General features: G+C 42.4%; 4 protein-coding genes across 7 annotated transcripts; 2 read left to right on the forward strand and 2 right to left on the reverse strand.

The window, feature by feature from the left end:
- Nucleotides 1-8,430: 8,430 nt before the first annotated feature.
- Nucleotides 8,431-29,855, forward strand: UGDH (UDP-glucose 6-dehydrogenase). Of its 4 annotated transcripts, none has more exons than XM_077815737.1 (13): nucleotides 8,431-8,774; nucleotides 8,999-9,087; nucleotides 11,326-11,494; nucleotides 14,073-14,174; nucleotides 15,674-15,874; nucleotides 15,981-16,178; nucleotides 16,594-16,741; nucleotides 18,366-18,460; nucleotides 22,374-22,504; nucleotides 23,343-23,476; nucleotides 25,027-25,118; nucleotides 25,200-25,310; nucleotides 28,663-29,855. In XM_077815737.1, the coding sequence occupies exons 3-13, from the start codon at nucleotides 11,333-11,335 to the stop codon at nucleotides 28,771-28,773; spliced, it is 1,485 nt and encodes a 494-aa protein (XP_077671863.1). In that variant the 5' UTR covers nucleotides 8,431-8,774; nucleotides 8,999-9,087; nucleotides 11,326-11,332; the 3' UTR covers nucleotides 28,774-29,855. The 4 variants fall into 4 exon arrangements, with proteins under 4 accessions (XP_077671863.1, XP_077671865.1, XP_077671862.1 ...); XM_077815739.1 differs by lacking the exon at nucleotides 8,999-9,087 and having other exon boundaries at nucleotides 28,663-28,783; nucleotides 28,931-29,855; XM_077815736.1 differs by lacking the exon at nucleotides 8,999-9,087.
- Nucleotides 29,856-39,839: 9,984 nt separating this feature from the next.
- LIAS (lipoic acid synthetase) lies at nucleotides 39,840-62,085 on the reverse strand. Its single transcript, XM_077815740.1, has 11 exons — nucleotides 61,912-62,085; nucleotides 58,411-58,583; nucleotides 56,522-56,615; nucleotides 55,619-55,699; nucleotides 55,225-55,381; nucleotides 54,345-54,402; nucleotides 52,757-52,885; nucleotides 50,437-50,582; nucleotides 41,622-41,692; nucleotides 41,105-41,216; nucleotides 39,840-40,308 (listed from the first exon to the last, which is right to left on the reverse strand). The coding sequence occupies exons 1-11, from the start codon at nucleotides 62,083-62,085 to the stop codon at nucleotides 40,256-40,258; spliced, it is 1,248 nt and encodes a 415-aa protein (XP_077671866.1). The 3' UTR covers nucleotides 39,840-40,255.
- A 97-nt stretch (nucleotides 62,086-62,182) lies between these two features.
- RPL9 (ribosomal protein L9) lies at nucleotides 62,183-69,788 on the forward strand. The gene is made up of 8 exons (XM_077815742.1): nucleotides 62,183-62,237; nucleotides 62,762-62,808; nucleotides 62,889-63,004; nucleotides 64,477-64,572; nucleotides 65,433-65,565; nucleotides 67,328-67,408; nucleotides 67,936-68,053; nucleotides 69,647-69,788. Exons 2-7 carry the CDS (start codon nucleotides 62,763-62,765, stop codon nucleotides 68,040-68,042), a joined length of 579 nt encoding a protein of 192 aa, XP_077671868.1. The 5' UTR covers nucleotides 62,183-62,237; nucleotide 62,762; the 3' UTR covers nucleotides 68,043-68,053; nucleotides 69,647-69,788.
- A 4,819-nt stretch (nucleotides 69,789-74,607) lies between these two features.
- KLB (klotho beta) lies at nucleotides 74,608-120,505 on the reverse strand. The gene is given in 6 exon segments (XM_077815741.1): nucleotides 74,608-75,002; nucleotides 88,783-89,926; nucleotides 94,830-95,098; nucleotides 99,437-99,947; nucleotides 119,632-120,378; nucleotides 120,380-120,505. Coding segments are annotated over 6 exon segments (3,159 nt in total). The 5' UTR covers nucleotides 120,473-120,505.
- Between the last annotated feature and the right edge of the window lie 1,391 nt (nucleotides 120,506-121,896).

Genomic DNA, 121,896 nt, shown 5'->3' on the forward strand with positions numbered 1-121,896 from the left:
TCCCTTTAACAGCTACAACTCTTACTGCTAGACAAACAGAATGGGCAAAGGCATAAAGAATTTGTATAAATATTTCATTTATTTACTAATTATCCCAATTAACAGGATACATTCTTGTTCTTAAGGAAAAGTGTATTATAAAATGTTTTATGTAATGCTGGTTCAGAGTAGAACAGCCATTCACCATCAAGAATGACATGCAGTTAGTTTATAAAACAAGCCTACTACATTTACAGCTTCTATTATATCCTCAAGGTTCAAGTGATGACAGTTGGATCATTATTGTATTTTGTGCTTAGGAATGTTCAAAAAAAGCAAAGCAATATGCTACTACTGTTATGCTGCTTTCAAAGCCATTTCTTTTGTTTTTTAAAACCTCTTCAGGGTTACTGTTTGCCCCTAGCACAGAGATGAACAGAAATATTTAATGTAAGAACAGATATTAAAGATAGCAAAGTGTGCTCAGTAAGCAGATTATTTTTTTTAAATTCTTTATGGAGGGTCACAGCCATTAGCTGAATTTTAAAAAAAAAAAACAACCCAGACACGAGGTAAATCACAGAGAAGCTGCAGAATTCCATTTAACAATGAACCTTGTGGGCAGATGGAAAAATTGTGCACTGAAAAATGGCAAGAAAGATATCCAAAGAAGCTCTCTCAGGGGCTGGGCACTACACCAAGAGCTGTATTTACTGTAACATGTTTTTGTACATGAAATAGAGATTACAAGTTGCTTTGTGCTTAAGAATAAGTTATACTTTATGCCTTTACATTTGGTTAAGGTATTTTACCATGTATTAGATATGAAGTCTGAAATTCAAAATGGCGTGCCTGCAAAACAACAGCTCGACTCCATCTTTGATTAGCTTCTTGTTGAAGTTTTTGTGCCGTTTTGGAACTTTGGCAGGAAAGGCAGCCAACGTCAAGGTCAGCATAGAACTGGTTCAGACAGGTTCCAGCAGAGGAGCTGCTGGTTTTACCTCAGAACTTTGGTGCACTTGTGCCTACATAAACTCTGAGCACTGGCTGCCTAGCTGCTGTCCGTCCTAGAGGCAGCCACGGTACTGTTGTATTTGTGCGGCGACATGGACCAGAAGATCAGTGTAGCGAGGCGGTGTGCTTCCCCACCCCCCCAGAAAGGGACGAGCCCCTTCGGACACCAAAGTGGGCGGTGCCAGTGGAACCTGCGCCCGCCCCCCAGAGGTCAGGGCACAGGACAGGAAGTACAAAAGCCCCACCCCAGAGCTCACTAGATCCCCAGCCGCCAGAGAAGCCAGATCCCTGTGGCCTAGCTCCCGGTTGGGAGACTCCTGCAACTAGCGACCGACCCGAGGACTGGCCAGACCAGCCGAGGCCTGATGCCGACCAGACCCCGGAGAAGCTGTTAAGCCTGCCCGTGGCAAGTTACTCAGAGGAGCTGCCAAGCCTACCGCTCGCCGGGTACCCTGAGGAGCCCACGGTGCTTGATTCCTTGGAGGACACCGTCCCGACGCAGGTACTGCTAGAGGGGGAGGTAGGAAGTAGCCCAGGGGCAGCCGACCCCAGTCTGGCTGCAGCACACCCAGAGCCAATGTCAGTGTGTTGCTGCCAGGATCCCCACTGACACAGCAGCGGGCCTTCTGCCACTGCTACGGCCCCGGGCTGGGATGCAGTGGAGTGGGTGGGCCTGCATCCCCCCTGCCACCCAACGTGTGGGTGGCAGTCTCCCCATCTCCCAGGCCCTTCGGAGCCAGGACCTGGGCTTGTTGAACTTAACTGTTTGCTCAGCCCCTGCCTAAGGGCCTGAGCCATAGACTCTGTACTGCCCCGCCCTGACCCAGGGCCTGGCCTTGTTGTTGCTTACTTGTCTACACAGCCCCTGCCTAAGGACCTTAGCCAGTGACTCTGTACTGACCCCGCCCCTGGGCCTCCTGAACTCATTTGTTTCCTCAGCCCCTTCCTGACGGCCTGAGCCACAGACTCTTTGCCGCCCGCCCTAGCCCAGGGCCTCGGCTTCTTGCTTAATGGTTTGCTCCATCCCTGTCCAAGGACCGGAGTGTGGAGCTCGCTACTACCTGCCAACCGGGTGTGCGTAGCCCTTGTTTTGCATCTACTGCTGCCATGGCGCGAGACCCCGCAGCCAGACTAGTTCCCCGACAGAACCAGACGGACGTAGCCCCAGAGAGGGATGAGCTCCGGCCGAACCACTCTACAATCAGAAAATAAAGGAAAGGAAGACATCAGCATTAAGAACTGTAACTGTGCTTACCTATCTCTGAACCCTACATCATTTTCAGAGAAAGGGATAGAGGTTGTGTTGATTGCTCACCCTCGGTGGTCAGAGAGCCAGGCCTCTCTTTAGCATCCGCAGATCCTGTTGATCTCCATTTAAGAAGCGGTTGAGACCCAGGGTCCATCAGTTGCCTGTGACAACAGTGTCATACCATTTACTGCCTATCAACACCTAAAAACAGTGTAGTATCTGGGATATTTTTGTTTTGGGTATATTTACTTATTGCCAAGGTACTTACTTGGATAGGGCCTGGGTTTTAAATTCAAACAGTCAAACCACATCTCACTGTTGTTTCTTATTAAGTTTATTTGTTTAAATAAAAACTGTTGTCTGTTTACTTTATTCTTCTTCTCTTCTCCTTTCTTTATCCATTTACACCACAGGATAGGGAGGTACACTATCTATCACCCAAGGGTTAGAATGGAAAGATACCGGATAAAGGTCCAAGATCCTGCTAATTAGCTGCAAGGTATAGCTGGCCTATACCATCCTCTCCAATACAGTTAACATTACAGGGTTAACATTATCGCATCTAAATCTGCAGTTTTCCTTGTAGAGAGGGAAAAATCTGGCTTCGTCAGCCAAACCAGTTATTCATGCAATTTGGTTTTCCATGATATGTGGGTACCTGTCATGGAGACCATAAGTGCGTAAAGACTTCATTCTAATCTGTTTTTGTGCTGGATTTATTAAGCCTGCAAATGGGCCTAGCTTTGTTACCACTTTGTCCAACTGTAATCCAGCAGAGACATACTAGTAAATCCTTTAGCAGAGGACCATCTTTTTATTATGTGTTTATACACTGGTCCATGACAGAGGCTCCTAGGTGCTACCACAATAAATAGCAATATGTTGTACTTTAAACCTTCCAGACACCATGGCACGATCATGGGTGGCATGTGAACCACCCATTTGGGGAGGCTAGCCCCCGTCCCTGCCCCTTCTGCCTGAGGCCCCGTCCCTCCCACCTCCTCCCCCGCTGGAGCCCCAAGCCCCCCACCACATCTGGAGGAGCCCTGCCCCAGCTGCCCCAGGATGCTGCTTCCCAGTCCTAACCCTGGGCTGCCCCGGCCAGCCTGCCTGAGTGCCCCCAACCAGCCTGCCTGAGTGCCCCCAGCCCTGGAGTGCCAGGCCAGCCCACCCACCCCCAGAGTGCTGGGCAGCCCCAGTGCCCAGCCATGGAGCACTGGGCACCCAAGAGCTCCCTAACCCCGGAGCACTGGACGGCCCAAATGCCAGGCAGCCCGAACACCGGCCCCAGTCCCTGCAGTCCCAGCTGCAGGTTGGCCCGCTCCAGCTCCCGCCCACTTTGGAGAAGAAGAGTAGCCTGGACTGGGGCCCCAGGGGAACAGCAGGGGACAGGAGGGGGCCTCGTCATGGAGCATGGGTGGAGCCATGCCTGGCATTTCAGGAGGCTTAACCTCCTCTGTCCTGCAATACCCGCTGTAACTGTGCCTTTGGGGGTCACAACTGAGAATACCTAATTCAGGACAAACTGCTGAGAAATAGGATGGACACACCCCAAAACTAGAGGTTATTCTCCCATGAGATATACCGAAACAGCCACAAAAGTAAACTTCTGTTTCACCACACTGGCTAACAAGAAGTCATAAAAGCAGTTTCCTCAGGTATTCCAGTCCTTGTATCACCCCAAAAACACTGGATTTAAAGACGAGTGATTCTTTACAACCAGTCTCATCAAAAAAAAAGGTTCTTCTGATCCCAAAGGACCAGCCAAACACCCTGGTCAATGTATAACTCAGATCTTACCCAAAAATCATGCTGATGCCAATCCTTTAGTATCTAAAATCTAAAGGTTTATTTATAGAAAGAAAGAAAGAAAGGTGAGAGTTAAAAGTGCTTCAAGGAATCACATACATTAATTGCAAAGTTCTTAGTTCAGGCTTGTAGCAGTGATGGAATAAACTGCTGGCTTAAGTCAAGTCTCTGGCTGCTTCCAAATCATTGGAAGGACTTCAGTCCCTTGGTTAGAATGCTCCCATTAGTATAAGTCCATAGTCCAGAGGCGTGAGCAGGAAAGAGGCAAAATGGAGGTGTTTCCAGGGCCTTTTATAACTTCTGACATGTGGAGGGAAACCCATTGTTTCACACAAAGCCCTCAGCACAGCTAGTGGAAAATTACAGGTAAAAGATTAGAGTTTGGAGTCATGTGGGCAAGTCACATGTCCATGCCCGATTTCGCTTAGTCATTGCAGGAAGCCATTACCTATACATCAGATGGAACGTCCACAGGAAAGTCCACTCAGTGTAGTTGGGCGTTTCTCATGGTCCCTTGTGAGTTAAGTGTCCTTTTGATGGGCCACTCAATTTGAATAGTCCCTCCAAGATGTGCTGGCTAACTACCTTGTGGGAGCTACCCCATAGAGCCAATACTCTCGATCCCAAAGGACCAAGCCCCAGACCCAGGTCAATATACAAATCAGATCTTACCCACAAATCAAGCTGTTGCCAATCCTTTAGAATCTAAAATCTAAAGGTTTATTCAAAAAAGGAAAAAGATATAAATGAGAGCAAGAATCGGTTAAATGGAATCAATTACATACAGTAATGGCAAAGTTCTTGGTTCAGGCTTGTAGCAGTGATAGAATAAACTTCAGGTTCAAATCAAGCCTCGAGTACACCCACAGCTGGGATGGGTCATCAGTCCTTTGTGTAGAGCTTCCGTTTGTAGCACAGTCCCTCCAGAGGTATGAAGCAGGATTGAAGACAAGATGGAGGAGCTGCAGCAGCTTTTTATAGTCTCTTGCCATGTGGTCTCTGCTTTCTTTGTCCCAAAGACAAGCTTTCCATCACATGGTATGGAAAAACCTCAGAGTTCTGTCCATAGGCATGTCACTGCATACCTTGCTGAGTCAAAAGGTGTATCTGCCTTCTCTCAATGGGTCAGTTGCATAGCTGATGGTCCATCAAGCAGGCTAGGCAGAGCTTACACCAACTTGTTTGGGGTGTCACCCAGAAGCATAGCATAAGTTTGAAATACAGACAGTATAGAGCCAATATTCATAACTTCAACTACAAAAATGATACACATATACAGATAGTATAACAACTAGCAAACCATAACCTTGTCTTAGACACCCTATTCGACACCCTTATACTAGATTTGGTGCCACTACAGGACTTTGATTGCAACAATGATCTATACGGTCCCAGTTCACGTCAATAAAGTCACAAATGGATATCAGTGTTTATTTTTAAACAAATGTCTACATTAATTGATTTAAATGTTCACAGTTGCACATAATTATGGGTTTTAAGCATTTTTTATTTTTAGCAATTTAAATGTTCACAGTTGCAGGACATTATCAGGGGTCAGATGGGAGGGCAAGCAATCATTTAATGGTAGCAGACATTAAGATATAAAAAGTTAAACTTTATAACTAATAAAACACAACTTGTCAACATCACGTCACAATACACAAAGTAAATATCTTAAATTAAACTGTAATAAGTTCTCAAACACATTTTTTTCTCACTTTGCCTATCTCCAGAGGTGGATTAAGATTTATTGGAGCCCTGGGCACAAATAATATTTGGACCCCCCCCCATACCCTGGAGGCTCAGGGGTGCCAGAACTGGGGGCATCCATCTCTCCCCATTTTTAAAAGTGGGAGGACCATGCCTGCCCGCTTTTTAACATGGGCGAAGCCTTGGGCAGATGTGGAGTGGCGGCAGCTGGAGCTGTGCTGATAAAGCTACCCCGCCTTGAAGTGCAGCCCCTGCTAACAGCACCAGCCTCCTCTTGGTGGTGGGGGGGCTCAGATGGACCTTAGTACCCCTACTCACCATGGGGCCCTGCCTCCTGCTCCCGCTTTCCTCCCCAAGGCCTCTAAGAGTTGCTCAGGGAGCCTGGACCACTGTGGGGAGCCCTGGACCCTCCAGCTGCCCTGGGTGGTGTGCCCTGGGGGGTAGGGAAACAGGCTGGGGGGTCTGCTCTTGGGCCCCCCCAACCCCTGGCCCAGAGGAAGTGGAGGGTCTGGTGCTCCCCACAGTGGCCTGGGCTCCTTGGGCAGCTCTTACTTGGCCCGGCTCCAGCTTTCGGCCTGGCCAGGGCGTTGGGGGGAATAAGAAGAACAGGGGGTGGGGCATCAGAGGAAGAGGAGGAACACGGCTGGAGCCACAGTTCTGGTGCTGGTGGCCCTCCTCCATTCTACACAGATTCTGGCACTCCGGAGGACCCCAAACTGGCCGGGACCCCTTGGCACAGGCTCTGTAGGTCCACGCGTTAATCCACCCCACCTAGCTCTAAACTATATTATTATTGATGAAAATATATTTTCATCCATTTGTATGTGTTCACTGAAATCAATGTTTATCAACATTTACCAATAAAAACCTCATCTTTCTAAGCCTAATTTAAATTAAATACTTTTTGTAACCCTTGAAAAGTGAGATTGGGCTGGACCGGGCCTCACCGCAGGACCCAGTTACAAGTCAAGTCAAATTCCTAGAGCATAGTTGTTTGCTACAATTAGGATAATCCATGCTTTAATACAATTTTATTTGCACTGTGGACAACACAATTATAGATAATGGTTGGAGAAGGGTGCTGCCTGATGACCTAGTCAGTAACACAATTTCCAGACATGGTCCTGTAAATTTGACCCACTTAACTCTACAAACAAAAAGTGTTAGATCATTGATTCCTCTAGCTGTACCAGAAAACTAAGTGCTGTCACACTTGTAGTGAAAATTGGCACTTATGTGAGCCAAACTGGGTGCAAATCACAGCATTTTATCAATAGGTATGTTTATGTGTGTGAGAGAGGAGCTCATTGAGAGAAAGTAAAGAAATTAATTATGTTATGCACTAAATTCTGAAAGAGGCTATCTCCAGGGTCATTCTTCTCTCTTCTAGGAATTCCCTAATTTAGGTTCTGCTCCTGCAAAAGTTCTGCCTCCCTCATTCACAAACCTTCCCTACTGGTCAAGTTTTTATTGTTCCAAAGCAGCCTGGAAAGTGGGAGAAGAGGGTTTTCTGAGGGAGAATGTGTGCTGTGGAGGGCTTTTACTCCTGGGGCAGAAATCTCCAACAGGCCTCTCTCAACTGGGATTGAGTGCAGAGTGTGACCTCTGTTACTAAACAGACTGGGTCCTTCCTTGGGAACTGCAACCTAGAGGTCACCCACATGTGTATGCTGGAGCCAGGTTTGTGGCTGACCGGATGGGACACAATGTTAAGTATCAGAGTAGCAGCCGTGTTAGTCTGTATTCACAAAAAGAAAAGGAGTACTTGTGGCACCTTAGAGACTAATAAATTTATTTGAGCATAAGCTTTCGTGAGCTACAGCTCACTTCATTGGATGCATTCAGTGGAAAATACAGTGGGGAAATGTATATACCTAAAGAACATGAAACAATGGGTCTTACCATACACACTGTAAGGAGAGTGATCACCTAAGGTCTTAAGTCAGTGGCTCTCAACCTTTTCAGACTACTGTACCCCTTTCAGGAATCTAATTTATCTTATGTACCCCAAGTTTCATCTCACTTACAAACTACTTGCTTACAAAATTTCTTACAGACTTAAAAATACAAAAGTGTTACAGCAAACTCCGACTGAAATTGCTTACTTTCTAATTGTTACCATATAATTATACATCAATTAGAACAGCAATACTGTACTTACATTTCAGTGTATAGTATATAGAGCAGTATAAAAAGTCATTGTCTAAAATTTTAATTTGTACGGTCTTTTTATGGAGCCTGTTGTAAAACTAGGCAAATAGCTAGATGAGCTGATGTACCCCTTAGAAGACCTCTTCCTACCCCCAAGGGTACACGTACCCTGATTGAGAACCACTGTTTTAAGCAGTAATTGGAATGGTTTGGGGCCACCATGGCTATTCGGACCCAGAAAGGCCACCCCCGCAGCGGCCGTCCCGGGCCCCGAGAGGGGCTAGCTGGGAGCTGCTCAAGACTGAAATCCGCTTGCAGCCACCGCTGACTCCAGCCGCCTGTGAGCGCTGCTGAGCCAGCCCGAGAGGCAGGGAGCGGGCCCAGCACAGAGGCCTCTGTGTCGGAGGCAGCTGAGGGCTAGGACCCAGCAGCGGAGGCAGGCCCCGCTGTAGCGCGGGAGGCGGAGCTGTTGGCCCAAGGCCGCCGGGGAAGCGAGGCAGAGAAGCGCAGGAGTCACCTCCTGCCCCTCTCCCCTCCAGCCAGCTGGGCCCGGGGATCCTGCTGCTCCTCGCCCGCCGCCTCAGCCGCTGCTGAGCTGTCCTGCCGGCATTCGCTGCTGCGGCGGCTGGGCGGGACGCGGGGGAAGAGACCCCAGGCTCCCTGCCGCCGGCCCCAGGCTGGGCGGGGCTCAGCCCGGCCCCCTCCCGCGGGAAGGGACTCCTTAAATAGCGGCTGAAGTCTGGCTGCTGCCCGGCCAGGCGCCTCTCCCCGCCCCGCCACCAGCCCTCGCTCCGGCTGCATCTTCACCTCCCGCTCCGAGGGACTTGGGAGCGTCGGGATCCCCGGCCGCAGGGTTCGCGCTGTATGTATCCCTGCCTTGTAGGGGCGGGATTTTCCTCCCTCTTCCTCCTCTCCAGCCCTCCGAGCCCCAGCGCGCTCGAGATCGGCTTCCTTTGCGCCCTGAGCACGGTTCATCCCATATAGGTTGGGTCATCTCAAACAGCAGGACAAAGGGCTGGGTAGGGACCCTTCCTGGCTTGGCCCGGGGAGCATGGACGAGAGGGGCTCTCTCTGATTTCTGTGTAGGTTACTGTGCCGTTGGTGGTGGTTTTCCTGCCCCTTTTTCTGCCCTTTTGCTTCCTGGGATCAGAAGCACCCAGTGAACTTCCACCCAGGTCTGTGGCTTTGCCTGAGTCTTGCTTTGTCCAATTCTTTCAATGACTGTTCCATTCCTTTAAAAGCTTTCGCAATATCCGCTCTCTACAAGGCTGCCCACAAGAACGTGACGTGTTAGTATAATGCTGGCTTGTGACTTTTGAGTCTAAATCTGTTATGCTGTTTCTTTTTAAAAATCTTTTTCTATAACCACATTTTCTCATCTGTTGTTGAAATTGTATATGCCTAGAATGTAGCCCTGCTCGCGCTAAAGACTGAAGTTCTCTTTCTGTTCACAGATGACATATAGGATACAGCGTGAGCAATAGCATTCACTGCAAGCTTTCCCTATCCTGTCCTAGAAGAAAGCGTAGTGCTAAGACCCATTCAGTGATCTCTCTACTGAGATGGCTAAGAAGGGTGCCGGCTAGCATTCACCTTATTGTAACATTTCACGTTTTTGCAGGGGTGGGTTACCCTACCCTTGTCTAGAATGCAAACTACCAAAAGTGATGTAATAGTTATTAAAATAACTAGTGATTGATAGAAGCCTCTTTTGTCAGCAGTGAGCCAAGTTTAGCTAAAAAGGAAATAGTATAATCGTGTTAATAGTGTACTAAGAATTCTTGCCTCTCTAGAGTCAATTTATTGTATATACAGTAATACTTGAGTATATTTTGGGGAGCGGGAGGAAAGAGGAAGGCAATCTCTTCTGCTATAGTAAAAGTAATATGATGACCTGGAAAATGACTGATAGTTATCTCCAGTGAGATTTATGAATTGTAAAACACAAGGGGAAATAGAGCTGAATCCTGTCATGATTACAGTGATCCTAAAATACTGAGACAACATGATCGGTATAATTGTGTAGTTTTAAGGGCTCAGCGCTGGCTCCTATGAAAATCAGTGGCTAAACACCTACTAATTTAAATGGGAGAAGGATCCGGACTTATTGTCCATTGTGTTCAAAGAAAGGTGTGATAGACACACTTCAGAAATTTCTAAAAATGAATAAATTAATGAGTTGTGGAAGAAAAGGGGGCTAATTGTGAGACATCCCTCATCAAAATATAAGCTATATCAACATTATTTCTAAAATTAATTTTGATAGCATACAACTAAGTCTTTAGTTAAGTCACTGTTCAGCATGGTTGATCTGGTAGCTGTGTTTGGTTTAATAAGTTTTCAAAACTTTGTAAGCATTTATCTTTTCCATGGTCCAGCCACTGAAGTGGCTGAGCACTCTCTAGTCCCAAAGACTTCATTGAGAGGTTGCTCAGTACCAGACAGAGTAGGAACTCTGGTGATTAATTTTGAGATTCGTTACTGTTTGGCTAGCAGTAAGTGGTTTATCATGATTTAACATTGATGAAACTAATTAAAATTCATCACTTCATCGGATACATTCAGTGGAAAATACAGTGGGGAGATTTATATACACAGAGAACATGAAACACAAACTGGATACAATTAACTTAGGCTTGAATAGAGACTGGGAGTGGATGGGTCATTACACAAAGTAAAACTATTTCCCCATGTTTATCCCCCCCGCCCCCCCTGTTCGTCAGACGTTCTTGTCAACCGCTGGAAATGGCCCACCTTGATTATCACTACAAAAGGTTTTCTCCCCCCACCCTCCCTTGCTGGTATTAGCTCACCTTAAGTGATCACTCTCCTTACAGTGTGTATGGTAACACCCATTGTTTCATGTTCTCTGTGTATATAAATCTCCGCACTGTATTTTCCACTGCATGCATCCGATGAAGTGAGCTGTAGCCCACGAAACCTTATGCTCAAATAAATTTGTTAGTCTCTAAGATGCCACAAGTACTCCGTTCTTTTTATTATTAAAAGGTAGACTCAATTTACACTTTAGACCATGCAATACTAGTTTTTCTGTTAAACAGGAATGATCTTTGTTTGTCATATTTTTAGTTCCTGTTTTAAGATGGCCATGGAAAATAGTTAGCATTTTTCTAATGATCTATGTATGTCTCATTACAAAGATGCTATCAGAATTTCCCTAGCTAGTATAGCTAGGATTTAAGTGTTCCTGGAGACAAGAGACTAACTAGCTAATTTCAATGGCTGCTCAATTGGGATGCTCTTTTTATAATTATACTAAGTATGTAAGGAAATGTTTCTGATTGACTATGGTAGCATAAAGGAGACTATCTGTGGCTTTTACTGTTTGAATTACTGTATAATGACCTTGCCTCTTTTTTCTCTCTTTCCCTCTCCATCCCCTTCTCCACTAGAGTAACCATGTTTGAAATTAAGAAAATCTGCTGTATTGGTGCAGGCTATGTTGGTGGGCCAACGTGTAGTGTCATTGCACATATGTGCCCTAAAATCAAGGTTACAGTTGTTGACGTTAATGAAGCTAGAATCAATGCCTGGAACTCTGATACACTTCCAATTTATGAGGTAAACTTGTGTTTATTATAGCATTTCTGTCTTTAATATAAAGTATTTGCCTCTGCTCATACAGTCCCCCCCTCTGCCCGGCTTTGACTCCTAATGGCTGTTCTAGGAACATCAAAATTACATGCCTCATTCAAAAAGAATGCTTCTTCAACAACTATATATTAAGCATGTGCGGTAAACAAGGGTTTGAAATGACCAGTGGCTTCCATGAACTTACTGCTGTCAGATGCTGGAGCGTGTTTCAGAGATGATTGACTTAGGCCTTGTGCATCCTGGTCAGGAAAAAATGTTTACTGTATCCAGTAAATCATACAAAATCATGGTTCTTTTTGGGCCCTGTGTATACCACACTCTTATAGCTGAGTCAGCAGACCCAGTTATGACAAAATTTTCTCCTTTGTTACAACACAGTTCCAATATGTAATGTGAATGGCAATCTGTGTCCCAGGAAGATGCTTTGGACCACTGTGGTTAGGTTCCATCCACACTACAAATTGTAAGTCACGGGACAGCCAGCCATATTGTAGTTATGTCTCCTGGCTCTGTTGTAACTGTAATGCAGCTGAGCTCCTAGAAGGGAGAGAACAACTTTCCTGGTGGAGACCAGGCCTAACTGAGCTATTCGCTCCTGTGGAAACAGGCCATCAACATTTAAGGAGTCAGTTAAGAATTCACCACTTTTCCCTACACCATTGCAAATGGCTGTGAAATGGTGAATCAAACTTTCACCTAGCATACAGGTGATCTAGCAACATACAGGAAAATGAGAAACCATTGTGGGGCTCATTCAGCCACTCTTAAAGCGAGTAGTACCTCACTACACAAGCAGTTTTGTTGATTTTTGACTGGCATCAGGGTAGCAAAATCTGGTCCTATGCTAGTTGTTCACTGGAATTTGGTGTTTCTTAAAGTTAGGATTTTTGCTAGAGCTTTAGTCCTTCGTATGAGGAGTCAGCTTTTTTTAAACCTGAATGATACCCTGATGATCACCAGGGGTACCAAAAGCTTTTAAATTCCTAATCAGTAACACTTCACATCTTTGTTTTGTTTTTTTAGTTATAAAATAATTTTTCAGTAAGCCCATACACTAATTTCAATATCAGAGATCTGTTGATATGTAACATTATCATTGCTTTTTATACTACAAAAGGATTCCATTGTCTTGTATACAAATTACCATTTTTAGCACTTGATATTTTACAGGTTTTGCTCATTAAAGAGTAGCTCTCACCACCACCACCCCTTGTTGTTATAAGTAACAAAATTGACATGAAAATGTACTGACCCAGGGCTCAAGATATATCTGTCCACACTTTTTAATGGAAAAAGCGAATGTTTTTGCTCAACCCTCAAAAGCAAGGAAAGTAGAATTTTGAAAGTTTGCCTTACATTTTTCTTTTGGCCATAATAAGAGATAAGGCTTGTTTCTTGTCTTCTGATGTTACCTCTGATTTTTACCCTTCCTGTAATATCAAATACAGGACAAAGTTGGTCTGTTGACCTTTGTTTAAGAAAATCAAACTCTCATAGCCTTTGCCTCTTGTTTCTAGAGCTTGGTTAAAATTTACTAACAGTAAAATTTACAGCATTCAGATTAGTGAATAAGAATTTTGGGAAGAATTGAGTACAGATCTCAACATGGATGAGCAAATGTTTTGTTTTTTTATTAAAATTTAAACTGTTTGAGCAAATTAAAACACAGCTAGTCTCTTCATACCAGAAGCACATATGTTTCCCAGCAGGATGTCTATTGCTTACAAAGAGTACCCCAAAACCTCTCAGAATGAGTTCAGATAGTTGCAATTCTTGACCCCTGACACTTTGTGCTCCACCCCCTTCAACTGCTGTATTGGAAAATACAAGATAATCCTTTGGTTTCTACATGAGCAGTCTTTGTACCTGAATCCCAGCAAAAATCACAGCTGGAATGTTAGTCTTATTCATAATTGGGTTCTGGTGTTTGTTTGAAATGACTCAGGTTGTGTGGCAATGATTTTCTACTTGAGTTACTTTTTTATTTCGGTTAGTAAACAGTGAGAAAGCAGAAAATGTCTTTGTCTAGGTAAGGTGCAGCTTCCCTCCCTTCCCCCAAACTGAACCTTCACCTTGATGGCAGTTACTGAAAAAGGATCTTCTGTCATTCTTTTTATAGTACTTTCAGGAGAGTTTGTGATTCGGTTAAATTCACAATTCTTTACTATTTTATTTAGAATAGTGTCTTTAGTTTCTGTCAAATAATTAAAACATTTTTGTATGAAGTACTAATACACGGAGTTTGTCCAGGTGTATGAATAGCCAGAGGCCCCATGTAAGTGTGGGGAGGTGTTGGGAAAGCATCCCAGTGCTATGTTTCTGTGTAAGAGAGGGCTATAATTAGTTTGTACTCAGTATGGTCCTCTGTGAATCCACACAAGTTTTATTTTCTGACAGATCTGAAATAACTTTTAATAAAGATAAAATTAAAAAACTTGAAAACAAAATCTTTGTTGTACTTAAAGTTGTGTTCAGCCTGTTTGAGTATACTGTTACCTGTTTTAATCAAATGTTGACTATTAAATACTTTCCTGTTTCTCTGTAGCCAGGGCTAAAAGAAGTGGTAGAGTCCTGCCGAGAAAAGAATCTTTTCTTTTCCACCAGTATTGATGATGCCATTAGGGAGGCTGATTTGGTATTTATTTCTGTAAGTAGTTTCTTTTGCACTTTGATACTTATTATTATTATTATATTGCTGTGCTCAAATGTGTATGTGGCGGGGGTGTTTCAGTTTTTTTTTTTACATGTCCTTTATTTTGTTTGAAGAGGTGATGTAGTTTCAGGAGGCATAACAGACTTGTGCTGCATTGTGCGGGTTTTACCAGGCAGTTATGCTTAGCTTTCAGTGAGGATGATAAAACTCTTAACCTTCTTCCTTTGCTGTTATTTATCTCTCTCTATCAGTAAAGCACCCAACAAACTTTTGGACTCTATATATACAAATAATAAGCTTGTTACTTTACATAGCTGAGTATTTTCTAAAGACACAATACAAAATAAGGCCACAGTCTTATAACAGAATCCACTAGTGTGGACTTCTATTTGTAGCATTCCGCTGAAGTTGATGGGACTCGTGCAGAAATAAGAGTCCATTAGCAGGTTTCATTGCAGGATTGGCAATGAAAATTGTATAATACTTATCTGGATATAAAGAGTCTTTAATTTTTTTTTTCAGTACTTTTTAAAATTCAGTTAATTAGTGGAGAGGAGAAGACTGCAGCATTTTTTAAACACACATTTATGGCATTTTGCAGTGTTGAAAGTCATTTACTTAGTTCCATATCCAACAGAACTACATAATAACAAGCTCTGGGGCTGCAGGCCAGTTATTGTTCTATTCTTCAAGTACTTTACAGAGAGCTGTGATATTGGGAAGAGTCTTCTTCTCCTCCGTCCCCTGGGAGAATCTTCTGCATGAATCAGTAAAGTCTAATATTAATGCTATGAAATCACTGAATCAGTTATTGGATGACAGTCATTAATTCAGCTTGTAGATTGCCAGCTGAGTTCCTGTCCCTGGCTGGTAAAACATGCTGTCTTGTGTTTTAATTTCGATATTCTTGCCTTCAGTTTGTAACGAGAAGGACCCTCTATGTTCAGTTAAGTGAAATATTGCCCTACATTTGACACTTCCCCCCATCCTACTCAAGTACAGCAATTATCAGGAGCTCTGTGGCTGGTCTGCACTTAGCTTTTCCAGTCAGATGGTTTTGGGGGGTAGCCTCCCTACTATTCACATCAGAGTAGACGGAAATAAGGGGGAATTGAATCTTTGCATGTATTGTAGCTTGAGTTGGGGAGAAGACTAGAAATAGTTCTTTGTGGGTATGGGGAAGTAATTCTGAATAAACATTAGACTCTGCTGAAGCCTGCAGAGATGCTATGAATAATGCCCCTTGTGTAAATCCCATTTGACGATGAACAGAGTTTAGTGATATTTTTTTTACAACTTAGAATGAGTAATTGATAAGTCTGCTAGCTGTTCATTGATCTGGCAGCCAGTAACTGGCTGAATCAGTAGAAAAGAAGCTTTCCTGTCCTTAGAGTACAATCTCATGTATGCAGGAGTTCCTGTATCTTCAGACTTGTGAAAATTTTGTTAAGACTCTAATAACGTTTTTTTCCTTCCTGTGAATTTGTAACTAGGTTAACACCCCAACAAAGACCTATGGGATGGGAAAAGGCCGGGCAGCTGATCTGAAGTACATTGAAGCATGTGCTAGGCGGATTGTACAAAATTCAAATGGTTATAAGATTGTCACCGAGAAAAGCACAGTCCCAGTACGTGCAGCAGAGAGTATTCGTCGGATATTTGATGCCAATACAAAACCTAATTTGAATTTGCAGGTAAAAATCTAGAAGTTATGGACTAAAGTGTCTCCTCTCCCTCCGCCCCCCTGCCAAAAAATTCCTTGAGTTTTACTTTAAACTTTATTTTCCTGTCTGTTTGCAGGTATTGTCTAACCCAGAATTCCTAGCAGAAGGAACAGCTATCAAGGACCTAAAGAACCCCGACAGAGTGCTGATTGGTGGAGATGAGACTCCGGAAGGACAGAAGGCAGTCCATGCGCTATGTGCTGTGTATGAGCACTGGGTTCCTAAAGAAAAAATCCTCACAACCAATACTTGGTCATCTGAGCTTTCCAAACTGGTTCGTATCAGTTATGTTGCTATGTCAATCAACAACTTAAATACAAAATATCAGCACTGATATTACTAAGAATAATAAAAAGCTATAGCAGCTAGTTATCTGAATGCTTATAAGCGATTCCAGTATTGCATATCAAAATTGTTTGTTCACAACTTATTAGTTGGCTTTTCTGTATCAGAAAAGACCATATCCAAAATCAGTTATTTTGGGAATGAAATCATACATACTGGAAACAGCAGAAAATGGTAACATCAGCCAAAAACCAAATCTGTGTACACATTGAAATAGTCCCCCTCTTTTTAGCTGTACCAAACAAACAAACAAAAAAAATCAAACCACACCTCTCCACTGACTTACAGACACGTTATTTACAGGAGGGGAAACCAAATCTGTGGTGTTTGTCTTTTATTTACAGGCAGCTAATGCTTTCCTTGCCCAGAGAATCAGCAGCATTAACTCAATCAGTGCTCTGTGTGAAGCTACAGGAGCTGATGTTGAAGAGGTAGCAAGAGCCATTGGAATGGACCAAAGAATAGGAAATAAGTTTCTGAAGGCCAGTGTTGGTAAATGAAGAATCTTTTTCTCTGTTTAGACTTGGTAGGAGAACTGTCTCTATCCAGCACAATAGCTCAACTGGAAACATTTTAAAAATAAGTACTGGTATTCTGAAGTGACTGTTCAAAGCACAACATCGTACAAAAGACCTACTGTTGTGTTGTGGTTGATGTAGTGTTGTTTTTTGTGTTTTGGTTTTTTTAATTCTTTAATGAAAGAGATTAAGGATTCAGATTGTCCTCTGTAGAGTCTCACACTTCCAGTTGGCATGGACTAGCTAGAAAGTTACAATTTCATCCTTCTAGAGCATTCCCTACTGGGTGGTTGATGGGTAGCTTTCTAGTTACTACATAGTTTGTCTACAGTCTAGTCAGCAGAGTGAATTCAGTTATCCAGACTTTGGTATTGCAGACTGAAATATGATAGGGAAAGCTATCAGAATGCAAATTCTACAGCCCCAGTCTGACTGGCCAGATATCCTGAGGCTCTGCCTTGGGGACATGAAACTTCATGGAGCATGTCCATTAGTTGGGTCAGTGGAAAAAGATGCAACCCTATTCACATGGCTACAATCTCCATAGTAAAAATATTTAATTTTTAAGATTACTTTTACCAAATGTTGTCTTTTCCACAAATGTTTATATTAGAGGAATGGCAAGTAGCAAAATCTGTTATCCAAAATATGCCCATTTTTCAGATACCTACCTCTTTGGCTTGGTAGAGGGGAGTCTGAGAGTTCTGGATCCTGCCACTCATTATCTAAACCCCTCATCAGCTTTTTGTTCTTCTTTGGCTCCTGACTATGATAGTGAGTGAGAATCCAGAACCCTTTTAAGACTAGTTTAAATCTAATCTCTGGGTAGTGATCCTTTGGGGAAGAAGCAGCAGGTCTGTTGAGGTCAGTGGCAAAACTGAGAGGATTTTAGGTCCTATGAGCTGCTAAAGTAAATAGGATTGAGGAACAGGATTTGGAAGAATCCTAGGAGGTTAGTTCAAAAGACTGGCAGACCGTCCCTGAAAAACTATTTTTGATATCTTGGTCAATAAATGCCAAACTTCAGGGGCTGTGGAGTGCCATTTTAAAGTGTGTATGTCTTGTGGAGGGGCATAGATTTACTCTTCTCCTCACCTGACTCGCACCCCTGGCCCTTGAGCCCCTATACCCATACCCTCCTAGGAGCCTCAGCCTTGGAGGGGACCCCTTTACCATCCCCTCGCTACTAGCAAGCCTCACCCTCTGGTGATGGGACTGTCCCACTTCCCAGCTGGTCACTGATGTTGAGAGGAGCCTCTGTGGTTTCGGCAGCCAGTAGATGGGGGCATGGCAGAGTGTATGCTGTGCATGCAGAGCAGGATCCAGGTGTAGGCCACAATGTGCTCCCAGCCATGATATGTGTGGCTGCTAGTTTCAAGATCAGTGCACACACAGCCACAGGTGCACACAGCAAAAAAATCTGGCAAATTACATCTCTTGACCAGTAACCAGTAAGAGTAGAGAAACTGGCCAGGCCTGTCAAAAAGTGGCCTCCATCAGCTCCCTGACGTATTCCAGACATAAAGTACATATTGCTAAGTACACTAATCTTTTACTGATGAAGACCATCTGTTGAGTAACCATTTCCTTTCTTTCAGGATTTGGTGGTAGCTGTTTTCAGAAGGATGTTCTAAATTTAGTGTACCTTTGTGAGGCTCTGAACTTGCCTGAAGTAGCTCGCTATTGGCAACAGGTATGAGTCCATTCACTAGTGTAAAACTTATTCAAACAGGGCACGTCACTGTTACCTCTGTAATGAGCCAGTAATTCTTCAGCTTGTAACTTTTCAGCATTGTCTGTGGCAAATTATCGTTTATCCTTCAGTCTGATTGGAACTGAAAATAAAATATACCCTTAACTATCGAGGTAATAAATATTTATTAATAAATACTTTGTATAGCACCTTCCACCTGAGGTTAATAGGATGCTTTACAAATGTAATGAATGAGGATTCATCACCCCTTCAGGGTGGGCATTACTATCCCTATATTACATGGAGGGTGTAAATCCAAGGTGTCATCTCAGGCAGACCCATCCAGGCTAGCTTTACGTGTGCTACCATAGCTAAAAATAGCAATGTTGATGTGCTGGCTTAGGGTAACCCAGGGTTCTGGGTGGGCTTGTACAGCCTGCACTGCTGCAGCTCCACTGTTGTTTTTAGCCATTGTGCCACAAGTAAAGCTAATGTGGCTGTGTCTATGAAACTGCAATCACACCTCAGATTGCAGTGTAGTTGTAACCCCTCTGTGCCTTTGGTAAATGACTTGACCAGCACAACACAGAAAGTTACAGAGCTGGGAACAGAACCCGGGTCTCCTGACTCCATGTCTGTTCTTTAACCACAATCTAGCCTCCTTGTCTCAGTCTAGCATTAATGAAGGCAACTTATTTTAATACACTTTCAAATAACTCTAAAGTTTTTATGGAAAACCCACAAGAACCCATGTGCTGATTCCAACACTTTGCTGCTGATAACATTGTAAAGACCCTCACTAGCCAATTACTTGATTAAGCAAAAGACTAACATATGGGCTGTCAGGTATCCATTTGGATAGTGCATTGTGTTATCATGTGAGAACATTTCTAGCTCCACTACTAGTGCTCTGATTTTGTGTGTATGTACTGTAGCCTGGGTGCTACAGAACATCACAGGTAAAGAAGGCATTGTCTTGTCATTATCCTGAGTATGTGAAACTGCAGGAGTTAACCACATTAGCTGGATGATTTTAAGATGAGGAATAGCAATGACATGAACATTAAGCATCAAGCTGAGAAGAAAGAGACAAATTTACACTTATTGTTTCAGCCTGTCTGGCTCTAAGATCAAGATAAGACAATCAGGTTTCATTCTGACAAAGAAGGAATAGAAACTTTAAAAAAAGTTTAGAGTTGCATTGGTGCAAACTAAGGTGTTACTTTAAACTGGTATAAACCTTCATGTGGACATATAGGGGCTGATCTACAAACTTTTTGTAGGGTTTTAAATATATCTGTTTTAGAAACAGACGTAGGCCTGGTCTACACTAAAAAGATAGGTCAACCCAGCTATGTTGCTCAGGGTCATGAAAAATCCACAGCCCTGAGGTGTGTAGTTAAGCTAATCTAACCTTTGGGGTAGACAGCACTGGGTCAATAGAAAAATTCTTCCATTGACCTAGCTACCACTTCTCCGGGAGGTGGATTATGTACACCAGTGGGAGAACCCCATTGTAGTGTTTCATGTGTAGACAATCCCATAGTGAGTGGAAGCCCCTAGTGTGGGCAAACTTTTTGGCCTGAGGGCCACATTGGGATGCAAAACTGTATGGAGGGAGCGTATCAAGTTGCAGTGGGGGAGGTTTAGGTTGGATATTAGGAAAAACTTTTTCACTAGGAGGGTGGTGAAACACTGGAATGCGTTACCTAGGGAGGTGGTAGAATCTCCTTCCTTAGAAGTTTTTAAGGTCAGGCTTGACAAAGCCCTGGCTGGGATGATTTAATTGGGGATTGGTCCTGCTTTGAGCAGGGGGTTGGACTAGATGACCTCCTGAGATCCCTTCCAACCCTGATTATTCTATGATTCTATGAGGGCCGGGTAGGGAAGGCTGTGCCCCCCACAGCCTGCCCCCTATCCACCCACTCCCACTTCCCGTCCCTTGACTGCCTGCCTCAGAACCATCCAACCCCCCTTCTCCTTGTCCCCTGACCCCCCCCCCCCCGGACCCCCTACCCCAAACTGCTCCCCCTGGGATCCCACCCCCTATCCAGCCCCCCTTGCTCCCTGTGCCCTGACTGCCCCTACTCAGAACTTCCACCCCATTGAACCGCTCCCTGTTCCCTGTCCCATGACTGCCCCCTGGGACCCCCTGACCCATATCCAACAACTCTGCAGCCGCCGCCTTACCATACCCCTCAGAGCAGCAGGAGCTCGCAGCCCCGCTGCCCGGCGTAGGTACAGGGGAGGGGGGGACAGCAGGGGAGGGGCCAGGGACTAGCCTTCCCAGCCAGGGGCTCAAGGGCCGGGCAGGATGGTCCCGCGGGATGTAGTGTGCCCACCTGTGAGCTATACCAATAAAAGGTGTGGTTTATATTGATTTAACTTAAATTGATTAGGGACGGGTTTAAGATACACCAGAATAAACTGCTCTTAATTTAATTTGTGTCCACATCGTTGTTTGCATTGGTTTAATTAAATTGGTTTAAATAAGCCATACAAGTTTGTGTGTAGACAAGGCTTTAGATTCTGGAGGATACAGTCAATTCTGTAGGGATAAGGCCCAGATGAGATCGTCGAAGATATTTAGGCACTGAACTTCCATTGGGCCTAAAACATTAATCTTAAACCCTCCTCTTAAGTGCTTTTCTGCTACCTTGCCACCTCATTTCTTCCCCTGGAGCAAAGAGTAATTTACACACCAAGTATAGAAAACCAAATCAGTGCAAGTGACATTATTTTACCACTAACATCCATTTTCTGAGCAACTTATACCTGATGTGGGCCATATGCTACTGTTCACATCACTGCTAAGTGTAATTTTGTTCATTGCAATGAGAATGTGCTCATGTTCAGAGTCACAGAGGAGACTAGCCTACATTATCTGAGGTATGTATGCCTTTGACCAAACAATCTTTGGGAATACCTGGCTTTCTTACTTGGTCATTGGAGGCAATGGTCTTAAAAAGACTAGGGATCAAGGGCTAAAATGTTGGGGGAAGGGGCAAAAACCAGCAGCTCAACTACAGAGGTAGATAGTAACCTACATATGGCCTCCAAGCCTTTCTCAAAGAGAAGTATTTTTATCATTAAAGTGCATCACTACCACTTACATCCATGCCAGTCTTTGTGTATTGACATGTTATGGTATGCACTAAACTGGTACTAAAACTGCCTGACTGTTGTATAAAATAGATGTACTACATAATATATATTCACAAACCTAGAGGGAAGTGTAGTTTTTGCTGTAGTCTGCTGGCATAATGCTGTTATTTTCTAAGATCATTTTCTCCCTGAAATTTACCACAATGTTCACTCCTATTGTTGTTGCTATCCATGTCTTGGCCTAGAATAGCGAGCTGTGCTTGTGTGGTTGGTTTTTTGTTTTGTTTTGGGGGGGGGGGAGGGGAGGAAGGGGGAGGTTTGGTTAAACTACATTGCGCAGAAACTACATTGTACATTAAGATCTGGGGAAAGCTTCCACACAAGGAGCCATGGAGCAACACCTAAAGTTAGGACAAAATTTTCCAAGACCCTTTCTTAAGCAAATGTTCTCTGGAAGTTTTACTAATAAGGACAGCAAAATTTGATTCTTGGTAGTTTTCGAATGTTAAATCAATTGAAAGCATCCACTGACTTCAATGGGATCAGGATCAAGACTGCTTTTTCTGCTCCTGTGATTAAAAAAAGCTGGATCAGTCCTTCAGTTACTCATATTTTACCTATTAAAAATAGAAATTGCAACCATATTAATATTTAAAACATGTACATCTGCCTAGTTCAGTTTTAACTGAGTGCTTTTATCAGGAGCAAAGGCTTATCAGTGGCACTCTTTTCCCCAGTAACTATTAACACTGCATTTCTTTGATCAAGTGTAACCTCATTCGTATGACCGTATTCTGCATAATTTCAGGTGATAGACATGAATGATTACCAGAGAAGGAGATTTGCTTCCCGTATTATTGACAGCTTGTTTAACACAGTCACTGACAAGAAGATTGCTATTCTAGGATTTGCATTCAAAAAGGATACAGGAGATACAAGGTGACAAAATGCATGAAACTAATTAACGCTGTCATAAGGCATGCTGGAAGACTTATCTAATCTTGCGCTCCATCTACACAGCTAAAACAACTGTTTACCACCATTTCAACTGTGTAGATGGGGAAGAGGATCAAATAGATGCCCATCAACCTGTTGTGGCTGAAATGTGATCGGGGGGCACCTGAGGCCAGTGGCTGCAGCTGCTGGGGGTTGCAGCCCAGCTGCTCCGGTCGCGCTACCCAGGGCTGCTCCGGCCGGCGAGAACTCCAGTTGCTGGCTGCAGAGCCAGCTGCTTGGGCAGCCCTAGGGTCAACCATACTGGCCCCTGCAGAAGTCACGGAGGGTACAGAAAGTCACGGAATCCGTGACATATATGGAGCCCTACTCATAACTACTCAGAACCATAATGCAGGAGTTTTCTGCTGAGTCACCCTAAACTCAGATGCTAGAGTTCTGTATTCACAGGCAGGGAATCTACCACCCTGTTACACCTCACTGAGTGTGGTTTTTGGCCCCATTCAGACTACTTGGCCAAATTACACATTAAATTGTGACTGAACCAGATTATAGTAATAGATTTTAAAAAATATTTTTAAACATTGTAAATGAGGGCTGGCTTTCTTTGGTGGCTGCGACTAAAATTCTATTTTTGTTTTCATGTTTTTACTGATGATTTACTTTCCTACTGTCGAGTGTTATCCTGGAATTACATACAATAATTTCAGTTTGAAAGCTTTGGCACTGCACATTTCTGAGTATTTGTTCATGTTGTTGTTCTAAATAAATCTAAATGTGTTTGTCTGAAGACTTCCATTAACTGGCTGACTTATTTTCTTAGAGAGTCTTCCAGTATTTACATCAGCAAGTATTTAATGGATGAAGGAGCAAAACTCCATATATATGACCCTAAAGTACCAAGGGAACAGATCATCCTGGATCTCTCACACCCAGGTGTCTCAGAAGATGACCAAGGTGAGGGAATTTTGCTTCTCATAAATTCTATCCTTCTGCTGTGTGTCACCATTAGAATCCATCCAGTGCTCTTGAAATTGCTTTCAGCATGTCAGACATGGATGCTCAGTTCAGTTAAATTATTAAATCAGGGGTTTGCCTCAGTTTAAAAAAAAAATTGACAGTGACCCTTTTTATTTCATTCTTCATAGCTTCTAAAATGCTTGCATGTGTGAAAGTTACTTCTGTGCCAATCTGTCCCCTTTGAGACATTAATTTTGAAGCTGTGTAAAGAGTGTCTCCTTCAATTCAAAAAGAATGTGGGAAAGGGGAGTGAGGGAGGAAGAAGACTAGTGTCATTCGACCAGCTCCTTCTCCCCTTCCAGGTTCCTAACTGGTACCTGTTCCACAGGTGCCAAGTTTTGTTGGTGTCGGTGGGTGCTTGTGCTGCCCTGACTTCGCCCCCTCCCTGCCTCTATTGGATCCCTCCCCAAATCCCCTCCCTGGCCCTGCCTCTTCCCCAAGCACATGGCGTTCTCCCCACTCCCTCCCAGGCTTGCCGTGTGAAACAGCTGTTTCGCAGCGCAAGCGCTGGGAGGGACAGGGGAGAAGCAGGACACGTTGGCCCGCTCAGGGGAGGAGGTCGAGGTGAGCTGGGGTGGGGCGGGGCGGGGAGCTGCCGGTGGGTGCTCCGCACCTACCAGTTTTTCCCCGTGGGTGCGCCAGCCCTGGAGCACCCACGGAGTCGGCACCTACGACCTATTCAGTCTTGTGCCTGGCTAGTCCAGAGAAGAACTCACTATAATTTTCTGGAAGCTAATTCCATAGGCTGTTGGGGGTTGTAGTAAAACGCATTCATGCTAGGAGCACTTTGCTACTATATTATACTGGTATAGCTATACTAACAAAACGCTCCTAGTGTAGACTTGGTCTAAGTCTGTAATGCCATAATTCTAGAATGCCCTAACAGAAAATAAAGACTAAAGAGAGGAGTGGGGACACACAGAGACTCTGGTACTGGGGACAAGAGGAGATGGGGGGGCACACAGAGACCCTGGCATGAAGAAAGAGGGGGGATGGTACACAGGGAGCTTAAGAAGGAATGCATGCAGCCTCCTGGTATGTGCAGTGAGCTCAGCTAACAGAAGCCATGTAGTGTGTACGCAGTATTAAATAGTAAATGTGCATGGAGTGTTTTGAAAAGCACTGTGCTGCTATTATCACTACTCAATAATGATTATTTTACAATGAGCTCTATCCATGTCTGGATCTGGATTTGTTGGATAATTACTTCTAATTCCTTAGTGAATCTGCAACAAAACTTTCAAACTTCGGTGCCTAACCTAGACATTCAAGTAAGTGCCCTGACCTTACAGAGATGTTGAATACCCACTGCTGCTGTTGCCTTCAGTGGCTCTAGGACCTTTAGATAAGGGAAAACTCTTCAGGTGTTGTTGACATTGAAAGTTTGTGTTTGAGTAGGGCTATCAGGGAAATTGTCCTACCAGGATATGAGAATGCTGCCAGGAAACAGGGAAGCATAATGCTTCATTTTCACTTTTTTGTTACAGTGTCTCGTCTGGTCACTATTAGTAAAGATCCATATGAAGCCTGTGATGGAGCTCATGCCTTGGTTATCTGCACTGAGTGGGACATGTTTAAGGTAAAAATAATACCTTTAAAAAACAGGGAAAAAATTAAGAGGAATTCTGACACTTATGCAAATTCTGTGGGTCATTTACAGGAGCTGGATTATGAGTGCATTCACAAAAAAATGCTGAAACCAGCTTTCATCTTTGATGGTAGGAGGGTTCTTGATGATCTTCATAATGAGCTACAAGTCATAGGCTTCCAGGTAACTAGCTGTTTTCCTTTTGGAGAAGTATGGTTGAATCACTAGAAGAATCTAGTGTGTGAGTTTAATATCTTGCTTTAGAGTTAACCTGTAAAGGTTCTTTTACTAAGCCCTTCTCTGATAGCACTTTTCCTACAGTACAGCTCTGGTTGTAAACTGATACTGCTTTTAAAATCCAAGCCACATCAGGCTGTTCCATCAACATTCAGTAACATAGACAAATGAGTTTACTAGACATAGCTTTACTAGACATAGGCTTTGTCTACACTAGCACTGTCATCAGCAAAACTTTTGTCAGTCAGGGGTGTGAAAAAAAACACACCCCACCTCCCCCGACCAATATAAGTTTCACCGACAAATGTGCCTGTGCGGACAGCGCTATGTCAGCAGGAGACACTTTCCTGGCATCATGGTTCCCGCCGCTCGTTGCGGGTGGTTTAATTACTACACAGGAGACCTTAGAGTGACACAGCGGTATAGCTGTGGAGCTGTAAGGCCCTAGTGCAGACATGACCATAGCTGCTGTTCTGGCTGCATCAGAATGACGAATATTAAAATTTGAGTGAATGATCTCCTGACACAAGTATTTCATCACGTCAAGGCTCAATTAAATTCTGAATAAAACATAGAAACAAAATTAGACAGGCATTCATAACGGAATGTTACCTTCAGCATTTACTAAAATGTAAAAATCTGAAATAGTTGTCTAAATACTACTAAATTCTGAAAGAAATTGTACTAGTACACTAGATAGTACTAGTGTACTAGTACACTAGATAGTTTGAAAGCTGGAATTATCCATCATTGAGGTCTCTATCTAGCACATTGCTATTTGGTCCACTTTTTATCATGTGGCTTGGAGAATCAACTATTGTTTGTGTGTGCCCATCTTTAGTGGTTAGCTTTACTAAGCTAAGCCACAGATGAGTTCTTGTTCAAGAGGGGAAGATGCACCTCTAATTATTCAATGGTTGGGTCTCTAATCTAGTCCACTCTTGAGCAGAATTATTTGGGCCTAATTCTCTTCTTACACCAGTGTAGATTGGGAAAAATTATGTTGAAGTCTATGGAATTAAATGGGTGTAAGTGAGAGGCAAATCAGGCTCATCAGATGGAAATGACGATGCCTGGTTTTTGTATACACAAGCTTCCTGATCAGTTTGTTTGGCTAGTAAAAACAAGTTGGAAACTCTTAGCCTTACAGGGTTACCTTGTTGTTTTTTAAAAAAAGCCAAGCACCATTATTCTTGTGTTTACAGTAGGTCAAGTGATTTTAAAAAATTAACTGCGATTAATTGCATTGTTAAACAATAACGGAATACCATTTATTTAAATATTTTTGGATGTTTAACATTTTCAAAGATATTGATTACAGTTACAACACAGAATACAAGTGTACAGTGCTTACTTTATATTTTTTATTACAAATATTTGCACTGTAAAAAACAAAAGAAATAGTAAAATAAAACAATATAAAACTTTAGAGCCTGCAAGTCCACTCCGTCCTACTTCAGCCAATCGCTCAGACAAACACACTTGGCTATAATTTGCAGGCGATAATGCTGCCTGCTTCTTGTTTACAATGTCACTTGAAAGTGAGAACAGGGATTTGCATGGCACTGTCGTAGCCAGCGTCACAAGATATTTACGTGCCAGATGCGCGTAAAGATTCATATGTCCCTTCGTCTTCAACCACCATTCCATAGGACTTGCCTCCATGCTGATGATGGGTTCTGCTCAATAACGATCCGAAGCAGAGCAGACTGATGCATGTTCATTTTCATCAGCTGAGTCAGATGCCACCACCAAAAGGTTGATTTTCTTTTTTGGTGGTTCGGGTTCTGTAGTTTCCTCATCTGAGTGTTGCTCTTTTAAGACTTCTGAAAACATGCTCCACACATCGTCCCTCTCAGATTTTGGAAGGCATTCTGATTCTTAAACCTTGGGTCAAGTGCTGTAGCTATTTTAGAAATCTCACATCGGTATCTTCTTTGCGTTTTGACAAATCTGCTGTGAAAGTGTTCTTAAAACAAACATGTGCTGGGTCATCGTCCGAGATAGCTATAACATGAAATATATGGCAGAATGTAAAACAGAGCCAAAGACATACAGTTCTCACCCAAGGAGTTCAGTCGCAAATTTAATTACCTCATTATTTTTTAATGAGCATCATAAGCATAGAAGCATATCCTCTGGAATGGTGGCCAAAGCATGAAGGGGCATATGAATGTTTAGCATATCTGGCACATAAATACCTTGCAATGCCAGCTACAAAAGTGCCATGCAAATGCCTGTTCTCACTTTCTGGTGACATTGTAAATAAAACGAGGGCAGCATTATCTCCCATAAATGTAAACAAACTTGTTTGTCTTCGCACTTGGCTGAACAAGAAGTAGGACAGAGTGGACTTGTAGGCTCTAAAGTTTTACATTGTTTTGTTTTTGAGAGCAGTTGTGTAACAAAAGAAAAATCTATCATAGAAGGTTAGGGTTGGAAGGGATCTCAGGAGGTCATCTAGTCCAACCCCCTGCTTGAAGCAGGACCAATCCCCAATTTTTGCCCCAGATCCCTAAATGGCCTCCTCAAGGATTGAGCTCACAACCCTGGGTTTAGCAGGCCAATGCTCAAACCACTGAGCTATCCCTCCCCCCAATGTATATATTTGTAAGTTGCACTTTCTTCATAAAGAGAGTGCAGTACAATACTTGTATGAGGTAATTGAAAAATACTATTTCTTTTATCATTTTAACAGTGCAAATATTTGTAATAAAAATAATATAAAGTGAACACTGTACACTTTGTATTCTGTGTTGTAATAAAAATCAATATATTTGAAAATGTAGGAAAACATCTGAAAATATTTAATAAATTTCAATTGGTTGTCCATTGTTTAACAGTGCGATTAATCGCAATTAATTTTTTTGAGTTAATCGAGTGAGTTAACTGTGAATAATTGACAGCCCTCGTTTAAAATTAAGATTTGAAATAAATCTTAAACTCTTAAAGCACCTACTTCATGTTCCTCCTGTAGGCAGTCCCATTGAAGTCAAATGAACATTCACTTGCCTAGCATTAAGCACATACCTAAATATTTCCAGGATTGAGGTATCTCTTTAAGAATTGTTACAGTAAAGGGCTTGTTTTGCATGTGCAAAGTGAGAGGTCGCTTTTAGTAGACAAACTTCGTTTTTGAATTAGAAATACAACCACTTAATGTGACTTTTATCCACCAAATGTATATAACAAGTGTAGGGAAAGCCCCAAGGTTACTGGTTCATAGATTCCTCACAGGCTGACAAGATTCTCTTTGCACAAGCTTTACATAGTATATTAATTTTCTTTCCTCTTCCAGATTGAAACAATTGGGAAGAAAGTGTCAGCAAAAAGAATTCCTTTTGCTTCTTCATGTGAAATTCCAAAGTTCAGCCTGCAGGACCCACCTGTCAAAAAACCCAGAGTATAAGTTTTACTAGGTACTGAAAGATCACAATGGACCAGTGTGAATTTTTTTAAAGAAGATATTGTTCTTAAACTGTAAATCAATTTTACATTCGACATGGTAGAACCCAAATTTTCTAATCTCTATTTTTGAAATAATGTGTTGTTTGTTTGTTTTTCAGTTATTGAAGACTGTACAGGCCTGAATGGCTTTAGTCATCAATTTTTTATGAACATTTACTTCAGACTGGGAACTTTTGCTTTTAGAAATATTCACAAGCTGCACTTTAAATTTTTTATAAATAACATAAAGGCCAAAAGTAATTAACAGAATTGTTCTTGCTTTGATTCAGGAATATGTGGTGCTCAGTAATGTCATTGGCCTTGCTGAAGATTTTAATTCGACTCTGGGGTAATTTTGTTGTCTTAGATGCCTGATCTAACTCACATAAAAATCAGTGGAAAGATTCTAATTGACTTTAATCAGAGTTGGACTGAGCTATTAAATAGAATATTGATCTGGTTTTAACAATGAGGCCCCAATCCTAATTGGGACTGCTGGGCACTGATGCAATATAAATGTTTAGTAATGATGTCAGGGAGCTAGATCCATGTCTGCCATTAATTCTGTGACCGTTCTGAAGTGGGTTTGCAACAACAGTCTGACTTACCAGCTATGTCCTTAATGATTCCGTGGTCTTGGCTCTGTTATACATACCATATAGCATCTGTTGTCAGTTGTAAATTATGGATTTAATTAGACTTTTGGGGCCAAATTCTCCTCTGTTTCAGCATTGCCACCCCAGTGTCTTAAACAGTGAGAAGCATTTGGCCCTCCTGTTTTCTCCTCTTGCTTAGCACTGAGTAAAGTAAATATTTCTGTCCAAGATGATAGATACTCAGTGGTTCTCCCCTTCCTGCTACCATACATGAGCTGGAAACAGATGTTCTTCCCACTGAATCTGCAAGAATTTGCCTGTGACTTTTCATAAAGTAGTCCGCTTGCTACCTCACTCTGATTACCAGGAATAAGTCTTGTTTGTTTTGATATTTTTTGCTTTTATTTCTATTTTTCATTGTCCTAATAGGTCCGTGCTATTAAATACTTTTTAGTAATAAAGTCTGCATTCCATCTGTTTTGTGGGTTGTCAGCTTGGGGGCTGTGACCGACGATATTGTGAGCAGTTTTCAGGGAGCCCATGAGCCCTTCATTTTCGTTATGGCTAGAGGGGTTTGGAGGCCCCAAAACCCTAAGTAACATGAGCTCATGGGGTTGAAAAGTGCTTACATTCATAATTGCCAACACCTGGCAGTGTATATTCTGAAGGTGCAGTACAGAACAATGTGTTTATTGCTGTAAGCGTTTGGAGCATGTATTTCTATGGCAATAAGATTATGATAATCATTTAACACCTGAAACTTTACCCGAACATACTTAATTATCTGCAGTAAGAGCTAGAACCAGAAAGGGATTTAGGTGCCAAAGTCTAAAATTTAGATCCTCAAAACCCCTGCTCAGCTGCCTCCTTATCCTGTAGGTGCCTAAAGTCTGTAGGCACCTACATTTCTGCCATGGGCCATGTACGCAGCTGCCTAAGTCCTGATACCCAGGTGCCAGGCTCATGCCTAAGCCCCAGCAGGATCATCAAAAGAGGTATTGCCCCACCTATTGGGCCTGCAGGGACTGATCCAGTAGGGGTGCTCACAAGCTGCCTACTGGATCAGGGTCTGCACATAATGCAGGTGGTGGTGCCACTTATCCCCCATTTATAGCCTTTAGCCCAGTAGTTAAAGCACACGACCAGGATGTGGGAAATCCAGGGTCTCCCACCTCTCGGGTGAGTGCCCTAACTACTAGACTTTGGGGTACTGGGGGTGCAACGGGGGGTCTCTTAATCCACCGTTTAAGATCTTCTACTTGGCATGAAATAGTTAATAGTCCGTAGGCCAGGAGAAGAGTGAATAACCCTATAGGCCACTAGTAAGGGCACAAACCTGTGATGTGATGACTCAAGTCCCTGTTCCAATAACATCCCCATCCCCCCAAAAAAGGCACTTCTGAGCTGAAGGAGGTTGCCTCCCTCCAGCCTGGATTTAGGTGCCTTACCGCCTTTGAATGAGGGGAGGTGTTCAGGGCCTACCTGTCTCCTTGGCATTTCTTATCGGCTCAGTTTGAGTGGCTCTTCGCTGGCTTTTGTGGATCCCATTGTTGGGTACGTGACTCTCCCCATGCATTGTACAGGGAGCGTGGGTGCCTGTTCTGGAGCTCTGGACTCCAGTAGGTGGCAGGGCACAAGTCTCAGCATTGCAATGCCTAACGTTTTAGGTCGTCTTTGTGGATCTAGCCCTCATACAAAAACTTTCTGTGGGACACAAGCTATGGTTATGATCTCAAGTCTTCCTATGGGGTCAGTCAAAACGAGTCCAGTGCCAGCTGTTCTACATCCAGGAATGTTGCAAGTGAGCAACAAGCCCATTCTGGGGGGGAGATACTAGTTCTGCAACCGGGCTGCTGAACAAGCTGTACAGCAAGGATGCTTGGCGTAAGTGCAGCTGTGAAAGAGTACAGAATTAAGGGCACTAATGACTGACTTTATCCTATTATAGAATATAACCCATCACTCTCTTTCTGTTTTGTTGTGTACTCAAACTGATTTCTAAGTCACTGATCCTCCTGCCGGAATTGAAGTAGTTATATTTTATATGGGTTCTATAACCCTACTAAACAACTGAAATCTGGAGTAAATTTTAAAATAACGCAAGAGAATGTGGTGGATTATTTGATTACTTTTAGACGTATTGGAGACCTTTGCATTAACCTATGTTTCCTCACAAACTTGAAGACACTTATTAATAATGGAGAACAGCTGGAGCATTAATTGTGTGTAAAGGAGAACGTCCTTAATTCACCATAATGAAAGGGGTTCACTATCGTGAACTCCTGTAAGTACACTCTTTTTCTTTAAAGACTACAGTCCACTTTGTGATGCAGTGTCTCTGTTTAGTTAGGACCCAATTCAACTCCTATTACAGTCAATGGACAGACTCCTGTTGAGATCTGCAGCTGGATCAAGCCCTTATTTGCTAGCTGTAGGTTTGTTTTTAATTTATACTTTACAGGCTAATTAATGTACATTCTGTAATGATGCTCTGGTAGAAAGAGAATCACAGCATCTACTATTAAAGAGTCAGTGTCAACTTGAGATCTAGACCAAAAAAAAGTTTAAAAGTAGTTTGATACATTCCTGCTTGAATCTTCCACTCATACTTCCTTTTTAAAAATTATTTCTCGCCTCACGTTTCTGTATGAATGACCCACACAGACAGGAGACACTGCGGAATCAAGGCCAGGATGCTCAAGTGATTGCAATGGGAGTTAGGTACCTAATTAGTTCTAAGGATCCGGCCCCAAGTGATGCATAAAATAAATAAAATGTTGCTGAGAGTGAAACTTAATTGGAAAAATTCCATGAATTTTCCCTCATTCTGTCCAGCTCTACTGACAGTGCTTTCAGATGCACAAAGTAAACTTTAAAATACTACATTCTCTAATCTTTGCTCTAGTAATCATGGGTATTACTGTAGCAATAGTTTTTTTGTTTGTTTGTTTGTTTTGACAGACATCTGATTTTGTTTTTTTGTCCTCTCCCCACTGTCCTTTTTAAATATTAGAGCTGGGGAGAGACCATTTTTGTTTCTGTATGAGCTATAAAGCCGGCAGGTCAGCAAGGTGCTACTGTAGTCTCTATTTCAGAATGTTAGGAATTGCTCGTCGTCATCCTCTTACACTCTGAATTACTGATAACCCTCAGATGCCCTATCAGGGCCCCATTAGAGGAAGGACTGGAGTTGACTTCATGAGACAGGGGGTCAGTTCCTCATTCTGTCATGGACTTCTTGGACCCTAGGCAAGTTATATAGGCCTGTTCTGCAAATATATGTACATGTGCTTAACTTTAGGATTGGGGCCTTAATGTCTCAATTGTCCACCTGTAAGGTACCCTCATTTTACAGCGGTTTTGTGAGGAGAAAAAAATTTATATGTGTGAGGTGCTCAAAGAGTGTGGTGATAAGGGGCCTGTCCTATGAATTTAGATGGAAAATAGGACCCAAGGTGTTAATATAACTTGGTCACTGTACAACATGAAACAGTGTTACAAAAAGTTCAGAGTTTGGTATACAGATACCTCAGCCTGCTTACTACCATGGCAAATACACTATTAAAAATCCATTAATTTTTTTATTAAAGATACAGAAAAGAAGGAAAAAATCTTTCACACACTATAACTGTTAAGAATTAAGGCTTTCATTTTAACAACATTCTTTCTTCCCTTTCCCTTTAGCTGTGGAGTTTTTAGAAGGGAAAAAACCCTTATTTGACACTGTTATATAATGATAATAACTGTTCTTTTGGGGAAAACAGATGTTAATTGTGAGAGGCTGGAGTTGCTGCTTTTGTCCAATCCTGTTTTCTCTCACATGGTGGTTGGGATTCAGCTGGAGCCGGTATGAGTGGCAATGTCATCTGGATCCTCACTCTCTCTCTGGCCCAGTCTATACAGCAGGAGCGTAGCCAGGATGGGACACAGAGGAGGGCCCAAACTTAGGGTGGGTGGGCAATGACAGGAGGATGAGGGTAGGAGTGATCAGGGCCACCTCTCCCCACCCTCCAGCCCCTGGGCGGGGGGGGGGGGGAGAGGGGGCGGGGACTGAAAGACACTCTGGCTAGGGCCCCTGGAAAAACTGGGGACCCTGTAAAAATGTGTGCCCCCACCCCCACAGTGCTTAGGGCTTGCCCTGCTCTGCCCAGCACTCCCGCTGGGGAGCAGGGTCGGGGGCTTGCCCTATTGCACCTGCACAGCACTTCTGCTGGGAAGTGGGGGCTTGCAAGCCCCCGTGCTCCAACCCTACTCCCTAGCTGGAGGGCCAGACAGGTGGAGTGGGGCAAGCGCGGGGGCAGGAGCAGAGTTGGGACTGGGGTGGTGGGCCTGGATGATAAATCAACTCAGGCCCACCCGTGGCTACGCCCCTGCTGTACAGGACATCTTTCGGGATCAGGCTGACAAACTCCAGGGTCCAAGGAAGTGGTGGGGATGGCAGCCATGATGATAAAGCTTGCTCCAGTAGTCTGTTCTTTCCTACATTTCCCACAAAAATCTTTTTTAGGAACCCACAAAAGGAGTGATGAATGGAATAGCCCATCCCCTCATTATTTTGTCCACAATTAGGTCTAATATCCAAAATATCAATTTTAAGTCATTTACTTTGGGTTCCATGTCTCCTGTTTTTTAATAAGCATAATTTCAGCACAGTCTGGGAATTATATCAACCTGGCCTTTTTGTTTAGACTAATTTAGTTATTATTTCTCCCTTTTGTAGTTTTTCTCTTCAACATTTGCTGTTATAGATTATTCTAACATCTTATGAACTTTTATATGCATTTTATAGTTGAGGTCACAATTTGGGTAAATTTGTTGACTCAATTATCACAACAGACCAGATTTTGTACGTACAAGCAAGGGACAGTCTCTGCCCAAAGAGCTTACAATCTCACAGTGCTTTTAAGATATTTTAGAAACAGTTTTAAAAATTGAAAGGGCCATTTTTTTTCTGAAATCTTGTTTTCATCCTTTTCATAACTCTTATTTTTTCTGTTTGGGCTGAAACTACTCAGACTTGGTCCAACGATGGCTTTTTAAAAAATATTCAGCAAAATTTCTGGCTTCTGGCAGTGATGACAAAAATCCATTAATTCCCCTGCCCTCACCCCACGGTTCCCCTGGATGAGTTCTTAAAAGACTGAATACAAGTGCCTTTTACAATTTTGAAAACATCTTGATTCACAAACTCACTGAAAACAACAAAATTTAAGCATAGTGCATAGCCAGTTGTGACCAGGGTCCCAGTGGGGGCCAGCTGTTGTCACTCAATTAGGGTGAACTGCAAAGAATGAGGCACAAATGCCCAAAGCTGGTGGATATTTTCAATACTTAAATTTACCAAGCCAGCATAAAGCAGCTTCTTTATGCCAGCTTCACTGGTTGCCCAATAACCAATACACAGTTCCCTTAAAGTAACTCAACCTCAGGTCTCCATCCAGGTAGTCGAGTCAAATATGATGATTTCTGAAAATCTTATTTCATCATATAAAAGAAAAGGTTCTACCAATCCCAAAGGATCAGACACATTACTTCCCAGGTTAATGAATATACCAGACCTTACCCAAATACACGTGACATCCAATTCTTATTAACCAAACTAAAATTTATTTAAAAAGAAAAGGAAGAGAGTATGGTTAAAAGATCAATATACATACAGACAGGAGTTTAATTCTTGAGGTTCAGATACATAGCAGAGATAGTGTACTTTATAGTTGCAAAGAGTTCCTTTTGAATTTAGTTCATAGGTTATAGTCCAACGTCCAATGTCATTTCCAGGGTGTATCAGCTTAACTGGGATCTCATCTTGCGACTCAAGGGCCTCCTTCCTGTGGGTCCAGATGATGAAGATGTCATCAGTGTAGCGCAACTAGAGGAGGGGCACTAGGGGACAAGAGCTGAGGAAGCCTTATTCTAAGTCAGCCATAAAAATGCTGGCATACTGTGGGGCCATGCAGGTACGCATAGCAGTGCTGCTGGCTTGAAGGTATAAGTTGTCCCCAAATCTGAAATGGTTGTGAGTGAGGACAAAGGCACAAAGCTCAGCCACCAAGTGGTCTGTGGCCTCATCATACTGTTCTTGGTCCATCCTCATGGAACATTGGTGTGAAGAGCTTCTACATCCATGGTGGCCAAGATGGTGTTTTCAGGAAGATCACCAATGCATTGTAGTTTCCTCAGGAAGTCAGTGGTGTCTCGAAGATAGCTAGGAGTGCTGGTAGCGTAGGGTGTGAGAAGAGAGTCCCAAATAGCCAGATAATCCTGCTGTAAGAGTCCCAATACCTGAGATGATGGGGTGTCCAGGGTTTCCAGGTTTATGGATCTTAGGTAGCAGATAGAATAGCCCTGGTCAGAGCTCTGGGGGTGTGTCTGTATAGATTTGTTCCTGTGCTATAGCAGGGAGTTTCTTGAGCAGATGGTGTAGTTTCTTTTGGTACTCCTCAGTGGGATCAGAGGATAGTGGCCTGTAGAATGTGGTGGTGGAGAGTTGCCCTTGAAGAATTCCACCTGGATTTCAACAATTTCCACCCCACCATCAATTTCAGCCTGGACCAGGCCACACAAGAGATTCACTTCCTGGACAGTACAGTGCAAATAAGTGATTGTCACATAAACACCACCCTATACCAGAAACCTACTGACTGCTATACTTACCTAGATGCCTCCAGCTTCCAACCAGGACACATCACACGATCCATTGTTTACAGCCAAGCCCTAAGATACAACCAAATTTGCTCCAATCCCTCAGACAGAGACAAACATCTACAAGATCTTTATCAAGAATTCTTAAAACTACAATGCCCACCTGGGGAACTGAGGAAACAGACTGACAGAGCGAGACAGGTACCCAGAAGTCACCTACTACAGGACAGGCCCAACAAGGAAAATAACAGAACACCACTGGCCATCACATACAGCCCCCAGCTAAAACCTCTCCAGCACATCATCAACGATCGACAACCTATCCAGGAAAACAATCCCTTACTCTCACAGACCTTAGGAGGCAGGCCAGTCCTCGCTTACAGACAGCCCCCCCAACCTGAAGCAAATACTCACCAGCAACACAACACACCACAGAAACACTAACTCAGGAACCAATCCCTGTAACAAACCTTGTTGCCTACTCTGTTCCCATATCTATTCTAGCGACACCATCAGAGAGGACCCAGCCACATCAACCACACCATCAGGGACGCATTTACCTGCACATCTACTAATGTGATGTATGCCATCATGTGCCAGTAATGCCCCTCTGCCATGTACATTGGCCAAACTGGACAGTCTCTACGTAAAAGAATAAATGGACACAAATCAGACATCAGGAATGGTAACATACAAAAGCCAGTAGGAGAACACTTCAGTCTTCCTGGACATTCTATAACAGATTTAAAAGTAGCCATACTTGAACATAAACTTCAGAAACAGACTTCAAAGAAACTACAGAACTAAAATTCATTTGCAAATTTAACACCATTAATTTGGGCTTGAATAGGGACTGGAAGCGGCTGGATCACTACAAAAGCAACTTTCCCTCTCCTGGACTTGACACGTCTTCATCAATTATTGGGAGTAGACTACATCCACCCTGACTGAATTGGCCCTGTCAACACTGCTTCTCCACTTGTGTGGTAACTCCCTTCTGTTCGTGTGTCAGTATAATAATGCCTGCATCTGTAATTTTCACTTCATGCATATGAAGAAGTGGGTTTTTTTACCCACAAAAACTTATGCCAAAACAAATCTGTTAGTCTTTAAAGTGCCACCGGACTCCTTGTTGTTTTTGTAAGTGAGAGGAAATTCTGACCCTCTGAATCTAACAAGCCTTTAGCCTTCAGGCTAGGATTTTAATGGTACACAGAAAACTGGTACAGAATCAAAATTTAAGAAAAGTTGAAAACATTTAACCATAAGGAAGACCTCTTGAAATTGTGGTATAGTGGTTTTTGAGCCTGTTAAATGTGAGCGCTCTTTAAGTGAGGTATAAGTTATAGATTCTGATCTGTTATGCCAGAGTAATTCTGTTGCAGTCAATGAACCACTGTTATTGATGTATAGAGTTATATTAAACTTGCCTGTACTGTATAGCTAACAAAACAAGAGTCCCAGTTTATTGACCTCAAGTGAAATGTGTATGATGCCTTTATAGTCTGGTGTATATACAGAAAACCTGAACAAGTACGGAGGGGAGGCTTTTCCTAAAGTGGAGTGGCTGAAGAAATTCTGAAGTACAAAGCCTCTCCATTTAAGAAGCAGGCCTGAGTAAACTTTGTTACAAACAATGTATTAGCAGAGTTCATGGTAGAGATTCAAGTTATAAAAGATGTATATCAGAAACGGTTGAGTGAGAGCATGAAAAATAGATATTTTAAACCTTCAGAACCACCCACCAGTGATTTCATAAAATACTTTAAACATGAAATAACATTGAAAACACTTTCCAGCATCATAATTTCTCAGACTATGTGGAGTGGAAACAGTTGAATAGTTATTCTGTAATGTCCCTTTTTTCACAGCTGGATGATAGCCTTATAGCTAAGTCCTTTTTATATTTCTGGTGTTTACATCAAATACTATCATTTGAGTGAACACACCTCTTGTAACAATTAGCCAAAAGCTACAGCAATGAATTTTCATGCAGATTAAAAACGCATAACTAACTCTGAAAAAGATAGGAATCTTTAGTTGTTGCATTTTATTGCCTACTAATGAAAATCACTTCATTTCTTGGATGATCAGTTTTTAAATCCTACTAACTTAACATCACACCATCTAATGCAATAAATCAAGGACAGATCACGCAGGGAAGGCCATGGAACAGAAAAGTTATGACGTTCTCATATAAAAACATGCAACCTTCTATACTAATTAGCTGAGAAGCGGGGACCTAACCATTACTAATTTTTACTCCTGGGGGAATTCTGTGCCACTGCGTGTGCACAGAATTCATGTCTGCTACAGATTTCTTTGCTTCTCTGCAGAAAAATGACTTTCTGATAGGGAAGCAAAGGGAAGCTGCAAAAACAGTCATACACTGCTGCCCAGCAGCATGGGTGCATTGTTTTGGGCATCTGGAGCTGCCAGCGGAGAGGTAAATCAGTGGGGGGGAGGGGCTGGGGACACCCCAGCCAGTGGCTCCTATCCTGTGCCAGGCTTAGCTGCTATTCCTGGCAGGGCTGGGGAGGATGGGACTTCCTCTTCCCCCGCAAGGAGCATCCAGGGCAGGGTCAGACCCACCCCCAGAAACCCCCCTGGCTGCAGGAAGCTCCACACCCCCCCTCCTTCCTGCCCCCATCACTCCTCAGCCGTGGGGGGAGGGGTCACTGTACAGGGAGCTGCTCCCCCATCTGCCCAACCCCTGTGCATCCAGACCCACCTCATACCCAGAACCCCCACACACTGAACCCCCTGAACCCAAACCCACAGCCCAACAAGCCTCAGCCTCTGCATCTGGAGCCCCTCTGCACCCAGACACACTGGCCAAGCCCCTCCTCCTTACATCTAGACCCCACCCCTGCACCTAGACTGCCCCCCCGCACTTTAACACCCCCCCCAATAGGCCCTACCCACATGCACCTGGACCACCCTGACTAGGTCCCCACACCTAGACCCTCATCCCCCTGAGCCCCATCAAGCCAGCACCCCAGACAACCCCCTCCATTGAGCCCTTCATACCGAGACCCCCCCACTGAGCCCCAACCACCTTCACCTGGACCCCTCCTGCAGCGTTCCATTGCTTCTGCACCCAGAACCACCCCACGTGAGTCTTGTTCATCCAGATCCCCCCAAACCCAGACTGCCCCCCCACCAAGCTGTCTGCACCCAGATTGACCCACACAGAACCCTATCACCCCACACCTGGATCTCCCCACACTAAGCCCCTCCACACTTGGATCCTGCTGGGCTGAGCCTGCTTGTCTACATCTAGTGTGCTTGGCATGGAGAGGCAGGGACCCAGGGTGTTTCTGGGGCAGGTCTGGCCCTTGCACTGTGTCAGGGTAGGGTGCAGCCTCGTGGCCAAGTCCATGTCCTAGGGCAGGGGCTGGAGGTGATCTCCCACCTCTGTGCAGTCAGTAGCCTGTGCTCCCCTCTTCAATGCTGGAGCCTCCACATTTATTTATTGATCAATAAAATTTGCAGAATTTCACAGAGTTTTAAAATATGGTGTGCAGAATTTTTCATTTTTTTTTGGCACAGAATTCCCTCAGAAGTATAATTTTAGACAGGCCCACTCTTCTCTCATGGGCTTGGTGGAAAGTGAAAATGAGTGAGGAGGAGGAGAAAAGGACAGGATGTGAAGTGCTAATATAAAAATTCCAACATCTTAGCAAGATTCCACACATTTCAAACTAACGAGTATTAGTCCCCAGTAAATAAATAAAAAATGTACAGGTGGCACTCCTTGGAGAAGAAAAAAGTCACAACTGACACTGCAGCAGGTGGAAAGATTTTTTTTCTTTATTTCAGCATTTAATATACTACACCAGATTTCACAATCCATCCATTTTTGTTTACATATATATGTCATTTCTCTTTATTTTTTCCTCATAATTCCCCTGCTCACCAAACCAGAGTCTCTGTTTTGATACATTCTAAAGCTGAGGCTTTTGATGATTCACTGAACACTAAAGTACCATGTAACTGTAATTTTATGGAAACTAAGAACAACAAGGTGAATTAATGTCAAGGTGAATTAATGTCAATTAATTTGTCAAGGGAGCAGTGTTCTAGAAATATTAAGTTCATTCATCATTCCATGGTGTGGGCTGCTATATTTTTGGAATTAACTGAACTTACGAAAAAGTGAATCTTTAAAGCTGTAGGTGACTTAAAGTGGGTCCACTTCCACCTTCAGATGACCTTTGTCTTCCTTTTCTCTACTAAATTCCTCAAGAAAAATTCACCTAATTAAAATGAAAATTAATACCTATAAATCAGTTTTAGTTGCTTTGGAGATTAAACAGAACAAATAAAGCAGTATACATGTAGCCATACTGTGGACAATGTTCTAGAAAATCCAAACCTACCCAATAGGAATTCTAACAATTACAGCCTGAGGCTGGAAATCAGGACTCCTGGGTTGTCTTCCCCAACTCTGCTCATGCTTGGTTGTGTGAAAGTTATTTAACATCCTGTGTCTCAGCATATCCAATAATAAAATGGAATTATCTCTATTTTACACAGTGTTGTGAGGTGTCAGTACTTGAAAGGTGCTCTATATTATGCTGGAGCTGGCATAGAACCACAACTGGCTCTTTTCTCCTGCCCACGCACAGCAGAGAACATGGGCCTACATGTTAGTTCAGGTGTAATTTAGTACACTGAACTTTCTAAAAGAAAAATCAGTTATTAAAATGGCTTATTTCTGAAGCCCTATCAAAAGACACAACAGATGAGAGGGGGCAGTTTTAAAGCCCACTTCGCTCGGAAGCTAATGGCAAAAGTTGCAAATTATACACAATATTTTAAATAAATCCATACCTGGAGCAGTAAGTGTAATGCTAAATAATATTAGTTTTATAAAATGTGAGTATAAGCAGCATCGTAACTGTTCAAGTAATAGCAACCCATTTAGAGGAATTATAAAAGACAATACATTTGCTGTATAGAAAAACAAAGAACCACTATTGTGAGCTTTTGATATCAATTACTTTACAGCTATACCTTTACATAATAATTTAACATTGTGCAGTACTTTACCTGCTTTATAAGAGGAGCGCACTAGAGGACCACTAGCTGTGTAATGAAATCCAAGCTCATTTCCCACTTTTTCCCAGTGTTTAAACTTGTCAGGAGTAACATATTCCTCAACCTGGAGGGAAAAAAATAATTCTGCTCAGACTGTAATAACTTTTAAATGCATAATTAATGTTAATGAACTGGAATGCCAACTCTATGTTCAGACAGGATGTGGCAAGATTAAACTCTTAATTACTTTAGAGTTTATATATTTCACAATATTCATCACGCAAGAATTTCTAACATCGAGCCCATAACAGCCCCACACTGAAGAGCAGATTAACTGTTGAGAAAAGGCAGGTTGGGAGGAGCAAGAATGGCTACCCAATCTGAGGGGAGTCCTCTTCAAACATCCATAGTTGGCATATAGTGAGAAGGTGTGTAGGTGGGCACGAGACATCATTCTGACAAGGGAAGGGGTACAATGGTATCAGGTGCAGGTCATAGTCTGCTTCCAGTAAATTCAAGGCATTTGTACCTTTAGATGACGTTTTGTTGGTTGCATGTATTGTCCTAAGGTCAAACAGTCCACATCTGCCTCACGTAATACTATAAAAAAGAAAAGTGCCTCCTTAGCAGGTGACAGAATCATGATGTATCATCACTGACTAAAAATCATCTTACCTAAAATGCAGTTCTGAGTGCAAGTCACTCCTTAGCTCATTAAATAAGGGATTAAATTCTGCCCTCCAATACATAGCATCAGAGGGCATGACGGAAGCGCTAAAGAGAAACTGCAGAATTTAGGTATAAATACTTTAGAACAAGATACTTAGTAAATAAAAATAAATATATTAAAAACTGATTTCAAATAGTTTTAGCAAGTCTTTTCACTGTCTTATTGTCTACTTAAGAGTGAATGTGGCTGGTGTGTGTGTCTCCCAGCGGGATCTGACATTTTTTCCTGATACTTCATTAGACTAGGCTAATTTTGACATTTTGTTGAAGTACAATCTACAGCAAATCTGATAGTCTCTTGCCGTCCCCACAGTTTCCACTGGGGAGCTTCTGCCCACACTGAACTGTGAAGATGCAGCTTTTTATTTGATTTTTTAAAAATTCTGTATAGTATTTAAAATATTTTAATTTTTTTTTAAAGTGATTTATTTTACTTCTCCCTAGCTTGGTCCATCGTTCCTCCAGTATCTCATGCCTCGATGCCTTCCTAAAAACTCACTTCTTGCATGAGGTCTATAAACCTGATTCCTCTCCTCAGAAGTATTAAAATAGCGATTTTTTTTTAAAGTAATTGACCTGTGCTAAGTATCACCAGCAAACATTTGCTTCTGGTTGTATCCAATACCCTATCACTTGTCTACATATTACCTATTTAGACTGTCAGCTTTTGAAGCCTGAATTGTATCTTTTTATTTATTTCTAAAAGTACCTTTTCACTCCATTAATAATACCCTGTAATTAAATGCAGGGATGAGAATCTCTTTTCTAGCATACTGCAGTTTACCTTTAATGTCCATATTTCTCAATTTTTGAGCTTTCATTTTCTAGGTGCATTCATTATTTACTTCCTTTTGGGTGAAAATGATGATGATTATTAGCATATCTAGGTCAGACTCTTAATCTGACACAGTCTGAAACACCAACTACACATAAAAAGAAAATACTTCATCTTACTCATCATGTATCTGATGAAGTGAGCTGTAGCTCACGAAAGCTCATGCTCAAATAAATTGGTTAGTCTCTAAGGTGCCACAAGTACTCCTTTTCTAGTTACAAGAGGGTTGATGCTGAAATTATGCATACATAAAGAATAAATCTAAGGGGAATTGCCAATTTCTTCCACCAGCTCCACATCCTTGGTGGGATATGCTAGTTTTGATGCCTCAGGAAGCACATACACCTTCTCTGCTAAGATATCAATACAGGATGGAACTAATTTATACCAAACTTGGATTCAGTGAAACTCTGTCATTAAGGACAAATCCAGCCTCCTCCTCCCCAGCTGCTGAAAGATGCTGTTCAGTGCAACTAGTGTAGTCTTCTGATCCATGGAAAGATTGAGGAATCAGGTTATGTATAGCTCCTCCTCCACTCCCCTTCTCAATGTCTATCCTTGGTATTAGGGTTGGGTGCTGGATTTGCCCCATAGTGAAGCAGAACGAAAAGCATGAATTGTTTCAATGTTTCAACACTGCAATTACAGTTAGCACAAACATCTGCTTAGAATAAAATGGTTCTGTGAAGAAACTACTTAACTACTGGTAAATTCTAGGGCTGTCAAGGGAATAAAAAAATTAATTGTGATTAATCGCGTGATTAAAAAAATTAATCATGTGATTAATCGTACTGTTAAACAAGAATAGAATACCATTTATTTAAATATTTTGGGATGGCTTCTACATTTTCAAATATATTACAGCACAGAATACAAATTGTACAGTGAAAAGAATGCATTCGATGAAGTGAGCTATAGCTCATGAAAGCTTATGGTCAAATAATTTGTTAGTCTCTAAGGTGCCACAAGTACTCCTTTTCTTTTTGCAGATACAGACTAACATGGCTGCTACTCTGAAATTGTACAGTGCTCACTTTACATTTATTTTTGATTACTTTTTTTTTGCACTGAAAAACAACAAAGAAATAGTATTTTTCAATTCACCTAACACAAGTACTGTAGTGCAATCTCTTTATCATGAAAATTGAACTTACAAATGTAGAATTATGTACAAAAAAACCTGCCTTCAAAAATAAAACATTATAAAATTTTAGAGCCTCCAAGTCCACTCAGTTCTACTTCTTGTTTAGCCAATCACTCAAGCAAACAAGTTTGTTTACATTTCCAGGAGATAATGCTGCCCTTTTCTTGTTTACAATGTCACCTGAAAGTGAGAACAGACGTACTCATGGCACTGTTTTAGCCAGTGTTGCAAGATATTTACATGCCAGAGGGGCTAAAGATTCATATGTCCCTTCATACTTCAACCACCATTCCAGAGGACATGCGTCCATGTTGATGATGGGTTCTGCTCGACAACAATCCAAAGCAGTGCGGACCGACGCATGTTCATTTTCATCATCTGCGTCAGATGCCACCAGCAGAAGGTTCATTTTCTTTTTTGGTGGTTTGGGTTCTGTAGTTTCCGCATCTGAGTGTTGCTCTTTTAAGACTTAAGTATAGAAGTGTGAGCAACAAGGGTGATGTCGTGGTGATAGTCTGCTATAGACCACCGGAGCAGGGGGATGAGGTGGACGAGGCTTTCTTCCGGCAACTCACGGAAGTTACTAGATCACAGGCCCTGGTTCTCATGGGAGACTTCTATCACCCTGATATCGGCTGGGAGAGCAAAACAGCGGTGCACAGACAATCCAGGAAGTTTCTGGAAAGGGTAGGGGACAATTTCCTGGTGCAAGTGCTGGAGGAACCAACTCGGGGCAGAGCTCTTCTTGACCTGCTGCTCACAAACCGGGAAGAATTAGTAGGGGAAGCAAAAGTGGATGGGAACCTGGGAGGCACTCCCTCAGGGAACTGATGGGCAGGATCCCCTGGCAGAATAACATGAGGGGGAAACGAGTCCAGGAGAGCTGGCTATATTTTAAAGAATCCTTGTTTAGATTACAGGAACAAACCATCCCGATGTGTAGAAAGAATAGTAAATATGGCAGGCGACCAGCTTGGCTTAACAGTGAAATCCTTGCTGATCTTAAACACAAAAAAGAACCTTACAAGAAGTGGAAGATTGGACAAATGACCAGGGAAGAGTATAAAAATATTGCTTGGGCATGCAGGAGTGAAATCAGGAAGGCCAAATCACACCTGGAGTTGCAGCTAGCAAGAGATGTTAAGAGTAACAAGAAGGGTTTCTTCAGGTATGTTAGCAACAAGAAGAAAGCCAAGGAAAGTGTGGGCCCCTTACTGAATGAAGGAGGCAACCTGGTGACAGAGGATGTGGAAAAAGCTAATGTACTCAATGCTTTTTTTGCCTCTGCCTTCACAAACAAGGTCAGCTCCCAGACTACTGCATGGGGAGGAGGTGACCAGCCCTCTGTGGAGAAAGAAGTGGTTCGGGACTATTTAGAAAAGCTGGACGAGCACAAGTCCATGGGGCCGGATGCGCTGCATCCGAGAGTGCTAAAGGAGTTGGCAGATGTGATTGCAGAGCCATTGGCCATTATCTTTGAAAACTCATGGCGATCAGGGGAAGTCCCGGACAACTGGAAAAAGGCTAATGTAGTGTCCATCTTTAAAAAAGGAGAAGGAGGAGGATCCTGGGAACTACAGGCCAGTCAGCCTCACCTCCGTCCCTGGAAAAATCATGGAGCAGGTCCTCAAGGAATCAATTCTGAAGCACTTAGACGAGAGGAAAGTGATCAGGAACAGTCAGCATGGATTCACCAGAGGCAAGTCATGCCTGACTAATCTAATTGCCTTCTATGACGAGATAACTGGCTCTGTGGATGAGGGGAAAGCAATGGACGTGTTGTTCCTTGACTTTAGTAAAGCTTTTGACACGGTCTCCCACAGTATTCTTGCCAGCAAGTTAAAGAAGTATGGGCTGGATGAATGGACTATAAGGTGGATAGAAAGTTGGCTAGATTGTTGGGCTCAATGGGTAGTCATCAATGGCTCCATGTCTAGTTGGCAGCCAGTATCAAGTGGAGTGCCCCAAGGGTGGGTCCTCGGGCCGGTTTTGTTCAATATCTTCATTAACGATCTGGAGGATGGTGTGGATTGCACCCTTAGCAAGTTTGCAGATTACACTAAACTGGGAGAAAAGGTAGATACGCTGGAGGGTAGGGATAGGATACAGAGGGCCCTAGACAAATTAGAGGATTGGGCCAAAAGAAATCTGAGGAGGTTCAACAAGGACAAGTGCAGAGTCCTGCACTTAGGACAGAAGAATCCCATGCACCGCTACAGACTAGGGACCGAATGGCTCGGCAGCAGTTCTGCAGAAAAGGACCGAGGGGTTACAGTGGATGAGAAGCTGGATATAGGTCAACACTGTGCCCTTGTTGCCAAGAAGGCCAATGGCATTTTGGGATGTATAAGTAGGGGCATTGCCAGCAAATCGAGGGACGTGATCGTTCCCCGCTATTCGACACTGGTGAGGCCTCATCTGGAGTACTGTGTCCAGTTTTGGGCCCCACACTACAAGAAGGATGTGGAGAAATTGGAGAGAGTCCAGCGAAGGGCAACAAAAATGATTAGGGGTCTGGAACACATGACTTATGAGGAGAGGCTGAGGGAACTGGGATTGTTTAGTCTGCGGAAGAGAAGAATGAGGGGGGATTTGATAGCTGCTTTCAACTACCTGAAAGGGGGTTCCAAAGAGGATGGATCTAGACTGTTCTCAGTGGTAGCAGATGACAGAACAAGGAGTAGTGGTCTCAAGTTCCAGTGGGGGAGGTTTAGGCTGGATATTAGGAAAAACTTTTTCACTAGGAGGGTGGTAAAACACTGGAATGCGTTACCTAGGGAGGTGGTGGAATCTCCTTCCTTAGAAGTTTTTAAGGTCAGGCTTGACAAAGCCCTGGCTGGGATGATTTAGCTGGGGTTTGGTCCTGCTTTGAGCAGGGGTTTGGACTAGATGACCTCCTGAGGTCCCTTCCAACCCTGATATTCTATGATTCTATGACTTTTGAAAACATGCTCCACACCTCGTTCCTCTCTGATTTTGTAAGGCACTTCAGATTCTTAAACCTTGGGTCAAGTGTGGTAGCTATCTTTAGAAATCACATTGGTACCTTCTTTGCATTTTGTCAAATCTGCAGTGAAAGTGTTCTTAAAACAAACATGTGCTAGGTCATCATCTGAGATTGCTATAACATGAAATATATGGCAGAATGTGATTAAAACAGAACAGGGGACTTACAATTCTCTCTCAAAGAGTTCAGTCACAAATTTAATTTAGACATTATTTTTTTAACGAGCATCATCAGCATGGAAGCATGTCCTCTGGAATGGTGGCCGAAGCACGAAGAGGCATACAAATGTTTATCCTATTTGGCACATAAATACCTTGCAATGCCAGCTACAAAAATGCCATGCAAATGCCTGTTCTCACTTTCTGGTGAGATTGTAAATAAAAAGAGGGCAGCATTATCTCCCATAAATGTAAACAAACTTGTTTCTCTTAGCAATTGGCTGAACAAGAAGTAGGACTGAGTGGAGTGGACTTGTAGGCTCTAAAGTTTTACACCGTATTGTTTTTGAGTTCAGTCATGTAACAAACAAACAAAATCTACATTTGTAAGTTGCACTTTCATGACAAAGAGATTGCAGTACAATACTTGTATGAGGTGACTTGAAAAATACTATTTCTTCTCCTTATCATTTTTATAGTGGAAATATTTGTAATAAAAAATAATATACACTCTGTATTCTGTGTTGTAATTCAAATCAACATTTATGAAAATGTAGAAAAACTTCCAAAATATTTTATAGATTTCAGTTGGTATTCTAATGTTTAACAAAAAGAAAAAGGAGTACTTGTGGCACCTTAGAGACTAACAAATTTATTTGCGCATAGCTCATGAAAACTTATGCTCAAATAAATTTGTTAGTCTCTAAGGTGCCACAAGTACTCCTTTTTCTTTTTGCGAATACAGACTAACACAGCTGCTACTCTGAAACCTATTGTTTAACAGTGTGATTAAAACTGTGATTAATTGTGATTAATTTTTTTTAATTAATTGCGTGAGTTAACTGCGATTAATTGACAGCCCTTGTAAATTCACATGTCATATAACATGGAAATGCCACAGCACAGTTGTAGATGGACAGGCCTGCAGCCTGCCCCTGGGGTGGAGATGGGGGGAATTATATGGAATTCATGAATTTCATCCTATACAGGGTTCTACTTACATTATATTAACCTTTATTTTTCTCAAAAATTACAGGGAAGTGCAAAAGTTCATATAAGAAGGTACTGCAGCTCAGGGAAGAGGAAAAATTAAAATAATCTGTGCATCAAAATCAAAAGAGAATTATTCAGCAAACAAGAAAAAATCATTTGTTACTTATAAAAAAAAAGGTACAATGAAATAAATAAAATATCCATTGCATGTATACATTTGAGATCCTGAAATGATTATGAACATTAAATGATATGAAGACTGATCTAGCTCCCACTGAAGTCAATGGAAAGATGCCTATTGTTTTCAGTAGCAGCTGGATCAGGCCCTTGGAGCACTCTGATAGTCAAAGTGGCAAAGAGTCCTGTGGCACCTTATAGACTAACAAAAGTATTGGAGCATAAGCTTTTGTGGGTGAATACCCACTTCGTCGGATGCATGTTGTGGAAATTTCCAGAGGCAGGTATAAATATGCAAGCAAGAATCAGGCTAGGGGTAACGAGGTTAGTTCAATCAGGGAGGATGAGGCCCTCTTCTAGCAGTTGAGGTGTGAACACCAAGGGAGGAGAAACTGCTTTTGTAGTGGGCTAGCCAGTCACAGTCTTTGTTTAATCCTGAGCTGATGGTGTCAAATTTGCAAATGAACTGAAGCTCAGCAGTTTCTCTATGAAGTCTGGTCCTGAAGTTTCTGAGGCTGTGGATGGCATTGCGTTCTGCACGACTTAGGTTATGAGGCAAGCGGTGTTGTTTTTCCAGGTTTCAGAGTAACAGCTGTGTTAGTCCGTATTCGCAAAAAGAAAAGGAGTACTTGTGGCACCTTAGAGACTAACCAATTTATTTGAGCATAAGCTTTCGTGAGTGAGCTGTAGCTTACGAAAGCTTATGCTCAGATAAATTGGTTAATCTCTAAGGTGCCACAAGTACTCCTTTTCTTGTTGTTTTTCCACAATTTCTTCCTGTGCATGTTGGAAATCCTGGATGCCCCATCATCTAGATCCATGGGAAGAAAACCCTGGAAAAATTCCACCACAATTTCAATAGCTTTCACTCCACCATCAACCTCAGCCTGGACCAATCTACCTGGGAGGTCCTCTTCCTAGACACCACGGTGCAAATAAGTGATGGTCACATTAACAACACCTTATACTGAAAACACACTGACCGCTATGCCTACCTTCATGCCTCCACCTTCCATCCCGGACACACCACACGATCCATCGTCTATTGCAAAGCGCTGAGGTACAACCACATTTGCTCCAACCCCTCAGACAGAGACCAACACCCACGCATTCTCAAAACTACGATACCCACACGAGGAAATAAGGAAACAGATCAACAGAGCCAGATGTGTACCCAGAAGCCTCCTGCTGCAAGACAAGCCCAAGAAAGAAACCAACAGAACTCCACTGGTCATCACATACAGTCCTCAGCTAAAACCTCTCTAACACATCATCAGTGATCTACAACCCATCCTGGACAATGATCCCTCACTTTCACAGGCCTTGGGAGGCAGGCCAGTCCTCGCCCACAGACAACCCGCCAACCTGAAGCATATTCTGACCAGCAGCTACACACCGCACCATAGTAACTTTAACTCAGGAACCAATCCATGCAACAAACCTCGATGCCAACTCTGTCCACATATCTACACCAGCGACACCATCACAGGACCTAACCAGATCAGCCACACCATCACCGGTTCATTCACCTGCACATCCACCAAAGTAATATACGCCATCATGTGCCAGCAATGCCCCTCTGCTATGTACATCAGCCAAACTGGACAGTCCCTATGTAAAAGGATAAATGGACACACTTCAACCTCCCTGGACACACAATAGTAGATTTAAAGGTAGCCATCCTGCAGCAAAAAAACTTCAGGACCAGACTTCATAGAGAAACTGCTGAGCTTCAGTTCATTTGCAAATTTGACACCATCAGCTCAGGATTAAACAAAGACTGTGAATGGCTAGCCCACTACAAAAGCAGTTTCTCCTCCCTTGGTGTTCACACCTCAACTGCTAGAAGAGGGCCTCATCCTCCCTGACTGAACTAACCTCGTTACCCCAGCCTGATTCTTGCTTGCATATTTATACCTGCCTCTGGAAATTTCCACTACATGCATCCGACGAAGTGGGTATTCACCCACAAAAGCTTATGCTCCAATACTTTTGTTAGTCTATAAGGTGCCACAGGACTCTTTGCCGCTTTTACAGATCCAGACTAACACGGCTCCCCTCTGATATCTGATAGTGAAATTAATCCTGTCCATTTGAAAGTAGTATAAGCAACAGTTGTTGCAGAGTTTCAATTTTTAAATTGAACGAAACCTTTTTGCATAAAAAAGTTAGAAAACAATTTTTCCCAACAGACCAACTTATATGCATGTGTGTCCATTTTAGTTATATTGCAATGCCCAAGCTTGCAATTATGTTCCAACTTGGTAAAGCTTATATATATACTTAAGTTATGCTACTTACATTTCATTGTTGAATATACTTGTTCATCTGTCTCGCCTAATCCCAGCATAATGGAGGTTTTAGAAATTACATCAGGTTGGACCTTCTTAGCATGCTTCAAAACTTGTAAGGATTGCTTAAAATTGGCCCGAGGATCACGTACTTTCCTTTAAAAATATTCATATTGTTTTGACCATAGGAAGAAAAACACAGAGATGCATGAGATAAGGGACATTGGTAAAATCACAATAAAAAGACTGAGGGGACTGAGATTTTAGAAACTTTCTACAATATTTGTCAATTCCTGCAAAACCAAAGCTTTCACTTTAAAAAAAAATGTTTCCATTACTTTCTCTTGTGATTGATGCAGCCAAAGTGCTGCTGCTCTGAGAGCCCAGCTTTGCAGAAAATAGTCTCCAGCTAACCACTAGGGGCCAGATTGTCAACCCCAGTTCCATCCCCCAGTAGTGCAACGGGAATATAATTGGTTCACAGCTGACAAGTTGAGAATTTGCCTAATGGAACCGGAGTAAAGTTGACAGAGCTATCATTAATGCCATTCCCCACCTTCCCCTGCCCCCATTTCCACTGTAGGGGAAGTGTCAGGAAAGGGAAGAGGCATAATAGGGCACAGAGGGCTAAGGAGGGGGCAGAGGAGAGCTCCAATGCCCTATGAAAATTCTGAGTGGGCATATGGTCCCTAGGGCTGGGACAACCTGAGAATCAGGGAGCTGGTAACTGGGTCTCTGACAGTGGCCCTCCCTGCACTCACTCTTTCCTGTGCTGAGTCTATCTTGGTACATGAGGGAATCTGGCCCAAGGAGTAACAAAGGCGCTGGAGATACTACCGTGGTAGGGCGCATATAAGTATCTACTTAGGCCCCAGTCTTGCAAGCTGTTCTGTGCAGAACCCCGCTGTCTATTTAGATTGTAAGGTCTTTAGAGCAAGGACGTTCTTTTATCAAGTGTTTGTACAGGTTCTAGTACTGAGGCCCTGATGTTTGTAGGGCCTCCATGCTCTACCATAATGCAAAGAAATCAACAATAGTAAAGATGAAACTGTTTTGCTTGTGTTGGGGAACAGCCCTGACAGAGTTGTATTTGAAGTCTACATGAGAATTTAGTTGGAGCCACTTAAGAACAGTCTATGCTGGGAAGTTCTAGTGTACATTAAAACTGGGAAGTTTAAACATACATTAAAACTGGTTTGGGCTAATTCAGTTTCCACAGTTTGACCAGCAGCGTGGATATGGCCCACCCATATTTAAGCTGAATTTAGACAGTTTAGCTGGAGACTTCAGAGTGTGATGATGTCACTCTGAATTTCCAAGTTATTAGGAAAAAAGGCCAATGGCTGGGGGTATGGAGTTGCACTTGGAGACCCTCCTGTGTGGTAGAAAAACATCAGACACTCAAAGAAAAAGAGTTGGCTGACTTTACTTTTTAAGGTCTATAAAATTTTTAATCTGCTTCTTTACAAGATAGGTAGCCCTCTGCTGGTCGAAATCATGTACAACACTTGTGGCTATTGAGGGAAGAAAGCAGAGGATTCTGGAAGTTTCACTGGGAAGTGTTTCAGAGTAGCAGCCGTGTTAGTCTGTATCCGCAAAAAGAACAGGAGTTCTTGTGGCACCTTAGAGATTAACCAATTTATTAGAGCATAAGCTTTCGTGGGCTACTTTACTATGAAGACAAAAGGATTTGGCTCCCACTGGTGGCACTGAGACATAATGATGATGGAGAAATGCTGTGGGCTAGTTGCCAAAGTGTGATAAATACATCCTCATTTTGAAAACATATTCCATAGTCGTAGGCACTGATTCCGTGGATGCTCCAATTATGCAGTCAGGTAAGTTTGAATACATGCTAAAAAAATGTACAGGTATTGGCTTACCAAATAAATTTTCTCTCCCTCCAAAAAGAGGTCCAATGCACGTATTAAAATGAAAAGAACTAATTTTGTTTTAATGTAATCACATGTATCTTTCTTACAAAATATATCTAGCTTGACCTCTGTTAGAATCATTATTTTTCCTTTCCTGTTTATTTTATAAGACAAGCTTCTCATTGGAAAATTTACTTCAAAATTTATGGTAGATAGAACTGTATTGTCTACTTTTTAATTTTTAACTTTAGACGCTATTTGATTATAAGGTATAGAGGATTTTTACTATTTATAACTGTAAATGATGTATGTACAAACAATGAGTCGAGTTAAAGGGACCTAGAGAAGGTTTAATGTTGGTTGATCTAAATATTGCTTTCATAAGAACATTACAGAATACCCTCTAATTGTATGCATCCGACTATTTGTTTATATAAACAGATCACCTTTAATCACCTCTGTAACTCTGGAACAGTTTCCACATTATGGGCGTATACGTCTAGTCCTGACAAGGCAACTTTTGCCACAGCTTTAAGGTCCCCTCGAAAATCAGGGGTTAAACATTCTACTAGAATTTTTGAATTCCTGAAAAACAAAGATTGAAAAATGAACACGCTTGTGGTATTTTTATTATTGATGCTCAAATCAAATATTTCAATAACATGATACTAAAATACCAGAATATTTTAAACGAAATCAAAATTCAGTATTTTTTAAAACAACCCTAAATCGATGATGTTGATATTTAAATCTACAAAGTAAAGTTAAGTTAGGTAAACATCTACAACTGTGAAGTACTGAAAATACTTGAGAGTTAATTTTTACTCAAAACATAGTATAGGTGCAACTCCTGCTTTGACTAGTGCACGAAATAAAATGAATATTACATAAGTCAAACATAACATCAGAGCCATTTCTATGATCTACTGAGTCACCAGACTTGCTCAAATTAAGTGCAGGTTACATCTGACTTTAATTTTCCCTCCATACTACACTTAGCAAGATTTTTAATAAGATTTGAACATCTGAACTTCTGAATGACAGAGGGGACATCTGACCGAATGGACTGTAAATACTTTGCATTGCTATTTAAGAATTTAATTCAGTTCCCCAATAGCTTGAATTTGGTTCCCCCAAGCTGGATGGAGAAGTACTTTGCATCACTATACAGCAGTGGTTCTCAACCTGCAGGCCAATCAGCACACAGCTGAGGCCTATATGACATCCTCAGGGCTGTACAGGTAGTATATATATTGTGTGGATGCAGTCCACAAAACAGAGAGCTGCATACATGGCCCATAGTGGTAAATAGGTTGAGAACCACTGGTATACACAAACCCTTCCAGGTAATCAACGAAGTACTGGTGATAGACTTTGAAGTGAGTCCCTCTAGTCCTCATTACAGGGTAAGTATTAGGCAAATGCCCAAATCAGGCTGCAGGAATTAAATCTACAACCTTCTAACAAAGACCCAAACATGCTACCAAAATGACATGCTGGCACAATGCATAAAGTGGAAAGTAGAAGGTGTCAATGGGAAAGTATAAAGGTGGAATCAGGGTCACAGAGAGCACCTCCTTGGAAAAAATGGCAAAGCTTAGAGGTCAGAGCTGAAAAATAAATCAGATTATCTTTGGAACCCAGTTACAACAGTTTTTATCTTTTCCCAAACCCATTATTACTGTGCTACAACCCTATCATTAAAATATAAACATCCACAAAAAAATAGATAGATATGTCCCATTGCTCTAAATATGTGGTCCAAAGAAACAGTTTAGTGCTTAATTTTAAAAGGAATCTGGGATAAACAGAAATTCAGCAGGAGAACATTCCTGCCTATATATTTAATCTAACTTGTAAGTGTAACACAAGCGAGGATGAAAAATCCAGGAGTGGACATGTAAGCTCTCTGGGGTAGGGACTGCCATGTATTACATATTTGTATAGCAAATAGCACCATAGAGCCCTGTCTGCTTTTGGCCTGTAGGCACTACCGCAACATAAATGCTGAATAATAATTAATAGTAATAAATTAATAATGTACCTTTCCTTCAAGTGTGATACAGTTTTTGCAAAGTGTTCTGCTCCACCATCTAGAATATCTAGAAACAATGCAATAATTTGGTATTTTTACATTAAAAATAATATTTTTGTGTAATTCTGTGTGGCTTTCATGTTAAGAGTCTAATCTAACCCCAAAAATGTAAAGCAATGCTAAATTAAAGCTGAGATTCCATCCTTAACTTACTACTCATGCCTAAATTGTACAATAGGTGTTCTACCATACCCTTACAATAGCCAGGCTAAGTATGGTTAGTTAGAACAGAGTTGGAACTTTCATTCTAAATTTTCTTGAATATGTATGAGTTTACCTTAGCCCCTTTAATCTTAGCACAGATCTGTATGGTTTAATTTCTTTTTTCTTCCACAGAGGTAGTTTAAGAAAAGAGAAATATACACAAAAAGAAATTGTTCCTGCTCTTTTATTGAAAGCCACTGTTAGAAACTATTGGTCTTTCAGTGGAATACAAGACACTCTTTTTCTGAGACAGTCTTTCCACCAAGATAGCAACAGTACAAAAGAACCATTACAACCTTAGTGGAAAGGTAGCAATATTTTTTTTTAAATTAGGCTCTACTCAAATAGACTGAATCAGTTCCATAAGGAACCAACATTTAACCAACTACATAATCGTATATCTTCTATGTGTATTTTGCCTGCATCAGGAGTAGGGGACTAAGGATTAGTCAGGAAGAGCATTTCGTAATCTCTGAAAAGTTTCTGTGTCATTCATTCCTTTCATCAATCTCATAAAAGTTTAAACCCTATACCTCTAATAACCCAAACTGACTGAGGACTCTAAAACTGCTGCATAGTGTGTATGGGAGCTTACACTGGAAGACACTACTGACAACATACTAACCATCTCGGTCTACAGATGTCAATACAACATAATCCAAGCCCCATTCAGCTATAGCTTTTGCTGTATTGTAGGGTTCATTAAGATTCAATGGAGGTGGATTTTTTGCTGTCTTTACGGAACAAAATCTGCAACCTCTTGTACATGTGTCACCCATCAACTGAAATAAGAAAAGATTATGTTTACTTTATATTTTAAACTTTGTATTGTTCAGCCAAGAAACTACTGAATATGCTACTTCAAAAGACTCAATTGTTAAAAACCATAGGAGAGAGAGATTTGTTGTGCACTTTAGCATAATATACCTGGGTCACTTTTACGCTGGAGATTTTTGTATACCCAAATTTGCTACCAACAGAATATATTTCCTATTGTAAGATTGTGGTTATTGACTTACCATGATAGTTGCTGTAGCAGTAGCATACTCACCCCCTCCCCAACACTCTCCAATGTTGGGACAACGCGCTTCCTCACACACCTATAAAAAAAATGACATTAATAATAATAAATTGTATTTCTATAGCACCTTCCGCCAAAGGAATTTGTTTTCTCTTCTGAGACAGGTACTGAAATTATGAGGAGGAAATTAAATCACAGATAGGTTAAGTGAGTTGCCCCAGTTAATGGCAGAGCTGGGAAGGGAACATGTGTCACGTGACACCCAATCTTGTGTCTTAACCCCAACACCATTCTTCCTCTGAACTACACAACTTCCTGAAAACTGCTCATCAAAATAACCGTCAGAATTGCACATTCTAAACTGCATTAATTATGCACCTTTTAGATGTAATAAAAAAGTTTATAAAAAATTCACAAGATCTGTGATACATTACAGAACAATCTTTTTCTGAAGAAAAGAATTTCATACTTGTCTTAAATCTTCTGTCTCTTTCCATCAATGGGGGCATATTTAATAGAGAACACAAACATTTCTTGAATTTCTTTTCATGTGAATTATTTATATACCGTCCCAAAAATTATACAAATGTTTCCACCTAAATTAGACACACTGATAATCTTTTGACTTTAGAGGACTTGAGAAACACAACACCATATTTAAGATCATTGCAGGGAAAATGTCAAATTTTCTGCTGTTTGTTTCTTCCCTTGTTCTCCGTGGGTGAAATTCACCCCTGTGCAAAAGCAGAGGACAAGGCCTATGCATCATATGTTCCCACTGAAGCCACAAAGGCATAAGTGATGCATAGGCTCTCTGCTGCTCCTGAGCAAAGGGGTGAATTTCACATCATGAAAACATTGCTTTCTTCCTAGAAGAAAATGCGTCAGGCATTAGACTTACAGTATGAAGCTTTAAACTTCGCAGTGTACTCTTCAGTTTATTATAGTTCTTTCCTATGGGAATCTCAGTTTTTAGCCATGGAGGAAGTCGCAGCCTGAATAATATCAAGCAAATATAAGGATTAATAAATTACTTACATGTAATCACTTAACTTCATAGATCTACTTTACTTTGTTACAGCCTCTGGGTATGAAAGATTCCTTGAAGCTGGTCATGAGTAATAAATGAGCATTAATATATTTCAAAAAAGTACCATAACTTCTCATTTCCATCCTCATTTATTAGCCTGCCACCAAGCTAAGATGCAAGTATCCACAATTATAGGGTTTAAGATCACTAACCTTACTGCCACGCTATATATGGTAATTCAGACATTGGCAATATAATTACATAGCTACTACAAACTCCTAGCAAATTTCAAAGGGCTCATTTTGTTTTTCACAGCTTTTGAATTTAGTCTTCATGAATCTATCTACATACAAAACAAAAAAACCCCAACAATTTATCAAAAACACAAATTGGGCATATTGTCCCACTGACACACATTTATAATTTGTTACTGTTCATGGCACAAGCACTCCAATGCCTTCCAGATATATTGGTGGCTATTTCACCAGAGGAATCAAGGCTACTACTGTTCATCTAGAATACTGTTTAAAGTGCAGTTTTCAAAGTACACAACCAGTACAGTGTGGATAGCTAAACACTTTTGGTCAGTGCCATAGAATGGGACATATTCTGCCTTTTGTTACACTGGTGTAACTTCCCTGGTCTTCATGGAGTTTCATGGGTGTAAATGAAAGCAAACTTTGCCTACATAATTTTCTTTACAGGATTAGGAACAAAGGTTTGATTGCAGAATCTTTATTGTTGGAGATGCATGAGCCAGAAAGAATACAGGTTGTTTTTAATATTTCAAACTGAGTTTGTATACCTGGAAGTTAGAAAAAATCATCTTCTTAACTTGTAAACTGGGCAGAATTGGTCTGGAAATAATTGAGACGCTAAACATAAAGCTCCGAAATGTCATTTTTATAGGCACTTTTTCAGATTATAACCAAATTGTATAAAGTAACACAAGATTGTCATAATAATAAAAGGGGTTGTATAAAAGATGGATGTCTGTTATTCTTTCATTTATTATTTAGTGTACTAAAGCAATTAGCAGCTAACTCGACAAGTTCCAACACAAGTTCTACAGGTACTATATTAAAGTAGGGCAAAACATATACAAGGGCAGATTATATTACTTTTGGATGAGACTTTCAGATATTACCACTGCCTTTACAGAATGGTGCTGGGCACTACCAATTTACAGGCTCATTATTGTTAATAAACCACAAACAACTGTGATGCAACCTGTCTGTACCATGAATACATTCAGGACTAGGTTAAAAAAAATCAAACTTGCCAAAATCATAAGTGATTTATTTAGTTCTGTGAATCTCCAGTAACATTTTATGAATCAAATAAATGACTCTTTTCCCAGCTATAATTAAAATAGAGGTATGTAAGTGGAACCATTCACTACTATTTTTTGGGCCAAAAACACTGAAAATAAAAATATATTGCTAATGGTGTTTTAGGTATTAGAATTTTTTTCTTGTATGCAAAATCATTTATTCTTATCAACTGTACTGAAATTACTAATTAGCTATCTTATCTCTGCATGTTGTGCTTAAAGAGTTCATATGGGAAACTAATACTTTCCCCTCTTCAAATGACCGTTCCTTCCAAAATGAAGCGTGAAGAAGCCATTGCAGTACTACACAACTTGACAAATATGATACATGTAGGTATTTGTGTACAGTAGAATACAAGAGATATCAAGTACTAAACAAAGCATGATGCTACCTCAGAGTAGAGTGTAATTACTTAAAGCTAGTTACCTTTCTCCCTTCTGGCGTTTTAAATTGCCTTTATACTCAGCCCACATGCTCTTATCAGAAAAATCCCCAGATACAAAATCTTGAAAATCAGGTCCATTTTGCAGAAACTCCTTCTTTTCATCTGGCAAAGAACTTGATGCTCTGTACTGGCTCCACACATTGCTTCCACACACCTAAACAGAGCAGAACTGTATTACCCTTATAATCATAAATGTGCTTATATGTATTGGATAACTGCTGGTATACATCTCTTGAGAGCTGACAGGGCTTATATTAGTTTCATACAGAAGCCAAAAAGTTAACAATTTACAGGCCTTACAAGAGTTGTATAGAACAATTGTGAAAGGTTTATTTTTTACCTGTCAATTTAAGGCCAAGTTCCATCCTTGGAAGTTCGTGCTCAACTCTCATTGATTTCAGTGGGAGCTATGAACACACATCCAATGGCAGAATTTTGACTCTTGTTTTTCAAGTACAATAATATGCAAATGCAGACATAGGCAATCAGCAGATGGAGACTGGAAAATAATATTTTCCGGTCTCAGTCCCTAGAAAGGGGACAGATGCCGCAAAGTCCATAAGTTTCAAAAGTGAAAGTCAAAACACTGGAAGAAGCTGAACACTTAAATGTGAACAAAGGAATAAGCTTAAATTACTGTATTGCTTGATTAAGCACATACTAGAGCAAAAAATGTACAGCACATTCAAGTATAATCTTCAAAAACTTGCAAATAGGAGGGAGCTCCAATACCACTACAGCAACAGGGCAGGATGGCACTGGTACATACTTAGAAATGGAGTAACTAAAATTTAGCAGCATTCAAATATACCAGCAGTAGCCAGTATAGAAAACGCAGGGTGATTTAAAACACGAGCATAATAAATTACCATATAAAAGATACATCTGCCAAAGAAAGCATCCGTAGTACCCTACACATCAAAGTCAGTAGTGACGTGGGAAAACGTGTAGTGCTTTTAAGTCGGTGGCCTTAGAGTTCAAAGAGAAAGAATCTCCTCTTCAGGCCTAAAAATTGGAAACTGCCATTGTTCAGTGAGCTCTGACAGCTAAGGGGGGGATGGGAGATTCTTAACATGTAGCCAAGCAAGCCTCTAGGTGATGCAGTTGGAATGCCTCAGCCACCTCAACATAAAAGTCTTAAAAGCTCTCAAATCCTTTTGGCGACTCACTGTATAGGTCAGATTATTTAATCTTCTGAGCCCCAGTGGCCTTTTTGGAATAATCATCCTTTCGGTTTCAATGCATGTAAGACAGACAGGAAGGAATGCAAAGTTCCACAAGATCTTATCCTTAACATTAAATAATATGGATTTGGGTTCAAATATTGTCATCTTGATTAAAAACTAACTAAAGGACTGCAAACAAAAGGTGAAAATGAGCATGATCAAGTAAGTAGTGGGGGAAATGTCTAGCGAGAAACGATGGGGTTTGTTGTTAGGATCCAGTGCTATTTAATAGCATCTGGAAGAGGAGATAAATGGCATCAATGACCAGGGCTCAAACTGGGCTGAGTCAGAAACCCAATGCTGCTTTTTTTTTTTTTTTTTTTTTGAGTTTGCCCTCTTGTGATCCAGAATCTTAATTTCCATTAAAAAAAAATTGGTAGCCTTTATGGTTGTGGAGAAAACCCTGAAAACATAAAATGAGTGTTGTAAACCAACGGAATGATGTCTGTCTGAGTCTTCCAGGAACATAAAACAATAGTTCAGAGAGGTCTGAACTGCCCCATTCATCCCAATGCTCGATGATGAGCAGCCCATTTGTTCAGTGATGATAATGTAAATATCAACATCGTGAACCTTCACTCTTATCAAAACACATAAGAAAGGCAAAAGTGTATGACAGTCTAGTACAATCTATTGTGAGTAGTGTCTCGTTTTGGAGCCACAAATGAACAGGATTTGGGAGGTACCATCATTTTCCCCTCCCAATCAGTCTTGTAGAGCTAAAAGTCTCAAGGGAAAGAACAGATCCCAGGGACCTAAGTTATGTCTATACTATGGAGACTAAACTAGTATAGCTATGTCCACGCAGATGAGGGCAGAACCCTGTAATAAAAATGCAGCCTATGCTGGTGGAAGGGTTTCTTTCATTGGTGTAGGAACACCACCAACCTGAATGAAGTTAGTTAAGTCAACAGAAGCACTTTTCTATTTACATAACTGCATCTCCACTAGGGATTAGTCAGAGCTGTGGTTTTCTAACTGACAGAGCTATGCTGACCTAACTTTTAAGTGCATGCAAAGCCCCAGCCTCACCAAGAGGGCCAATCCTATAGAGCTAGTAGTCCCTCAATTCTTCCTGTCCCAAAGCAGCTAGGGCGATCTCTGCTCTGTTGATGGTCATAGGGTCAGATGGCTTCCTTCATGGCTCTAGTGGCTGCTGCTTCTTTCTCTGCTGGAGGCTGACTGCAGACACAAGCAAACATAACTCCATCAGTAATACTCAGATCATATTTTTGAGCTTTCCTTTGCAACCATGAGAGCTAGAAATGTAATTCTAATGAATGCTCAGATTCAGACATCATTATATAACTCTGCGATCCTGGGCCAGAGGCACAAGCTTATTATGCATACAGTGTGTTGGAACTTCTACAGAAGAGCTGGACTCAAGGGGCTCAAAAGAGTCTGCAACAATCATATTTTGAATACCTGTTGCTAGAAGCATCTCATTCTGCCATCTCCAGAGATCAGCTGCGGGTACAGCTTGAGAGAGTCCTGCCACTACCACCAGGCTTTCCTCCCCACAATTTGAGCCCTGTACAGAGGGCACTAAACTGGGAGATCTCACAAACATCAGGGAGAACACAGAAGAAACACAAAGGGATCTACCTATGCAGTAGTGTTGTAGTAGCCAGTCGGTCCCAGGGTATTAGAGAGACAAGGTGGGTAAGGTAATGTCTTTTATTGGACCAATCTCTTCGGATTAGAAACACAGATAAAATATAAATGAGATTCAGTTTGGAAAAACGCAAAACACACACACTCAGGAAAAACTGAAACACAGCCACTCGATGGGAGAGCGAAGCCTGCAAGCAGGGAGTGACCCCGGCCAGTAAGTGAGACGCGGGTTACTAGCCAGGGGATGCTGCAACCAACAGGCCAAGACGCCCTGGGGCTGCGTGTGCTGCACCCCGAGGCAGGAGGTGATCGGGGACCGCCCCGCTCTGTCTGTTCTGGGCGATGCTCGGGGTCCGGCGTCGGCTCTGCGCCCAGCTCCAGCGAGGCACGGGCAGGGGCTCGGGACCCGCCAGGGCGGGGGCGGCCCGGGGCCGCAGGGCAGAGCCGAGCGCTGGTCGCAGAGGGTCGAGCCCCGGACCCGGCGCTACACAGAACAGGGCCGCGGCAGGAGCAGCTCACCCCGAGGGGCCCAGCGGCGCCGCGGGCGAGCGGGGCCCTGTGCTGGGGGAAGACCCCGGCCCGGCCGGGGGGCAGGAGCCGCCTGGCGAGCGGGACAGGGGAAGATCGCCCTCGCTCACTCACCCGCCCCTGGGACTCCAGCACCAGCCGCCTCAGGCTTGTCGTGGCGGCGACTCGACAGCAGCGGCCGCGCTGAAGCAGCGCCATAGCCACCCTCCGCTGCTCTGTCCCGCACCGAGCCCCGAGGACGAGTCCCGAGCGGTCAGATCGGTACTCAGCTGAGCTGCCTGGCCCCATTCCCCGCTTGCTCGGGCCTTAGTGCGGTCGGCGGACGATTGCTCCTGCCTCAGAGCGGGGTGGCCGAACGTGATGACGTCAGGCCTAGGCGGACGGGATACAAGAACGCGATGACGAAAGACGCTCTCCCTTTCCCCTCGGTCTGCAGCGAGGTAAGGGCTGTCCGCTGTCCGCGATCTGCTTCCATCCGCGGCACCGGGCCCCCCCCCGCGCCCCGACGATGCCGCGCCGGGCACAGGGCGGCTCTAGGGACTGTCCTGACCGCCCCGGGGATGTGCCTGCCCCCGGCCCGGCGGGGAGAGCCCCCGGCACAGACCTCCCCCCCTCCCCCGGTCTCAAGGAAGCTCGGCCGGGGCCCGGCGCTGGTTCCCCGAGCCGGGCGGGAGCTGCTAGGCCAGGTCTGCGGCGGCCACTCGCGGGTCTGAGCCTGCCCCGCCCGCAGTGACCCCCGCCCCCCTGTTGTGGAGTGTTCATGGCGGGGGCCCAGGCGTGGGGCAGCCCGCTAGCCGCGTTCCGGGCTCCCTGCGCGGCGTGGCCGGGGCGTGGAGCGGCGGCGCGGCCGCTCCCTTGGCCTGTGGGCCCCGGGTCGGAGAGGCTGGGCTGGGTCTGGCTGGCTGGGGAAGGCGCGGTGCGGGTCTCTGTTGTCTCTGTTCTCACCCTGTGGTTGTCGTTGTAGAATGAAGACCATTCTCAGCAACCAGACTGTTGACATCCCGGAGAAAGGTACAGTCCCTTGCTAGTGGCACGTAAGCTTTGTACTCTCGTCCTGCAACAGGTTAACACTAGATTTTCTTATCTTCCAGTCGACATTTCTCTGAAGGGCCGGGCAGTTATTGTGAAAGGTCCCAGAGGAACCTTGCGACGGGATTTTAACCACATCAATGTAGAGCTCTCCCTCTTGGGAAAGAAGCACAAGAAGGTGAGCATTGTAGGGATATTTTGGGATTATTTCTATATTCAGAGAGAGAAAGGATGATCTTGTGTCTGGGGTACTAATGAGGGACTTAAGTTTAAGTCCCTGCTCTGCCACGAACGTCCTGTGTGATTTTTTGGAAAGTCACTTAGCCTTGCTTGTCTGAGTTCTTGTATTTTTTAAAAAGTGACAGTAGTATTTTCTTATATCACAGGGTATTGTGAGTCTAAATACTAAAGATTGTGAGGTGCTCAAGGGATCATATAAGTTTCTAAGGTGGATAGGCGTATCTTGGGTGTTTGAGTCAGGGTTCAGTATTGATATGCAGTCAGGTATTACGAGTGTCTGTCAGCGGGCATGCTCTTTTTAAATGTTCAGTTTTGGAGCTACAGTTTTGGGGAGGTTTTCAGTGTTAAAAATTGTGGGGTATGTATGTAATTAGAAATGTTGAATGAACATTTTATTCATTTACTACAGGATGCTTTTAGATTTCCCAAATTAATTTTGTTCAGCTATAGTATTTTATTACTTAAACTGTAACTATATGTAGTAAGCAAGATTAACCTAGAATTCTGCTGCATTGATAGCTCAGTGCATCTTAGTTAAGTTTTCTTGGATATGTCATTTAATAGCAGATGAAGGTAGCTGATGTGCCTGGTCTGCTCTTTCAAATTTCTTTTCCAGTTCTGCTGGGCCATGACTTTGGGGGGGTGTGCTCATTGGTACCTTAGCTATGCATTCATCACCAAGTTCAGTTGGTGTTTGATGGTGATTACAAGGAAGCTAGATAGAAAGCTTGATTCTGCTTACTGGGAAGTCATATTTTCAAGTTTTTCTAACCAAGACATTCTAAAAACATTTCCCTAACCTAATACCCTTTGAATGAACATTTGACAAAGTGAGCATTAAAACCTGCTTAAAATCTTTGAGGTAAAGAGTATAGGTCTGGCACATTAGTGTTTTGCTTAACGTGTAAAGGATGGCATACAATTTCCAGTGCATAGATTAAGAAATACGCCATTGGAGGGCTGCCTGGTGATATGTGAAATTGGTTAATGCTTTTGCTAATGAACAAGCACAAAACTTGCCATCACCATAGTTGGCAGTGTGGAGAGGTCAAATATTTCTATGTATATAGAAAAGGAGCTAGCTTCTCACCTAGACAGTCCATACAGGAAAAGGTTGATGGAACAATGCCAGGAAGTTTGCTTTGTTACAGCCCTGTACTTTCTCTTCCTGTTCAATATTTTGCATTCACACAAATATTTGTCATCTGAGGGTTTTAAAGCACTTTGCATCAGTATTCCTCAGACTCCTTTATACATGTTAAAAGCTCTATTTCACAAATGTGGAAATCGAGGTTTGTGGAGATTAAGTGATTTGCTGAAGGTTATACAAAAACCAGTTTAATTCCTTATGTGTAACATGTTTGTTAATTCTGAATTGAAACTGAACGCTTTGCTGAACTTTTATTATAGCTACGGGTTGACAAATGGTGGGGTAACAGAAAGGAGCTGGCAACTGTTCGTACAATTTGCAGTCATGTTCAAAACATGATCAAGGGTGTCACATTGGTAAGTTTTATTTTGAAATAGAATATTTGTCATTTGATTCTTAACAATATCAGACAACTTTATTCTTATGAGAATTTTTGTAGCAATGCTAAATGAAAGGTACTGTATACAGTGTGGGTTACCTATGATCTTGCCTTTGCCAGTGAGATCACTTTAGAGTTGGGAGAGAATGTTAAGCAGAAACATTAAAGATCTTTAGGGCTTGATTCTTCAAAAGCAACTCTTCTGTATTAAAAGTTAAAATACTCTCCAGAAACTGTCTAACATTTCATCACATTTGTCCAGTAACTCTTAAACGTATCTCCTAGTTTTGCAGTCTTATAGCTCTGTAACACAGCTGTTCTCAAACTTCAGTAACCCGAGGACCCCCATTTTGATTTTAAAATTTGCTGCCTACTCCCAGCAACCAACACTTAGGCCTGGCCCCACTCTGCCCCTTCCTCCAAGGTCCGGCCCCACCTCTTCCTGCCACCGCTCCAACCCTGCCCCTCCTCTTCCCCGAACCCCCCCCGCCCCATCCCCCCTCCCCCTCCCGAGCACCTTCGCTCCCAGTGCCTCCTGCACGCAGGGGAGCTGCAGGAGGTGTTGGGAGGGAGGGGGAGGAGTTGATCAGCAAGGCTGCCCCGGACATGATTCTGCCCCCTCCCCTGAGTGGGCCCTGTCCCCCCTCCTACTCCTCCCTCCCAGGGCCTCCTGGACTTCTCTGGTGTGCAGGAGATGCTGGGAAGGTGGGGGAGGAGTTGAGTTGATGTGCGGGGGCCCGCAGACCCCCTGGAGTACCCTTGCAGACCTCAGTTTGAGAAATGCTGCTGTAACACATTTGAGTTTCATGGTGAAATTTTTGATTTGGTTACTCCCAGGGCTTTCGTTACAAAATGAGGTCTGTGTATGCTCACTTCCCCATCAACGTAGTTATACAGGAAAATGGCTCACTTGTGGAAATCCGTAACTTCCTGGGAGAGAAATATATCCGCAGGGTACGCATGAGACCAGGTAAGTCTAGTTAGAGGCCTTATACTTTGCAAATTGAAGTGAACATGCTGTGAATGTTGTTGTAACAAACTTGCTTCTAGTAAGATTCGATGCTGTGAACTTTGTAATGGGCATCAGAAGACATATTGTTTATGGCCTGACTTTCAAAGGTGCTAGGTGCTCACAACAGATCGATTTTTCAGTAGAACCTGTGAATGATCAACATCTGAAAATCATAATCTCTTAATAAACCAGGATAGATCCAGACTTTTTCTGAGGGTCCCATATTTTGCATCTGCACTCCCGCATATGCAATCTTGATTTTATTAGTTTCCAAGATACATGCATGACAAACTTCTGCTTTTGGCTTTGTTCTAAACATTTTTCATTATCACTTGAAATATTTAATTTAGACTTAAAAAAAGTAGCAATCTTGATGAAGCTTGTAAAGTTGTAGCTTTATGTAGAGAGGTCAGTGTTAAGTCTCTTTAATACAGTGAGTACAGAAAAATTAACTGCTGTAAGAACTTTACATTTATTTTAAGGATACATATGAAAAGCTTAGTTTGCAGCCTGTCTGCAGAAATCTTTCAAAAGTACAATTTCAAACAAGCTTATTCATTTGACATACACTCTTATCTGTAATCCATCAGTGTGTTATGTGTTTGTGGCAGTAGCCATTTTGGTTAAGTTTATTGGACAAATGGACATGTAACCCTAAGTGCATTTTATACCTGTAGAGATTAAATATCTGCCATTGGAGGCATTCCTATAAACTAGCCTTACCCATTGTACTACAACTTAATTCACAAAAAATACTTAAGTTTTTGATTTGACATTTTGACAAGCAGGTTAGAGTAAATGAATTAATCAGCTCTTGCTCGTATTCGGGATTGTCTAAAGCTTGTGAATTCACAGCCAGATATGAATAAGAGCTATGATGGACACCCATTACCTGACAATGGGAAGGACTTTAGAGTAAATCAAGTTGATCTGTTTGATCTCCACTTTGGATGAAAGCATCAGGTTAGATAACTGGTTGCATCTCAGACAACATTAGCAGATACAATAAGGGCTGATATTTATGTGGGTGCTGTCACTCTGTCTATTTGGCTACCTTATTTTTGTGGTTTATAATGGCGTTGATAGTGGTGGGTCTTTGAGGATTTTGTGAAGATACATGAATGTCTTTGGCCTGCGTGGAGGGTAAGAGGTAAAATTTTGATCTAATGGCTGGCCTCACTAATCTCACTTGTGCAGTTCTTGAATTAAAAAAGAAAGTAGCAGACATATCCAAAACTAGCCATCAGAATTTCTGAAGTGCCCAAGTGATAACTGAATAATGTTCAGCCAAATTTGGAGCTTAACAGACCAAGCTGTTAGACTATCCAAAATGGATTCTTAAATTTTCGAACTCTTGTATCTGTTAATGTTACACTTCATTTTTGATTTGAGTTACAGGGTGGTTTTGATTTGAGTTACAGGGTGAGAAGGTTTTAATCTGCTTTATAATGGAAAGCAGCTGAAACTTTGTATGTATAATCGTGCCTAGCACAAAGCAGGGGGAAGTCCTAATATTGGCCTCTGGATGCTATTGTAATAAATAATAGGAAGCTAATTATTGTAATATCCATATAGTCTTTTATGGATCTATAAATGAAGTCAAACAGGATTTCTGAAACAGCCACTGTTTTTCCTTGAATGTTTAGAAGTTACATAAAGTGCATCTGCCATACTTCCACAGATAAATATACAGCTTACTGTGTACTTTCCTTTCCCTTAGGTGTTGCCTGTGCAGTATCTCAAGCCCAGAAGGATGAGTTGATTCTTGAAGGGAATGACATTGAATTGGTATCAAACTCAGGTTTGTATAATAAGTATTTATGGAGGGAGAGAGATGTGTCACTAAGCTGTAGGAGGAGCCCTTTAATTTGCAGGTGTCAATTCAGGAACTTTTTTTTATATTTTAACAAACTGTTCCTGAAAAACTTCACTGAATTGAAGTGATAGCTCAAATCAACTTCTGTCTAGAAATTAAGTACTACTTATTGTGTAAGAATGGAAGACACAAAGATTATTTGTCAGTGCATTTACTTGGAAAGCAGTAAAACTGACCCGTATAGCTTTATTTTGTTTGTCTTTTATGCAGCAGCAGAAAAACATTTAAAACCATTATTGTAAAACTCTTGTTGGTGAGAGGAGTTGGCACCTGAAAGTTCCAGGCTGCTTAAAAAGAAGTTTAGTCATTTCAAGTTGGCAGTATCCCTTCTAAGCTATTTCATCTCCTGTTTGAGTTCTGTGTCATCAGCTGAAATGTTGGAGTGTGTATAAGAATGGGCTGAGTTAGGGCACCGTCTTTGCTATGTCTTAAATTTCTTGTTTTTTCTGTAGCTGCCTTGATCCAGCAGGCCACCACAGTCAAGAACAAGGATATCAGAAAATTCTTGGATGGTATCTATGTTTCCGAGAAGGGAACAGTACAACAGGCTGATGAATAAAACTATAATAGGTTGGTATTTTATGCAGTAACATTCTGTATTATAATTTCAAAGGTACATGTGTAATTTGATAAATCAGGTCCCCGTCTTAAAGACTTCAGCAGATTTTTGGGAACAGGGAATGATCAATACGGGTGCGTGGGGCAGTGCTCTTGAACAGGTAACATGAAAAGTTACTTGCTAGTAGGGACTGGTCTATAGTTAAGTTTTTCTGCTTTAAGTATATGTTAGAGGCAACCCCCAGTATGGTTAAATGTAATTATACTGATATAAAAGTGCTTAAACCAGAGTAGGTTTTTCTGATTCAGGAAGCAAAATAAGCAATGCTAATATTAAAGCACCTCTATACTAGTACAGATGCATCCACACAAGTGGTTTTACTGGTATAATTGTCAGTAAAAAATTGCACCCCTGACTGACACAGATTGGTAAAACTTAAGAGTAGATCAGGTCTGGGCTTTGTTCTCCTGAGCATGGTGCATAATGCCATAGCTGAGGTCTTCAAGCAATATTTTGTCACTCTTGAGCTGCTATTCAGGTTCCTATCTGGTTTGAGGCATTGGAGTGCAGACTCATTTGAATTTGGTGGTAAGACTTTTTTGCTCCTTAGTTTGGTGATGGCACAGAGCAGTGTATTGATAGGAAGATTTAGCAACATATTCATTGCCTAGTATTTTTGCCATTCAGTAGCTGTAAACCCACCAACATGACATCCATTCACTTGAGGAGCAGATAATTTTTTTAACTTTGAATAATTGATGCACTATTGTTTGATTACTGAGTTTCTTGATGCATTTGTATTTGTCCTCTGTTACCAAACAATGAAACTAAAACACTTAATATTATGGAAGTAATTTACAGTTAAATGGTGCTACAAGCTTTTCCTTTAGGATTTTTTCACCAGTCTACAGACGTTTATACCACCAGCTTTTTCATCCAAATACGATTATATTTTGTTTGCAAAATATACCAGCGTGTCAGATGGCTGCAAAAGTCTCAAGTTGCGTTTAAAATTAGTGTCACGAGTACCTTCTGCAGCATAAAAGCAAGGGAATATGCAAATTGGCTATTTCTATTTTAACTTTACTAAAGTTTTAGTACAGCAATTTTAACTTTTTAGTATCAGTGGATTCCACTTGAAACAGACATATTCCACCCAGACAAAGCCAATTTAAAACATCAACCCTGTTATCACCTGCTATGTAGAAGTCACTTCAGCCATGTGCAAGACTATTTATTCCATTTTATTGCTGTTCTTTTGGGGGAGGGAGAAGATTAGTTACTCTTGAGCCATTGACTTTGACCATTTGCTTTAGTCAACCCAACTGAAAAATGGGTGAAGAACAGCTACTTGTATTGCATCTGAACTATGTTCCTGCTTAAATGATCAAAATGTGACAAGATTCTATGTCTGAATTCTTGAGTGATGCTTAACAAGTAGAACAGTTTTCTATGCTTTATATCAGATATGCTTTTAAAATATATTGAGATATCCACAAACTTTTAGTAATAAATCTAAGGGAATTTAGAGGGGATTGCACTGACATAGTAAAGCTTAAAACTGTATATATTGTTTTATAATTTAGCACTCTTCTTACTTTCAGTTGTCTAGATTCTGAAACAAACCACAAGTGGGACATCCGTAACTTACTACTTGATACAGCAAGTACCGAATGGGAAGTCTGGTGTAACACTGAACACAATGATGTGTTTTAAAAAAAAAAATAATAAAACAAGTATTCCACATTTTGGGTTCTGACTTTAAGATCTGAATAACAATGGCTATAATTTGGTGTATTATATTAAATTTAAAATTATCTTAAAATATTACTCTTTGGAGAAGCAGTTCCCCAAGTTAGTTTTGCAAGATGCCATAGTAGACTGTTGTATGTTTTTGCCATCCATTAACAGTGTACGTAACTCATAGCCTCTCAGAACCTTAGTGTAAAAGAAAGCAGCCTGAAATGATTTCTCTGAGATGTGTGGACTGTCCAGTTCATGTAATTGAAGTGCTAACTCTGAAGTAAAGATTTTTAAATGGTGAAAACTGTTGATCACTTCAGCAGAAGAAGCAAACTCTAATATGTTTATTCGATAATCCCATTTCATTCTTTCTCTGACTTCAAAGGTTCAGATTACCTTGACAGTTCCTAAAACTTGCTTCACCAACAGCTGCTTTAGTCAAGTTATCATTGTAAACTGAAGACTAAAGATGAGGACAATAGAATAAAATCCAAATATCAGTAGGGGCTGCATACTTTGTAGCTCGTGTAGGCCAAGTTCCTTGCATGCATCCCTCTGTTCCACTCCACAAACTCCATATGTGCTACTGTCCATCCGTCTTTGTTTCCAGGACTCCCTGCAGTGCCCTCACCAGGGTTTCTCTAAGACTCCCATGGAAGGAGCTATTTGTGCACTCCATTCCCATAGCAGTGCCTCCAGTTTTCCCTCACGAGGGGTTCTGTGCCCCATTCTTCCCTCCACCCATTCCAAGTCCCCCACTTTTGCCCCCTATAGCGGGGGCTCTGAACCCTCATTCCTCCATGAAAGGGGCTCTGTGCCCCCCATGTCACCCTCTTCCCCTAGCATTTTTCTGCCTGAGGAATAAATCATTGAAGGGTGTGAACATGTTAAACTAGTGGGAGGACAGGCTGAGATGAGATAGGAATATTGTCTGCTAGGCGATTTTAGACCATTTATAAGGTGTTTGGAAGTGGCTGGGGGGCTTCATGTGTTCCCCATTTTCTCCCTTTTGATGTCTTCAGTTTTTCCTGAAAATGAGTAGGAATTTGGACACTGAATACAATGGTCTCTGAAATTTAGAACTATGATGTTCAAGTTACTGGGCTACAGACAAAAAATTGCCATTTAATTGAGTAAGACCTTTATGAACTTAGTCAAAAACAAGACTACCATTGTGATATTTTCAGTTATTTAAATACCACTGTACTTAAATGAAACTACTGCAAAAATTCCCTGTCTGCTGCAGAAATCATGGGTCTTCGCTGCAAAGTCTAAATAGATGCTTTGAATATTGTGGGTACCTTCTGTCAGCTTGGAGTGAACTGCTCCATGGTTAAGTTTTTCTTAGTGTGTGGCTGCAGAGCTAACAAATTTGTGACTGTAGCCCTGTCACAAACACTTTGCATATAAAATCTGCAGTACTATTATTAACTTATACATATAAGCTTTGAAGAAATACTTACTTTGTAAAGAAATGTGGGAATAAATGCAAAGCTCTGCAGTTTTGTATGCAAAATACAGTTAAAATTTAAATGATGCAATCTCTCAAAGTAGGAGATAAGCCTCAAAACTAGTACTCACTGTTTCTGCTTAACTAGAATATCTTTTACAAACAAACATAACTTTACGTTAAGGCTGCCTATCTCCTGCTTCTCTGTGTCCTTGAGGAGAGATCTGTCCTTCCTCTAATTGCTTCCTACATTGACAAAGTGGCCTTGCATCCTATCTGCCATGTCACCAGGATGAACAAAAATATCCCAGCCTGTTGTGCTCTCAATCCCTCCACTGATGCATGTGGGTGTACATGCCTTGGCCCTACCTGCCATTGTTGCCCAGAGATTTGTGGAGTTGCAGGGTTGATCTGGAAGCTTCCCTTCACAATGGCTGGTAGGCTATCAACCATGGTTACAACAGAATGTGTGTATGATGATCCTTGTATGCATAAGCTCATGCCTACTGTAACTCCCTTTGTCAGGAGGGGAGAGCCCTTCTTGTGGCTCTGATACATGCTGGAAGGGGCTTCTCCACCTCCTGTTGGCTGAAGGGGACAATAGTGGAGGTGGCATGAGGGGAGAGCCTGTCCCTAGTGTCACATGTTGGAATGTGCCTGGCAGACAGAAGGGGAGTCTCTTCCTCCCATAGGCCAGATGGGCACATGGCATGCAATTGGCTCTTTGCACACACATGCACACCGCTCAATTTAAAACCTTCCTTGGGATCCATGTGCCCTTTTGTGGGGATAGCTTGCTGCTGCAACAATTCCTGGAAGGGGCCTGGCTGGAGAACTCAGCCACACTACAGCAGCAGTAGCTGCTAGGGCAAAGTGTGTGTCCCCCTTCCCAATTGCCTCCAGGAGTGGCAGGGGTAGGACCAAAGCTATGAGAGCAATACCTATTTCTGGGGTGAGCACCTGGAGCTGGGTGGTGGTGGCAGCAGCCATCCAGGCTGCTGAAGGTGGCAGGCACACAGCAGCTGGGCTCACTGCTAGGATTGTACACCCAGCAGCAGGTGGTACGTGGGGAGCAGGGTTGTGGCTCAGTCAATGGGGATGGAGGTGTTAGAGGAGCCCTGACTAAGGGAGAACTGGGACAGAGTCTCTGGAGGGGTTCTGGGAGCAGGGTCTTGGGCTCAGAGGCCAAGGTTGGGGAAGGTGAGTGGACCACCCAAGGGTGGTCAAATAAGAGCTTCCCTGCAGGAGTGTTCAGGCATCCCAGCCGCGCCCCCCCTCCGGGCTGTAGTGGTGAGGGTTGCCAGCATCTCCCTGCAAGGGAGGGGGCTGGAAGTAGGCCTTTGTGCACCATGTTCAGAGCTGCAGTTCTGCCCCCACCTAGGGCAGTGGAAAACTGGTCCTATGAGGTGTAGGAGGGCTGCCTCTTTCTTGGGGTGTGGGGGAAGCATGGCCCTGGGCTGAGGAGGCAGGTGACTGAAAGTAGGATTCACGGGGGCAGTGCACCCAAGACAGATGTTTTAACTGAAATAGAGTGGGCTGATGCTTTCCTCTCTCTCCCCTTCTCCCCGCCAAGAGGTAGCAGGCTACCCATCCTTACACACTGACCCCAAGTTCTTTTGAGAATGGGGAGTGCTATGAGAATTTATCAAACACTTAGGGAAAACAAATTTGGAAAGGAGAATATGTGGACTTGTTCACCCTGCTGTATCAGCTGGAGGATGTGGATGGAGAAAATAAGCCCAAGGTGGCTAATGCACTAGAGAATTGGACCTAGCCTTTTATGTATATGCAAGCTTAATATGTGAAAGAAACCCCCAGAGAGGTGTGTCTTTTTTCAGATATTTAGCATAGGCATATGATGAGGTGCTCAGATGGTGGGTAGCAAAGAACCCAAACCCAAAGGACCCAGAATTATGGCTGGTATATATGACACCATGCCATCCTATTCAGTACATTTATCCAGACAACAGGCTAGTTATACCTAAACTGCAGGCTTCCAAAAGGAATATCACATTTATTCTATTTCTGTTGCGAATTCAAGGTAGCTCAGGGTGTGAATAAACACACCCCTGACTGACACCGCTATGTTTAAGAAAAAACACACCATCAGTGTAGATGCAACTATGCCCACAAAGGACAGCTTTTAGCAGCATAACTAATATTGTTTGGGGCTGTGGTGTTCCTACACCACAAGAAAAGCTGCTCTCTGTGTATGCTGTGTCTATCCATGGGAGCTATGCTGCCAAAGAGTTTGTAGCGTAGAAATAGACTGTGGGTGCTGAAACAATATCTGGGAGCTTTGTCCACTGACCAAATGAGCCAAGAGAGAAAGTAAACTAATGTGAATGGGAACATCTCAATCTCTAAACATCACATAAAATACAGTTTGTAAGAGACATTGTGGGGTAAATGTAATCTCTATAAACACAAATATGTTAGACAACAGGTTTGTGAAAATAAGGTCGTTTTGAGACACCTATGAGCCTGTGAAAATGTCATTTTTAATAGAATACACATAAAATTCTTGAGAGAATAGACATTTCTAAACAAACTGCTCTCATATTTCTTTATGACAGGATTTGCAACACTGAGGGCTGCACTGGCAGTTTACCAAGAGTACAGGAGGCGCAGCTAGTTTGCACATTTTCCAGAAATAAATACATATTACTTATAGTTGTGTGCATATCTATTTTCTGTGATGGATTAATAGATAAAGCTTGTTTTAATGGTTTCCAGTAATAAAAATCTGTACACGACTGACTGATTTTTGTCCCTACCTTCCAGGGGAAAATAAGCAGTGGTTGTATATCATAATGTCTTGTTCCCAACTTGTCCTAGGAGCCATTACCTAATCTCAACTTTCCCAGTGTCAAGAGTTAGGCATTTATGTCAATGATGAAGTTAGTCAGATTTATGCCTTTGCAACTAAGACCAGTATCTGGTCCAAACTATTTAATCCTTGGTGTTGAATTTAACTGGAATTTTTTAAAGCTGTCACATTTGCAAAGAACTGCAGATACAAACTTATGAATGACCAAACATATCTGAGTGTCCATCACAAAAATTTCTAGTTTGAAGACATTCATATATAAAAGTGCACATCAGTTCTCACAGCTTAATATCTTTTCAAGTCAAACTAGTTAACAAATGATTCCAGGGCACAAGGAGAAACCATTTAACTTGCTTCAAAAGCTCGATAAAAATCACTGGTACCCATCAACATCAGTTTTTCTTCTCCCTTGTGTAATTATTTTCCATTCCTCCACTGAATGTTATTTGGTGTGTATAACTGGAGTGACTCACATAGTGCTTCTCAGAAATTGTCCCATCCTCTTTATCCTATACAGAAAGCAGATGCAGACAGTGATGAATCTAGTTGAGAGTAGCTTTGTGTCCCTTTTTAAATGGGGGACAGATGTGTTGGAAGTTTTTTGCCCTATACAGTTTTCTTCTTTTTCTTTTGTGAAAAATTATAATTGTTAGAAGCAGGACAAAAGAGGAGAAAAGGCAGCAGCCAAAGAATATCAGAGGCTTCTCTTGTGAGAGAAACAAACAGAAGGTACACTGTGTTTTTTCCTCTGATTGATCACATAGATCACTAGAATACTCTCCAGGAAAGCCATTGCGGCTAATCAGGTTGTTGTAAATTTGTATTGAAGACTTGGCTCTTGAATCAGAAGTGAAGAATCCAAATCTGGGTTTTGATTTTTCTTCAGTCAGTTTAAATGCATAATAACCTCTAATCTTTACTTTATCAATGTGATATGCTGAAAAAAAAGGAATGAATGTTGATAAATTCTCCTTATGTATGAAAAGCTATTTAAGATCTCAAATGACTGCAACATTTATAAAAGGTAAAAATTATAACTGCATTATAAAACAAAATAGTTACTTCAGTGTACTATATAAATAGTTAATTAATCCTAATACCTAATTGCCATGGTTATTCTAATCATCACCAAGGAGATCTAGTGAGTGGAATTAGAATTCAGGAGTTCACACATTACAGTCCTGACTTTAGTCTACTAGCACCAGATTTTAAAATGTGTTTAGGCACTTAAAGATGCAGATAGGTACTTCGCAAGATTCCCAGAACTGCTGGGCGCATAACTCCCCTTCAAATCAACGGGAGTTAGGACACCTAGTAGGATTTTCAAAAGTACCTATCTCTATCTTTAGGTGCCTAAATACCTTCAAGAATCTGGCCCCACAGAGTCTAATCATAGTTTGGATGAGTGGTTTTGGAAAAAGAGGTCAAAAAACATTCTGAGAGGGAATCGGCAGCTCTGAAAGATTAGGAATCCCTATACTAGGCTATTATAATATAAATTATATTATAATACTATTATAAAATAGTTTTTACTTACCTGCCAAGCAAAAGACAGTTATGTACCTGTGCTGTAACAGCTGTTCATTGAGCTGTGGGTGCCAATGTGTATTCCATGCAGGTGTACGTGCACTGAGCGCACCAAAGCCAGATAACTTTGCCTAACAGTACCTGTATGGGGCACTGCTCATACCCTCTGGCCCTTAGCCCCTCTCCAAGCTATTTAAGGATGGGGTTGCCCCTACACCTCTCAGTTTCTTTGCATTGAATGTCAAGAATTGAGACTTTGATGCAGACGGGATGAAGGGTGGCTTGTGGCATACACGTCTGCACACACATCATGAACAAGAGTAACACTACAGGTAAGTAACCATCTTTTCTTCTTTGAGTGGCTGCAGATGTGTATTCCACTCACATGACTCATAAGCAGTATCAGAAGGAGGTAGGGCTCAGAATCTACTTAAAATGCAATTGCAAGAGCGCCTTCCCAAAATTTGCATCTGATCTGGTCGCATGGGCGGCGGGTATAAGAGGCCAGGGGAAGCTAAGCCTCCCCAAAAGGGATATGGTGCACTTCCCTCTGGAGGTGTGCCACCCCGAGGCCCCACTCCGGCTCATCCTGTGCTGCTCCACTTCCCCCCTACCCCCCTCCCGTGCAGCTTCTCTTTCTGCTCCAGCTCCTCCCCTTCCCCCGAGGGCCCACCTGTCACTTGCACCTTTCTGCTCCCAGTGGGTGAGGGGCTTGAGGGGGCGAAGAGGTGCGAGTGGCAGGTGAGGGGGCCAGGGAGGGAGGCAGAGCAGGGCTTGGGGCGGAGTGTGGGCAGGTCCTTGCGGGGAGAAGGTCAAGCGGGGGTGGGCCTCAGAGCAGAGCAAGGGGCATGGCCCCCCATTTCTAGGGTGCTCGTGCCCAGCCTCCACAAATGCAGAAGTCATGTGCTGACCTTGTTTGGACGCAGACATAATAGCATAGTATTTGGTTGAAGTATGTATGGAAAACCACATAGCAGTGCTGCAAATGTCCAGTATCAAAAAGTCACTGAGAAAAGAAATCAAAGTCACTTGAAACTTTGTTGAATGGTATCTCAACCTCTGCGGAGGAGGCATCCAAGCTATTCCATAAGTCATTGTGATATACCTTCTCCCTGAAGGACCAGAGAAAGGAGAACTTTCTTGTTAGGGAAGCACCAGTCCTCAAGCCAGGAGCAACATTCCATGTCAGCTCCAAAGAGGAGTGTGGGGCCAGATGATCTGTGGAGGCTCCCAGTGCTAAACCGGCCCAGATGGCATGTTCTAAAAGGTGCTGCTTTAGACTCGTCCCTCGCCACCTGTGTGCTCTTTTTAAATCACTCGCAGATGGAGCACCTTTCTTTAATATGCCCTTCTCCCAGGCACAACAAACATAGTGTGTGGGGTCACTATTGGGGATAGCCACTATACATAATGAGCAATGTTTAAATCCTGGTGAGGGCATCACCCAGGATAATTATCTATCTATTCTAAGTACTACAGGTAAATCTAAGGGTAATTCTAAACTATGCTAACAATTAATTATATACAACAAAGTTCCAGAAAAAAACTGAAACAAACAGTGAGGTAAACTACTACACCAAATGCTGCGACTCTATGAAGGAACTATGGGGTATTGGATCAGTGCAGCCCTTAAATAGCCTGGGGAGGGGCTAAGGGCCGGAAGACACAAGAACCACCCCTATGGTACTGCAAGGCAAAGTTCTCCGGCTTTGATGAGCTTGGCATGTGCATACTTGAGTAGAACATACATCTGCAACCCCTCAAAACAGCAGCTAGATTCAAAGTTGCACATTTCCCCTGAAACAGTAGGTTGAATTGTAAACACTTTGGAGCAAGGATTACCTGCTCATTATAAGTGTGTACAAGGCCTAGCCAAAAGGGGCCCCAATCAGGGACTGGGATCTTCAGGCACTACTCCAATAAAAATAATACACATTCCTAACACCTAAAATAACCCTTAGGAGATAAAATTATAGCTACTTTAAAAAACAAAATAGTAAAAATAATTACTCACCATTTCACCTTTGAATTCATATGTAAGCACAGAGAAAATCCATAATATTATTTAAATAAGCTAATTTTGTAAAAGTAAGTTTTATAAATTGAACTTTTGGGCTCTCTTTGAAGAGATACACTTCTACAGTTTTAAAAATAAGAATTTCATGACAACTTGCCTAAGGATTCCCTATAGGAAAATAGGTTTCAGAGTAACAGCCGTGTTAGTCTGTATTCGCAAAAAGAAAAGGAGGACTTGTGGCACCTTAGAGATTAACCAATGTATTTGAGCATGAGCTTTCGTGAGCTACAGCTCACTTCATACATCTGATGAAGTGAGCTGTAGCTCACGAAAGCTAATGCTCAAATACATTGGTTAGTCTCTAAGGTGCCACAAGTCCTCCTTTTCTATAGGAAAATAGTTATATTTCTTTGTAGGGACTTCGGGATGCAAAGGAAAAAATTCCTAGTTTAGTTTAATCTTTAGAACTGATTTCCCTTACCATGCCCTGGGTCATAATAGAGACAAGGCAGGTGAGGTAAATGTCTTTTATTGAACCAACTTATTGTATAAAGTCATTTGTAGGGTTCTGTTATTGTAGCTGATCTCAGTGTCCCAGAAGTTGAAAATTATTATATACAAGAAACCCATGGATCACCACACTTACCTCCACAGATCCAGTAACCACCTCAGATGCGCCAAAAAGTCTGTTATCTACAGTCACACACTTAGATACCACAAAATTTGCTTCAAAGAGAACATCTGGGATACACACTTAAAACCACCTTCACTAAACAAGGACACTTCAGAAATGAAAAGGAGTATTTGTGGCACCTTAGAGACTAACCAATTTATTTGAGCATAAACTTTCGTGAGCTACAGCTCACTTCATCGGATGCATACTTTGGAAAGTATAGAAGATCTTTTTATACACACAAAGCATGAAAAAATGGGTGTTTACCACTACAAAAGGTTTTCTCTCCCCCCACCCCACTCTCCTGCTGGTAATAGTTTATCTAAAGTGATCACGCTCCTTACAATGTGTATGATAATCAAGGTGGGCCATTTCCAGCACAAATCCAGGGTTTAACAAGAACATCAGAGGGGGGAGGGTAGGAAAAAACAAGGGGAAATAGGTTACTTTGCATAATGACTTAGCCACTCCCAGTCTCTATTCAAGCCTAAGTTAATTGTATCCAATTTTCAAATGAATTCCAATTCAACAGTCTCTCGCTGGAGTCTGGTTTTGAAGTTTTTTTGTTGTAATATCGCAACTTTCATGTCTGTAATCGCGTGACCAGAGAGATTGAAGTGTTCTCCGACTGGTTTATGAATGTTATAATTCTTGACATTGGATTTGTGTCCATTTATTCTTTTACGTAGAGACTGTCCAGTTTGACCAATGTACATGGCAGAGGGGCATTGCTGGCACATGATGGTATATATCACATTGGTGGATGTGCAGGTGAACGAGCCTCTGATAGTGTGGCTGATGTTATTAGGCCCTGTGATGGTGTCCCCTGAATAGATATGTGGGCACAGTTGGCAACGGGCTTTGTTGAAAGGACAGGTTCCTGGGTTAGTGGTTCTGTTGTGTGGTATGTGGTTGCTGGTGAGTATTTGCTTCAGGTTGGGGGGCTGTCTGTAGGTAAGGACTGGCCTGTCTCCCAAGATTTGTGAGAGTGTTGGGTCATCCTTCAGGATAGGTTGTAGATCCTTAATAACGCGTTGGAGCGGTTTTAGTTGGGGGCTGAAGGTGACGGCTGTGGCGTTCTGTTATTTTCTTTGTTAGGCCTGTCCTGTAGTAGATGACTTCTGGGTACTCTTCTGGCTCTATCAATCTGTTTCTTCACTTCTGCAGGTGGGTATAGTAGTTGTAAGAATGCTTGATAGAGATCTTGTAGGTGTTTGTCTCTGTCTGAGGGGTTGGAGCAAATGCGGTTGTATCGCAGAGCTTGGCTGTGGACAATGGATCGTGTGGTGTGGTCAGGGTGAAAGCTGGGGGCATGTAGGTAGGAGTAGCGGTCAGCAGGTTTCCGGTATAGGATGGTGTTTATGTGCCCATCGTTTATTAGCACTGTAGTGTCCAGGAAGTGGATCTCTTGTGTGGACTGGACCAGGCTGAGGTTGATGGTGGGATGGAAATTGTTGAAATCATGGTGGAATTCCTCAAGGGCTTCTTTTCCATGGGTCCAGATGATGAAGATGTCATCAATATAGTGCAAGTAGAGTAGGGGCGTTAGGGGACGAGAGCTGAGGAAGCGCTGTTCTAAGTCAGCCATAAAAATGTTGGCATACTGTTGGGCCATGTGGGTACCCATAGCAGTGCCGCTGATTTGAAGGTATACATTGTCCCCAAATGTAAAATAACAAAGAAAATAACAGAACGCCACTAGCCGTCACCTTCAGCCCCCAACTAAAACCCCTCCAACGCATTATTAAGGATCTACAACCTATCCTGAAGGATGACCCAACACTCTCACAAATCTTGGGAGACAGGCCAGTCCTTGCCTACAGACAGCCCCCCAACCTGAAGCAAATACTCACCAGCAACCACATACCACACAACAGAACCACTAACCCAGGAACCTATCCTTGCAACATAACCCGTTGCCAACTGTGCCCACATATCTATTCAGGGGACACAATCACAGGGCCTAATAACATCAGCCACACTATCAGAGGCTCGTTCACCTGCGCATCTATCAATGTGATATATGCCATCATGTGCCAGCAATGCCCCTCTGCCATGTACATTGGTCAAACTGGACAGTCTCTACGTAAAAGAATAAATGGACACAAATCCAATGTCAAGAATTATAACATTCATAAACCAATCGGAGACCACTTCAATCTCTCTAGTCACGCGATTACAGACATGAAAGTTGCGATATTACAACAAAAAAACTTCAAAACCAGACTCCAGCGAGAGACTGTTGAATTGGAATTCATTTGCAAATTGGATACAATTAACTTAGGCTTGAATAGAGACTGGGAGTGGCTAAGTCATTATGCAAGGTAACCCATTTCCCCTTGTTTTTTCCTACCCCCCCCAGACGTTCTTGTTAAACCCTGGATTTGTGCTGGAAATGGCCCAACTTGATTATCATACACATTGTAAGGAGAGTGATCGCTTTAGATAAGGTATTACCAGCAGGAGAGTGGGGTGGGGGGAAAGAAAACCTTTTGTAGTGGTAAACACCCATTTTTTCATGCTTTGTGTGTATAAAAAGATCTTCTATATTTTCCACAGTATACATCCGATGAAGTGAGCTGTAGCTCACAAAAGCTTATGCTCAAATAAATTGGTTAGTCTCTAAGGTGCCACAAGTACTCCTTTTCTTTTTGCGAATACAGACTAACACGGCTGTTACTCTGAAACTTCAGAAATGAAGCATATTGCCTCATGGAACAAGCCACCCAAATAATCTAAAAGAGCCTGCTTCAATACTGGGGGGAAAAATACAAACCACTGACTCCACACTCCTAGTTGTCACCTACCACCCCACACTGGAACCAATATGGGGTGTCATCAAACAATTACAACCCATGTTTTGTGGGGACCACATCCTGAAAGTGTAGGTTGCTTACTGTAACTGGAGGTTCTTCGAGATGTGTGTTCCCTATCTGTATTTCACACATATGGTATGCATGTGCACCATGTGCCTGAGTCTGGTAATTCTTCAAAGCAATGTCTGTTGGTCCATACACATGCAGTAGCTCTCCTTGTACTCCTGACTGAGGATATAAGAGGCATTGAAGGTCGACGCCTCTCCAGTTCCTCTTCTTACTGCCCATCTAACAGGATCTGAAGGGGGATGCGTAGTGAAATACTGATAGGGACCACACATCTTAACGAACCTCCAGTTACAATAAGTAACCTCCACTACTTCTTTGAGTGCTGGTCACTATGCGTATTCCACATGTGGGTGATTGCAGTGTTCAGACTGGAGGCAAGTGCGAGGAAGCTGGTAGCAAAGATGCCGATCCCACTACTGCATCCACAGCTGAGGCACAAACTAGAGCATAGTGTGTCGTTAACATACGGATAGAACTCCAGGTGGCTGCCCTGCAGAGGGATGTCAGATAGGGATGCCATGGAGGCAACTTGTGCTCACATGGAGTGAGCTATGACACCCACAGGAGGAGGATTTTTTTTGCTATTTTGTAGCATTCCAAGATGCATCTGAAACCCACTTACAAATCCACTGGAAGGATATGACTTGCCCATGCAATGTTTCTGCTATGACAAAAAGTCTTGGTGATTTCCTAATGGGTTTGATTCTTTTCAGGGAGAATGCCAGGGCACACTGGACATCAAGAGAGTGAAGACTCATTTTCAGAGGAAGCATGGGGCTTTCAGGAAAAATATAGGTAAGTGTATCATTTGATTGATGTGGAACTGAGAAACAATCTTGGAGAGAAATTTGGTGTGTAGCCAAAGAGAAACCTTGTGTTTGTGACACTGTATTAGGAGGGTCTGCCATGATGGCTCGGAGCTTCCTAGCCAAACGACGGACAGGTGGGTGATGGCACATGTCACCATTGGTTTGAAAGGCAGACCTGTGAGTATTGACAGGATGAGGTCAATGTCCCATTGAGGTGTAGGTTTAAGCACTGGTGGGAAGACACTGATCAGACCTTTCATAAATCGTACTGTAGCTGCGTGCGTCAAGACAGAATGTCCTTCCAATGGAGGGTGGAAAGCACTAATTGCTGTTAGGTGTACTCACAGCAAACTAATAGCGAGACATGAAGTCTTCAGGGACAGGAGATAGTCTAGGACAACTGGGATGCTTAAGGTAACTAGAGAATGTTGATGGAGTTGTGCCCAGGCCAAAAAGCATCTCCATTTGGCCAGATAGCAGATTCTAGTAGAATCTTTTCTACTTTGATTAAGGATCACCTGAACGAGCGCTGAGCATGAGCATTCTGTTTCCAACACCCATCCAAACACCAGGACGTGAGGTACAGTGAGACTAGATTGGGATGCTTGATTTCCCCTCCTTCCTGGGTTAGGAGATCTGGGAATGGGAAGATCATGATTGGTGGGTGGGCAGACATTGTTAGAAGTTCTGTGAACCAGAACTTTCTGGTCCAATAGGATGCTAGGAGAAGGATATTGGCTCTGTCATGATGTATCTTCCCTACGACCAGAGGAAGTAGGGGAATGGGAAGCAAGGCATATCTGAGGCTGTTTGTCCAAGACAGCAGAAGATCGCAGTCCTGGGAATCGCAACCCATGGCTCCTCTGAAACAATACAAGGGGAGCTTTCTCTTCATTTGGGACAAAAAGGGGTCTCATAGTGGACTACCCCACTTTGTAAATCTCTCACTTAGGACTGTGTTGTGAACCTCCCACTCATTGTCTGGAGAGAAGTTTCTGCTTTGTTTGTCAGCAAGGGAGTTGTATTATGTTGGCATTGATTATCCCCTCCCTTCAGAAAGGATGCAGTTCATGACTCTCGACATGAAGGATGCATATTTGTATATGGACATTCACCCATCACACATGAAGTTTCTGCATTTTACAATTGACCAGGAACACTTCCAGTTTCAAGTCTTCTCCTTTGGGCTCATTCCAACATCCAGAGTATTTACAAAGGTTTTCTCTGGGATACTGAGAAGGTATGCTGCTTGTATTGTGATGTGGTTCCTGATTAACCAGTTCCAAAGTCTGATGGCTTCCAGGCAGAGGGGACAAGATCCCACTCCTCCCTGTTTGTTTATATAGACCACCATAGTGATATTGGCTGTTATTTATACATGGAGTGAGCATATGAGCAAGAAAGGCCTTGCACACAAAGCAGGCTGCCCTCAGTTCCATATGTTTATATGTAGCCTAGCTTCGTGTGGGGTTCAGGAATCCTGAGCAGTGTGGTTGTCATGTGAGCATCCCACCCCAGAAAGGAGGTGTCTGTTACAATGCTGGCCCTGGACGTGGAAGGGTTGAAGGGAACACTGACAATGGATTTTCAGGGTTCAGTCACCAAGCGAGGGAGGTGATAATTCTGGTGGGAACCTCGGAGTTGATATGGTCCTTCTTCAGTCAGTAGATTGAATGGAGCCAAGCTTGAAGACACTGCAGCTGGAGTCTGGTAAACGGCATCATGTGGCCTAACAGTGAAAGACACCTGTGCACTGCAGTCTGCGGACTGTGGGTAATACATGAAATCAGGTTGCTCATTGTATGAAACCTGTCTTCAGGGAGGAATGCTCTCACAGAAACCAAGTCCAACATCACCCCAATAAAGTTTACTGACCTTGTGGGTAACTGGACAATAAAATGAACTTTTCTTTGTTTATGCAAATGCCTAGGGTGGCCAAAAGTTGTAGAGAAACCCTGTCACCAACTTGAGCACCTGATGAGGTTGGCCTACTAGGACTCAATCGTCCAGGTATGGAAATACCATATAGCCCTGGCATCTCATCTGGGCGGCTACCACAGAGAAAACCTTTGTAAATACTCTGGGTGCTGGAATGAGCCCAAAGGAGAGGACTTGAAACTGGAAGTGTTCCTGGCCAAGTGTAAAATGCAGAAACTTCATGTGTGATGGGTGAATGTCCACATACAAATACACATCCTTCATGTCGAGAGTCATGAACTGCATCCCTTTCTGAAGTGAGGGGATAATCAATGCCAACATAATTATCTGGAATACCAGAGTTCACGTAAAGATGTTGCGTTGCCAAAGGTCCAAAATGGGTCTCCACCCTCCATCATTTTTGGGAATTAGGAAATGTGGGGAGCGGAACCCCCTTCTGTGGCAATGAGGCGAGATGTGCTCTATTGCCCCTCGGTGTAAAAGGGATTCTGTGTCCGGAAGAATTATCTTGTGAGGGTGGTCCCTGAAGGGGGACTAGGAAGGGGGCTTATGAAGCAGGAAGGAGAGGAACTCTATGGAGTTTCCCTGATGGATAATCTCCAGAACCCAACTGTTCCTAGTGATCTTGTTCCAGTTGTGGGCGAAGGGTGTGAGACAGCCCCCAAAGGTGACAGGGGGAAAAGATGGGCAGCATCAGTGGTGGTCTCAACCAGTATGTCAAATATGGCTCTTGGCCAGTAGCTGGGAGTGAGTAAAGGCTGTGGCAGTAGAGGGGGCTGAGAAGCGAGGCCTCAAAATCCTCTGACATTTATGTGGAGGCTCAGCTGGGCACCTGGCAATAAAGGTGCATGAGGTGGGGGTGGCCTTAGTCTATAGGACTCGCTCTGGTGTTTCCTTGTAGGGGATAAAGTATAAATCCCCCAGGAATGCAGAGGCAATCTGGAGTCCTTTAGTGAGTAAGGTCTTGTCTGTTTTCTCTTTAAAGAGATTAGACTCATCAAAGGGGAGGTCCTGGATGGTGTTTTAGACCTACCTAAGAAACCCTGATGATTGTAGCCAAGAGTCCCTCCTCATGACTAAACCCTGGCCAAATTTCTGGAAGCTGTGTCTGCTGCATCCAGTGCAGCCTGGAGGGCTACTTTTGCCACTATTTCCCCCTCATCTGAAAAAAAAAACACTGAAATTTGGCCGTGTCCTCCATGGGAAGCTTATATCTGAAGTCTGCATGCCTGGAATAATTATTAAAATTGTATTTCACTAACAAAGCTTGGTAGTTAGCAACACAAAATTGCAGGCCTCTGGAGGAGACCTTTCTCCTCAAGAGGTCCTGTCTCTTAAAGTCTTTATCTGCCATGGCCGCCGTTTGATAATGCGGCTAAGTTCTTTCTGTAGCCCCCGTACCAGCGACAAGTTGGAGGCAGTATGGGAGAATGAAAATTCAGCTCCTTTAGCAGGAACAAAATATCGCCTCTCGGCTGTTTTCAGTGTAGAGGCCCAGGATGCTGGAGTGTGCCATACCATTCTGGCCCATTCTAGTATGGCCTCATTGACCAGAAGGGCTACCTTACTTGGTCCCTGCAGTTGCAACATGTCCAGTACCGGGTTTTGAGGGTCCTGGACCTTATCTAATGGGATCTGTACGTCACTGAAAATTCTTTGTAACAGCTCCTAGTACTGCCAGTGGTCATCTTGCAGAGAAGGAGGAGTGACTGCTTTGTCCGTGGATGATGAAGAGACACCCTTCAGAACCATCGGCACCTGCACATCCAGTTCCAGCTCTTCCTCCTCATACAAGCTCTCCAACAGAACCAGTTGGCGGAAGGAGAGGAGCTGTACAACTCTTGAGAAGTGCCCAGATGCCTGCCATAAGGATCCAATGGATCCCAATCAGGCAAGAAAGAGGGATCGATTGTCTGTGGGACCCATAGACCCCAAGAGAATCAATATGAGCGGTCCTGGATTGGGGGTGGGGGGGGAGAAAGAGTGTTATACCCAGAGGAATGGCGAACACAATCCTTCGACTATCCATTGGGGCTCGACTGTCTCCATGGAGATACTGGTGCGGCTAGCTCCTCTGACTCATCTGAATCCGAGAACTGTTCCGTCGATAGTGGTACCATTGGTACCACAGCACTTCTGCCAGACAGTTGGAGATGGGACAACTCCTGGGACATTCATGTAGACTCCTTTTCCAGAATAATAACATCGCTCACAAGGGCAAGGCCGGAAAGACGTGGAGACTGCGGACGATGGAGGACAATATCCTCCAATGTTATGTAAGTTTCCTATACTCTGGTGGGTGAGGGGTTCTAGCAGTCAAGTCTGAAGGACCTGGTGCATCTGCAGCAGCCAGATGGTCTTTAGATGAATGAGGTGGTACTGATGATGGGTCTGGACGAGCATTCATAGACAGAACCGGTGAAATGTCTGTCCTTACGCTTGCTCACGTGATCGATGAAACTGGAGGATCTTTCTCTTTATGCACCTTGCCCTCCAATCTGGGGATCTTCATCAGAGCCAGTTCCTTAGGTTCCATATGCTATGTCTCTCCTGACTTGGAAAAGCTCGGAGAGGAAGTGTGTTTCTTATGGACAGTCCTTGAAGGAGAGTTGTCCTTGCCCCATGAGTGTGCCCTCTACTCTCATGGGGAACCCTAGAAGAAGAGTCTTTGGGCTTAGATGTTGAAGTTTCCAGTCTAAGGCACGGGCTTGGAGTGACACTGCTGGTCAATTGAGGTTGATGCACTGGGGTGTGTCCCTGGCCAAGACTGGAGAGGGGACTCATAGCCTTCTCCACCAGAGGCTTTCACAGGCAAAGCTCCTGGGCTTCTCAAGTTCCGGGTGGGAAGGAGTGAAAGATACTGCACTTTGCAGAATTGCACCTCACCCAGAGAGTACAGGCACTGGTGATGTTCATCACTGATAGAGAGGGAGATGCAATTCTTGAATCATGGGACTCTGGGCATGATTCTGGAGTTGGGGAGGGGTTTCCTAACCAGAGAGAAAGAAATACTCTACACTATACTGTAAACTTTAACTATTAAGCTAAGAAATATAACTATTTAGAAGTTTTTTTCTTTCTTTACAGTTTATAAATGAAGTGAAGGAAGAAACAATTCTGACTCATGCAATGTGGAAGTAAGAAGGAACTGGAGAGGCGTTGACCATCACTGCCTCTTATATCCTCAGTCAAGAGCACAAGGAGAGCTACTGCATGTGTGTGGGACAGCAGACACTGCTTTGAAGAATTTCCAGACTCGGGCGCACAACGCTTATGTGTTCCCCACCTGTGGAATACACATAGGGACCAGCACTCGAAGAAAAAATCTTTCCCAACTTCCCTCTTCTGGTCTTCAAGCAACCCCACTACCTCACCAAGCTCATCATCAGAAACAAGCTCCCCACAGATGAGGACACACAAACTCAAAGCAGCACAAGACCCTGCCAGAACAATAGATGCAAAACTTGTAGACATATCTTCACCGCTACAATGGTCAATACCCCCCCACAACACACCTTTCAAGATTCTTGGGTCCTACCCAGACTTATCACAACATGTGGTATAACTCATTCAGTGTATCAAATGCCCCGACAATAACTATGTGGATGAACCCAGACTATTGCTACGTTCTCAAAAGAACTCACACTGAAAAATGATAAAAGACAAAACCATCCTATCACCCACAGGCAAACACTTTTCACAAAGTGATCACGGCATATCTGACCTCTCAGTCCTCGGCCTCAAAGGAAACCTGCATAACACCTTAAAGATGAGCCTGGGAACTTAAATTCATAACTCTACTAAATCTTAAAAATCATGGCCTCAACATGGTTTTATGGTTCATTACAACACTCTGTAAGACACCCTGCCTGCTAATTCTTAACTGCCCACTTAATTTTAAGTGGTCTCCTACAGCATGTGTGAATCTGCTATGCTTAACAGTGTCTCAATTTGTATTTTGCTTAGACACTATGGTTACCTTCCCCAGACCTGAAAAAAAGTTCTGTGAAGCTCAAAACCTTGTCCTTTCCACCAACAGAAGTTGGCCCATTCAAAGATTTATTTCACCTACCTTACATGGCTACAACACCACTGCAAACAACTGGCTTATAACATGCAGTTATATTTGAGCAACATTAAGTACAATCTTCTAAAGAGATTTAATCTTTTATGTGAATTAAATAGTTGGATACCAAATGAATACATGGGATTGGAGATGGCAAGTTTTTGGTTCTTCCTTAAAACATGAGAACATTCTGAGCAGTATCAGCTCTCTTAGGTAGTATATATAAATGTCTACGATATAGCCTTGCTTGTAAAACTAAATCTTTCCAGGGAGCTACTTGCACAAGAACATTTTCCCCCTTATTTAGAGATTGTAACTCAGTGTCTGGAATGTATATAGGACATTAATGAACAAACCAAAAAAAACCTCATTATTCCTAAATTCCTTGAAAACTAATATAGCACTGGAAATGTTAAATTCATTGTTTTAAAATGTGGATGCCTAACAGCCACCTAAATCTATATTTAGCCACCTAAATAAGTGGCCTGATTTTCAGGGGTACTGAGAACATATGGCGCCTATTGACATTGAAGAGCAAAAATAGACAGCAAAATTAACTTTTTTCAAAAAGTTTAAAATGCTTCTCAAGACAGCCAAAATAAATTAACTATTTTACTAATATTACTTTTCAGTGTAAGCCATTGCTCAAGTTGGTACTGGGACATCTTGTGATAACGAATGAAGAGGTAGATTGTGAATGGAAGGAGAGGTGGACAAAGAGATGTCTGTGTTGAAAATATAGTCCATACCATGAAAATGGCTAAGAACCCCTATTCTAAAATATCTGCATTTATCATCTCACCTTTTAAAACCTCTTGGGTGTATTTTCCTAAGTAATAGTTTCGAAGTTCATCATTAGCCAAAGACTGGTCGTCGATCCCATTTGCTGTGATGTAAACATCTATATCACCATAGGTTTTTTTAATCCATTTTAGAACTTTGCGCATCCCCCAGGGCACCACTGCCAAACGAGACGGAGAACTCAGGCATGTGATATCCTGCAGGAACTGAACATCCCGATCAAATTCATACCAGCTCCCATTTTGAAGTTCATGAATCACAAATCTTGTGGTAAAATGATTCAGTGCATAAAAATCAGCTGCACCTTTAACAAGTTTCTTTTCTTCATCTGTGAAATATGGCAAAAAGGAATTTGAGAGGCCTTTTTTGTTTTTAGATACAATGTATTGCCTCATGGCTGCTGGATAGTCCCCTGTCTTAAAAATTGGATCTGCAAACCAGGCTATTTCAAATTGAAGAAATCTTTCCACAGCTTTTAAGTGAGAATTAAAATAGGGATTGGCAGGCTCAGCCCAATCTGAATGCAGAGACAAAGACACTAGTCCATGCTGAAAGGATCTATATTGCTTGTCATATATTTGCCAGGCCCTGGCATGTGCTATCAGTAAATTGTGTGCTGCCTGATACGTATCATTGCTGCTGCTATTATAGACATCGCTTAATCTATTTGGCTCATTTATTGTGATCCACAGTTTAACCAAGTCACCAAGTTCCTGAAAGCACAAAGCCGCATAGTTCTGAAAAGCCTGGACAGTAGACTGATTTAGCCATCCTCCTCTCTGCAACAAAGGACCAGGCAAGCCTAAGTAGGCGTGAGTTGGATAGTATAAGGTGACCATAGATTTAATATTGAGTTTCAGTAGCTCACTAATCACACATCTATAATATCTGAGAACTTGTCTGTTGATGGCTGACAAATCCCCATTAGGTAAAATTAATGACCAGTCAAGTGCAAATCTGTAATGTGTTACTTTCATTTTTTCCAGGAGGTCAAGTTGTTTTTTAATACTGACAAAGTCTGTACACTGAGCTGGTCGGGTTTTCAGCTTCACTCCTTTAACTCGGTGCAAAAGCCCGTCTCCAGTGATGTTCCAGAGATACAGGTTAGGGTCACAGAACTGTGGAGAGGAAGCTACAGATTCTGCCTGTAAAAATGGATGGGAACAAACATTTGCAAATTTAGTTTACTTAAACAAGTATCTGTTTGTTACTTGCATCTCTATATGTAAGACAGAATTAGTTTTAGTTTTATTTGCAAAGCAGAGAAGTGAGGATCCTCATTGCTGTTTAGTCCTGGTTTTTGTATATTATGAGTTTACAGGCACATCACAACAGTGCAGGATGGGGGTTTTTTTTTGTTAATTCAACCTCACAGCATTCCTGTATAATAGTTACATCCATTTTTACAAATGGGTAAATGGAGGCATAAAGACTATAATTAATTTGCCCAAGGTCACACAGAGCATCAGTACTACGGAAAAGCTGAAAATTATCAGTGGCAGACCTAGGACTAGAATCACTGTTCTAATTCCAATTATAAATAACCATGTAGTTTAATGAGTAGTTGATATTTATCATTTGTACTCCGGTCATTCTCTGACTGTTATTATTTAACAAGGTTCTACATTGCTTTGGACTTTTTTTATTTATTTATTTTTACAGTTTTGGGTTTTAAAAAGAAAACCAGTGTGTTTAATATATAGAATTTTCAGTACCATGTGGTGAACTAACAAGGTTTAATCTAAAACCTTTAAAAGTTTTGAAAAGTAAAACCCATCCCCGAAATATGAATTTACTCAGAAGTCTTTATTTACCTGTAGCTGGTAGTGACTGGGTTAAATTACATTTATTTTGTCTGCTGTATGTATTTTTCGAGGCTAATGTTTTCCAGCATGTCATCTTTCACTATGTAATTACAAAACCATGTTACGGCACACCTGCCACATGTCAAATATAGCTATCTATCACATTTAATGTGGAAATAAATATTGTAAGAAAACAGTCTTATCTTATTAGGTTGGTGTACACAATATAATGTATTTCTGAATAGAGTTCGTACTGAAAGTGTCATATATGCAGAAGACGCTGATTAATTTTTTCATTTGTGTTGTTGCAATATTTTAAACTTATGGTTTATTCATTTTCTACCCTTGCAATGAAGCCTGAGAATCCTAAGACTTCTGGGTTGTATTCCTAGCTCTATCACTGACTTGTTCTGTGGTTTTTGGGCAAGTCACTTAAGTGGTCCTTAGTTTATACATCTGTAAAACAGATATTGTTATACTTACCTCACAAGGTTGTTAAGGTTGTTATGAAGCTTAATTTATATTTTTGAAGTGCTTTGAGATACCTGGATGAAAGGTACTATATACATACTGTGACAAACTGAACACCGTAGCCCCGCCCCTTCCTGGAGGCCCAGCCCCCTACATTCCCCCTCCCTTGGTGGCTCGCTCTCCCCCACCCTCACTCACTTTCACTGGGCTGGGGCAGGGGCTTGGGGTGCAGGCTCTGGGGTGGGGCTGGGGATGAGGGGTTTGAGGTGCAGGAGGGGGCTCCAGGCTGGGGGGTTGAGCTGAGGGATTCAGAATGTGGGAGGGGCTGTGGGTTGAGGCAAGGGGTTAGGGTGTGGAAGGGGGTGAGGGGTTTGGGGTGCAGGAGAGGGCTCCAGGCTGGGGGGTGGGGCCAAGGGATTCAGAGTGTGGGAGGGGGCTGCGGGGTGGGGCTGGGCTGAGAGGTTCAGGGTGTGGGAGGGGGCTCTGGGCTGAGGTAGGGGTGCAGGGGGGTGCAGGCTCTGGGGTGGGACCAGGGATGAGGGGGTTGGGGTGCAAGGAAGCTCCAAGTTTGGGGGGGCAGAGGCAGGGGGTTGGGGCACAGGCTTACCTCGCATGGCTCCCAGTCAGTGGGGGGTGTCTAAGGCTGGCAAGCTGCCTGCCTGTCCTGACTCCGTGTCCCATGTGCCCTGGAAGCGGCCAGCAGGTCCAGTGCTAGTAGGTGCGGGGTGGGAACCAGAGTTCGGGGCAGGAGCAGCTTGCGCGGAGCCCCATGGCCTCTCTGCCTAGGAGCCGAACCGGCTGGCCACTTCCAGGGCGCAGCGCTTTGCCCGAGGGCTGGTAGGGACTAGCCTGCCTTAGCGCCGCAGCACTGCCAACCACACCTTTAATGGTCTGGTCAGCGGAGCCGCCAGGGTCCCTTTTTGACCAGGCGTTCCGGTCAAAATCCAGACACCAGGTTACCCTAACAATAGGACAGAAGGGCTTAAGAAGCAGTTCTGAACCCAGGTGACTCTGTCCCCTTGCCCCTCCAGAGGCTGCTCCAACTGGAGGAGGAGCTTAAAAGGGAGTCAGACAGCTCAGAAGGGGGCAGCAAGCTGTGCAAATCACATGTGGTGCAGATATTATGACACTGTTGTGTGTGATGCAGATAGTCACCAGAGAAATGCCTATAAATTTAAGGATGAAATTGTTAGATTTAACCTTTTGGGCTAAGGTTAATGGAAATAGTGAAAATAAGTGTACTAAACAAATATACAAAGACTGTTGGGAATTAAGTAGACAAGATACAACTGGACATCACAAACTCCCACATGCTAGCAGGCTCAAAAAGTGGGTAAAAGACTTGAGTGAAAAGGAAGATCTGGAAGAGATTAAAATCTTTAGTCATGGGAAATCAAACTATAGCTGAACAGTTGTCTCTCCAGTTGTGTATCTGGAATTATACGATAAAACAAAGAAGAGTGGGACTGTCAAATATGATAAATAAAATTTATGAGTTTATACATGGGAAATGGGGTCTAGCATTGCCAGATCCATACTGGAGGATCTGAAGATGACAACACAGGTAGAGTGGGAATGGCCTGATTTTGGAATTAAGAGATCTATGAGACTATCCAGTTGTGTTTCCATTTTGACAGCTTAGTTATACTGTTGGTACAGACCCGGATAAGGGATGTATGCCCTACTACAGCTCCTATCCTATCTGACTCTTTATTGGGTAAAATGGCGATCAGAAAGAGAGCCTCAGAATAGGTATACACAATAGTAGCATGGATCCCAGCACATGTAGGGATACCTGCCAATTAAATGGCTGATAAAGCATTGAAAAATGTCTTACAAAATGAGGAGGATGATATAAAGAACCCCCTAAGAACACAAGACTTCAAGTTTGGCTAAGAAAAAAATTAAGAAGGAATGGCAAGAAATATGGACCAAAGAGAAAAAAGGATGAAGGTTCTATGAAACACATCCTGAACTTGAGGATCATGTTATACTTTACAGTTATGATAGAAGAAGCGAAGTAACTATATTTAGAGTTCTAACCAGTCACTATGACCTGAATGGCTATTTATATCCATTAAACATGCACAAACATGGATTCTATGAAGCATGCAAAGATAAAAAAACAGTTCAGCATCTGCTATGGCAATGCAGGGTGAGTTATACAGAAAGAAAGATTTCTTTATGAAGAACTGAGATGCCTCAAGGTGAAAGAACATAGTCTGAAAGGATTGGTGAGAGTACTGGGGAAGTGGGATAGCATTAATTAAGCATTACTGTGCTTTTTTAAGAATACCAGGCAGGGTGAGAGGATATATATTTGATTATGTGAAAACACTGGTGGGCGATGGTCATAGCCTCACATTCTGAGGCTACTGCACCATAAAATGACAAGAAAAGAAAGATAGATGGGGGCAGACAAGATAGGAGAACAGACTTAACCTAAAAACTCCTGAACAAGAATGATGCAGAAGTCCTTGCTGCAAGCAAGGGCTAGCAGCTGAGCCCTGCTAGGCTGAAGGTTGATAGCATAAATAAATCAATCTTATGTTAGACTTTGGGGGGAGGCGAATAGTAGGAAGTGGTCCAGGGAGGTGGCCTCAAGGCACTCCAGGGTGCTGGATATTGTTGCCTCTCGTAGGACGGTGGACCAAAGCCCAGTGGAGTGGAAGGGCCCAGGCTCTCCTACCAACCACCCTTATTGTGGAGGGGTCAAAAGCCTCCCTTCCAGCCCTCCTTTCCAAAGTAAGGAGAGATAGAAACACTGAGAGCCTCGGGGTGAGGAAGAGCCACATGTAAGGGGTCCAGAGATGGGCTGAAAACCCTTCCCGTTGTGAGGACATGAAACTCTATATATTTGTCTGGACAGAAGGGGACAAACTAAATCAGTGACCTGGCCAGAGGGCCGAGTCACCACCCATCAAAAGGTGGGTTCACACAGTATTGGAGTAATTGCCGGCTAAGTTTCCTCTAAGCTGCCCGACTGCGCAGCTGCCTATTAAGTCCTGTGCAGGGGCTCAGGGCTGTGGTGGGGAGAGATGCCAGCACAGACCTGCCACGGTGGGGAGAGGCGCTCCTCCCTGCTGGCCCCAGTGTGGACCTGCCCCAGACTTGCCGTGGCTAGGAGAGAGGAGCCCCTCCCATGGCCTGGCCCAGCCCAGACCCACCCCACCGAAGCTGCTGCAGTCGGGGAGAGGCGCCTCTCCCTTACCCTAGCTGCTGCAGCGAGAGAGGGCTGGGGGGAGTCCTCTCTCCCCACTGCAGCCCTGGGGAAGCCTACACCCCAAACCCCTATCCCCACCCCACCCCCAGAGCCACCTCCCTCAACCCTCTGCCCCAGCCCTGAGCCCCATCCCGCATCCCAAACCCCTTATCCCTGGCCCCACCCCAGAGCCTGCATCCCCAGCCAGAGCCCTCATCCCCCCATACCATAACCCTCTTCCCCAGGCCTGAGCCCCCTCCCGCACACCAAACCCCTCGGCCCTACTCCATCACATGATTTTTGTTGTTACGTGCAACAATATAAAGGTGATGTGTCACACATCACCTCCATATTGGTGCACATAAAATTAATTCCGCACATGGATGTAAAAAATTGAAGGGAACAGCGGTTGCTGGCGAGGGGCACTGGAAATGGGGAAGAGGAGTGACCTAGCCACTAGGCAATGCCACTGGTAAGCCCTATATCACACATACATACGTACAAAGTACTATTGTTATTAACTGTTGTATGTAGCAAAAATAACTGTTGTTTACAGTACATTAAGCTTACCTTAAGAACGGACTCTGTGATACCCCAGGAAAAGTCACAGGGAAATTGACCTTGCAAAGCTGCAGTAGACTCTTTCAGAAAGAAGCCATTTTCTTGAATTATTTCCTTGTAATACAGTGCAGATGACTTTGGAATCCTTTCTTTCTGTTTACTGTTGAAATCTACATAAAATAATCCACGTCTAGTACTGTAGGCATGTTGCCATTCAAAGCCATCAAGGAGAGACCAGGCTGTGTAACCAAACACATCTATTCTGTCGTATTTAATAGCTGCATAGGAGAAATAAATAAAAATGTGTTATATGTTAAAATATTCATTAATAAATTCAGTATGATTTACAGTATGAGCATGCATTATAACAAAGTAAAGAGAGTGTCGTGTATTATGAAACTACCTGTTTCTCATCACTCAGAGCCGCTAACTTCCCAAGTTCCCTGGGCGTGCTTGACCCTCGCTCCGCCCCAGGTCCCACCCTCACTCCACCCCGTCACCCAAACCCGCATCCCAGCCCCACCTCTTCACGCCCCTGCTCCATTTCCGCCCCACCTCTTCCCACCCCGTTCAGCCCCCTCCCCTGACCTCTTCCTGCCCCTGATCCTCCCCATCCCTCCCTAGCGTGTCCTGTATACCGCTGAACAGCTGATCACCAGCAGGTAGGAGGCACTGGGGATAGGGGAGCTGATTGGAGGGCCCTGCCAGAGGGTGGGAGGGTTGTGGTGGAGAGGAGCTGATCTGAAGGGCTCCCAGTGGGTGCTGAGCACCCACTATTTTTTTCCTTAGGTGATCCAGCCCTGGAGCACCCATGGATTTGGCGCGTAGGTGATCACTCACGAGTGTGATTCTAACAAGTAGCAAAACCATGGCAACATATACATGCTGTTAAATAGCATTTTTTCACTATCAAAGCAATTAGAAAAATATTTTTAAGGAACTAAGGGTATGTCTGCACTCGAAAAGCTACAGCGGCACAACCGTCATGCTGCAGCTGTGCTGCTGTAGTACAGACACTTACTACAGCAACAGAGGGGTTTCTTCCATCACTGTCGTAAAATCCATCTCTCTGAGGTGGATATGAGTTGGGCAAGACTGCATTTGGCAAGGCCAGAAAGAAGGCTGTTGCAATAATCAAGATGTGAGATGAGGAGAGCCTGTAGAAGAATTTTAGCTGTGTGGATGGATAGGAAAGGGCATATCACAGAGATGTTGTGGAGGAAGAATCAGTAAAATTTAGATACAACCTGGATTGAGGACGTAGAGAAATCCAGGTTGAAGAGGATGACCAAGTTACAGGCTTCAGTGACAGACAGGATGGTGTTGCCTACAGTGACTGGAGAAAAGAGATAGGAAGGAAGTGTTGTGGGGGGAGGGGGAGAGAGGGCAGATTAAGAGCTCTGCTTTAATCATGTTGAGCTTTAGCTACAGCTAGACATCCACGAGGAGATGTCAGAGACAGGCTGAGATTTTAGTTTTGACAGAAAGAGTCAGGATTGAAGTAGAGGTAGATCTATGAGTTGTCAGCATAAAGATGGTAGTTGAATTTGTGTTTGGATGAGATTACACAGAAATAAGATGTAGAGAGGAAAGAGAACGGGACCAAGAACAGAAGAACCCTGTGGAACCCTGAGATGATGTGTCCACCCTACAAAAGCTCTGAGTAGCTTAATTTGGGCCAGAAGGGGCCAATTAGTTTTATATGCTGCAACTGGAGGGGAAATAGGGATTGATAAAGTCTAATGGCAGATGAAGCCCCTCTGGGGAAAGAATTTGAGTCTGGAAGTGAAAGCAAGAAGAGGAGACAAATGAAGGTGAGTGAAGCATGGAAAGAATCAACATCAATGGACACATCAAACTTAATTAGTTTTCCCATCACTCCAGCAAAGGGCCATTCAGGAACACCTCATTCCTCTTCTCACATCCTCATCCCACCACTAGGACTTATTTAATTATTTAACTTCATTTGCCTCTTATTTCTCTTTATTGTTTCTTTATCTTTAGTAAGTACCTGACAATCAACTTATATTGGAAACAGAGCATTTGTTAAAGGTGATTTACAAACAGATTTAAGCAGAAAAAATATAAAGCATCAATTTTCTGGACATGCTATGCATATAGCACAGCACTGTCTATGCATATGTCTATACTGGGAAAAATCAAAGCTGTAAACTTTACTGGTACAGCTCTGACAGTGGTAGAAGATGTAGAAGAAACAAGACTCAGGCATTTTTATCATGCAGTTGTGGTGTCAGGCTTCAGCCAAAGGGACAGCATGTGATATGCCTCTTGCTATATTGACAGGCTTGCCACATACTACCAAATTCTGCATTCCCCACTGTGTCCTGGTACACTATACATTAGCCAGCTCTCTTGCAATAATGACTTATATACAGCATGTATTTTAGTGATTCAAAACATTTTAATTATCTTAGGGTGAAAAATGAAGGGACACTACAGTACTGAAGAAGTAAGGTCAAATTCTAATTTCACTGACTTCAGAGGGTCAAGTTTCCTTGAACCAGCAGGTACAAAGTATTATCCAGCTTCTCGTATTATGCTTCCATTAGCAGCTATCCTGTTACATACTGTTGACTTATATGGGTGCTAATTTTTGGTAAAAATTATCCAGTCTGATGTACCATAGAATAGTATTTCATATTATCTCTTGAAACCATATTGTATCAGTAAAATATGTATGTGTTCCAGATGTTATTCATAGATAGGCAAAAGATGAGTGTACCTCACAATGAGCCTGTTATTAAGGAGGCCATTTTGTATTCTGAAGTCAAGGTTATGCACCTTGTATAAATAGAAACAATTCTATGCTCTCCCCTCACAATTCCTATTGTCTGAACATTACCAAGTACTTCTTAAAAGCAGATCTACAAACTATTCCCATTGCCAGCTCTTCACAGTGAAACCTTTATAAAAGAACAATCTAGTTCTGCTAACTTATCTTACAGTGTGTTGACATCCTTCAAAATTTCAGCATAATCACTTTTTTTTATTCTAAAGGTTTACATCCGGACGTAATTTTATTTTTAAATGTCTACAGATATCAAGTTACTGAACTGACAACTTGCAAATTTATTGTGCACTTATCAGTTACAGAGTGGAAAAGTGTGTGGAAACCTGAATTTTTTTTCTCCTAAACTTAATAAACAACTGGATTTAAATTAAATTACAAAATAAAATTTGTTTTCAGTCTGAGAACTTGGCTGCTATAGTGTCTTTCATTGGACAGGGGTCTGTAGTGTCGCTTGGCACCATATCCAAATAAAATAGTCTCCCTCACAAATCAGTGTCTACATCAGTTTGTTTCTAGAAGGACATAACAAGTACAAGATTATGTACTATGAAATCTGTCGATGGAAGTAATCGTGATGTCAAATTCAGCCATACAAAATTCACTGCAAGATCTAGTAGGACAGGAAAGTGGCTGAGAGGGAAATATGTTTTGTTCAAACAAGTTTCTTTTGTGATTAGTTATTTATTACAAGCAAATTGTGGATTTTTTAAAACAGAGACAACATCTCCAAGTCCAGATCTGCACCTGAACTTTGCTACTGTATCTACATGGCACCTGTAATAGCTTGAACCACAATGCTGGAGTTTAACATTCTCAAACATTATGAAAGTTGGGATCTGGATGCACATTTGAACTTTATGATTTGGGGCCATCTTTATGTTTAATATAGCTGAAAGTTTACCCCAGTATCAAAATGTCTCTTTAAAACCATTCTTTCTTTCCCCCATGGAATAACACAGCATGTCTTGAACTTTAAAGATTCAGCAAGTTAGCTGCCATAAGTGACCAGTAGCACTTCTCCTTCTAAGGGAAGGTAAATTCTTGGGTCTGAGTCATTCCATGTTTTTAATGTGGCATGTCATATGCTAAAACAATAGCCAACACAGAGGAATCTGTCTGCAAAACTCTGTGCTACTGTTGTTTATCACAACCAATAGGTGTCACTAACAGAATGAGGAAAAATAGAAAACTGTGTGTGGGGCAGGGGAAACAAATGTTGAATCTGTAGAGGAATTAAGTATTATTGGAATTATTTACATGTAATACAAAATGCAAGCTTTTAACCTTCAAAAAGTTTTCCACTACTTAGGCCTTATAAAGGAACACTATAAAGATGAAAATTGTGTATTTAAAATAATAATAACTTGTGTTACATATTAGAGCTAAAGAATCATTTCCATTTCTGCCATTTATTTACTTTTTGCATTTTTCTAAGTTTGGATAATGAACCTAGACTTGTCAATTTAACTTTTGCTAGAAGGCATTTTTACTGTTTGCTTCTCACGTAGTAACATTTCCAATGGTACACGGTAACATGTAAGATAAAAACAGACAGTTTGAATTGAAAGAAATGTAACGAACAAGACTTCCTACTCATATTGTTTTGTAAAAACCAAGCATAAATGTTGGGCCTAAGTTCTTTATGGCAGGGATCATCTTTTGTTCTGTGTTCGAGCACAATGGGCCCCAGGACCATGGTTTGGTGCTACTGCAATACAAATAATTACTAACAATAAACTTAGTCAACAGTATCTCCTTTAAAGAAACACTGAATGTTTTAAAAGTACTGGATTTGTATACAAACCTTGTAAAACTTTATTAATGAAGTTCTTCATCATGTAGATGGCTGTGGTGTCTTCTGTTTTCACATGGCTGTCAGTAAACCAACCATTCTCTGCAATCAGGATTCTGGGATTGGTGTATTCCAATTTAATCCAATTCAGTACTTCCCTCAAATTGAGTGACAAATTTTGTCCCATTTTAGCTAGTGTGTTTGGGGGTTTAAAATTATTAGGACCAAAGGAAAATGCAAAGAAGTCAGCTGTTCCTTTTATATAGTTTTTCTCAGCCTCAGTAAAGTTGGGCAGAAAAGAATATAATTTATTTTTCAGTTCTTCTGGGTAATCCCCATCCCCATGAATGGGCTTGGCAAACCATCCTAGCACTCTCTCCATGGACTGCTGACACTTATTAATGTCCAAAGTATCATCTGATTTGTTAGGTTCAATCCAGTGGGATCCCAAGGTTATTGACAAAAAACCCTTTTGATATGGCCGAAAGCGTGTGTTGTAGTTATGCCAAATTTTTGCATGAGCCTAATGAGAAAAACAAAAACAAAACACACCATTAAATTTTGATTCTCTAAAAGTCATAAGGCATGTATGTAATAATGTGATTCACACTAGTCTCTTGGCAACATTAATGAACAGCATAGGCACAGACAGGTACATTCATTATGCTGTTGAAGTATAGTCACTAATCTCAATAATTACTGATATATTTAAAATCTCAAAATTAAAGTGTCTTTCTCCTTAGCAAAGGTTCCACAAGTTAAGAGTCTCAAAGTAGTTTTCACGAGACAGCATTATCTGATTACTATTCTATCAACCATGCTGTTCTCTGAGGGATACCTGGATACGCTGGGCACACAAATCATTCCTGTTAGCCTGCTTCTCTTGGGATACTCTTCAACGGGTCTACTTCACTTAATTGGGCAACAACTCTGCGTGTAAGTGCTCACTGATAAGGGTAAGTTTTGCACTGTGTATAAACCTTAATAATTAGAGAAGGGCCCAAGTTGCAAAGTTTGGACTCAGATTTCAACCTTCCCAAAGTTTGGAGGATTTTTGATCCAGGAATTTGGTTCATGCCCATCCCTGCTTTAAAGTTTCTGTAATCACAACTTATCTGATAATGCATGAGGCAAAACACAATGCAACTTTTTCCTCATGCATGTTGGCTCTGCAGTACTGACAGCAATATCATATTGGTTTTACCAGTAAAGTAACAAGATATGGCTCAGAAGATACATAGGTAGCACTCACACTGGACCAAATATTGAAGTCATTAGTAAAACTCCTACTGACTTCAATGGCAATCAAATGGCACACGGGGCCAAACCTTAAGTCTATTTTTTGAACGTGATCACATTTGAAAGATGCGTAATATGCAGCACAGACCAGGATGATCTTAATATACCATGACAACTCATTCATGTTTATCATTTAAATAAGATATGAATATAATGAAACTTTGTCTATGATCTATGTATGAAAAACCATATATGAGATCTTAGTATTATCTGAGTGAGAATGGGAATATGAAAAATATTCAGACAAATAGAGTTTTGGATAAATGAGGGTCTTTCCAATAGATTTGACATACATGAAGGCATTTGACCTCTACTCAGATAAAAGAGTTTGCCAGATAATTGAGTTTACTTTGTTTCTCAAGTGCGGATCTTTACTTTGGGCTGAAAAAAACTGCACTGTTTACATGCAGAGAAAATACTGACAGATGTTAAATACTTATAGTTCTGAGTTATACTGGCATAATTAGCAAGCAAAATAATACTGCTTAGAAACAATTTTAGTTAAACAATGTCAGACATTTGGCACCTATTTTGGAACAAAATACACTGCTAGACTCAAAGTGAGTGGTATGAGAGTCAAATACATGCTTGGGTAAGTTAAAGAACACTGGAGAATGACAGTTTGGTGAAAACTTGTATATCAGCTGTTTTATGGTTGTCCAAGGCCACCATCTCTCTATCATAACATTGATACAAGGTCTATCTTTAGAAACACTGATAAAACTTAACATTAATCTTTGAAATGCGGAATCCATGGCTAAATGGGGAAGTCAGCAAAATGGTATTCAGAAGGCAAATTTCAAGATACAGTCTAATATAATGTCAGTGTTCTCTTAACATTCCCATTAGAGAATATCACATCCACAATACATTATTCATCGACATCAAAAAAACCACTATCAGAACTGATGCTAACTGGCGCCCTTGGCAGAGAGGTCAATGTGTAGGTAGGAATATAGACCAAACTACTCTCTTAGGGCTTGTCTACACTTAAAATGCTACAGCAGCACAGCTCCATCGCTGCAGTTATGCCACTGTAGCACTTCAGTGTAGATGCTAACTAAGCCGACGGGAGGGATTCTCCTGTTGGCATAGGTAATACATCTCCCCAGGTGGCAGTAGCTATGTCAACGAAAAAATTATTCCATTGACCTAGTGCTGTCTACACAGGGACTTAGGTCGGCTTAACAATGTTGCCTCAGGAGTGTGGATTATTCACAGCTCTAACCAATGTAGTAAAGTGATCTTATTTTCTAGCATAGACCAGGCCTTACTCTCTTCCAGGTGTCCCTCCAGCTCAGGGCTCGACAGTATGGGAAGGCTTGCTTTGCCACTGACTTATTTAGTACTTGTTTTGTGGCAATTTCCACTGCAGTCAGTCTGACACCTTTTTCAAACACTATCTTCACTCACAGTTATTAATAAAAATAGTTGTTTTTACATCATTTTACAAGACAATACCTGCAGAAGTTGGCAGTGTATACTTACTATTATGAATCATGGCACTATCCATGAAGTTAAATACATCAGAAAAATTTAAACACATCTCTAGATGTAGAGATGGAGGGAAAGGGAGGGTTAAAAAAATAGCCCACAGCTAAAATGCAGTGATTCATGGTAAAATGCAACCATGGGGAATTCATTATATGCATATGAACTTTCAGAAGACTGGCTAGAAACAAATTAAACGTGCTACTACTATTCAAAAGCCTTGTCTACCCTGGGGATTTCAGCCATTGGTAAGAGTCACCAGTGTATTTTACTGGTGTTAAACCCCTAATATAGATAGGCAAAACCACAGTAAGCCAGGATTTGCACTGATGCAGCTTTACTCCAATTTCAAGCATGGGTAAACTGCATTGGTAGGAACTGCAGCTTAGCCAGTCTACGCTATAAGTTTTTACTGGTGCAGCGGGGACAATAGTATCTGTCTACTCAGGGGGCTGTTGTGAGACTTGATTCATTAATGTTTGTAAAGCAAATAAAATCCTCAGATAGGTATTATATAAATGCAAAGTAGCATTATGGATGGAACCAATTTATTAATCTTTCAGTGCTATGGATTAAACATAAAATAAATATCAGTTTTAAAAGTTAGATCACACAAAACATTGGCTATTTTGAGTAAATATTGACTAATCTTTTTTCAGTTAGAGTTTAATACCTAATCTTTCATTTGCCTTTTAGATCAAGGCTAAACATCAAGGCTAAGTACACAATGGAGGTAACATCAATACTGTTCATTTTATTCTAGGCACATGTGACACTAATTTCAGCACATTTTTCTGATATGAATGTATCAAACATACAATGGACCTGAAGTCAAATACAATGCTAAATTAGTTAATATAAACCCATTAAGAATACTTAGACTACACTAGCCTGTTTAATAAAATAAGGAAAGTAATGTTATATGTGTTCATTTCTTAACTATTCAGATCGCTGTCTGATAATCATGTTTTGTAAGTCCTTTACCATGCTGTCTAAGACCCTGATCCTGCACTGAACCTTGTGCAGGGGGCTGCTCCTGCAAATTCACTGTAGGACTGAGGCCTCCATTCATCTATTCCCATATGATTTGTTATGGTCAGATTATTTTCCTTAAATAATTTGGCAATCAGCAGAGAAGAAAGCATCACTTCTGATGCTAATTTACATTAGTGCACAAAGGCATGAACACTTTAGAATAAGAATTAGAATGAAAAATACAAGCATGACTATTTTTTATCTGTTTAACAAAATTATTTGGTTACTGTGTTTTGTTCTCTTTTTGAAACCGTGAAGAGGCAGAACAAAGAACCTGACTGGATTTGTTACCCCTTTCTGACACAACAAGCACTAGTCTAAGGCTATGTCTACACTACAGACCTTACAGCGGCACAGCTCTACCGCTGTGGCTGCACCACTGTAAGGTCTCCTGTGTAGCTGCTCTATGGTGGCGGGAGATTTCTCCCGTAGGCAAAATTAAACCACCCCCAGTGAACACACCAGCGCTTTTGTCGGTGAAACTTATGTCAGTGGGAGAAGGGGGGGGAAATTCACACCCGTGACTGACAAAGGTTTAGCAGACAACAGTGCTCGTGTGACAAAGCCTGAGTTTCAGGGCTTGTTGGTAGTTCTAATTGTCAGTAGAAATTGACAATAGAGGCTAGTATTTTCTCTGATGCAATCTTGTTTATTTATAAGGAATGTACAAAGTCCTACTTCTGTAAATGCAGGAGGAACTAAAATCAAAAGGTTAATTGGCTTATAGACCAACATCCCTGACCTAGAACCTCTCTCTACTTTTCTCCCAGAAATACACTGCTGCCAGATGCTGCTTGACTTTCCTTTTTTGGTCTCTGACTCTCTCTCAGGGCTTGGCTACACTTACATTTTATAGCGCTCTAACTTGCTGGCTCAGGGGTGTGAAAAATCACTCCCCTGAGCGCAGCAAGTCAGAGCGCTTTAAAGTGCTAGTGTAAACAGGCTCCGAGCACTGGGAGCCGTGCTCCCAGTCCTCGGAGCTAATCCCCTTGTGGAGGTGGATTACCAGGAGCGCTGGGAGAGCTCTCTCCCAGCGCTCGCGCACGACCACACTCGCACGTCAAAGCGCTGCCACAGGAGCACTCCCGCGACAGCGCTTTGAGGTTTCCAGTGTAGCTGTTCCCTCAGTTTCTTGTCTGCACACCAGCTTGTCTTTTTCACACAGACAATCCACACACACCTACTCAGAACAATAGCCAGTGGAACCCTCCACCCCCATGGTGCTAGGTTTTGGGCAGACTTCGTTATGCCTTGTTTTAGGTTGGGCCTCTTTAGCAGTCTCATACAGCTACACTAAATGAGGGGCATGTTCACACTCATCAGTATCAGTGCGGTTTAGCTCAATACATAAACCAGCTCATAACAGTTATAGTATTAGGCCTTGTCTACACTGGCAAGTTTCTGTGCAGTAAAGCAGCTTTCTGAGCTGTAACTCCTGAGGTGTACACACTGCCAAGCCACTTAGTGCGCAGAAACTGCACGGTTGCAGTGCTGTAAAAAAAACCACCCTGATGAGAGACATACAGATTTCTGCACCGTGGTGCTAGTAATAGACACCCTGGTTGATTACAGCACTGCAATTGGCCTCCGGGAGGTGCTCCACAATGCCTGTTCTAACCTCTCTGGTCATCAGTTTGAACTCTACTGCCCTGCCTTCAGGTGACCAACCATGAGCCCCACCCCTTAAATTCCTTGGGAATTTTGAAATTCCCCTTCCTGTTTGCTTGATGCGTGCAGTGGGCTCAGCACATCTTTCCAGGTGACGATGTCTGCTCCATGCACCAGGCAATCCCCTGCTTGGAGCAATGCCGAGCTGCTGGACCTCATCCACATTTGGGGAGAGGAGGATGTCCAGTCCAGCTGTACTCCAGCCGTAGGAATTATGACAGATGCATGACGGAAAGCGGCCATGACCAGGCCACCTTGCAGTGCAGGGTCAAAGTGAAGGAGCTGCAGAATGCCTACCACAAGGCGCGGAAGGCAAACCACCACTCCAGTGCTGTGCCCATGAACTGCTGGTTTTACAAAGAACTGGATGTGATACTTGGTGGTGACCCCACCTCTACTGCGAAGGCCACTGTGGATACTTCGTTTCAGAGTAACAGCCGTGTTAGTCTGTATTCGCAAAAAGAAAAGGAGTCCTTGTGGCACCTTAGAGACTAACCAATTTATTTGAGCATGAGCTTTCGTGAGCTCACGAAAGCTCATGCTCAAATAAATTGGTTAGTCTCTAAGGTTCCACAAGGACTCCTTTTCTTTTTGTGGATACTTCGGTGACTCACATGCCAGTCGAGAGTGGACAGAGCCAGGAGGAGGAAATCTTGGATGAGGATGTGGAGGGGGAGGGGGACCCAGAGGCAGAGGACGACTCGGCGGTCAGAGATGCATGCAGCCAGGAGCTCTTCTCTACTCCGGAGGAGGCTAGCCAGTCACAGCTGTCGGAGCTTGGTGAAGTGCAAACAGGAGAGGAAGCCCCTGGTAAGTGGCTTTGATTTTGGGAATCACTGAAGTGAGTTGTTGGGTGCAGGTGGGCTGCATAAAGCAGGCTTGTGTCCGCATGATGTAGGTACCACCACATGCCTAGTCTGAGTGGCAGAACAGGGTGTTGATTGACTCCCTCACTTCATGGGAATCTGCCTCAGAGATCTCCATGAAACTCTTTGGCAAAGCTGGTCTGTTTCTTGCCCCATTCAGGGTAACTTTCCTACGCCACTCTGCCATCACTGGGGGGAGAGGGAGCAGGGGATCATTGCTGCACACAGGCGAGCCACATAAGGGCCAGAGCGGAAGCTGCAGTCTTGGAGAAGACCCTCCCTTGATTCCCTGCTCACCCTCAGCAGTGAGATATCTTCCATAATGAACACAGCCTGTGGAAAATGTGGGTACAGTAATGATTATAAGGCTCCCCCTACAGTGCTGGCTCTCCCCAAGAGCCATGTGCCCAGTGTACAGTACAGTCCTGGAACACTGATTTCCGCTGCCCCTGTGGTCACTCACCATTTTGGGGGTCTTGTGGCTCACGTGCGCTTGCCTGGGGTCAGCCAGTTAGTGAGTGCTATGTGAATGTGGTTGTGTTTTAAATCATTGAATCAATGGGGTGTTGCAAACAATACTGCTTCTGTAAAATGTTGCATTTTGGCTTCACAGATATGATCGTGGGAGCTCAGCCTCTCTCTTTGTTATCGCCAGCTGAATGGTATGCAGAATTGGTAAGTGGCCACGAAGAACTAAAGAGGACTTTCTACATTATGTCACGATGCACTCTGCGGCCAAAAAACAAGAATTGAAGGAGTTGTGGGACAGCGAGAAAAGGGACCAAAAGGAGAACGCGGTATGCCAGAATGAAGCCACAGAGCGGCTTTTAAAGGTTATGGAGAGCCAAGTGGACACGCTCCAGGCACTACTAGCACTGCAAACCAAGCAGCTCCGTGCCCGCCCTCCCCTACAGCTCCTGTCACAAAACTCTTTCCCATGTGCCCCACAGACACCGCCAACACACTCTTATCAACCTCCTGGCTCCAGTCTGTACCCGCTGCATTCCACTCCTGCCCCATCACAGTCCAGCCCTGCAGACTCCCAGTACCCACTGCACTCAACACCTGTCCCTCTGCAGTTTAGCCCTGACGAAGTACACTACCCGCTACACTGTACTCCAAAGGACAAGGTTGCTTATGATACCTAGACGTACACAAATCTTTAACCATCCTGGGACCCCACCTCCTCCTGGGACCCTCCCTTCCCCCATCCCCCTCAGTTCCAATGTGTTTTTTTTGTTTGACTCTCCCCTCCAGTTATTATTTTTTAATAAAATAATTGTTTTGGTTTGAAAGCAATCTTTCGTCCATTAACTGAAAGCAAACAGAGCCCTGCAGAGCAACAGGCCATTTTCTTAAACTTTCATAGTGCATCGTCTGCACCAATCACAATCACCTCCTAGCATTACAAGCACTGCACTCCCGAGCATAGCAACAAATATTAGTAGATTTCAGCTTCACATTGCTGCCTCAAGATATCCCTGATCCTTATAGCCCTGCGCTGCACCTCTCTAATAGCCTGGTCTCTGGCTGTTCAAATTCAGCCTCCAGGCGCTGAGCCTCAGCGGTCCAGCCCTGAGTGAAGCTTTCACCTTTCCCTTCACAAATAATATGGAGCATACAGCAAGCGGCCATAAGCATAGGAATATTGTCATCAGCCAGGTCCAGCCTCCCATATAGGCAGTGCCAGCGGGCTTTTAAATGGCCAAAATCACACTCAACAGTCATTCTGCACTTGCTCAGCCTGTTGTTCAATCGCTCCTTGCTGCTGTCAAGGTGCCCTGTGTAGGGCTTCATTATCCACGACATTAAGGCGTAAGCGGGATCTCCCAGGATCACAATGGGCATTTCGACTTCCCCTAGGTGATCTTCTGGTCCGGGAAGAAAGTTCCTGCTTGCAGCTTCCTGAACAGGCCAGTGTTCTGAAAGATGCGTGTGTCATGCACCTTTCTGGACCAGCCTGCGTTAATGTCTGTGAAACGCCCATGGTGATCCACAATCACCTGGAATACTATAGAGAAATACCGCTTCCGATTAATGTACTCGGTGGCTAGGTGGTCTGGTGCCAGAATTGGAATATGCATGCCATCTATTGCCCCTCTCAATTGCATCTCAAGCCCACAGTTAGGGAAGCCCATTTGTGCAAAGCCTTCCACGTCATGCACTTTGCCCAGAGTCACGGTCTTTAGGAGCAGATGCAATTAATGGCTTTGCACACTTCCATCAACACGCGTCCAACGATTAACTTTCCCACTCTGAATTGGTTAGCGATCCATCGGTAGCAGTCTGGAGTAGCCAGCTTCCACAGTTAAATCGTCACATGCTTCTCCAACGAAAAGGCAGCTCTCATTCTCGTGTCCTTGTGCCGCAGGGTTGGGGCGAGTTCATCACACAGTCCCATGAATGTGGCTTTCTTCATCTGAAGGTTCTGCAGCCACTGCTTGTCATCCCAGACGTGCATCACAATGTGATCCCACCACTCAGTGTTTGTTTCTCAAGCCCAAAAGCGGTGTTCCACTGTGGTCAGCACCTCTGTGAATGCCACAAGCAATCTCGTGTCGTAGTCACTACACGTGGCGAGATCAGTGTTGAACTCCTCTTGCCTTTGTAGTTTAAGGAATAACTCCACTGCCACTTGTGATGTGTTAGTGAGAGCGAGCAGCATATTGGTGAGCAGTGAGGGATCCATTCCTACAGACCGAAGAGGCAGAGTGTGCAGTACACAAACTGTTGAAAGATGGCGCCAAGTGCAGACAGAAGCACAGGGATTGATGGGATGCAAAGCAATGCATCACAGGATAGGACCCAGGATGCCCTGCGACCGCCTCCACCTTCCCAAAACTCTTGGAGGTGGAAGAGGAAAAGATGCTCTGTGGGATAACTGCCCTGAGTGCACCACTCCGAATACCACTACAAGCAGTGTTTTCCCAGGAATTGAAATTAGGGGGTGTGTGTTCAAATTTACGGGGGGGGGAGGGGAGGTGTCAGGGCCGATGAGGGGTAGACCGTGAGGGTGAAGGTGGGCTGCATGGCACCATAGTAAAAAACTGAAAAATGTTTCATGACCATTTTATTAGATTTTCAAATCATCACACAAATTAAAGTTGGCTACTCAAGCCTTCTATGAAGCACTACACCTACATCCTTCTTGGTTTCTTGTTATAATTTTGCACAACTCTGTTAATGAACTTCTTGAATGCAATGCATCCATCTTTGGTGGCTTCTCGTGTGGCCGGTACTTCCATTCCTTCAATTGATATGCTCATTAGTTCATTCACATGATCAGGCAGAAGGTGACTTTTTTCAAAACACAAAATTCTATTCAATGATGAAAAAGAACGCTCAACTGTAGCTGTTGTGACCGGGAGTAGCAAGAGAGGATTCCTACTTCTTTCAGCCCAGGAAACATAGCACAAAGATTGGGTCAAGCCACTAGTGATGATAAAAAAGAAAGCCAAATCTTCATTCATTTGTCATATGATATTCCACTCTGTGTTCAAATTCTCTATTTCTGTCCTGAGCACATGGCAACTCCAGCGCTGGTAGGGCCTCACTCCACTCAGCAGTCGGTGTTTTATACGACAGGGATCTGTAAAAGCTACGTAGAGGTTGAGTAGAATCTAGAAGTCGCTGTTGTAGATTTTTAAGAATCAAGTGTGTGTACTTTTTCAGTTGTCTTAACAAAAACACTTCTTGTCCTCTTCACTTAAGGATTCATAGATACTAAGGTCAGAAGGGACCATTATGATCATCTAGTCCGACCTCCTGCACAATGCAGGCCACAGAATCTCATCCACCTACTCCTGCGAAAAACCTCTCACCTATGTCTGAGCTATTGAAGTCCTCAAATCGTGGTTTAAAGACTTCAAGGAGCAGAGAATCCTCCAGCAAGTGACCCGTGCCCCATGCTACAGAGAAAGGTGAAAAACCTCCAGGGCCTCTTCCAATCTGCCCTGGAGGAAAATTCCTTCCCAACCCCAAATATGGCGATCAGCTAAACCCTTCATTAGTAAACTTCTGGACTGAAGTCTTTGCTTCTTCCAGTACTTTTTCAATGGATAGCTCTCTGATTGATCCAAATGTAGCTTCTATTGCTGGACAAAGATCTACTACTGTTGTAGCAGATGCCTGGATGGCGTTGTTTAATGACCCAAGTGGTTTCAACAGTAGACTTACAAGAGAGAGAATGGCAATAGTCTTCTCTGAACGTAGTAGCAAAAGTAATCCACCAGCCTCACTACTTAGATCCATCCCACCTTGGTAGATACTTTCCAAAGCCAGTAATAATGGCTGGAGTAATTTTAAGACAACAGCCAAGGATCGCTCATGAGAAAGCCAGAAGGTTTTCCCAGGTTGGACTAATTTGAACTTCAGTCCCAGTGTATCTTCTATATTTTCCAAGATATTCAGCCTTTTTGGACTCTTGCTGAAAAAAAAAAGAGTATAATGAAGACATTAAATTTATAGCTTTTTAAAATGTCTTTTGAAGAGTCTGCAGCTCATATTAGTGCTAGTTGGAGTAGATGGCCTCTGCAGTGTGTATAGGAGAGACTAGGGTTACACTTTTCTCTGAGCAAAGCTTGTGCTCCACCATGTCTTCCAGAGAAGTTTGCATCTCCATCAAATGCACAAGCAGCCATTTGTTTGGGGTCCCACTGACAACCATTTAACTCTTCTAAGATGTGGGTTGTCACAGATGCAGCAAATCTGTCTTCTATAACTTGAACATCTAGAAATGCTTCTACTGGCCTACCATTGACATCAAGATAACGTACACAGTGACTTAAAACTTGATGACCATTTGCACTGGTGAATTCATCAGCCATGTATGCAAATTTTTTAAATGTGGTGAGAGAGTTCTTCACTTTTTCAAACTGTTGAGTCTTTCACTGTTGCACTACATGCATCTAGCCAGTCAGTTGCATTTCTTTCAGAAAGATAGTGAGCATTTGCTGGTCTTGTTCGGAACCAGTATTCAACTTCAGGATGAACAAGTGACAATGCACTTAACATTGGCCTCCAGTTTGTAGTGTGTGGTATCTCTTGCTTAAATAGAAAGTATGATGCCACGGTCATGTTTGTTCACAGGAACTGTGTTGTGTCTCCAACATTCTTAACAGTCTCATTAACACTCACTAGTGTTGTCCTTGGTCAGCGGAGACTCAGAGTTCAGAGGTGCTTTCACATGAGTTCATCTCCCAGGTGCGGGGGAAGAAGGCACCTTGCTTGTTCCTCCAGCTGCTCACTGTTCGCTTTGGCCATTGTTGTTCATTGTGCCACCGTTCACTCCATTGCTCTGTTGCCAATGGCCCTGCGCCGTCACCTTCTGCTACCACCTGCCACAGTTGGTCTCTTGAGGTTCCACCCAGCTCTCAGTGATTTTAGCTAACCTCTCAGTGTGGGAACCTCGCTGCTAGTGCGGACTGGGCCATCTCTTCCATAGAAACACTGTCCCACTGCAGGTCTAAGCACTTAGACCTGATTATCAGTGATTTCAGCTGTAGTGATCACTTAACAAAACAAAGAATATCTATGGAGCCTAATCAGCTCTGCCTTTAAACAGTGGACAGGGGCAGGTCTAATAGTACTTGTGACTCAGGCAGACCATCAACCAAAACACCTGTCCCCACCCTCTCTCTCGATGCCCTCAATCAGCACAGGCTAATTCTAAGTTCTACTGCCCTTTACTCATACAATAAGAACATCATTTCATTACACCTCTCCCCCACCCCCCGCCCCCGCATTCAAGTGGTTTGTAACCCAACCCCAGCCAAACTCTATCACTTGGGCAACACAGCTCTGTTTGCTGGATACCTAGGTAGATTAGGTGTGAATGTAAATACAATCTGGTCCTGAAGCCTTTCCCCTCAACCCCCAGTTCATCACTAGCTGTGAGGGAGAGCTCATTTAGACTTTGCTTACAAATCATAATTTGAAATTATTAGGTTGGCCAACATCACCAAAATGAATGCACTGACATTGTCATAAACAGCTGTACAAGGAAGCTAGTCTATGTTCATACTTTTCAAATCTATTATACTTTTTCAGATACACGTATTTTATCATACACTGTATATGCTTTTAAAGTGTGTATTAATGTTTCAATTTCAATTCACATTTCCAAACAATCACTAAATTGGCAACACTGGATGTAACTAGTTCACAAAACTGGGGGGTGGGGGGGATGTTGGGGAAATTCAGAGCAGGTAAACACCCTCATGGGCGGGTGTAGGGAAATCCCTGACTTCAAGTGTCACAAGTGCGAACACGCTATTGCGCAGGCAGCTGACAGTGTGAAAACACAACAGCAGCTTCCCTTCAGTGCTCTGAGTGGCACTGTAACTGCCGGTGATGTAACTCTGTCAGTTTAGACATACTGTTAGACTTCTAGGGTCATTTTAGAAGAAAGGCAAATGTGTGTCACTTGATGGCAAATTGATTAGATTTCAGTTCAAGGAGCTTTTTGTCTGTGATAGATACTACATGTTCAGTAGTGGTTGAACCTTAATCTTGCAAGCTACTCCACATGGCTGGATGCTTGTGCCTTTGTAGAAATCCATTTTAATTAATGGGGCTCTATATAGGTGGAGAGTTCCACCCATTTCAGCATAGCCTGGAAGCTCTCGGCTCTTACTATTAAATGTGTAGTACTGTATGTTGAATATGTTGCATTCAAATGATTTCCAAGCAACTTAAGGAAAATAATTTGAATTAAACAAATCATATGGAAACAGACTAACTGAATCAGTGTGTTCAAGAACTGATGAAATATTCTGATCAACCAGGGCTCTTAATATTTAAGAAAATCATAATAATATATTGCTTTTGAAGTTAATAGGATCTTTGTTGGTACTGGAGTCCACCTGGACAGTGCAGCTTGTAAGATCAAGGCTTAAGATTGTATTTCTCAATGAAGGAGGCATTATTGTTAGTGGTGTGAGTAGCAGACCAAAACCTTAAGGTTCTGTTCTCTCCTCAGATGATTACCACTCAATTAACTTGGATAAGTTACTTAACATTTTTGTGCTTCTGTTTCCCCAACTATCAAATGTAGATAGTACTTAAATATTATTATAAATTATTATTTGTATTATGGTGCAACCCTATTGGACTGTGCACACAACTATGAAAGACAGACCCTGCCCCAAACAGCTGTCAGTCTAAATAAATAACAGAGGTGCTATGAAGCTTAATTTATTGATGTTTGCATTATTTGATTTTGGTTCCTAGATCACACAGTGACAGGTGCATTAGAAATACTTAAGAGAAGTAGAATTTTTCCAAAGCACTGTGAAGTCCTTGAGTGTAAGGTGCTATGTAAGGGCAAATGAGTATTGAATATTGATATTTTAGGAAAGAGAGTTTGTCCTGAAGTAGCTTCCCTTGAGCGAATAGGAAGAACTAAAGGATCAAGTGACAATGCAAAAAAAATTTTAAATAGTTAACTAGGTCCAAATCCCATTACTACTAAACTAAATGACAATACTTCCACTGACTGAAGTTGGACCAAATTTTGGCCTCTTGCACACCTCCTTGCATAAGGGTTCTAGGAAGGAATCTTTGTCCTTCTGATACATATCAGAACACTGGTTGGAAAAAAGAAAAAACAATGTTTTAAAAGCGAAGAACAAAAGGAATGAAACAAACTGGGTTGTTAAAGCTTTTAAAAGTCTTATGCTATTGCATAGCATGTATGTATACATGTATGTATTCTTAGTTTTGTAATATTAGTTTACAGAAGTTAAGTGCTAGAAACAAGAGTTTTAAACTATTCTAAGAAAAGCTTATCAAATGTGCCCTAGATGCCCTGATAATTATGGATGGATTTTGTCCTCATAGGAGAGACGTGATTAAATCCCAAGGGTCAAATCTGCAAACTTGGCTGTGCTAAAGTTACACAGCTAAACAAGTGGCCTGATTTTCAGAGGTGCTTAACACCCACATCTTGTTTGATTTCAACGCAAGACAATTCAGCACCTCTTAAAATTCACGGAGATGCCTAAATATGGATTTAGATGCCAAACTGTAGGCACCTATATTTAAATATTTGGCTCCTACTTTTTGCAGATTCCTGTCTCGGCCCACAGAACCCATGCCAGATTGTGTCTTTTAATTTTTAATGATCTGGCTGTGTAATCAGTTTCCAGAATCATCCTTCTGCAGCACAAATGTTTATTTTCCCATTATTTTCCAATTATCGCCTAAATATTTGTTCTTTTAAATATCAGGTTATATGTTGATTGTATATATTCTATTGCCTATGACAACATCTCTTTGAAAAGAAAATGTCTATTAGATTTTAACTACATTTACATTTGGATAGAAAAAGAATAGATTACTGTTTCACACAGGCAAACAAAACCAATGGTACTTAATTTAAAATTATTCATTTGTTGCAGTTTCTCCAGTAGAGATGCTGGTGCCAAGCTCTTCCATCAAACAGAAGGACCAGATTGCCCTGCCTAGATCTATGCTTGGTGGGGACTCACCACACACAAACCTCCCTCCTTCCCTGTGGCACTCTATCTAATTCCTGGATCCTGTGGAGGTCTCTTGGGGGTGGGAGAAGGGGAGGAAGAGCATCTGGGTGGATATGGTGGAGATGCAAATTATTCCCCCTGTGAAAATTAATTTGAAAAGATAATAAAGTCTGGGGATTTTCAGTGGAGACCCTTCCAAAAGTCCCAAAGGCAGCAGTGGCTCTGGAAAACTCCTGGTAGCTTGGGTGCTGCAAAGGAGTGGGGGGGCAAGCTGCCAAGGCATTGAGGCTATGTCTACACTACAAGCGCTATAGCAGCACTGCTGCAGAGCTGTAGCGTAGACACTTCCTACGTTGTCAGAAGGGGGGTTTCCATTGATGTAGTTAATCCACCTCCCTGAGAGGTGGTAGCTAGCTTGACAGAAGAATTCTTTCTTCAACCTAGCCACATCTACACTGAAGGTTAGGTTAACCTATCTATGGCACGCAGGGCTCTAAATTTTTCACAGCCCTGATAAATATTGTATTGACATAACTGTGTAAGTGCAGACCAGGTCTGAGCCTTTACATGGATGATCTCTCATGAATTCCTAAGGATACACGAGGTATGGGGGAGGGCTCTGTTGACTTTTCCACAGAAGGGGTGATGTGAAGAAGTGCCCATGAGAAGATCTTTGTGACTGATTTCCTTACTATAGGGGACCCCTCTCGTGATCTTTTTGCAGGAGGAAAGGGTCTGGGTCAGGGAATAATTTTCCTTCTACAAAGTTCCTCTCCCCCTTGTTACTCAGCAAAAAGCGGAACTAACCAGAGAGCACTGGTACAAAGCAGGAAGGGCAGATAGATCCTGCCCCGTATTTCTGTGATCTCCACCAATCTCAAAGGGAGCAAAAAAGGTAAGCAGATGGATTATCAGACCCAGAAAAAACAGTAACACAGGCCAGATGAATCTCTGGTATAACTCCATTGGAATCACACTGTTCTATCGCCTTTACATTTTGCCAGATTAATTGGATTTAAAAAAAAAAAAAAAATCAAAGAAATCCATTCACTTTCTCTGCATGGAGGTCTTTTTTCCCCACCCTTGTAGAATGGCTCTCTTAGGAGCTAGTTCATAATCTTTAGGTCTCCTTTGTAGGGCTCTTACATATCTCATGATAACTCAAGGTGAATCATAATTGATTTTATATTATGCTTTTGTGAAGTGTGGTCTCCTTTATCTGCAGAAGGGAGAAGGACCCCTCGCTGACTATCACTGTCCAAGTGGTATAAGATTTTATGTAGCATCTTATTATAGTAACAACAACAATCAGGCAATAGAATAGAGCCTGCTATCTAAACGGATCCCAAAGTACTTTATAAGCTGAAAATAGCAAATTTGCCATTTACTTCAATGGTAGCAGACTCAGGCCCACAAAAACTACCAAAATAAAATATTATCTTCTATGTAAGAGTCAGTATGGGGGAGTGGAAACATGAGTTTGAATCTGAAATTTCCATTTAATTCTTTCCTTGTGGGCTATTTGCCCCCTCTACAGAAGAAGCTGGGCTTCTGCCCCCTAAACTCATGGATCCACTCAGATCTCTTTTTTTTTGTGTAAGCTGCCCAGCCTTCTCTGCATTCTGTGGCTCCTGAATAGCTTGCCTTTTGTAGAAGCTGTGTGGCTGGGTTCTCCTCTGACTTTTGGCTGCCATTGACACTCCCTTCAGAGAGGTTCCAAACTGTACAAAGGGAAGAACATTAGTTACTGCAGATTCCATCTGCATTAACTTACAACAGCTTCTTGTTCATGTGCCATGCAATAGTTGTATGTATCAACTATTCTCCTCCCAACCATGCAGCTGGATCTTGATGCAGAGGTGATTTCATATGATTCGGATTAGAAGGGAGAATATAACTAGCAGATCTCACTTTTCAGACTGTGAAAGTGAAACACACACATGCATGGCTCTCCAGGAGATGATGGAGTCTTATAAATCCTGATTTTGGTGAAAATACTTAATTAGGTATTCTCTTATTATCTACCATACTCTATCTATGGGTCTAGAACAGGTTTCATTTCAGTTTACTTTTTGTCTCTATGCTGCATTTACTATTTCATCAAACCACCCCAAAAGTCTGAATATTATGTTTCTGTTCTCAAGCCTTCCATAGTTTGACAGTTACATTTGTTACCACAATTCAAATAAGAAAAATTTCTTCAGCCTTCTGCTAGAGGGAGAAAAACACTCAGCAGCTTTCAGATCTCTCAGAGAATAGATAAAATAATCCAAAGTCCAGACAACCTCTGGTTTATGGCTTGTTAAATCATTTTTGTCATTCTGTGAGATTCAACACAGGGTATAAGTTATACACAACATAAAAGTGCTGTTGTAAAGGGAACTATGACTAATTTACGCAAAGGTGACTGCTGCACAGGTAATTACGATAAACTAAGACTTTTGTTCAAAGCTAACACATATCTATTTGATGGGATGTTGTTGGGACTACATTCCCATGCCAGCCAAACCACATTAACAAATCCACCCAGGAAGTATGTCAATCAGAAAGAACAGGTATAGAATTCTCTGGATAAACTTATCTGGCCACTATATTATTACTTTAGGGCAGTGGTTCTCAACCAGGGGTACATTTACCCCTGGGGATACGCAGAGGTCTTCCAAGGGGTACATCAACAGATCTAGATATTTGCACAGTTTTACAACAGGCTACATAAAAAGCACAAGCGAAGTCAGTGCAAACTAAAATTTCATACAGACAAATACTTGTTTGTACTGCTTTATATACTGAAATGTAAGTACAGTATTTATATTCCAATTGATTTATTTTAAAATTATATTGTAAAAATGAGAAAGGAAGCAATTTTTCAGTAATACCGTGCTGTGACACTTTTGTATTTTTATGTCTGATTTTGTAAGCAAGTAGTTTTTAAGAGAGGTGTAACTTGGGGGTAACGCAAGACAAATCAGACTCCTGAAAGGGGTACAGTAATCTGGAAAGGTTGAGAGCTACTGCTTTAGGGAAACCACTGAATATCAGCTGCATAATCCTTCTGTGGAAATGTATGGAATAGCTCTGTATAAAATTTCACTCTCTATATTTATTACATATATATGTAATAATCTGTACACACATTTATTTATTTATACAATATAATAAAACAGAATATACTGTATACTATGTATGTATACAGAGAGATTTTATACAAAGATACTCCATACATTTCCACAGAAGAACTCTGCAGCTGCTGTTCACTGGTTTCCCTAAAGCAATATAGAGGAAAGGGAGGTCTGGTCCTCCCTGCTCTTCATGCTGCCATCATGCCCCTCACCAGGAAAAACAGCACAAAGGAAAAGGAAGAAGAATAGAATACTATAGTGCCCAGATTGGCATATCCAGACAATTCTATACTGGTTCTTTCTGATTAACAAATCCACCCATGATATGCTAATGTACTGCGGGTGGCATGGGAATGTAGTCCTATCAACATTCAGTCTAAACATGAGGTTTTGGTATAGACATCTGTCACCAAAGCCCTAGTCCAAAGCCCACAGAGGTCAATGGGAGTCTTTTCATTTACTTCAATGGGCTTTGGATCAGGCTCCAAATCCAACAGTTCCAATTCCTCTTTTGGGGAGAGGGTGGTAAAATTCAGAGGTGCCCACAACACATAGATACCATATTTCAATATTTTATTCTTTTGACAGCAATACATTCGGGACTGTTTCTCAAACAATGCTAAATTTAATTAGGACCAGATTCTGATAACCTTCCTCAAGTCTAGTAATACCTTACTGTGTGAGTAGTTTAATTAATTTCAATGAGGCTATCTGCCATGTAAGGTATAACTCAAGGTGAATGTGGGTTGCAGAATATGGCTGGGCCCTAATAAATGTAAACAACCCACTGGTGCTATTTTCCAGTTTGTGCATTTTTTAATTAGGAGGCCATTGGACATGGATTTAATTTAATTTTTTCCCAGTTCCACTTTAGTTTTTATTTTTTAAAAAGTTATGAATATCTACCTTGTCTAAGTCATATGACCAGGATGGCAACATCATTCACACCACACTCACCTTGTCCTTGTTCTACATTTTCAAAACTGACTAATAATGTTAGGTACTCAAGATACCTTAACGGACCCTGATTTTCAGAAAATGCTAAGCACTCCTTCTGTGAAAATCAAGCCTCTTTAAGAGGTCTTGAATTGGAAAACACAAAACTGATGCAACCTAAAATATTAGTCACTTCTGAAAATCCTATATGAATAATATTCATAATATATGGTAGGCATTGGAGTGAACTGTAGTGGTGGGAGACTGTTAGAGGAGGATGGGAATTTGCTGTGGGTTATCTGTAAAATGGGGATAATAATATTGACCTCCTTTGTAAACTTTGAGATCTACTGATGAAAAGTGCTAACTCTGACCTTGACATTAATTTTTATCATCTCAAATTGTTGTACTTAGAATGCATTTTTAAGTTACATCAAGGGCACATAAGGCATGTGGACAGGCACCCGTTTTTAGCATTTCTATGCACTGAAATAATCTCACAGCATGTGCTACTTCCTTTGTGGTACTGATGGATGCTATTGTGGACCTCTCCTGCACTTGTTATTTTAAAAATATGACCCACTTTAACTTCTTGTAACCTGGTACATTGTCTTCCTCCTCCTAACTTTTGTCCCTCCAAAAAACAGTGGCAAAAACTAATATGAATATGTATATTACAGCACAGAAATATAGGGTCCAATCCTCCATCCACTGAAGTCGGTGAAGGTAGGTTTGAGCCCAGAGGGTGTGCAATTCGTGAGAAGACTACTGCTAAACATAAAATAAAACTAAAGAGTTGAAAGTAATACAGGGCTAATGTCATTTTAAAATTCTTAAATATTGATAGAGCATGTTTCTCTTTAAACAATAAATACAATATATCAGTAGATATCAAATACTTTGCAATATAATCTTACCAGTCTGGGATGAATTATTTATATATAAACTCTATTACTGAATTTATTAAATATACAATACACAAATATGAAAACTTTGGTTTAAATTAAAACAATAATCAGGACATGTGAGCAACAGCTGTTATTGGACTAAATGGAAAGACTGTGAAAGGAAGCTTCTGAATAACTATACTTTGCAGGCAATAGTAATGAACTAAAGTAGTAAACTGTTGCTTTATATATATAGTTATTGAATGGCTGATGTGACTAGTAAAATAATTATTAAAAACAAAAGAAGACTGTTTCTTAGTATTTCAACAGTCCTAGATCTCTTTTATGCCAATTATACTAGTTTTTCCCCTGCTACTTTCCATATTGGTGCTGTAGCTGTTAAGATTAAACCTGGTTGTACTGTACCTTGATCAGATTGTGTCCTACAGTATAGACAGCTGCTATTTTCCCTCTCTCTCCAGGTGCATGCATACCTGTACCATACCCATGCCAGGCAACTAAATAAGGATTGTGAATTGTAATCCAGTATTTAACGCGGTCCCCAAAAATTTGGAAACAAAAAGTTGCATAGTCACTGAAGATATCAATTACTGATTCATTTTTCCACCCCCCATATTTTTCTTGCAGTGCCAAAGGCAAGTCCCAGTGGTACAGAGTTACTATGGGCTCAATATTTCTGTGGACTAGAGAGTCAATGAGAGTATTGTAGTAGTGGAGTCCTTTTTCATTGGCATTTGCTACCACCCCTGTGGGAAAGAGCCTTGGCCATGAAATTGAAAACTGATAAAAGGTAACTCCCAAAAAATCCAGAGCTGACAAGTCTTTGTCCAGAAAAGTGTAACTGTTGCTGGAGTCCTCTGTGCTGGCATCATCTCTGAAATCTGAGTGCATGAAGTGGTCCCATATTGAGGATCCCTTTCCATCCTTCCTCCAGCTGCCTTCCACCTGAAATGCTCCAGTGCCTACTCCCCAAAGAAATTTTTTTGGGAAAGTGTCATACAGAAACATCTGAGTGCCATTCACAGGACTGAAGTTAAGGTCCTTTTTCCACACAGATCTTCCTTCTCCAGCAAGCCCGGTAACTGTCCTTATGAAAACAAATGCCCAAAGAGCAACAGATATCTTCAGCCTTCGGCCACACATTGTGTCCTTCTATAGTGTGTGTGTTAAAAGTCAGATTTCTTTCACTGGTGCTGGAGAAAATCCATTTATCCCTAGAGTTCCCTGCTGCACAGCCTGCCTTCATTTGCCACTAACTGCTGCAGTGTCTTATCAAAGCTTCAGTAAAAGCTTGTGATTGTAACAGCCGTGTCAATGATTAGCTTGAACTATGAGACCTAGGATGGGTTACAGAAAGCAGCGTAATTCCAGGGAGGTGGCCTTCTGATAGTCATTGGGACACTTACGTCAACCTCTTTTCCTGCAATAAGAACGTATCTATATAATAATATAAATACTTGTGAACCAACTTATACTTATTTTAATGCTATATCACTGAAATGGCAGTATACTAGGAGAGGGGAGACACTAAGAGAATATCGTTATTTTTGATACAGATACATTTCAAGGAAATATAGAAGAAAATTTTCAGACTACATTATCCCATTAAGGAGCACACTGTCAATGCTAAACAAACACAATAATAATAATGAACAGAGAAGAGGGCTGTGAGTACATATTTGTTGTTATTTTTGCCAGGGTTACACCTTTTAACTCAATATATTATAACAGGACAGATTTTTAATTACGATTGGTTAAACTTTAAAAAAAAAAACTTTTGCCTTTCACTGGGCCAAACTGTCCTCTCCCATATTAAGAGCTGTGGGGGGCTTTTTTTTTTTTGAGGGGTGAGACTCTCCCTGAATTCCTTATGGAGGTTTTCCCACACTGTCTACTCAGAGAAAGGCAGTTTACTATCCCACAGAAAAGAGCTGTCCCCAAACCTGGCAGATCCTGGGTGCTGCCTCTAATCTGTCAGCCCCTCACTGGCTCCATGCTCTTAGGACTCCCAGAAGGGTCTACCTAGAGATGGTGCTGTTTTGTGTTTTCTGGGTAAAGTTAGAAGGCCTGGAGGAAGGAAGATGTGCATTCCCCTTGCCCTGCCCGATCATCTGTCTACCCTTGCCCATTCCACCGCCCCAGTTTTGAGCCTGAATGTGCAGAAAGAGGTCCATTGGGTTCAGGTGGGAAATGGTGTTGAGTCCCTCCTTCTGCCTGGAAGGGGGAGATCCACATATGTCCCATTAACAATACACAAATGCAAAGCAAGTGAATATTTTACCCAATAAGTACAGCTGTTTTTACTACCTATATAAGGGTCTGGTATGCAGCTCTACAAACAGCAAACATTATTTGCTGTTGCCCTCAACTCAGAACAAGTTAACAGTTAAGTTGTTTCAGTCCCTAGGCAATTTCATTTGATATTTTTTTAAATAAAGAATTACCCAGATACTCTTTTAGCATTGATTAATTAAAGAATCGTGGTAGACACAACTGGGCCACCACTGTAATGAGACTGACAAACCAGTCAGACAGCATTTGGTAATATAAAGAAGTCTTCAGAAAGCTTCTGATAGAAAATAAAAGAATGTATATTCATACACTGAACTTACCACTTACAACAGGACTGATGACAGAATTGCTTTTCATAGGGAACTACAGTGCATATGT

The sequence above is a fragment of the Eretmochelys imbricata genome, chromosome 4, assembly GCF_965152235.1.
Source record: "Eretmochelys imbricata isolate rEreImb1 chromosome 4, rEreImb1.hap1, whole genome shotgun sequence".
Taxonomy (NCBI): Eukaryota; Metazoa; Chordata; order Testudines; family Cheloniidae; genus Eretmochelys; species Eretmochelys imbricata.

Coding starts and splice junctions, on each gene's coding strand:
- UGDH (XM_077815737.1), top strand. CDS start 11,333: ATGTTTGAAATTAAGAAAATCTGCTGTATTGGTGCAGGCTATGTTGGT. Junction 18,461..22,373: donor TAGCTCGCTATTGGCAACAG/GTATGAGTCCAT, acceptor GCATAATTTCAG/GTGATAGACATGAATGATTA. Junction 25,311..28,662: donor TACAAGTCATAGGCTTCCAG/GTAACTAGCTGT, acceptor TTCCTCTTCCAG/ATTGAAACAATTGGGAAGAA.
- LIAS (XM_077815740.1), bottom strand. CDS start 62,085: ATGGGGCCAGGCAGCTCAGCTGAGTACCGATCTGACCGCTCGGGACTC. Junction 58,584..61,911: donor TGCTGGAGTCCCAGGGGCGG/GTGAGTGAGCGA, acceptor TGCTCTGTTTAG/GTGTGTGGAAGCAATGTGTG. Junction 50,583..52,756: donor ACTGTTCCAGAGTTACAGAG/GTGATTAAAGGT, acceptor ATATTTTTAAAG/GAAAGTACGTGATCCTCGGG.
- RPL9 (XM_077815742.1), top strand. CDS start 62,763: ATGAAGACCATTCTCAGCAACCAGACTGTTGACATCCCGGAGAAAG. Junction 65,566..67,327: donor CAGGGTACGCATGAGACCAG/GTAAGTCTAGTT, acceptor CCTTTCCCTTAG/GTGTTGCCTGTGCAGTATCT. Junction 67,409..67,935: donor TGAATTGGTATCAAACTCAG/GTTTGTATAATA, acceptor TTTTTTCTGTAG/CTGCCTTGATCCAGCAGGCC.